Source organism: Fringilla coelebs (assembly GCF_963513975.1).
Source record: "Fringilla coelebs genome assembly, chromosome: 5".
Lineage (NCBI taxonomy): Eukaryota > Metazoa > Chordata > Aves > Passeriformes > Fringillidae > Fringilla > Fringilla coelebs.
Window position 1 is genome coordinate 58261349 of NC_140033.1, and position 143032 is coordinate 58404380.

The 143032-nt window shown below is 42.5% G+C and overlaps 6 protein-coding genes across 7 annotated transcripts; 3 read left to right on the forward strand and 3 right to left on the reverse strand.

Moving 5' to 3' along the window:
• Nucleotides 1–24862: 24862 nt before the first annotated feature.
• Nucleotides 24863–46007, forward strand: KRAS (KRAS proto-oncogene, GTPase; the record flags this gene model as incomplete). The annotated part of the gene is given in 6 exon segments (XM_084206898.1): nucleotides 24863–24996; nucleotides 25867–26105; nucleotides 31558–31736; nucleotides 33446–33605; nucleotides 45868–45937; nucleotides 45940–46007. Coding segments are annotated over 5 exon segments (588 nt in total). The 5' UTR covers nucleotides 24863–24996; nucleotides 25867–25994.
• A 98-nt stretch (nucleotides 46008–46105) lies between these two features.
• On the reverse strand, nucleotides 46106–53477 carry ETFRF1 (electron transfer flavoprotein regulatory factor 1). Of its 2 annotated transcripts, XM_084206900.1 has the most exons (4): nucleotides 53416–53477; nucleotides 52360–52465; nucleotides 52007–52253; nucleotides 46106–46188 (listed from the first exon to the last, which is right to left on the reverse strand). In XM_084206900.1, exons 2-3 carry the CDS (start codon nucleotides 52402–52404, stop codon nucleotides 52038–52040), a joined length of 261 nt encoding a protein of 86 aa, XP_084063026.1. In that variant the 5' UTR covers nucleotides 52405–52465; nucleotides 53416–53477; the 3' UTR covers nucleotides 46106–46188; nucleotides 52007–52037. The 2 variants fall into 2 exon arrangements, with proteins under 2 accessions (XP_084063026.1, XP_084063025.1); XM_084206899.1 differs by lacking the exon at nucleotides 46106–46188 and having other exon boundaries at nucleotides 51567–52253.
• Nucleotides 53478–55482: 2005 nt separating this feature from the next.
• Nucleotides 55483–71693, forward strand: DNAI7 (dynein axonemal intermediate chain 7; the record flags this gene model as incomplete). The annotated part of the gene is given in 16 exon segments (XM_084205458.1): nucleotides 55483–55498; nucleotides 56120–56235; nucleotides 56239–56272; nucleotides 57238–57329; nucleotides 58235–58336; nucleotides 60591–60728; nucleotides 61448–61594; nucleotides 62629–62732; nucleotides 63820–64093; nucleotides 65861–65951; nucleotides 68295–68452; nucleotides 69141–69285; nucleotides 69542–69756; nucleotides 70348–70515; nucleotides 70690–70803; nucleotides 71375–71693. Coding segments are annotated over 16 exon segments (2190 nt in total). The 3' UTR covers nucleotides 71651–71693.
• Nucleotides 71694–72855: 1162 nt separating this feature from the next.
• Nucleotides 72856–99066, reverse strand: ARFGAP3 (ARF GTPase activating protein 3). Its single transcript, XM_084206138.1, has 16 exons — nucleotides 98917–99066; nucleotides 93207–93325; nucleotides 92680–92752; nucleotides 90048–90179; nucleotides 88542–88628; nucleotides 87638–87719; nucleotides 87298–87354; nucleotides 86168–86214; nucleotides 84926–85068; nucleotides 82771–82896; nucleotides 82213–82335; nucleotides 79558–79695; nucleotides 78758–78881; nucleotides 77755–77845; nucleotides 74398–74519; nucleotides 72856–73743 (listed from the first exon to the last, which is right to left on the reverse strand). Exons 1-16 carry the CDS (start codon nucleotides 98983–98985, stop codon nucleotides 73726–73728), a joined length of 1551 nt encoding a protein of 516 aa, XP_084062264.1. The 5' UTR covers nucleotides 98986–99066; the 3' UTR covers nucleotides 72856–73725.
• Nucleotides 99067–123334: 24268 nt separating this feature from the next.
• On the forward strand, nucleotides 123335–131448 carry LOC311154019 (natural killer cells antigen CD94-like; the record flags this gene model as incomplete). Its single annotated transcript, XM_084206168.1, has 7 exons — nucleotides 123335–123416; nucleotides 127548–127625; nucleotides 128796–128894; nucleotides 129516–129656; nucleotides 130005–130156; nucleotides 130587–130699; nucleotides 131313–131448. The coding sequence occupies 7 exons, from the start codon at nucleotides 123335–123337 to the stop codon at nucleotides 131446–131448; spliced, it is 801 nt and encodes a 266-aa protein (XP_084062294.1).
• Nucleotides 131449–133570: 2122 nt separating this feature from the next.
• On the reverse strand, nucleotides 133571–139313 carry LOC311154070 (C-type lectin domain family 2 member L-like). The gene is made up of 5 exons (XM_084206255.1): nucleotides 139119–139313; nucleotides 138383–138466; nucleotides 137368–137552; nucleotides 136522–136622; nucleotides 133571–135060 (listed from the first exon to the last, which is right to left on the reverse strand). The coding sequence occupies exons 1-5, from the start codon at nucleotides 139165–139167 to the stop codon at nucleotides 134943–134945; spliced, it is 537 nt and encodes a 178-aa protein (XP_084062381.1). The 5' UTR covers nucleotides 139168–139313; the 3' UTR covers nucleotides 133571–134942.
• Between the last annotated feature and the right edge of the window lie 3719 nt (nucleotides 139314–143032).

The following is a 143032-nucleotide window of genomic DNA, read 5'->3' on the forward strand; positions in this document are numbered from 1 at the left end:
TGTGCTGGAAATAAGTGGTTTGTTCCCACATACCCACACAGAAAGTCCTGCTCTCCTGTAACTATACTGGCTTCATTTTTAATTGCAGTCCAGGACAAACACTTGGCACTTTCACAATTGGCAGCTATGAACAGACATGATGCAAGGACTTCTACTCCTTTAAAGTTCTGTTTTATGCCTAATTTACATATACTAGCTGAGAAATTAAAAGAACACATCCTTCCTAAAACCCATAAGGTAAATTTTCTTTGGAATGAGAGTCTGAACCTCTTCAGTGAGACTCCAGCAGGACATGCCTGAGCCCTCAGAGTTTAGAACCAAAGCTGTTTCCCAGACAGCTTGATGCAGTTGGAGGGGAAAGTTTTAGAGCTCAGGGATGCTCTGTGCTGACTCTCCTGTTCTATAGAGGAGTTCCCAAAACTGTGGAGGTTCTGGTGTTCCACTAATGGTGAACTAGGCAAGCTCTGTGACCTTGGCTTTGAGGCAAACTCATGTCAGTTCTTTGGATATCCACAAGGTTGGATAAGTCTAATTTTATTTTAGTTCTTGCTGCTGTTGTTACTGTTGCTTTGCAGAGGTGATCTCAGCTGCAGGTCTAGATTTCAACTTCCCCAGCTTGTTTTTCCTTTTTAGTTGAGAGCCAGGTGCATTGTTCAGCCTATCACCACAATGGTGGAAGAGTAGAGAACAAAATGGGACAATGTTTAAGCACTGGAGGTGAAATACTTGATTCCTTGCCTGTGGGATGTTCCATCACAGGAGAAATCCTGCTGTTTGGCATGAAAGATGGTAGTAATGAAGGTGAGGGTGATAATTCATATAATCTCCAAGTATTTAGCAGGACTGTGGAAACAGCAGTAGATGCAGGAGGGGACTGGATGAAAACCAGCAAGGAGGGGGTTCTGTGAGACAATTGGATGAATGCACAAAGCTTTGGAAAGCAAGGCAAAGGAAAACAGGGAGCAGTCATTCTTGAGGAAGAACTCATTAGGAAATACTAGGAAGGTACCTCCTGTTCTGCCAAGGGCACACACAGTTCAGGAGGGGCTGGAATACAGGTGCTTGGTGTGAATCCTGCCCCTGGAGCATTCCTATTTCCTTGGGAATCTGTCCCTGGCTGGGAGTGCAGCCTTTGGCTCAGCTTAACAACGAGGAGTGCATGGGCATGAACTGTCCTGAGTGCAGTTTCACTTCAGTCACCAATGCCTTGTAGGTGTAGGAGGTTGCTAGCCTGCTTCTGATTGCAGGATCTGGGCCTTTGCTGGCAGAAATTCTTCTGAATTGTTGCTCCTGGAATCTGTTATTTCTCAATCTTTCAAACATGCCAGAACTTGGCTGGCAATAAACTGTTCTCACCAGGCAGGAGCATATAAAACCTTGATAGAAACCTCTGATCAAACTGATCACTTGATTAGATGGTCTCCCAGGGAACTGATCCAGAATAATCATTACATCGAGAGGAATCACCATTGAGAGGAAGTGGAAGTGCATTGTTCTGCAGATCTGCTCCCTGGCAGGACTCTTGGATCCCTTTTGAGAAGTTACCTGGTGTGTAACCAGGTGCGGAGTAGATATTGTCCTCTCAAGTGCATTTCTGATGAGGTAATGAAGAGGGACTGTGAGTCTGTGGTTTTGCTCTTGTCTTCTGAGTAATCATGCTGCTCTTCTGCAACATTTAGAAAATCTAACCTGTGAAATTATTTGTCTGTGAAATATCTGAAGTAACACATCCAGCAGAGAGAAATGAGGGGTTAGAGCAGTGACCTGGGTTCTGACTGCAGCTCTAACAGAGATGTTTATGTTCATTTAAGAAGTTTACACACAACTTCCTGTGCCTGATATTTCTATACAATGGGGATATTGTATTTCCTTTATTTAAAAATAGTGATTGATAATCCTTGGACAATGTGCTATGTGAGAGCACTCTGCATGCACATTAACCTATAAAGCTCCCTTGGGACTGGACATAAACTCTTCCCTGCATTTTGGATGGACCAAAGGCATAAAATCATAGAAAGACTGTTGAAATAATAGAAAAATCTGTTGAAAGGGACCTTAAAGCACATCCAGTTTCAACCTCTGGGATAGTGGAAGGCAGGGACACCTTCCACTATCCCAGGTTGCTCAGAGCCCCATCCAATCTGGCCTTGGACACTTTCAGGGATGGGGTGGCCACAGCTTCTCTGGGCATCCTGTGCCAGGGCCTCAGCACCCTCACAGGGAACAATTTATTCCCCATATCCAATCTAAATCCACTCTCTGTCAGTTTAAATCCATTCCCTCTTGTCCTATCACTGCAGGCCCTTGTCAAGAGTCTCTCTCCATCTTTCCTGTGGGCTCCCTTCAGGCACTGCAAGGCCACAATGAGGTCACCCCAAAGCCTTCTCCTCTCCAGGCTGAACAATCCCAATTCCCTCAGCCTTTCCTCCCAGCAGAGCTGCTCCATCCCTCTGATCCCCTTGGTGTCCCTGCTCTGGCCTGGCTCCAGCAGCTCCCTGTCCTTCCTGTGCTGGGCCCAGGGCTGGATGCAGCCCTGCAGGTGGTCATTTAGTACTCCTCCACCAAACTAGAGTCAGAAATTCCCAGTCCTTCACCAAAGTACAGTCAGATACTCCCAGTCCAGGGTCCCCTTGGTGTGAAGGGCAGGAAATCAGCCCAGCAGGGGTTAATGCAGCCATGACCTTTTTCCAGCTGGACTCCAGCTGCCGGTCCCAGCTGCCAGCTGCAGAGAAGGGAAAGGGGTGGAGAGAAGTGCTGCTAGTCCAAAGGTAGGAAAGGCCTCCTGTTGTAGAAATTAAAGGTCTCTCATTTTGCCATGTTGATTTGCCTCCTGAGAAGTCCATTCTGCTTCATTTCCCTCCTCTCTCACTAGTGAAGGAAGAATCTTTTCTAAATTTGGGAGACCGTCCTCAGTAATGAAAGCAAACAGAGCACACACTGTGCACAAGTGCCTGAACATGAACTAACTTTCACATACTGAAGACTCACCTGTGCCTGACATAGCTTGGGATCAGCTCTGACTTCAATCTAAGCTAAAATGGGTGGTCTTTGTGCTTGTTCTCTTCCATTCACTTAAATGCAAATTTTTTTTTCCCTGAGGACAACAGAGAGACTTCCTCCATAAATGTGTATTTTTTTAGATGTGTTTCTGTAGCGGCTGCATAGAGAAGCTTAATTGATTTGTGTTAAGTCTAGGAGTCATAAACTCTAAAAAATGTTTCAGAAATGATACCATTATCCATTTTCACTGTCAAACCCTGTTTCCTTAGAGACCAAGAGGGCTGACAGCCTCTCTTTAATGTGACAATCAGTTTCCACATCTCTCCCCAAAGCTCTGAAAGCAGACTCTACCTTCCCTGCAATTATGAGTCAGCTTTTATACCGAGGTGACTCAAACAGGCAGCCCTGGCACCTGTTCCCTGCCTGCCTGGGTCTGGGGAGAGCTGATGGTGGCACACAGAGCAAAGGTAAACAGGAGCTTCCCAGAAGCTGTTTGCCTTGGGTGATAAAGAACAAAAGCTGCTACTTAAAGGTGCTTAGGACACTGAGCTGGAGGAGTGGGGCATTGTAAGGAGGTCTTGTGTCACTTGCCTGGCAGAGGGAGCGGCCTCAGGGAGGGATGCCAGGGCCTCTCATACTTCCTTTGGCACCTCATTTTGCCTGCCCTGTGCATGTTCAGGGGGAAGGAGGAGGACAAATTAAGTTAGCTAATTGTATTAACACTACTGAGGCACCTCATGGATGAAAAGCGCTATTCAAGTGTTTATTATTATTATTATTACTATTATTACTACTATTACTATTATTGCAATTATAATTATCAAGGGGAAAAAAATCCTTAAGAGAGGAATCTGCTCTGCATATTGCCCAGTCATGCCACTGCAGACATTTGAAGGGGGGGAAAACCAGGGATCCACTTTAATAAGGAGGTACCAGTGTTAAATTTAGGGGTGTGACACTGGTTTTGATTTGTCCTTGCAAATTTACAACGTGCAGCTGCAAACAACATCCCCAAACCAAGAACTGGTTGCTCAGCTTTCCCATGTATGTCATTGTCTGAAGTAATTAACGACTGTCACGTGAAATCTCAGCCAGGATGAATTTCAGACAGGTATCTGCCTTCAGTGTGGTTGCCATGTGCATATTCCCGTGGAAAATAAGTTCAAGCGTAGGGAAATGCTGCTCACTGAGTATTTGCACTTGGTCCTGTCAGGTAGAAAAGGTGTTTTACACCTCCTCAGAGACAGCTCTGACACATCAGGCCTGGCACAGGGATAGGTATTTCCAGAAAAAAGGTACAGTTTCGGGAGGTGAGGTTTGAAGCCGGGAGGGAGGGCCAAGCTGGGAGAAGCGTGAGATGTGAATGTGAACAATTCCCACACAAATTCCACACAAAGGTGAAACTACAGAGCTGGTGTGGTTCTACCAGCTGTACATGTTGCCTGAAGGCAGGAGTGTGCACAAGGATCCAGTCTGACCATGTGGGCTAAGAGTGGATCTACATCTTATCAGCTTAAGGGGGAAGGAGGAGAGGAGAAGGATTTAAGGATTTCATCACATGATAAATGGGTTTTTTCTGTCCTCTTTGTCACCTCTGCCTTCATAAATCTTTACAAGATGTTATGGATTTTGGATTGCTTATATTTTGAGCTTATTTTGCTCACCCTGGCTTATGCTAAAGCAATTGAAAGGTAAGGGTCTCCCCTCAAGATACAGGCTACCTGCAGGAGTGGAAGTGTCAAAGTGAGGGTATGGAATGCTGTCACTGTGCCCAGCAGCTTTCTGCAGGATAGCAGGAAGCTAGGCAGGATAACTCCAGTGATCCACACAGAGCTGTTTACATCTCATCATCCAGGAGCCCTGGTACAAGTGTTTTCTGGTGGCTGCTGTTAATCCTGACAGTCAGAGCAGCGCCAGCAGCCCAGAGCCATGGCAGGGATTTTCTGACTGCGGCAGAGCTGCGCAGGATCCGTGCGTGTTTGCCAGCGAGTGTGAATCACAGTCTATTCCTGATAAGTCCAGTGACAACCGTGGTGCTTCAGTGACAGGAAGGGAAAATTGCAGTAGTTTCATTTTTCCTGTGTATTTTGGGTGTACACCTTTGCTAGCAGAAAATAGTCTAAGAAAGAAGCATTCTTCCAGGGCAGGGAAGGCAAGAGCCTCCCTGCATGCATTAGGAGAGCTTTACCAGCAGGTTCAAAAGGGTGATCTCTCCTCTCTGTTCAGCACTGCTGGAGTGCTGGATCCAGTCCTGGGGTCTCCCAGCATTAGGGAGCCATGGAAATACAGAGGGAATCCAGCAAAGGGCCAGAAAGGTGATTAAGGGATTGGTGTATCTGTCCTACAAGGAGGGGCTAGTGGATTTTATCCGTGTGTATAGAGAAGTGGCAAAAGGATATAAAGAAGATGGAGCCAGGCTTTTCCCAGGGACGTGACAAGGGCAAATACGGGAGAATCGACCATTTACTGTAAGGGTGATCAAACACTGAAACAGGTTGCCCAAAGACCTTGGGGATATTCAAAATCTAACTGGGCATGGTCCTGAGCAGCCTGATCCTGCCTTGAGTAGAGGGTAGGATTAGTTGGTCTCTGGAGGTGCCTGGAGAAATGATTACCTGTAAGACCAGATAGCCAAACCATGGTGTACCATGTTGGAATATGTGTGGGGTCAATAAACCATACTCTGAAAAGTGCAGAAAGCTCTTCAGAGAGCCACTGATGGTGTGAGGAAAAGCCCAAATGAGCTCAGGGTGCTGCTGGTTGCACGTGACCATACAGAGGCTGCTGGGTCAGGCTCATCTCTGGTCAGTCAGCCAGGATCTGGGACAGACAAAAGCACCCTCAGCTCACCTGGCTGGCTGTGTGGCAAAAAGGGACTGGTGGCAAAGCAGGCAACATGGGAGGCTTAAGCTATTTTAGGTCAGGTGTGGGAAAAGCAGACATCCACCAGGAAGCCTCAGGTTCAAGTTTTGGGGAGGTGAGGGGAGCTGCAGCAGCAGAGACAAGGAGCTAGACGGGCCGAGTGGGACAGGTTGCAACAGAGGCAAATTTACATCTAACACCCCAGGAGCAGCTCAGCTGTTGCATCACCTGTCTGTAGGGCACTGTGCTCCAAGGAACACACCTGTGGGGTAATACCTCCCACTTTTCTAAAGGCTGGGAGATGGCTCCACAGCACCCAAGTTAACTCACAGTGAAAAGGAGCAGGTTTGGCTTTTTCCAAGTCTCTAAGTTCAGAATGGGCATTACTTACAGACCTCCTTTTGCCTAAGTTTTGCATTATTCCAGAGACAGTTCACCAGAAAATCTGAAGCTTCAAGAAGTAAAACCATGCCAGTATCATGGGAGTATATGTTAAATTTCATATCTTTGTTGAGAAATTAGCTAATAACAAGAGAACAATAAGAAACAATGCTTTTCATTTTTGCCTAGACAAGGGACAGAAAGGAAAGAAATCTAAGATTATCTACTCTCTTCAAGGACACATCCAGACAGAAAAAGCCCCTTGCTCTTCATCCTTTTCCAGATGAGAAATTTCCTGATAAATACATCCAGACATTCAGTGCTAGAGTAGGTCCTAAATCTTCAGATTGTGCTCAGAGAGTAAAAAATCTTAGTCTGGGAAGATATTCCAGCTTTCCTATTTCTCCTCACATTTATTTATGCCCACCATATTTACCTCCAGTTTATATTTAAGGCAGGCAACGGGATTGAATTCTTCCATTTCCAGTCTTTGCCTCCCCTCCCAATATTGATCTGTGAGCAATTTCATAATTTCCCATTGGTTCTCCAGGCTCAGTCACCTTCTGGGCTTGATCCCTGCTAGGTTGGTAACCCATGAAGGTTTAGGCTGTATTTCTCAGCAGCGTGCTGACCTCATTCTGAGGTGTGTCCTCCCTCAGAGTACAGATGTGTGAGCTGATGAGTACACATCGTGTACACTCATATCTGGGATCCAGGCAGCGAGTCCTGATAGGAGCTGCATCCCAGGGCAGTCAGCCCTGTCTGGGTGACAGAGGGCATGGGGTGAAGAATGTTCTATTAGAGAGAGACTTCTCCAAACAAACAATTGGTGTTTGTGCCACGTGGGTGGGCTGCTCGGCCCTTTCAAAAGGCTTTCCAGAGCACAGAAGTGTTTCCAAAGCAGTGCTGTGGCTTTGCCTGGAAGCAGAAAGGAAGGGACAGAAAGTTCTTCATGTTGGGGAGACCCCATTAGCTAATTAACAGGAACGATGAGCTCCAGATCTCTGCCTTGACCACACCTTTGCCCTCTGGGCAAAACCTAGGGAACACAAGGGGACACAAGGCAGCTCACTGAGCTGTACTGTGTGGACGTGGAAAGCTGCCTCTGAAGTCATCTTTCCTTATGCTAAAATATTTTCAACTTACTGAGAGAAATTTAATTCTTCCCATGTACACATCAACAAATAACTTGATCCCACCCACGAATATGCAAACAAATGCATAAGTTGCGCCAAGTATTTCTCCCTCTCGCTGCCAAGTAAGAAAGGGAGATTGTTACTGCGACTTCTGTTTCCAAATACTTGGGAGGTGCTCCAATTCTGCAGCGAGGGGGACTATATAATACCTAGGCTGGAGCTGAAAGAGCTCCAGCAGCAGCTCAAAACCTGGCTGCAATAGCTGAGTGGTAAGGTTCTCCCCCTAAATGATGTTAGCAGAGCCCTACCTTTAAGTGAAAGCACACATCCACTCCTCCAGCACAGCTACCTTGCTAATTGCAAACAGGCTGCAAACATCCCAGCTGCTGCCCCACGGCTTTGTGGGGTGTGCAACTGAGCCCAGGACGGGCCGAGCCTTGCCCAGCCACCCCCTCCTGGCTCTATTCTATTTTGGGCTGTGGCGAGACGCTGGGAGCGAGGCGGTGGAAGAAAAGGCCGGTTGTTCGGCAGGGGAGGTGCGCCGGTGACACAGGGCTGCAGGAAGGATGTGTGCTTGGAAGAGGTGCAGAAACCATCAGGAGGGTGTGTGCAGACCAGAGGGGGGGACCCAGCCACTGGAGGAAGGAGGCAGGGAAGGGAGAGCAAGGGAGGATGAGGGCGGAAGGAGCAGGGCTGTAGGGACAGAGACTAAGGTAGTAATTGGGACTACAAAAGTCATTGCTGGATGTAAAACATCTGAAGATAAACTCGAAGACCTCCTTTGGGCTGAGAATTGCTTTTAAATGTTGCTTTGGTCGCCTTAGAAGAGCTAGATCTTCAGGCCCAAATGGGCTGAACTGAATACAGAACCTTTGGTGAGAGTAAAATCTGTCAAAGTGATCTTTCTGATCCCTCTAAACTTTGCAGGTCTGGGATCAATTTGGTTCCAGAGTATTTAAAGCTGTAACTTCTCTCAAATGGTCTCACAGGGGTTGTTCCATTGCAGGGGGTGCCTTAGGTTTGGCCCAGACAGTGTCCTAAAGAGTTTCCTGGTCTGAGCTGGGAGCAGGTGGATGAATCATCTTTATACCAAGTCTGGATTTCTCTTAGTGTCAACAACAAGCAGCTGCTCTTTTGGGACACCCCTTTGCCATACAGGGCCAGCACAAAGAGGTGAACCCTGGCAGCCAGAGCCCACAATGTTAAAGGGAGCCTAAATCACAGAAGGGAGGCTGTGCAGCAAAAAACACGCCAGAGGGTGTGAGTGAAGGGCCAGAAATGAACCTTCCTGTTTGCTCTGTGTGCTCCACACCTTCTCTGCCCCCCAGCTTAGCTGTGCCAGTGGCTCAGCCTGGAACCACTAACTCAAATCCTGGCAGGTTTGACTCAGCCCCTCTGTAATTTTGAGGCTGAAGGAAACTGTGAAACTAAAGATTCTGTGGTGAGGTGTTTGCCCCAGAACACGTGGCCAAAATTGTCCTGATGCTTTTTGTACGTGGCATGCTGAGCTGACTGGTCTGTTCTTATTGGGCCTTCATTCCTTCCAGTGCATTAATTACCTTAATTACTGCCTCAGTATTGCTGAATTAGTCACGTGTTTTGAGGGAGGGAGTGCAGTGCATATTTACCATCCACATCTTCAGCGGGTGCTGGTTGATGTAGTGCTGTTGCCATTCCTGGAGTTACAATGATCTGCACAAGCTGAAGATCTGCTCGTTAAACCCAGCCATTAAAATTCACAGTAGTCCCTTGATTTCAGCTTTTTTATGGGTTATTAGTTGAGATGAACTGTTTACTCTTGGATATGAAAAAAGCCTGTGGGCAGCTTTTAAAAGGATCAATCTGAAATGTCTTTTTATTATCTGTCAGGCTGGAAGCATGTTGGATGGGGTTTTTGTTTCTTTTCTTTAAGGGAAAATAAAACAAACATAGGTGTCAAAAGGTGACCCAACCCATGCTTTTAAAAACTCTCCCTTTAACTTTCTAGACTTAAAAACATTTTTTTATGGTTGTCTTTTTTAAAAATAAAATATTGCTAAAAATATTCTTCTGACCTGAAAGTTTTGACTGCCAATATTCAAGGATTCAAATATGCTTTTATAGCCAAGTTATGAAAAATAGATTTATCATCTAAGTAGAAATTAACTTGCACTAAGCCAAGATCCACATGATTCCTTTATGTTTCAGGATGAAATGTCTGTTGTTCTTCCTTTTCCCTCCTAACTCTTATAATGGCTTGATATATGGACAAATGCTTTTTAAAATATGTCATAACTTAGGTTCTTAAAAGATAAAGCTCTCAACATAAAACCAACTCGAAGGACCTTATCACTCAGTTCTTTCTCTAAAGGTTTTCCATGCTCTAAATGAAATTATGAGAAGTAATTTAAGATGTTGCCAAATACAGTGATGAGTAAGTGGACTCCTGAGCAGTCACAGCAGCAGCATTTAACTTGTTGCTCAGGAGCCCCTATAGTTTCTAAAAATACAATTCCAGTCCTGTTGGACAGAGATTTCGCTCTTTTGGTCTGTGGATGGAAACATCTGCATCTTTTGACATTCTCCTTGGAGGGGGTGTGCTGGGGGTCTCACAGCCTGAATCCCCTTGGATTGCAGTGGTTTCCCAGCACAAAAAGCTCTCCTCAGGGTGTCCCAGCCTAACTCATGTTCAGTTCTGAATTCAAAAGTTGCTCACAAGCAGTTTTGTGGCTCACACAGCTCTGGGGGAGGCCCTGAACCCCTCAAGGCTCCCCAGGGGCTGCAGTAGCCGGGGCTGTCAGCTCTGCTGCCAAAACCCTCTGAGTGCAAAGAGGCTCCATCAGCAGCAAGCGCAGAGCTTTGGGCTGAGCCCCTGCCTTCCTCACAGCAAGTGTGAGGATGAGGAAGGTGAAGGTAATTGATAGGGTCACCCCTGTTGGACCCCAAGTGTAACTGGGAATGCCTGGGAAGGAGTACATCCATGGTGAATCCAACTCTCTCAGAGCCCCAGACATCCCAGCTCCCACCCACCTCATCTCAGAGCCCTCCTGCACCTCCCAGCCACCAGTACTTCTGTTTTGGTTTCCTGACTCAAGGTTTGTCCCTGCTCTGCCCCTCCAGAGCCTTTCAGCCCTCCAGCTCCCCACTTCCCTTCTGCTCCCTTGTGCAGGGATTGTCTTTCCTCCAAAGCCCTTTTCCCTGCAGCACACTCCCCTCCTTCCTGAGCCCAAACCCCTTCCTCTGGTGGTGCCCCAGCAGCTCCAGGCTCTCACTGACCATGTACTGCCCCAGTCCTGGCTCCTTCAGCTCTGCCTGATGAAATGCTCACACCTTGGGTCTCCTTGCCTGCTACCTGCTCCTGTAACCCCACTGCTTCCAGGCTTAGCCTGAAGTGCCAAAAATCCTGTAAGTTTTTGTCTTTTCATTTTCTCCATCACAATGGCTGAAGTTTAAAGCTGTTCATATTTTAAGTATCTCTATAGCAACATCTCATCAGCATGATCTTTTCTTAAAAAGTGCTGTGTTTTATCTGTGGTATTCCAGTAAAATCTATAAAATATCACTCACTGAAGACATTTCAGAATGCTTGTGAAAAAGGGAAATCAGGGAAGTTCTCATTTTACATAACTGGGTAGAGTTGCTTGCAGTTGGTAGTATAAAAGAGGTAATAAAAACAATTTTTTATGTAAAACTACCCAAGGTTTCAGTAGGCAATTCCAGAGGGTAATTAGGGTGGGGATAACCATCCTTACATTGGAAGAATCTAAGTTCTTACAAGTTATTGCAAGCTACTTTTCCATGTAGATATGTGCATGTGGCTTTAGCATAGGCATATTTGGAACTGGATCAATTCAAACCAATTAAAAAAAAAAAAAAAGCAGAATAAGAGTGTCCAGATGGGCAGCTCAAGCACAATAACTCCACTGACACCCTGGCAAGTGTCACAACAGCTTCCCCAAAGAGCAATGCGGAATTCCTGCGAGCTGCAGCCAGGCAGGGGCACTTGGAGGCTCCCCTGATGGAGAGATGGCTGCTGTCAGTTGGAGCTGAAAGAGCTCCAGGCTACGGAAGAGGAAATGACTCAGGCTAAGAGAGGAAAATCATCCCATGGCCCTGTTTGTTAAAGGAGGTGGAGGAAAACACTCTGTAACATCATCAGCCCCGTGCAAAATATTTTCAAGGTATCAAATTGCTGGTATGAATGACATATCAGTAGATCAGAGGATTCTGTGCTTAGAATATAGATAGATAACAGCTGATTTTTTTTTCCCTCAGCCTCCCCTCCCTTTTCCTCTTTCCCCACCCACTCTTTTCCTTCTCTGCAAACTTTGGTGGTTCAGATAAACTGAAACGTGGATCTTCCCTTGCTTCCCATTAGATGCAAAAGGAAATATCTGCAAGCAAGATGTTACAAAGCCAAGGCTTAGCCATGTGCATCCTTCCTTTACAGTATTCCTGTACAGTTCAACCTTCAGGTTATACATTCTTGGTGCCAGTAGGATGTGAAACTTGAAAATGAAAGTATAAACAGTTTAATTGTTATTTATTCATAGCCTGGTTTGTAAATGCATGATGGTGGCATAACTGCTTACATTAGCTTGAGACAATAAGCCACCAGAAGAAATGCCTTTAAATGAACAAAAATAGGTTTATACATAATTTATAGAAATTCCTTCACACAAAGACATTTCAGAGGCATCAGTGTGTGTGCTATACACTGAGCAATTTTCCCCCCTCACTTTTGTGGCTGTGTCAGAAGTAGGGCACATTTTGGCAAACGCTTGGTACATTTACATTGTAAAAACTTCATAAAACACAGCAATATGGAACTTGCAGCATGATTTTTTTCCTACTGAAACTAAGTAGGAGAGCTAGGTAGGCAGAGTGCATTTCTTTGATGAAGTTTGGGTAGGGTTTTGAGGCTGAGATGACTCCTGCTAGGCTAGGGAAAGCTAGGAACAGGCTGGGAAGCAGGATTTGGGTAAAAGGTACAGTCATCTTTCTGTAGGAGCCAGCCTCCTCCATAAGGGACCAAAGGGCAATTAGGGAGTAAGCATTCACAAATGAAAACTAAATCCAAGCTAAAAACCCTGTGTCTGGAAGTTCTCATGGACAGGAGCACTTCACATGGGTTCAGTCAATCTTTTTGAGGGAAAGCACCCACCTTCCTCAAACACCATTTAAAACTTGTCCCCTGTTCATGAGACTTTGTGACTCTACCTTCTTTCCTCGAGTTCCTGAGCTACTTGTTTGCCACACAAATGGAATGTTTCATGTATTGAAAAGTCTCTGTGCCTTTCACACTGGTTTTTATCATGAGTTTAGCAGTGAAGGAGTATGCTTTGAAAAAGAGTGTTTGAAAAAGACAATAGCATCTCTTAAGGGCTGAGGAGGGAGTCTTGATGTGGCTTCACTAAATGCCACACAAAATATTTCAAAAATTTGTGAAAACTTGAAATACTGCAAGAGAAAAGATGCATTCTTACCCAGCCCCCACACTGCTAAAACTGTGCTTTGCTAGATTTAACCTTTGTAGCTCATGCCTTCAGTGTAGGATTTGAGTACCTCAGCTTACACTAAACCCCAGAAAATTCAAATAGTGAAAGTCCTTCCCCTCCTCATAGAACAGCTTGTTTGGATGAAAATACACATTGTTCTTGTCCATAAAAATACCTTTTTTCTAAAATGTAATCCTCTTTTTCTGCTCAAGATAGATCCTCCCTTACTCCCTGTTTCTGTCACAGTACAACTGTTAGGACACCAACCCATTCCAGGAAAGTGGCAGCAATTAAACACAGCTGGCATTGATTTCATTGCCAGGAGAAATGTGGGTTCCTTTTTCAGTACAGTCAGGGATGAAGTGCACCCTCAGCAAATTGCAGATGACACCAAGATGAGTGGTTTGCTACTACACCTGAAGGATGGGATGGTATCCAGAGGGACCTGGACAATCTCAAGCAGTGGCCCATGGACATTTCCTGAGGTTTGACAAGACCAAGTGATGCCTGGGATCAGTCCAGGCTGGGGATGAACAGATTCAGAGCAGCCCTGGCAGAAGGACTTGGGGGTGCTGTGGGTGAGAGCTGGCCCTGCCCCATCCCAGAGCCCCCCTGAGCTGGGCAGCACCCAGAGCCCCAGGGCAGCAGGGCAGGGGGGATTCTGCCCCTCTGCCCCACCCTGCTGAGCCCCCCCTGCAGGGCTGCATCCAGCCCTGGGCCCAGCACAGGAAGGACAGGGAGCTGCTGGAGCCAGGCCAGAGCAGGGACACCAAGGGGATCAGAGGGATGGAGCAGCTCTGCTGGGAGGAAAGGCTGAAGGAATTGGGATTGTTCAGCCTGGAGAGGAGAAGGCTTTGGGGTGACCTCATTGTGCCCTTGCAGTGCCTGAAGGGAGCCCACAGGAAAGATGGAGAGAGACTCTTGACAAGGGCCTGGAGTGACAGGACAAGGGGGAATTGCTTCACACTGACAGAGAGTGGATTTAGATTGGATATGGGGAATAAATTGTTCCCTGTGAGGGTGCTGAGGCCCTGGCACAGGGTGCTCAGAGAAGCTGTGACTGTCCCTGGATCCCAGGCGGTGTCCAAGGCCAGGCTGGATGGGGCTTGGGGCACCTGGGTTAGTGGAAGGTGTCCCTGCCCATGTCAGGGGGTTGGGACTGGATGATCTCTAAGGCCCCTCCCAACACAAACCATTCTCTATGACCTTGGGCACTGCTGCACCTATGAAATGCCACTGCAAGACTTGCATCCCAGTTAAATGTGTGCATCTAGAAACACAGGCAGGACAGACATGTACACACGTGTGCATATGGCATCTGCAATCAAGGGAAGTCCATGGAAAGACCAGCACTGACTTTACTGTGCTTCATGTTAATCCTTCTGTTAAATTGATTCATTCTCCCTTTTGCCTTTATGGAGCAGCCAGGCAGGAACTCTGTCTTTGCACAGTGTCTTGCACAATAGGCCTTTTGAACAAGATTTACTATCTGGTTACTGTATATTAATGCCTGTGATATAGGTTTATTACTCACCTAGTCAGCCTTTATCTTGTTTCGCCTTGAAACAAAGGAACTGCAGAGCAGGCTTAAAGAGAGTCACTTGAGTAGATTTCTGTAATGCTCTCTAATTGTACTGTTTGGCCACACACAACCCCCACTTCTGCCTGTGATGTCAGACAAGACTAATTTAATTTCTCTGCCTTCACTAAGTATTTTATTAATGAACACTTAAAGGAATGGTTGAGCACAAGCTGCAAAGTTCAGCTGCTAATATGAGTTTGTGTTTTCAAAAAGTAGTGTTAATTTTAGCCCCAACCAAGTTTTCTTTTAAATTAAAAAAAATAAATAAATAAAATCTCAGAACACTGACTTGAACATCATGAAAAAAAAAAGAAATTTCAGGGTGATTCCTCTCATAAAGCTCAAGGGAACTTTGATTTGAACTTTTTCTACAGAGCATCTCTTTGTTAAAAGGAAAGCTTTGATAAAAATGGAAGAGTGAGTAAGATGAAACTGGCCTGTAAGGAGCAAAGGCTGTAGAAATATCTGTGAGACACGTGCAGACTAAAGAAGAAAATCAAAAGGCAAGCAAGTCAGAAATTGCTCTTTCATTTAGGACTGTATGTGCCAAGGAGGAATTTTCATCTCAAAGTGAACTATTGAGGAAAATAGCAAGGTAAGCTCATTCCCTGCTGCCTTCTGTCAGTCTGACAACAGGCTCTCAAAACCAGTTTGCAATGGTAAGATCTTCCAGCGTTATGATACAGCAAGAATCAAATGGAAGGATGGTAGGCAGAAGGGAATGTAGGGAAAAAGTCTTGCACAGCATGTGCTGTCAAAAAAGAGTGAGTTAAGTGAGCTAACTGGATAAGGTGAGGTTTGATTTGATTTTGTGATAGAAAATCTGAGAGAAAAAAGCAGAGAAATTACTTTAGTGCCTTGATTATTGCCCATCCCCACCCTCCAGCCCCCAAATGGCTTTGTTCTATTTTTCGCAACCACAAGCCCTAAATAAACACCAGCATCCTCACTAATTACGTATGACAAGGTGCTCTAAGAACTGCTCAGAGGTCAAATATATTCCATGGTGTCCTAAAAGCTGTGTTCCATGGTCACTCCCTCCCCATAATTGTAGGGTGAGGACAGGGGTAAGTCTTCAGGGTCTTATTTTTGGTGAACTACACCATTTGTACAATGACATCTTGCAGTCCTCTGTCATCTTCCCAAAGAGATTTCTGAGCTTTACCAGCAGTGCTGCTTGATGGGAATTTCAGTGACATTCCTCAAAAGTGTGTAGGTGACATTCCTTGTCACAGAATCACAGAATAGCTGGGGTTGGAAAGGACCTCTGGAGATCACCCAGTCCAACCTCCTGCCCAGGCACCTGGAGCAGGTGACACAGGAGCATGTCCAGGTGGGTTTGGAATGTCTCTGGAGAGGGAGACTCCAGGCCTTCCCTGGGCAGCTGTTCCAGGGCTCTGCCATCCTCAGTGTACAGAAGTTCATACTCATTTTGAGGTGGAACTTGTTGTGTTTAGTTTACGTCCATTGCTCCTCATCCGGTCCCTGGGCACCACTGAAAAGAGCCCAGCACCGTCCCCTTGGCACCCTTTGAGATATTTAAATGCGTTGATGAGATCCCCTCTCAGCCTTCTCTCTTTGAAGCACATCAGTTTAGCAAACTGTGGTGCAGAACTTTCCTCTGCAGGCACTGAGGAAGAAGGAAGACCATCTTCTCTGTTCTTCTGATCAGCTGCAACTCTATCCTCACTTTGCTTAACATACTCTCTGGTGGCTTGTCTTGTCTGGTTTTGAATTATTCATATAGTCAGACTTCAGCATCAGATAAAAGAGCAGCAATTTCCTGGGACAAAATTTTGGAAATATTTCCATATTAAACAGCAATTAGTGAGAATAAATGAGGAATCTATAAACTGATCAATTACTCGATCATATCCTTGCTTTACTTAGGAAGCAGTTCCTTGAGGCTTGGTTCTTTTCTCATTGCCAATTGTGTAATTATTGAGCAATTCTAACTGCAGTCACCCCAGAGTAAAACTGACTTCCGTGAGAGCTGAAGGAAGCAAACTCTCCAAGAAAAGCAAGCAGCAGTCAGGCCTTAGCTAGAATATTTCTGCCCCTTAGCCAAGAGACAGCAAATTTTGGTGCCTTGTAGGTCAGGTTTCCTCTCTCACAGCAGGATACAGAGGTGCTGACTTGGGTGTTTCCTTAGGGTAATGTGTCTATTTAAAGAACATACAGACACTTGCTGATCACCACAAGGGTGGTTAGAAACAGCACGCAGCCAATTCCCCTTTGCAGAAACACCACGGCCTTGTCCCAAGGAACAGATGCTTTGGTGTCCTTTTTCTTTGGGCCACTCACAAACCAAAAGGCAGCTGTTTGGACACATCCAGCAACCCTTTCCCTCCCCCAGCCCTGACTGTGAATGGGGGGAACCTTTGCCCAAGGCTCTGACCCCATGGTGTGGAAAAGCATCTGGATCATTAAGCCTGGCTTTTGTAAATCTGGGCTCAATTTCACAACGGCTGCTCAGAAAGCTCATACAGAGGCAAGAGCTTCAAGCCACAGAGTATCCTTAATGATTTTGTGTGTGTGGTTACTGCTTGGGATTTTTAACTTTCCGATGAAGAATTTTATCATGGGTGTGATGCATCATGTGCAAACCATTAACTCCTCTCACCATAGCTGTACATTTCCAAATACAAAGGAGCTCTTTATTAAAGCACTTAAAAATAGCATTCTGGTGCCAAAGGTTATCCAGTTTTCTGCTACAGAGCATGTCAGCAACTCTTTGACAGTTTGCAGTGCATGGCAGTGATTTATTTGTGGAATTCCTAGAGAGCAGGGGCAAGCTGTGTAGAAGCCCTGATGCATCAAATTCAATGATGTGTGATAAAAGATGTAATAGCTGATAACGCAAACGTATTGAGGAGGTCACAAAGAACATGCTCGCAGTCTGTAGAGCTGGTGAGAGCTGGGACCTAAAGACAAGAGAATAAGAATCATTGCTGCAAAGCTCATGTGATGGTTTAATGTGGTCAGGGAGGGCCTTGACAGATTGGTGGGAGGAGGAAGATGCTGGCACGTAACATGGGACATGTTTATTGGCACGTAACAAGGGACAGGGACCCCTGCCTGTCTGCACAGCTCCACTCCGGATGGGAGCTGGAGCTGATCCTAGCACAGAACCCTGGACAGACCCTGATGCAGGATTCTGGTTGTGCCACCTCCTCAGGGCCTCAAGTCACCACTGCCCTATTGCTTTCTATTGGTATGGGATGTGAGCTGCTTCCAATAATTTTAACCTAGCCTCAGCTTTACACCAGCTGAAAGCCTGGCTCCAAGCAGGCTGTCAGGGAATTTCCTTGACTTTTCTCCCCCTTCCCTTTAGAAATAAATTACTGCTGCATGTTTTCCATTTTCCTATAGGTTTTCTATCCAATGATCCAAACACTCCAAAATAAACACGTACATTTCCTTCCCTGGTACTCTATGTCAGGATCTATTTAGCTGCCTCTGCAGGAGCAAGCAATCCTAAAAATCTTACTACTGGTATTAAACAGAAGTTTCTTTTATTTTTAGAACCATCTAAAGGTGTTACACCTCAGCAATACTTCTGGCTGTGTTCACATGCCCCATCCCTGGCAGTGTTCCAGGCCAGGTTGGATGGGGCCCTGAGCAACCTAGTCTGGTGGAAGGTGTCTCTGCCCATGGCAGGGGGTGGAACTGGATGAGCCTTAAAGTCCCTTCCAACCCAAATCATTCTGTGATTCTAAGATTCTAGGATGATTCTTGCAGTGCTTCCAGACTTCTTGCCTAGGGCTGCACGCTGTTTTGGACTTATTAACGCCCATTAGACACATTTTGCTGTCATTTATTCTAATTCAAGTCTGGAGTAAAGGCAGCCACTCCCAGAAAATTCTGCATGTGTAAGCTGCTGAATGGACAGTGGAGTCTCCTGAAATGAAGCCGAATGAAAACTGAATTACTGCACAGGAAAGCAGGACCTGCAACCTCGAGTACAGTGAGCTTTTCCTGACATGAAATTCTAGAGTGTGTGTGTTTGTGTGTGTGTGAGGAAGCAGGTAACCAAACTGCTGCTGCTGCAGACATTGTTTCTTAATGTGTTTGCTTAGTTATTATGGTAGTAATAACCAAAGGCATTAACTAAGGAACAAAAAAAAATTTTAGTTTGGTATAAAATACATATTAACACACATAATTTATTTAGGCTGGCCCCAGGTGTAGAGTGAGGATAGCAGACCAGGATGGGAAGAGGCAGGAGTAGTGTGGGCCCTCTTTTTTTTTTTGCCCACAGCTCTGGCAGCATGCAGAAGCTGCTGTGCCAAGAAGAGCTTGGTTATTTGGGATACAGATGATTAATCTGGTTGGCACTGGCCATACCCAGAAGCAACCGCTGCCCAATGCCTCCTTGTGCCTGGACAGCAACAGGAATGAACAGGTCAGCTCACCAGAGGTTCTGTCTTCATTACACATCTCTGCTCCCATTGCAGGGATGGAAGGGTCCTCTCTGTCTCTGGCCACACATTTGAGTTCCAAAACTGAGTTCCAAATGTAACATTGTGAAGCCCAAAGCTGGCTGCAAGAGAGTTCTTTCGTATCATTCTGCTCACACTTTACTCCTTTATGCTGGTGGAGGGTCTGGTTACAGGGGTTGTCCCTGACCATTCACCACCTACCAGAAAGTGTTACATGACCAAGAGTAATGAGTACAAAATTTGTATATACAAGCTTAGTTTCAGTTCACAGAATGATCTGCTCAGAGACCACGTGTGTTTTAAGCTCCTCGTGACTGGCAACAGGGTTGTGTGCTTGCCCCTCTCCCTGTGTAAAATCCCACCACTTCCATTTGGTGGCCTTGCATAAGTGTCCTGCCCACAGATTCTGCCACTGGTGTGCATGGACACAGAAGTCACAGGGCACAGGGAATCTAGTCTTGCATTATTGTGACAGGCCAAAAATGCCACTCCATATTTTAGCTTTCGGGGCAGCAGTGAATGAGAATCATTGAAGTTACCACAATAAGAGATGTGTACATCTTCATGGAAGAGGCAGCACCTCATTTTCCATGGGAAAGGCCATGTAGGATGAGCCCAGCGTGCTCCTTGCCCTCTGCATTCAGGGCTCCCAGCAGGAATTAACACATCCCTGTGCTAACTAGCAGGAATTAACACATCCCTGTGCTAACCAGCCTTCTAATGGCAAATAAGGGCATCCAGATGATGGCCCTGATGGAGAAACATGCATTTAGCACCTGGAATTTTCTGTGTGGAACTGGTGATTTCACTACTTGCTTGCTCCAAAGCCACCAGGCAGTTCCCTGAACTGCAAGCCTGCATGCTTTGGCTTTTCAGGCTCCAAGCTTTGAGAGGTCTGTGCATCACTGAGGTCAGAAGCTTCCACCCTTCCCTAAGTCTTCAAATTGTTCAGCATCTCCAGAGAATGATTTTCCCAGTCTGGCTCATACTCCCCAAACAGCTGACACCCAAGCACAGCAGTCAATGAGAAGGGCTACCCTGGGATTCTGCTTCGAGTTTCCCAGGGGAGCTGGGGAAATACATCCTGTCCAAGAAAAACGTGAGCTGCTACTGCTGCTGGAACATTTTTTATTTCTTTGAAAAATATTAGCTCTCCATGCCTTGTCCTGAGCTGTAGCAACATACTCAGCTTAACAGGTCTAGGCAAAATAGGCAAAGGGCTGTTGAGGTGGAAAAAGGAACGTCGTTTCTAAAGTGCTGACAAGCATCTTCTTTTTTTCCTCCTGAAGTAAAAATTCAGCAGTAAAAGTCTTGGAAAGAAAATATTTCTTTTTTTTTTCCTCTTTATGAACCATTTTAATATTTTTCCATGTGTTTCTGATCATCTCAGGGTAATGTATAGTTTTTCCAAACTCCAGAGAGGTGAAGCTCTTGGTGAGGTAGAAATCAGCTCGATCCCAAAGATTTTAATAACACCAAGAGAGAGGCCAGTGATGCTGAAGGGCAGACAGTGCCAATGTGGAAGGCCAGGCACAAACAAGTGGCAGCAATGCCATTCACTGGAAGCAGGCTGAGCTCTAGGGCACGCCAAAAGGCAAAACCAAACCAGTGTTTTACTTTGGGCTTGCCCTCAGCCTGGATCAGCCCCACACATGGATTCCTCTCACCCATGGACAGGGTGCTCTGAGGCAGGACAGACTTAGCTGGAACCCAAAGGTTTGTTCAAGGCCTCTGAGCCCTCCCTGCCTGAGAGCACACACTCTGCCAAGGCACCAGCTCTCCTCCACAGCCCTCCCCACTGGAAGAAAGAGCCACAAATCTCACGAGGAGAGCATCAGGGGGCAGCTGATCCTGCGTGACACAGCAGCCTGGGATGGAGGCAGGTTATGCTGCAGCCCCCCTGCTCTTCCACGCTGTGTCAGGCAGCACAGATCTACTTATGTCCTTTTTCCTTGTGTTCCTTTTAGAGAGCAGAGGGATGGTGGACTTCTACTGTGCCTAATGCCCTCTTTTCCTCCCCACAGGATGGTCCTCACTCCCTTGAGGGACCCACCAGCCCTGCATGCTCAGTTTTGAGTGCTGAGCTGCTGGTGCCAACAACAGAAAAGAGGCATCATATCACTTGGTTTAAAGAGGCAATTTGGACACCCCACTGATTATTTCCAAATATTCCTGGGCCCCATTGGGATGAAACCCATTAATTTCAGTGGGCTTTGGATGATTTCCTACATACACAAAAGTTGAAAAATCGTGCTTTAAAAGAAACGTTGAAGTAAAATTGGGAAATTTTAATGATTCTCTTTGTATTTTAATTTGGTGGCTGTATGCTGACAATATAATTAGAGAGATGCTATGTTAATTAATGCCAGATGACATTAGTGGGATGGCAAAAGCATCCAGTTTTGGAAAGAATAGTTCACAGTTGAACTGTTCGTTTCTCCCCACCCCATTTTTAGTAGAGAACTATATTCAAAAAGTCAGAGACAGATGAATTAAACCAAAAGTCAGACCATTCAAAAATAGCATGTATCTTAGCATGTTATTTTCAAGCCAAATTTAATGTTATTGCAGAAAAATACATTAGCCATGTTTCCTCTGGTGCCTACATGTTTTAAAAAAGAAGGAAGGTCTGCCGGACCTCGTGCTGGTCGTGTGCTTGAAGTGGGTAGTGGCCAACCGAGTTGCCACTGAAGCCAAGGGAGCAGGACCTAGACTTGTGCTTTACATAGCTGAGGGTTTGGAATGTAATTTTTGGTTTAGTGTTCATGGATTTCTTGAGGTCCATCCAATAATTTGAAAGACATTTGCAATGATGGAGCAACACACGTTCATGTTCAGTGTGAGCCCATACATGCTGTATTCATATTCTGGGTGAGTTCAGCTTCTTTAGACTTCAATCTATACATGTAAAATTACTGGAGCTCCCCAGACTACTCCAGGAAATTTGACAGGGCATTAAACTCAGCATCTTGTGAGAACTATAGCCTTTATTTTAATATAAACTCATATATTCCAAAATGCACATGTAGAGACATTTATCTATAGATGCAAATATTTATATATTTAAGATCACTGTATAAATGTCTTGTAGATCCTGTCTTGAGCTAATGAGTTAAAAATCTTGGGGAATATAATTGTATCCTGCTGTGTCAGCAGACAAAAAACTGCAAGAACATTTGTACTATTCTAAATAGAACTTAAAATGAAAAATCTTCTGTAGGTGATCTCAACAAGAGAGCAGCAGAAGGAAGTTGGCAGGACTTCCTTAAAAGTCTTTATTTTCCTGGAGGGAGAAGAGGCAAAGGTAAAACCTGAAGGGTAGCAGATCCCAAATGGAGGTATCACTACCACCCTTGGCCTATCTAAAAATAAATTCCCTTTACTAATATTTCTAATTCACAGCAGGCAAACCTGAATTTGCACAAAACCCACTTACCTTTCTGTGCTAACACTACACTGGCTTTGCATCTGCTTTGCATAGAGTTCAATGCCAGGAAAAGCCTCAGGAAAATTAACTCTTGTCCCAGCTTGTCTGATGCTCTCTGTTAACAGGGAAAGCTGACTATTCATCCCCAGGCTGGAGTTGAATTTTACATGTCCTGCCCCCCAGCCCACGACTGCTGACAGGTGAGGAATGCTCCTGTATTCTCAAAGTGAAAATGTCACTGAATTCATTGTATCATGTTTAGGACCAGGCAAATCTGAGTACTGTAAATGTGGGATTGTACTTGGCCTAGTGCTGGATATCTTAAGGGAGGCATCTTCTTGGAGTAAGGAGCTGTGACTGGTGTTGCCCTCAATGTTCCATATCCATGGAGGATCCAGAAGACAGGGACTGGAATATTTTATTGCCATTGTGAAGAAATCTTTGAATTGAAAATATGCTTTAACTTAGCAGGAGTAGGTAGCTGCAGCACACTGAAGGGTTCTGGGATCTGAGGGTGTGCATCGTCTTTGCACATGTTCAGAATTCTCTGTGCAAATTACACCAAAGAAACAATCACTAAAATGAAGATGGTAAGTCAGAGAAAAAAACTTCCACAGAATCCAAGAGGTTTTCCATCACTTGTGCTGACTATCACCAGCTTTCATATCAAAGCAGTGAATGGGCTGGCACTTAATGTTCTTGATCAGCTCATTTATTTGATCTTGTTTTCAAACCACTCCACACATGAGCACGAGAAGATATTTCTAAATTAAATGCAAATACAGCAAAAAGCAATTTCATAACAGACATTTATAAACAAAATCTGTGCACAAGAAAAGCAGCTTTGCATTCTGCTTTTTCCAGAATTCTAACAATTCATTTTCCCTCCACATGACATGCAAAAGGATTGTTTGCACATTTTGCTGAGATGCTATGGAGATAGGACAGCACAAGCTGTCATCAGGACCTGAAGTTTTCATGGAGGACGTTCTGCCAACAGCAGCTGCTCTCCGGATACTCTTCTGATCCCAGCTGTGGCTGTGTGGGTTCAGAGTTTCCCACATCCCAAGCTTGTGGTTTTACCACCAGGCTACTTGTTCTTTGAAAGCAAGTCTGACTTTTGGGTTTTACATCTGCTCATGTGAAGCAGCCTAATTAATAACCCTGATTTGCGAGATGATCTCATGTTACTCTGTCACATGGATTTTTGTGAGGTTTTTTTTTATTGTGGCTGCTGGGAAACATCCTAATAACCTTTAACGCAAAAATTACTAGGTTACTGACACCTAAATTTGTGGGAGAGGTGGAATGGGGATCATAAAATGTTTCTTATCCCTTGAAGTGTCCAAGGCCAGGTTGGACGGGGCTTGGAGCAACCTGGGATAGTGGCAGGTGTCCCTGCCCATGGCAGGGGGTGGGACTGAATGATCTTTAAGGTCCCTTCCAACTCAGGAAGGGACCATTCTGTGATTCTGTATTTCAGTTACAGGGAGTTATGGTTTTAGCCATTTTAGCCTTTTAATAAGAAATTATGGTTTACTATGCATGTTAACTTGTTTAAAAACCGCAAACACTGTGTTTACTAACTTTTATTCAGAGCTAAAAGTCAAACCTTGCATTTTATTTTGAAAGCTGACCAACTTTATTTGGTTGGTAAGTATCACAGCAGTTCCACAAAGCCTCTGCTGACATTTTCATGATGGATAAAATCACTCTTTATGTGTAACCAGGCACTGCCTGTCCGGGCAGTTCACATGTCCCCTCAGGATGAGCCTGTCCTGAGCCTTATGGTGGCTCTTGTGCCTCTTCCCCTCCAGCTCCCCATGGGCAGTGCTGGAAGGGGGAAACGGTGAGGAAATGCTGGAATTGTGCATATTTCCCTTCACTGCCCTCGAGCGCGCCCTTCCCAGACAGACTCTTCCCAAATGTCTCCTCCAAGCCTCTCCCCAGCCCCAAACCCTCATCCTCTGGCCCCATGGAATCCCACCATGGACGGGACCTCAGTGGGGCACCTGGTGCCACTTCCCTGCTCCAGCAGGGCCATCCCAGAGCACAGGGCACAGGATTGTGTCCAGATGGCTCTGGAATACCCCCAGTGAAGGAAATTCCCAGCCTCTCTGGGCAATTTGTGGAAGTCGTTTTTCCTCCTGCCCAGGTGGAACCTCCTGGGCTCAGTCCCTGCCCGTTCCTCTGCTGCCATTGCCGGGCCCCTGGAGCAGAGCCTGGGCCCTGCTCAGAGCCCTCCCTGCAGACACGGACACCAGGGCTGAGGGCCCCTCTCGAAGCTGGACAGCCCCAGCTCCCTCAGCCGTTCCAGTCCCTAAATCACCTCCGCAGCCTCCGCTCCAGGAGCTCCCTGTCTCCCTCACGCTGAGGATCCCAGGACTGGACACGGGAGTGGCCGGATGCGGTCTCGAACCCGCGGCCTGCCTCTCGGCAGCGGGAGGGCGGTGCCGGCGCTGCCGCAAGGGGCGCTGGAGCGCCGAGCGCATCGATCCGGCCGTCCATCCGTGCATCGGTGCTCGGCTCCCTGGGCAGCGCCCGCCCAGCCCTGCCCGTCCCCCGCCATTTCGCACCGGGACGGGAAGGGAAGGGAAGGGACCCGGAGCGGGAAGGGAAAGGAGAGCAGAGGAAGGGACGCGACGCGGGCACGGCGGGTGCCGGGAGCTCCCGCGGCACGGCCAGCCAGGTACCGCCTATCCCCACCCCGCCGAGCCGGGGCGACCCTCTTCCTTGCTTCCTTCCTTCCCCGCTTTCCCTCCGAGGTGGAAAGCGCAGCCGGCGCCCCCTTCCTCCGCCGTCGCCGTTGCCCCTCCCGTCCCCTTTTCCCTCTCCTATCCCGCTCCCCCGCTGCTCCCGCCGGCATCCCCCAGAGCCGCATTCCCGGTCCTTCCCGGCGGGAGGGGACAGGTGGCCAACGCCCTGCGGGACCCGGCGCTCGCCCGAGACATCCCCCACCCCTCCCTGAGCCCTCATGGAATTTTTTTTTTCCCCCTCACCCCTTCTCGTAAATCCTTAAACCCGGAAAGTTGGGGCGGCGCGGGCGCGGCGCTGGCGGGGGCAGAGGGAGCCGGGGCGGGGCGGGCGATGCCCCGGAGCCGCGGGGGTCCCGCAGGCACGGCTCGCCCGGCAATTAAAAATTAATAAAACCCACCCTAAACTGTGTCGGGGAAGCCGCCGGGAGAAGCCGTGCTCGCCGCGTCCCCTGTCCGCGCACGGGAGGCGCGTTCCCGGCTGTGAGCTTCATCCCGAGGGGAGCTGGGACGCTCCGGGAAACCCGGGCGGGCTCCGCCAGGCACCGGGAGGAAGCAGCGGGGAACTAAATCCCTGCACGGATTAATTCCCTGCACGAAATACTCATTTCGCTTTTCCCGGAATTCAGTGCCTTTTAAATTAATTTAGTGTGGTTTTTTGTTTGTTTTTTTTTTTTTATTTACTTAATTCGTGTTCTTTAAATCTCGGTGTGACCGCTGCCTGCCCGCTTTACGTTCCCTGTGTGTGTAATATTTGAGGAACAGCATAACAGCGTTCCCTCATCCCTTTTTGTCTTGTCTTGCAGGGAGGGAGCTGCTTCCCGGTAATAGTAGAGGATCCTGACGCTGAATGAGAAGGCACCGGCAGCATCCTCGTTAGTGGGAGCCCAGCTCTGCTTAATGTTGGTTTCTTTGTCATCAGGTCTGCTAAAAAATGACAGAGTATAAACTTGTGGTGGTTGGAGCTGGTGGTGTAGGCAAGAGCGCCTTGACAATACAGCTAATCCAGAATCACTTTGTGGATGAATATGACCCCACAATAGAGGTAAACACTTCCATCTCATACTTTTTGTGAGGGGAGATTATCAGTGAATAATGGTGCTTGTTTCCTTTTGGATACTTACCACAAGGACAGGGCTTTATAGTAAAAAGAGCTCAGAGATAATGTTCTGCATTGGAGACAGAACTGCTGTGCTTCTTGATCTGGCTGTGGAACAACAGCTGCAGTAACAAATTACCAGTTTTGATCAATTAAAAGCGCGGTGTTAATTGCCATGCATCCTTGGGCAGTGTGGATGTGTGTGTTTAGGATCTCATGACAAAGTATTTGCAGACTCACTTGACAAAGCTTGGTGAAACCCTTCATAGCTTTGTGCAACCTCTTAAATGGGACGTTTTTCCTTAGATAAGAAGGAAAATTAGTGGTTGTGAAATGTGTGTGCCAGTCTTTCTCATCTCCTATCGCTGGGATCTGTTTTACACAGGGAGAAATGTGTCCTAGGATGTTGCAGTGAATGAAGCAAAAATTGGAGCCTGTTTTGTTTTTTCTGTCTTTAAACACACTAGTGCATGTTTCCCTGTCTAGAGAGGATGTTACAAGATAGCTTCTGGAATGGGTTCTTTGAAATACATTACTAAGGCTCAGTACCTCAAAGTTTGAAATTGCATATAAGCTTTAAAAGTTGTGCTGTTTTAAAGGTTTATAATGAGCAGGCAAGCTCTGCCTTTTAAACACAAGAAAAATACTGGTGTTGTCTGAAATCTCCTGTGGGTCGTTGCATTTAACAACCTCAGACTCTATAAAAGGAGAAATGACACCATAACTTACCCCAGGTTTTTATGTTCCCAGCACTGAAGCTCTGCATCTCGTGACTTCATTTATATGTTTATCCAGCAAGGCACTTCCAGGCTCACTTGAAGGAATCACAAGGGTTTAAATCTGGGCTTAAAATGGAGACTTGGGAAGTGTGTAGGTAGTGATTTTCAGGGAGACACAAGCAGGAGGAGCCAGTGCCCTGAGGTGGCACAAATTTAGTGGCAGCACAAGCAGAGATGTGTTGACTTGAGGTTCTTTCCATGTGTCTTCTTGTCTGTCTCTTGCATGGCCAAATAATAACATCTTGCTTGCAGAAGGTTTTGTGACTAGACCTGTGCAGAGAACTCTGACTTACACCAGCAGAGCAGCTCTTTCAATTACTAAGATCTGAAGTCTTTAAACAGCAATTCCAAACATTCTCTTAAAATCACACCAAACTTTCTGAGAGGAACAAGCCGAATGGGATTGTACTTTTTCCTGCAAAAGGACCTTTGGAGGCTGTTGGTCTTTGATGCTTTTTCATAATTACCTGGGTTTCTCTTAGGTTAGAGGTGTGTTTAGGCACTGCAGAAAGTGCTGTGCAGGTTCCATCTTAGAAGTTGTCACTGTGTAAACAGTTTAGGAACACAGAAACTTAAATGCCAGTATTCCTGGAGCACTTGAGGGATTTTGCCATTCTGCCAGCTGAGTGATTTGAAGGACATTAAATACATTTTTAATGAAAAGTAATAAAGTGGAAACACAGTTCCTTATAGAATGAACCTGCAAATCTCAGAACTGTGTCTTTTATTCATGGAATCATAGGCTGGTTTGGAAAGTTGGAGGGGACCTTAAAGATCATCTTGTTCCCATGGGCAGGGACACCTTCCACAAGACCAGGGTGCTCCAAGCCATGTCCAGCCTGGCCTTGGCCATTTCCAGGGATGGGGCAGCCACAAATTCAGAGCTGTGTCCAGAATCCATGTGTTCTTTAAGAATGACACCAAATTAACTGGTAATTAAGCAACCTAATAGGTTTTACCAGCGTTCCCAGCTTGTCACATGCATCAGCATTCATTTCTGCTCCTTTTACAAGTTCTTGTCTACTAGATCCTGTTCTTATCTTGTAAATTCTGAGGCCTTGGGGATAAAAACTGTATCTTCCTCCTCCTGGTAACTGGCTTTGTGTGTGCTCACACGTGGGTAAGCAATAGTGCCAGCAAGGGCAGGCTGTGATTTGGAGTGGCAAACAAAACTAAAATTTTGGTTTAAATGTTCCAGTTCATGCTTGGGCAGAATCCACTTGATTGAGAAGGGTTGGTGATGGTGCTTCCTGTGTAGGTGCAGTTGTGATGCTGATCAAAGAACAGTGGCTGTGGAGTGGGTTTTAGGCAGTATGAGGACATAAAGCTAAAATTGCCTTGACTGGTAAATAATTGGGATAGTTCAGTGGTGTCACTACTGTTGTTTGCCCCTTAGTACTATTTCTTTCATTGCCATACAGCCAAATATTTCTTCTCCCTGCAGATAATCATGCTGAATAATTTGGGGTAAGATAGAGAAGATAGTTTAGTGTTTGTTGTCCATGGTATATTTCATACTACACAGTTACTGAATAATTCTGAGTATTTCCTGTGATTAACAGAATGAAACTCCTCACTTCTGAAATTCTCCTGTTGTGAAGACATAATTTGGTGCAGCAGAGGAAAAAACACACTAATTACTTAATCACAGGTGCCTTTACAGTGTTAATTTTGCTGTTGCTTTTTGGTGGAATAAACCTAATGATTCAACAAATAACCTGATTGGAAAACGTCAAATTTCAGGGCCTGCTTGAGTGCTTTATTACTTAAATCTGAGCAGAGCAGATGGCAGGGCAGGGGGAGGACTAAAAATGAGTGTTTGGGTGGCTGCAGTTGTTCAGATATCGATGCTTTATGTGTGTTTCACAGTCCAATGCTTTATTTGAAGGAGATGTCCGAGCAAGGATTTATAGCCAAGTAATTTTAAGTGTTTTATTTTAAATTAAATGGGCAGCAACCGTTGTAAATCTGGCCTGAGCAGTTGGGGCAGTGCCCTCTACCGGCCGAGGCTGAGTAAATCTTACTTGTGCTCCCTTCAATTTCTTTCATTTTTTAGCTTTTTTACATTTTCAGGACGTTTCAGCCCTAAATATGTGTCGTCTTTTAAGCATCCCAGAGTGAGATCAGCTTTCCTAGCTGCTTGTCAGAGGTTTTGAAATTGGATTAGCCAAATCCCTCGGCTGATTTAGGAATACTGATATTTAAGTCCGTGTTCTTAAATGACCTGTGCCCTTGTGAAACAAGCACCAATATTTAGTAATAGCTTAGTCTCAGGAGCTGTGATATTTTAGCATTAAATCTCTGGTATAATGGAGTTTTGTGGAGTAATAATTACTTGCCTAGATGGGATTTATTAAGCACTGGGGTTTTTTTAGCTAAATTCCATATGTAGTGTAAAGCTGACATTTCATATCATATTTTCTTATCTGTGCTTGTGAGCAGATGGAATTATTACTCCTTTAACATAATTCTTGCTGGTTTTTATGGCTTGTGAAAGACCAATAAAAGCAGGTTATGTGATCAATGAAATTTTTAAAAGTTACATACTGTATACTGGGGAAAAACTGGAATTTCACATTTGAAGCTGGGTAGGAATCAGGAATTAATCTTCTAGTTTGCATTTTGTTTTTACTTAGCAGTGTCAAATATGAATTTCAGGTTTGACGTTTTGTAAGGGGGAGGGGAAAAAGGCCAAAAAATTTTGTTATTTCACTTGTCTGTAAATCATAAGCTTCAGTTTTCTCTCCCACATCTTTCTTTTCCTTGTGCTTCAAATCCCCTCACTAGGTAGTCACTAAGATTTTCTCCCCAGAGGTAACAAAGCAACTTAGTACCTCAAAATAGTAATTTTTTTATCTGTGCTGTGCTTTATGCTGGTGCATCTTTGCTGGTGCATCTTTGCTGCTACTGCTAACATGGTAGGCAGTTCTTAAAAGCAATTTTCTTTTCTCTTAAAATTTATTTTCTTTGATGAAAATTACTTTAAGCTTTTGTTTTGCCCTCAGTTAAAGGGAATTTCTTTCCCTTTGAAGTCCTTAAGATGGAAAGGAATAGTACAGGCTTTTCAAGAACTGCTTTTCATATTTTTGAACTAGCAGTCAAATTGCAAGAAAAGAAAGTGCAAGCTTTGTAAATATGTCTGGTATAATGATAGAAGTTCTGCTAGAACTGTGGTATAGGTATCCTAGGACATGGGGGACCTGCTCTTGAATGGAAGTGTTGGAATGAAGATGCATCCTTAGGTTTGGGAGATTTTTGTATTTTTTTTCCATTTAAGCAGCAGGCTAGAATATTAATTATATTTTAAAAGGCGTTGGAGCTTGCGTGTTTCTCAGCTGTATCAATATTTAAACATGGCTTAAAAGTTCCTGAAGTAACTTCCCCACTTATTACCTGAACAATGAATTTGCACTTCTGTGAAATAAAGTCTCAAAATCATGTTGGAGGCAAACTTCTGTCTTTAAGGTAAACAGTAAGAATTGTTTTACCTGGTATCGTGAGCCTGGATGGCATTTAACAGTAAATGTGAGGTTACAGAGTTGGTTTGGTTTAAAATACTGGTTTTTTACAGTTATCTCCTGCTTGTTTCTTAGCATGAGCAGCAGGAAAGAAAAGAGTCTCTCGTAAAATTAGAAATGGCTAGAAATTGCCTAAGAGTAGGTGTACTGTGCCCTAAAATGGGTACAAAGGAAGGAAGGTTGTTCTGAATTCACCTTGCAGCTGGCTAGAACTGCGATTTAAATTCTTTAATTCCCTTCCCTTAGCTTAGGTTCACTCCTGTATAGTGTCAGAACAGCAGCAATGTTGTGTTAATCTCGAGCTAAGGCAGCTGAAAGGTGACAGCAGGAGCTTGTGTTCATACCTGTTATTTGTTACAAGAGCTGCTTACTGGGAATAATTCCTGCTGCTGGTTGATGACACCTTTTCCAAGCTCATTCTGTGGCTTTATTTCAAACACAGGGGTGTTTATAGAAATTATTGGGCATGTAATGCTCACCTTCTTGCTGCTAAAGCTGTGTACTCACAGAGGCCTAGCACCTAAACAGGGATGTAATAAAATCTAGCTGGTGGGACTTTGTACAGATTTTAGCCACTTGAGTCAGTGACCTGAAAGCTTTGATTTGATAGCATTGAAATAATTTGTTCTGACATCTCTGTGAACCAGCCCATCAGGGTTTTAATATGGCTCTGTTGGTCCTGGCTGAAAAGCTTCAATTTCAAATATATCAGCTCAACTTTGATAACTTAACAACAGATATCATTATGCACACCTGCCCAGGCATACAAAACAGATTTCCTGTCCCAAACACTGAAGGCTTTTTATTCTTCACTTCCTTTTCAGTGGCAAATAATTTTGGAGTTGTCTTACTTGTGTATTCTTTCTGGTTTATTATTTTGTGCATTCTTGTAGCATAGAATGGGAGACAAATTGTGGTTGAAATAAGAAAATTAATAGATTTTCTTTTATTTAAATTAAAATAAAATTTTATGTAAATTAGCGAGCTTGGTCAAACCTTTTCAGTCGTTCTTATTGCTGGTAAATAATTTTATTATCTCCAATTTACTGATGTTCAAAACCTTACCTGTTTGTGATTAACCAAGGTGTATTTTTTCCCTAGGATTCCTACAGGAAGCAAGTAGTAATTGATGGAGAAACCTGTCTCTTGGATATTCTTGACACAGCAGGTCAAGAAGAATACAGTGCAATGAGGGACCAATATATGAGAACGGGGGAAGGCTTCCTCTGTGTGTTTGCCATAAACAATACAAAGTCTTTTGAAGATATTCACCATTATAGGTGTGTATATGAAGAGATAATCCACCAGCTCTTGTTATTAGGTGGGAAGGGGGCTTGTTCTTCCTCTGCATAATGCAGTGATCTCTCATGAAATAGGGGAAATCTGAAAATTCACAGTATTGCAGCTTATTTGTGCATCTGTTATCTGGAATTTTGGGTAGTCTGAAAATCTGCCTCACTCATAAATGAGGTGTAAATTATTGTGACTTAGTATTCTGAGTCAATATTTACTCAAAGATAAATTCTGTCCATTCCACTGATAAAATTGTTTGCTAAGATGGAAAAACTGAAGCTGTTGTAATTTTACAGACAGTAATGTCAATTGCTGGTTTTGTTTGGGGCTGGAGGGGGAAATACCCGGGGAATATTGTGAGAAGAATAACCTGTGTGAGCCCTGATGCCTGAGAAGGACAGACACAAAACCAGAGCTCCAAAATGACAGTGAAAACCAACTTGTTACTAATTTCTTCATATTATCTTCTTTGAAATAATTAGTTAAGAATTCCAACTCAGGCTTTCTTGTCAACTACACTAATTTAGAAATAGAAGCAGTGATTACCATAGCAGATCATTTATAACTTAGTACCTTACTCTTATCCTGAATTCTCCCTGGGTGTTCTGTTAGAAGCCAATGCAATTCCCACCAAAGATCACTGAGTTCATTAGCATCTGCCTAAGGTTAGTCCCAAACATGTGTTAGTCTATCCACAGTTAGGTAGTAGTAGTAGTAATAATAATAGTCTTAGTAGTAGTAATATCACAAATGGGTTTCCTGTGGCTTTAGAGGAGGAAGGGAAGAAGGCAAGAAAGATGTTGGTGTAAGGGGAAGAAGGAGCATACAGGTTTTCATGAGGAATTTTTGGTTTTTGAAGAGAGTTGCAGATTTGCATAAGAAGACCTTCACAGTTGATTTCAAAGAGTGTTGGGAGTTGAGTCTGGAATTTTATCTGTGCATTGACAGACCTGTGGGTGACCTTTCAGGCTTGAAGCTGAACAATCATAAAGAGCTGGAAACAGTGTCTATTTCAATTAGGGAACACACTGCTAGATTATTTGGGAAGGCAGAAGTAATGAAATGAATGATTTTTATTCAAGATTCCTCACAAGTACATCTAACATCTTTCAAGATCCTTTCTAACTAGTGCTTGAAAAAACTTTCCAAATACCTCTCCGTAGAGAGCCAGATCAGTGGTCTTCAGAGTTTTAAAACCCCTAAGTGCAGAATTTTTAATGCTGTCTTTATTTAAAGAACAAAATAAAATCGCAGCCTCCACCCAAATCCAAACCAAAATCAAGACAGCAGACATAGAGCTTTTGGCAGTATTTTGGCAAATGAATAGAGTATTGAGAGTTGAATATGAGAGGTAAGTAGTAAGATTAATACCAGAGTTTGTTAAGCTTATTCTGATATTAGCTGCTAAAAAGCTAAAAAAAAGTTTTAAAAAACCAGTGTAATGACATAAACCTCTATAGTAGTTTGTAAAATGTCAGGCTTTTGCTTGGTTGGTTGGTTTGTTTTTGTTTAGTAAGATGCTAAACTTGATGGTGAAGCATTGGTCAATTTATTGTTTAGTGGCTTTCAACAGTGCGTGTATAGTAGATTAACATACAGAATGATGTTCAACTCTGTTAATTTAATGTTTTAACTGTTTTAAAAACTACTATATAATACTTGTTAAATGCAGTCTTCTCTTTTTCTTTGTTTTTAGGGAACAAATAAAGAGAGTTAAAGACTCAGAAGATGTCCCAATGGTGCTAGTAGGAAACAAATGTGATTTGCCTTCCAGAACGGTAGACACAAAACAAGCTCAGGATTTAGCAAGAAGTTATGGAATTCCTTTCATTGAAACATCAGCAAAGACAAGACAGGTAAAGCTCAAAACTTCCCAGATGCAAAGGCAGAGCTCTCACCTGAATTACCATAATGTTAATTATTCCAGGAATTGACATTTGCTTAGTCATAGCAATGGATGCGTTTCTGCAGATAGGAAATCCTTGGGGTGTTTCTTCTTTCTGTCAAATTGCTTATAATTGGTAATTGTTTATTGATGAGTGATTGATTGGCTTCAAGTGGGCAGACTCAGAGTGACACCTGGCCTGCTGTTGCTCTCTTCTGTCAGTTGGTTGCAGCATTCTTGACCTTGTGAGAGGTTTTAATAGAATAAAAGCACTCCTGCTTAGAGGTGAAATGCTTTTTTCCTTTAGCAAGAGGATTAAACAGACAAGCAGCTAATTATTTTATTCTGATTTAAGTGTTTTCATTAATAACAAAGGAATATTTCCTTGAGGCATTGATTCTCTTAATTAGGGGGACATGCTTGATACACCTAAGCAATTGACCTTAAGGCTATTTTTGAAGTTCCTGAATTAGTTGTTTGTGTAAAATGATACTTTTCCTAAGACTTTACAGCTCACTCTTGGTCTGTTGTAGCTCACTGGCCCTTTCAGTGCCTCTCTTGGGCTGTGTGAGGACACAGGTGACAGACATCTGAGCTTTCAGGAGAAGAGAAACTTTATGGATAGAAGTGGAATTGGTTCAGTCCTTCTGGAAGAAAGCAATCTTGAAAAGAAAGAAGGACTGAATCTTGAAAAATGCTGGTTGGTGGTTTCTCTCTAAAGAGCAAAGATTTTACTGTCAGTACAAATTAGAACAGGCCTGAGTGACTCCTACTCTGCATAATCAGGAGTGCAGGTTGTGAATCAGAAATTCAGGAGGTAAATAAGGGCAGAATGCTGCTCAGAATTTCTGTAGAGATCCAGCTACATCACTTGGCAGAATTTCCTCATAGCTTGTAAGGTATTTTTGGAGCTGAGAAATGAATTTTTTACTAGTGCAAGTTTGCTCCATCCACCCAAGTTTTTGACAAGTTGAAACCTGGGCTAATTAGTAAAACATCACAAAGCAATGCTAACTTCTGACAACAAAGAAAGTCTGTTAGGTAGGATTAAAAAAAACGAAAGCAGAATTACCAAACTTGAATGATGAGAATAAATTAGGCCACACAATTGTCCTGAAGAAGGGGGGCACACAAGTGGACTGAATAATGGCAGTGGCTTTGTTTGGAAGGTGCTGTCATGTAGATAGGAGGGTGAAAAAATAACTCTGAAATTACATTTTAGGTTTGAAACAATAGAAGTGCTGCACCAACATCTAGGTTTTACTTTGTTCAGTCTGTCTTACACAGCATCAAGCTTTGTTGGGGAAATACTCCTTTTGCATAGCCACTTCTGTTAAAAAGGATATTTGAGAACAGAGATGCCCAGTAGACTGTTTAGAACCTGTTGGATTCAAAAAGTAGGCACCACTAGGGATGGCTGCTGATTCTTTCCCAGTGCTGTTCAGAGCTTGTTGTGCTATGAAATTCCTTCATAGGATGCCATGTAAATAAAATATTTTTGAGAAGAGAAAGAACTGCAATTTAGTTATAGCAAGAGGATCTAAATATTAGTGTATGTGATTGTCTATACATGTGTGTGTGTATGTCCATAGAATGATTTTTCAGTCACACTGTTATATATATAAATATGTGTATGTATGTATATATATACACACACACATGCATACACACCTTCTACAAAAGTAATTTTAAATTAGGGGAGCCAAACCATTTTGGGAGCTGCATGTGGCCCATGGGCTATAGTTTTATTCACTCTGTGTCTAAAAGTCAATATATTAAATAAAACTCTGGTCCTCTGTGTCCTCATGGAGACCTTCCAAGTATGAACAGATGCAGCTGGTGGTCTTCTGGAGTCTGGAAACTCTGCCCTGAATCTTTCAAAGTAGAAACCTTCTTTTCCATTCCTGTCCTTGCCAGCCACCACATGGAAACATCATCACTAATGCCCTGCTGAAAGGCACCATTTTCCTGCCTCTACCCTTTCCTGTGCCCAGTTCTGCTGTAGCTCAGAGGGAATCAGAAATGTTTCTGCAGAAGGAAACTGGGAAGGTGGAAATAGGAGGGAGCTGTCAGAATAGACTTTTTTGATTGCCAAGACACTTTTTTAAGAGAATGGCCTTACATGCTCATGCAGGATATGTCTCACTTCAGCTAAGTTTTTAAGATTTTCACAAATTCACAGGCAAGGACAGAAAAGAATATTGAAATGAAGTACAGAAATAAGTTGTTCTAGAAATTAGTGTGTTTGGGTTCTGACTGAGAATAAAGATGTGAACTTCAACTCACAGCAAGAAGATTGTGTTTTACGCCAAATCCCTTTGTAATTTCAAACAAATCATTGAATTCATCAGTGAAACCTTGCCTTAGTGGGCCCTACAGCTTGGGTATAAGGCTACAGATTATTAATATTTTCAATTGGACCACTGACTGAAATCACTATAATGTAATTTATGAAAATTAGTGGTAGTCCTGTTTCTGAATGTAAACTAGGGGCAGTACTGGTGGTTTTATAAGGCCACAAGCATTTACTCATCCTTTCACAATCCTTATGGAGAGGGGGATGAATGGCTTAGGTTTATTTTGATTTCTGATTTTGCTTATCTCTGTTTGACATAAGCTTTGTATTCAGGTTCTTCCCTGTCTACATGAGCATGTAGCTCCCAATATTGTCAGTAAAATCAATAAGAGATGGGGGACAAACTTGATTTATCCCCACCAAAGCTGCACCTGCCATTCTTTATTTGGCTTCTTTGCCTGGGAGTTACACAGGGCAAAGCTGTAAGGCCAAACCATCTCAATGTCGTTTGACTGTAGGGCTTTGTTTCCCTTGGAACAGTTCAGCTTTCCTGCTGGTATTGGATTCACAGGGAAAGCAGATGAATGAGCATTATTGCAGGCATAGTAAAGGGTTTCCCAGAGTTTGAGGTCTCATTTAGAATACATGCTTAAACTCACTTTTGAAATGTGTAATGAAGAAGTTGACCTAAATCACCAGATTGCTGTTTAAAAACCATTTTGGTTATTTAATCTGTCTGATGTCCAGTGGGTTAGACCCCAGCCTTGTGATCAAACTAAGTTGAGAACCTGTGCCTGGTCTGGTGAAGTAACTGGGGCAGTATTTACAGAAATTCATTCCTACATATCAGTTAAAATTCATGCTTAACTGGTAACTTAGTTTGCTTGAACCATTTTTTTAGGGGTTTGCCATATATGTTTAATGATACTGTATCACTCCAAGCTGTTTTTAATCCAGTTCTTGTGTACAGGTTTCATCTTAAAGCTTTGTTTTCAATGAGCTTTAACTTGGTCAGACTTTTTACATTGGGGTTGAGTTTTTCCTTGTCACTTGCCTGTTGTAAGGTAGAAATTTTCTGGAAGAGCTTAGTCCTCCCCCAGGGACAAAGCTCCAAGGGTAGAAAGTTTTGGTTGCTTTTCGGAGATCAGCTTTGATCAAGTGTTTAAGGATGGGCACAGAACAGTTTTGAGTTGTCAGGGCTAACTTTCATTAGGTTCCTTTAAGCACTATGAAAGTGGAACTTGGGAAAATTCCTATTTGGGATACTTTGGTCTGGATTTGAAACAGTCTTTCTTTGCACATAGCCATGTTTTAAATGGAGTGTTTGGCTGTCATTCAGGAGGCAGAAGCACCTCAAAAACATTGCCTCAAGGTCCTGGGTTCCTTGGGCTATTTAGATTTTGAAGTTTCTAATAACAGCCAAAGGGTATTTTTGCTTCTTCCTCTGACAGCTAAAAGAACTGGTTAGTCCCATTTTATTTGTATGGTCATTGCTTCCTGAAGGAAAAAAAAAATACTAGAGAATCTTAAATTGGTATTAAGTTTGTAGGATTGGCATCTGGCTCTTTAAAATGTCACCTTGTGCTAATGCTATAAGCAAATATGTGTCTGTACAGATTTTCTTTCAGAATAATCTTTTTCAGCAGGGTTCATAAGTCTATTCTTGGTGGTGGCAGTAATAGCAATTTCTTTTCTCACTCTGTATCTCTCCATCTCTCTGCATTGCTAAAGCAAATTACAGCTCCTACTGGTGATGGGAAAGTTGGCAATAAATGTTGACTCAACAATTGTTACCTAATTTTTCATGTGAAAGCTCCAAAATCAAATTACATCTTTCTACTGCAAAACAGATTTGCAAAAATGTTGATTTTTGTACAGCCTGTGCTTTGGCACATAGCAGCTGATCAATGTTTGCTCTTTCCACTTCAGAAAGAAACTTCCATTCCTTCCAGCTAAACATGGAAGTATGAGCTTTACTTGGATTTTGCCTGTTTTAGTGGTTTTCTTTACATTTTGCAACCTGACAGACCTGGAATGTAAGACTTATCCATACTTGACTACATCCCGAGAGGGCACATTATGCATATACAGGGAAATACAATCCCGGAAATTAATCTAATTCATTTAATCTTCAAATTGAAGAGGCTGTAGTTCAGAAGAACACTCAAGGAACCCTTAAAGTACAAGGATTAAGCAGCAGTGTGTTATAAATAAGTGTTCAGTGTGATAACCTGTGGCACAGGTCATGCAGAATGACCCAGTAAATGCTGGCTGGCTTTTGTTGTTCAGGGCACAATATGAAGATGAAATGGAGAGAGAATTTATGGAAAATCTGCCAAATAGAAGCCCAAACTGTCCATTAGTAGTAATAAAGCTTTGGGGCTTAAGTGGTTGTGCTGCTTACCATGATCATCAGTGTGTTGAGGTTTTATTTTCAAATGATGAGTTTGTATTAAATTAATAACCCTGTTAATCTGATTGAGGAGACAAGTACTGAGATTGATAGTAAGGCAGAGGAGAGATTTGCTCTCCCCTTAAAAAGCTGCAGTGGAACATTTTTCATCTTGTTCTTATGAGAACATCCTCACAGATTGATCTAAATTTTTAAATTTATGCATAGATACAGCACCAGCTCTAAGTTAAAATATTTCAAAATTAGTGTACCTCTTTATATTCTGTTTGGTTAAAGATGTCTTCATTGTCTGTACATTTTTTTTTTTAATGCTTGTAGTATAATGTCCAAGTGGCCTAAATGCAGAGCTGCAGAAAAATAAGGTGTGAGACCGGAGAACTAAAACATGTAGCTGTCATCCCTGGAACACCTGAGGAGCATTTCTGCAGCAGATTAAAATCTGAGCAGCAGAACTTCACAGATTGTTTGCATTTAGTTGTTGTTAAGGCACCCTCGTGGTTGCTGAGTCCTGGCTCAGAGGAACAATCAGGTGTGCCTTGCTGATGTAACAAAGCTCTTAAAGATTACAATAATGAACATTTGCTGCCATGGCTCAGATACCACTTTTCCTAAATTTAATAGCACAGTGCTTGCTTTATGAAGTTAGAAGGTTTAAAAGCAACACTGCCCCAAATTTAGTATTCTCAGAAAATTTTATTTCCTTATAACCACTTAGGAAATCACCTGGAGGGACTTTTTTATAACTTTGTTAGCTTGATCCATGGATTTTTGCAAAGTTCTCCTGACCTAAAGAACAGAACATGAAGGAGCTTGCTTTTCTTTGCCCAAAACAGTAACATGTTCTCACTTTGGCTCAAAACTGCAAGTGGGTGGTTTAACTATGTGTGTTCATAAGTACCCCCTAGTTGACAATCTAATAAGGTTTTGTGCCTCCTGCATACATCCATGCCCACAGAAATGTGGGAATATTCAGTATCACAAGCAGTATCATTTTCAGCAATGGAAAAAAAGAAGTCTTGCTCTTTTTTAGGCCCAGTGTTACCATGCACAGAAGAAAAGCAGGGCTTGAAGCACAGATATTCACGATAATTGGTAATCAAGAAATTAAATTTTTATCAAGCAGCAGATGAGCAAGCCCAGCATTTTTAATTCATAAATGGAGCTCCATATGCTTCTTTCAAGTAAAGCTCATAACTTCAGTGGTTTTGTTCTGGTTTTTTCCCCTTCCATGGGTGTCCCAGTTTGTCTCAATCATTAACAAAGCCATTTTTAAGGAGTTGTGTTTTACAATGCAGAGAGTGGAGGATGCTTTTTATACATTGGTGCGAGAGATCCGACAGTACAGAGTGAAAAAAATCAGCAAAGAAGAAAAGACTCCAGGGTGTGTGAAAATTAAAAAATGCCTTGTAATGTAACAGGGTAAGTTTGTAATGTACCAGGGTAAGTGTTGCAAATCACTTGCCAAATAAAACTGATTGAAGGTGTCTTGCCAATCAGACTTTTTGTGGCTAATCAGTGACATAATTTCAGATATAAAACCAATCACATTTCAGTATCCTCAATATGGATTTGCTTTGTTTCGTGGGGTTTTGATAAATGGATTAACAAGAAGTCTTTACTGCATATTGAATTTTCCAGCTGGGAAATGGAGGCACAGTTCTGAGTGGGAAGAAGTTAGGAGGAAGGAGTTTTAGTAGGAATATATTGCAGATGCTGTTGAGGTGAATATTGGTTGAAGCTTCAGGCTGATGAACTGAGGGAACAAGATTATAACACAAGTCCTCCTCAGATACAGAAATAGGAGGTTCCTAATCCAGCAAAACAGTATTTAACTGGTGTACAGGATTTTTAAATTCTCAGGCCCTTCTTTATGCCACTCTATTTTTATCTTGTTCTTCCCCAGCTTAAAAAAATTACCTTTACCATTTCTATTTTTTTTTTGTCAACTATAATGCCATGAATGATCCAGATTTGGACAAAATAAGGTTTCACCTTTTTTGAGAGCCTTTACAAGAGGTGGGGGTGAAGGAACACCGGAGGAGGAGGAGAGGGTGGACTAAACCAAAATCAACAAGAAAGCACCAAAAAACCCCAATACCCAAATTATCACAAAATCTTTTTTTTTAATCTATGTATTCTGCTGTAGAAAAAAAAAGGGAGGAGGTGAGGACAGAAGAAACTGGTACAGAAGAAGTGCTTGTCTGCATTATTTCCAGTGCTTTTGGAGCAAACCATTGGAGCAGTTCCTTGTAGATATTCCTGTCCCATTAATTCTTTACCTCCTTCTGCACCAGTGCAGAGAGTGAGTTGTTACTCCTTATATACTTGCCAAATGGGGGATAACCTGGAATTTCCCATTCTGTAAAAGAAAAGCTGTTCATTTTCCAAGATGTGTGTTTGTACTTCAGAATATGTGGCAGAGAAGCAGTAGCATTTGGGTTGTATCCTCCAGAGACTGTCACAGTGTGGGAATATTCTCCTCAGTGAGGGAGTTTTGTTTCTCTTTCTGGTGAAGAAGTTTTGATTCATATCAGTTTTTACTAGATCTGCTCAGGCTTGTTAGTCTCAGCTTTTAAGTGATGAATGATTGCTCAGAGTTAAATATTTACTTTTTTTTTTTTTTTTTTTTTTTTTTTTTTTTGAAAGAAAATGGTGGAGTCCATTTTCCTGGAGATGTTCAGGAAATGACTGGATGTGGCACTTAATGTCATGACATAGTTGACAAGGTGCTGATCAGTCAGAGGTTGGACTTGATGCACTTGGAGATAATTTTCAACCTTAATTATATGATTCAACCAATTTGTGACACTCTTTGCATCACAGGTTTCCATTGCAAGAAACTGGAAACTTCAGTCATGAAGCTCCCTAGTATTGCATCCAAATATTACTAAAATTGATGCCATCAAAACACCTTGTTTGATCCTTCCCTGCTATCAAAAAACAACAAAGGGAAGCTGGGCAAGATGACTTTTGATAAGAACAATAGAAATTAAGTTGCTCAAGCCTTGTAGCCTTCTGGAAACCAACTTTGCAGTCACTTGGTGTGTTACTGATGGAACCATACCACAGAGTAGAATTTATTTTTTTTAATACTTGAAAGATGCTGAGTCCTGTCTGCTTTCCCTTCCTGTTGGGAGAATGTGAATAAGATGGTGGGAATTGTGGTTTTCAGTGGAAGGATTTTTGCAGATTGTAGAGTTTTTATTTATGTCTCAGAACATAAATGGCTTTCCTTCTGCCAGCTTCCTACTTTCTAGTGATGTCCAAGAGAAGCATTTTTGGGGGGGGGTTTCATACCTTTTTCCCCCCCGCCCCCCATGTGGGAAATCTTCTGTCAACAGTGGACCTGCACCCTGTTTAGAAAATAGTCTTGGATCTAAGGCTCTAGAACTTCAGGAGTCTGATTAGGGAAAGAATTGTTTGGGTTAATTCCTTAGTGAATTCTGCATGGTACTGATGGCTGTTTGCAGCAACTTTGTATTTAGGGAGTTGAGCTGGAGGAAGCATATTCCAAAATTATTATGGCACAGCTGTAGTTCAGTAGTGATTTGAGTGGAATGAAAAGTCTGATATTTAAACCAGCCTGGCTTGTATTACTTTTCAGACAGTAAATAAATGTATTATTGCAGTCTGATGTGTAGCAGGTGGCTAAGGAGAGCAGCACCTGATGGTGTGAGCCTTACAGCTGGAATTTTAGACTTCAGAAATATTCATTGTAACACAGACTGCAATGACAGCATTCTGTGAATAATCAAGCTGGATGGTTCAGGGTGCTTTTCTCCTTCTTGGAATATTGTTTATCTTCTTACTGCCTGTGGGATGCCTTCCTAAATTCTATTAGTCTTGCACGAGGAAACTGAAAACTTTGACTGCCCAGACTGCCATGAACTGCTGATACTTTCCAAGAGTTTAATTCCTTTGGCTGTTACACAGTAAAGCAGAAAGGAAAAAACATTTTTTGCTCTATTTGTAATTTCCAGCTAGCAGGGAGAAATTTCCAAAACTCCATGTGAAATCCTCAAAAGAACTAATTCCGTGAAAGTGTCAGATTTTTTAAATAAAAAGCACACTACAAGCATCTAAATAATGTAATTAAGGTTGAGCTGGGTTAACAGTGAAAAGTTTGAATTACAAAAGTTCTAAATTTGAATTTAAAAATGCCTAAATTCGTGATTCAAACTGCAATTTAATGGTTTCTCTCCATAGTACTACAGAGGTGTACAAATAACTTCTATTCCTCGTGACTGATTCATGTGTGTGTATGTATATATGCATTATATACTAAAAAAATATAGGAAAGAACTCCTACAGTTTAGAACTTAAGAGTTATTTTTGGCACTGGGATTTTAAGGAATTCCAAATTCCTTATGATTTTGGTGTTTTTGCCAGCCAGGTTTGTTGCCCAGTCTCATGCGTGCTTGTGGTGGTGCTGCCACATCTCCAGCCTTCTCTGCAGCCATGGGACCATGTGGGGCTCCAAAAGCAAACTTGGAGCCAGGAGCAGTACCCTGTGGGGTCAGTCCTGCTGTTTCTGTTCCCTCTGCCCTTTGGAAGAACAAGGGCCAGGAGCAAAGCCTGTCAGTGCACCTTTAGTGAGGTTCTGGGGTTTAGTTCTGAGCCTGCACAGGGAATTGTGAGTTGCTAATCTGAGCCTGGATTTAGTGCTCTCATTCAGTACATCTTAGCTTCCCCAAAGGCTTGCACACAATAAGGGCATTGTCAGAGGGAGGAAGGTCAGCTGCCTGCAGTCCCTTCCTGCTGAAAGAGCTGACTGGAAAGGTTGGCAGCCTTTGATCTCACAGCATTGATGCCTTAGGGACCTTCTGGAGACAGAGTATCCACTGCTTACATTTAAAATTTAATGGGCAGGCTGAAAAGTGAAAGACCTCCCTTTACCTTGTGTTCTCCACTTCTAACTCACAAGTGATCTAAGCATAGTTTTGTTTGTCATGTTCTATTAATGACCTGAATTGAAGATGAATTGTCGCAGGACCAAACATAATCAATAATTAGTGAGGCTTGGTCTACAGAGGTGTAAATGCAAGGATGAAAGCCAAGTCAGTTCTGTAACCTGCTCTGGTGAAAAGTGTCCCTGCCTACACCAGGGGATTGGAATGAGAGGCTCTTGAGGACCCCTTCTAACACGAACCATTCTATGATTCTGTGTTACAACGTATGCTGTATTTAACAGATCATCATCTTACTAGGTAGAAAAAAAATGTCAGCCTTGATTGGGAAGTCATGTGCTTAAAGGTTCATGATAGCATCTGGGTATTACTTTGTACAAGTTATTTTGTCTGCTTTTATTTTAAAACAAGTTTAATGAGGGAAGATTTCTTGTTTGAATACTTAAATTGCAATTTTAAGTGTGCCTCATTTGAAGGCACCAACTGAAAGCCAATTCTGAAAGGTGGTTCTGTAAGGCCATGTGAACAGTCTTGAGCCATGTGAACCATGTAAGTTGTTCTTATATGGTTCTTATGTTTTAAGAATGAAACTCTTGTTTTATCTGTTGTGACTCATTCTTAATGCTGTGCTCCTCCTTAGTGCTGAGACCTGCAGTGGAATCATGAACTGTTGCTACTTCTATAGCATTTTCATACTTGAACATTGCTAAATATTCTCTTTATGCATTAATGCTGAAGCTGTAAGCAAAATACACTACTTCTCTCTAAAGTAATACCAAGTATCTTTAATTTTCCAAAAACTAATGAGTGACATGACCTTCTGCAGAAATAAGGCTGTTCTCCCACTAGGCATGCTGCATCAGTTTTATATTGGTCAATAATGCCTAAAAATGTAGAACAAGTTGTTTGCAAGGTCCTGTAATGTGCAAAAGTGTGCTCTTAATATTGGGAGATACACTGCCAAGGACTTTGTGTGTAAATGTTTTATGAACATGAAGATTTTAAATAAATTTAGATTGTACTGAGTGCTGCTTTTTAAGTGAAGCTATTTCACACCTCCTTGTTGTTTGGGCTTTTCATGGTAGGTTTTATCACCACTTGGAGTTTGGCTGAAACAGTAATGAATTAAGTGATTTTTGGATTTTTTTTTTTTCCCAGAGTTCACTTTAAGTTCTTTACTGTAGTAGGCATAGAGGAGGAAATAACAGAGTGTTGGGGTTTTTTCTGGCAGCTTGAAGGCAAACTTGTGAGGCTGACTTTCTAAACCTGGTTCTATAGTGGTTCATTTGGCTGCTGTGACACAGTAACATGTCTCAAAGATACAAGGAGTAAGGCAGCAAAGAATCAAGGAAATATTTCTCTTAAGGATTTTATAACCACCTGTACTCAAATTATTAAATGTAAAGGCAAGACTGACAACATAAGTACTTTAGTGGGACTTGTAGCAACCTCAGAGCAAGGCCGTAAATTGTTTCCCATAATTAAGTTGTAACAAAGTACATCATCCAACATTGTACTTGACAGTGGTCCAAATCAGCCTTTTGGATATGCTGGTATCTCTAGATCAGAGTTAATTTTGGTCAGCTGTAATTACCTCTGAAAATAATGAGAAACTACTCAGTGTGAACAAATTTCAGCTTTTGTGTCTATAGCTCAAATCTTGGAGCTGTGGAGATTTTAAGTGACTATCCAGCACCAGAGAGAATGTGTTTCAAGGGTCCTTAAATTTCAAAGTGAATAGAATGATTTATCAGATAACTGATCATTGGGACATGGGATTGATTTGATTGATTGATTTGCATGTGTAAAGATTTATAAAACTGTGGTGTGATTACTATACCAATGTGCCTGAGAAATGATCGGAATGTGTGGATTAACCATAACTATGTCTTTGGTATTGAATTATTGGTACAAATACTAGAATTCATATTCCAGAGCTATTTATAGATTATTGAAGCATAAATAAAGATAGTTAATGCTCACAACTTCCCTGTGAGGCCCTGGCACAGGTTGCCCAGAGAAGCTGTGTCTGCTCCATCTCTGGAAGTGTCCTAGGCCAGATTGGATGGGGTTTGGAGCAACCTGGGACAGTAGGAGATGGAACTGGAGGATCTTTGAGGGCCCTTCCAACCCAGTTCATTCTATGATTCTGTGATAATAAATACTCATAACCTAATTGTGAGGTGTTACTATATCTATGCACACTCTGTATATGATACTTTTCCAGCCTGAGGTGGGGCAAGGTGTGCTCTTGGAGATGGAGATGAGGGCAGCACACACTTCATTACCTTCCTTCCCACACCAACAATGGAATTTCGCCTGTGGGCACCTGTGAGTAACCTGCAGGATACCCAAATCCCAGTTTAGGAGCAGCTGAGCAACAGGGCAGCAGGTGTCAGCTCCTGCTGGCACCAAAGCAGGTCCCTCAGGTGGTTGTGTCAGTGCTGCTCAGAATTCAGAGAGGAGCAGGATTAGTCCTGCAGCCAGGATTCATGGTTCAAAGGATGGCAGGTGGGCAGCAAAATGTGCTGATGGAACCCCCCCTCACAGGGCCAGGGAGGGACACACGCTGTGAGTCTGAACCTCATCCTGATTTGTATCTTCTGTGTCTTTTTAGGGTGTTGATGATGCCTTCTACACATTAGTTAGAGAAATCAGAAAACACAAAGAGAAGATGAGCAAAGATGGTAAAAAGAAGAAAAAGAAGACAAAGACAAAGTGTATAATTATGTAAATACAATTTATCCTTATTCTTAAGAAGTACTGAAGTAATTTTGTACATTACACTAAATTATTAGCATTTGTTTTAGCATTACTTTACTTTCTGCTTCATGATCCTGTTAGCTTTACCTGAATGCTTGTTTTAAATGACAGTGGAAACTTCATTCCTCTTAAAGTGCCAGTATTCTTTGACTGTTGGTTCTTGAACTAGCAATGCCTGTGAAAATGAAAAAAAAAAAAAACCAACAAAAACCCAAAACAAACAAAAAATTACCCACAAAAAAACCTGAGACCTGTCTTAGGACTCTTTGGTGCATGCACAGTTGCTAACTTCCTATTTTTCTTACTGATTGTGAACTTCTGTTCTGTGTGCAAAGCAAACAAATGATGCTCTACACATTTTAACATCCCCTCTGAATTTTTGGGTTTATGAATTTGATTGGGAAAAAGGACTAGTTAGCAAAAGAAACCTTCATTTCATCCTTTCCTTTATTTTAGACTGATTGCAATAGAGAGAGACCAGAAGCCTTTATAGTCTTCCTGTAGATTTTGCTTCTAGGCATCTAGTCTTGTAGCATTTCAGATCAACTTTATTGAATGTAAAGAGAAAACTTTGAAAAAAAATTTCACTGCAATTTGTCACAGTCACTCCTTAAATACTCTATTTTTTCTATAAAAAATTTTAAAAAAGAAGAAAAAAATCTAAAAATACAACAATGCACACCTGGCAATGGAAAAAGTAAAAGTTCTAATTAGGTTAATTTGCTATTGTTAATGCATTGCTTTAAGAGCTTCACTGACTCTTTGTGTCTGAAGAGCAAGGTGAAATCCCCCTGTGTCAAAGCTTTGAGTAGCTTCGTTCAGTAGGGTCAGGATTTCACCCTGAGTGTCCCTAGGAAATACTAGAATGCCTTAACAAAGAAGTTGATTCAAATTCTTAGGTTATTTCATACATGGACCCAGAATTTGCGTAATAATTAAATCAAAATCAGTCCTAAATTATGTAGTGGAGTAAAACCATTCTTCCCCCCACCCCTGCCAAGAATGGCATTAAATATTTCCAGATGCCCATTTTGTGCAAAATAGGGGAGAAATTCGAAATTCCAGCAACATCAGATGAGTGAATGAAAGAGATGAATTTAGCTGCTTCATGCAAATAATTTGGAAATCCACTATGCCATGGAAATGGTGTGGAATTTGCACAATCTGTCAGCATAGAACATGATTTCCAGAGTCAGTGTTGTTTGTGTGATGTCTGTAAAGTACTGATTCAATGGTTGGTGAGTGGCATTCCAGTGTCTAGAGTGTCATGAAGCTACACCAAGAGTTTAATGTTGTCTTTCTCTGTGATTAAGTTCTCTTGTGATTTTTGTTCTTCTCTCCCCCCACTTTTTTTTTTTTTTCTGATTGGAATTAATGCAGGATTTTTGCAGGAGCTTTCACCTTTTGGTAGTGCAGTAGCCTAGTTATCCACTGAAGTACAAGCCAGTAGTTGCAATGTTTCCAGTTCCTGGTGTCTCCCTGTAAATGTGGAGTTGTTTCAGGAGAGCTTTTGTCCCTGAAGGTGCACTTCTCCACAGGAGCTAACTCAGCTGCAGAGTGACACTGGAAGGTGTGACTCTGGTGTATCCAAAAAAATAAACGCAAGACATTGAAGTAGGATAGTTCAGGACACTGGAAAATTTGGAACTGGGAATAGCAGCATTGCCATAACCTAAGGTATTCCATGGAAATTTTACACATGTAGGTAAAAATTGGACTGTGTACCTTGGACCATTTCTGTATAAAGTATTATTTTGCTTCTACAAAAAAATCCCGGAGTGACTGTTGTAGGTGGGGACCTGCAAAGCTGGTAGGGAACACAGAGTGTCTGGATTGTTCCATATTCTTTAATTCCATTATGTCTGAGAGAAATCAGGCCTTTTCCTGCCTGTGCCCCCTGTTCCCACCCTTCACCAAAATCCAGACCCTTCCACTCCTGTCAGCTTCAATGTGAAATCTAAGTTATGAAATACTCTGAAAAACAGTAACAGGAGAACTTAAATCTATACTGTAAGGACCAATAAGGAGTAAGAACAGATTCTTAATGTCACAAAATATTTCAGAGCTTCCAAGGTTAAAATGTGTTGGAGACAGTTACTTGCACATTTTATACACTCTTGATAATAGATGAAGAACGTAGCAAAAGTGGGTTGTAAGCCTTGAGCAAATGGAAGTAATCTTAAGGTTATTTTAATTTTGGTAACTGAGTCACACTGCATGTCAAATTAGGGCTGGTCTAAAATTCTGATGTTAATTTAACTTAAAGCTGTTAGGAGAATTTGTAGCTGAAATGTCTTATTCATCAAAAGTGGGTTTCTATAGCTCTACTATAAAGCTATATATGAACCAGTGCTGGGGTTTTTCAGCAAAAGTGAGCTGTAGCTGCCAGTCTAATTAAATTAGTACAAAATCCATTTAGATTCGCCCTTATTTACTTGAAAAAAACCCAACCCAACCCCATCCTTGCCACTGTTGTGCAGTTTTGTCTTCCTGTTTGTTGAGATTTGGTGGAGTACGTTGGATTGCAGCTTGCACAAGCTGCTCCATCATCACTGCCCTGTCCTGCCCTGTTTGAGATGCTTCCACAGAACATCCCTGGGTGCTGTGTCCTGAGAGCAGCTCTTGAGCAAGCCTGGGAGTCACTGCCCATGTCACCATGTCAAACTGCCTTGTGTCAAGGAGTAACACCTTCTTACAGTAGCTTTATGTAACTGCTAAATACCTGGGTCCTTGGTTTGCTCCAAAAGGAATTATTTTGACTGGTTTCAGTGCCCTGAAATTTTTTGCTACTCTTTTGCTGTGTGGGCTTTGTTGCAGTAACAGGATAATGGGTAAATACTGACACACACAATCTTCTGCTCTTGTCTAGACTATAAAGCAATACAATTATTACCTTCAAAGACCATCAAACTGTAAAACAAATCATTGTGTCTCAAGTTTACATAAAGCTACATAGATGGTAAATCTTTCCTAACATTTCTTTATTCCACTGTCTCGTGTTTTCATGTTGAAAATACTTCTGCTTTTTCCTCTTGAGTGCCAACTTCTTACTAGAATGACTTCTTAATGTAATATGTTTACCTGGAATGTATTTTAACTATTTTTGTATAGTGTAAACTGAAACATGCACATTTTGTACATTGTGCTTTATTTGATGTGGAACATATGCAGTGTGATCCAGTTTTTCCATAATTTGGTTGTGTGACCTAGGAATGTTGGTCATGCCAGATATTAAGTTAAAAAAAGGAAAAAAAAAAAGACCACTGTTTGTTTTAAAATTTTTAATGTTTTTAGGAGTACGTGCTGTGAGGTGATCTGGAATTTGTCATTTTTTTGTCAAACTGTACTGCTCCTATTTATTGTAATGTAATAAAAAATAGTTATTGTGAGTGTCTGTCCCAGTTTCCTTTTCCTTTGCAAGAATTTCAGGTTGCAGAGCATCCATCCCACAAGTTCCGTGTGTTTGGCAGTTGTTCTCTAGTCTTCCTTGCACTTCTGCCGGTGCTGCCTGTCCCAGAGCTGCTGTCCTTGCCCCCCTTGGTGTCCCTGTCTCAGAGGGGTGGCTGCTCTGAGCAGGTGGAAGTGCAGAGGAGCTCAGTTGATGTGGAAGGTTTTTCACATCAGTGTGGTGGCAGAAACTGGTACATGTGCATTTCATCACAAGGTACTGTACTCTGCCATCACTTTGTAAATTCTGTCTGAGAATTCTGTGAGGATGGTGCTGCATCCCCACCTCCCTCCTCAGGCCAGCTGTAATGTCAGAAATGCTCACTCATCACCTGGGCTGAGCTCCTCTGGAGCTCTTCAGGAACAGTTCCCAGGAATTGGTGCTATCTGAAAAGCTCTGCTTTGTAACTAACAGCCCTGGAAACTTTGCCTGCCTGAAGAACACCCCCAGTGGGAACAGCATTTTTGCTTTTGAAATTTCAAAGGAAGTTACTGACCTGGACTGTGCTGTGACTAAACCCACCTCACTCGTGACCCTATAAACAGTGGGCCTGAGTGAGACCCTTGGAGCTCTGCTGGACTGCAGTGGGCAATGACCAGAAGTGTCCCTCTGTGTGCAGCCCCTCAGAGCCAGTGAACTCCTGTTTGCTGTATTTGGAGGACCAGCAGTGACAACAGAGCATGGAATGATCCCCCCCTTCCTTGAGGCTTAACCCCTCAGCCACTGACAAGAGGCAAAGGTATCCAAGGTGAGTGCTTCAGTGAATTCCAGGGGAATTTTATACCTTGTACATACTCCTTCAGGACTGTTTGTGAGTGTGGATATGCTATAGAAATGGACTAAGTGCTGTTAAGTGCTATTAAACCTTCAGGCATAAACCACTGGTCAGATCTGGGGCTCAGTTCAGCAAGGGGGGGGTCCACTCTGAACTTAGTGACTCAATGGGAGCATCTTATTCATTTTATCCTTACCCTTTTCCATCCTTACCCTTTTTGTGTCCCCAGCATCCTCAGAGATAAGTTTTTGTCGATTTAGGTATTAACTGATTGATTGTAGATTTTAGCTTGCTTTTTCTCTGTTTGCTTTAACCACCTAGTAAATACTGGAGTGAATCCTGTTGAGTGGACTTTGTCACACTTTCATTTTTATATTAAACCCAGTTTTGCTGATGCCTTTGCTGGCAATTCTTTGAGTGACCTTAAAACACTCCTTAGTGCCAGTGTGAAGATCTGCTACTTCCAACAGCTCTACTGCAATGATTCTTACCTATGTTTCAAAGATTATTTCTCCCTCCAGTGTCATTTAGTTGGTGGAAACACCAACCAACCCAACAGAGTATCAGCTCTGACACAAGTGTGAGTTGAGCCAAGGCCTACAGAGACAGCCTGGAGCAAACAGCTATGGCCAAACTTCTCTTCCGGGGCAAAGACCAAGTTTGCTATTCCTGCTGCAGCAGTTCACAACAGCAGAAATTAGCAGTAGCAGGATTGTCTTCAGGGCCCGAGTGCTTAAAGCACTATTGTTAAAACTCACCCCTTTGCTGACCCCATAGTTGTCTCCCTGACACAGCAGGGTGGTGCCTCTTTAGGTTGAGCAGGTGAGGTTAAAAACTAAGAATTTACTTTCACAGAATCACAGAACAGTCTGGGTTGGGAAGGGACTTCTGCAGACCATTTAATCCAACCCCCCAGCCCAGGCAGGGTCACCTGGAGCAGGTGACACAGGAACAAGTCCAGGTGAGTTTGGGATGTCCACAGAGGAGGAGACTCCACACCCTCCCTTGGCAACTGTTCCAGGGCTCTGCCCTCCTCAGCCTACAGAAGTTTTTCCTCATGCTTCCTCATGAGGTGGAACTTCTTGCTTTATGTTTATGGCCATTGCTCCTTGTCCTGTTGCTGGGCACCACTGAAAAGAGCCTGGCACTGTCCTCTTGGCACCCACCCTTGAGATACTTATATGCATTGATGAGATCCCCTCTCAGTCTTCTCTTCTCTGGACTAAACAGGCCCAGCTCCTGCAGTCCCTCCTCATAAGAGATGCTCCAGACCCCTCATGTTTATGGCCTCTGCTTGATCCTCTCCAGTAGCTCCTTGTTTTTCCTGCACTGTGGAGACCAGAACTGAACACAGCACTCCCTCTCCAGGGCTGGGAACTTCACTTCTGAGAGGGTGCTCATTTCCAGCAGAAACAGATCATTCCATGTGGAGGATTTTAAATCAGGTTCATCTTTCAGGTAACAAGCACAGCACCTTGAATTGACATCCAAACACACAGCTATGGGGTAAGAAGAGTTTCTGTTCAACACATGCATTGAAGTGAAACAAAACAGGGCAGTGCAACCACTCCTTCCTGCAAAATCCTTTCATACCTGAAGTTTTAGTTTGAGGAGGTCAAAAGCAGCACAGGAAAACCTATTACCCATAACCTGCATACCCCAAACCCTTCAAGTGACCTCTGGCGGGAAGCAGCTCCCTCATTTGTGCTGTAGAGGGGTTGGAAGGATTTACATGTCACTTCTTTGCAGTTAGAGCTCTTTTATTGTTACCTTTCCTGGGTGTGTGTGGTTACAGGCACAGTCAGGGCTTGTCTTCGCTGTAGTAGCGCTGCTTCATGGCTCGGTATTTCCTCAGGAAGTACAAAGCCTCCAGCTCCTTCACAACAAATTCTCCCCGGGCAATCAGCTGCTTAATTTTTTCAGGGTCTGTCTCATCTTTGTTTTTTAGAAAAGCTGCTTTCAAACGGGTTCTGAAGTAGTCTGCTCCTTTGGGATACTCCCTTCCAAGGTACAGCAGCTTGGAGAGAAAAGAATAATAATGTGGTTTTAATTAACTGAGTGCACAGTGAAAGAGGGTTTGTTTTCTGGTTAAGGGAAGTGCTGGTGGCATTTAAGACACTTACATTTTTGTACAGTTTTATCACTTCGCTTCTTAAAGAATTGGCCATTCTCACATTTCAGTGAACTGTGTCCTTGTGTGATTTTTTTGGTTTGTTTGGGTTTTGTTGCCTGAAGGACAATCAATTTGAAATTAGCCTTCTCTGGGAGTCAGTAAACCACCTCAGCCTTCCTAAAACTTCTGTATCATACCGAGCCCCGTTTGCTCTAATTCTGGATCTACTCTGTTTCTTCTTTCTTTTCCTTTTCTACTTGATATTCTATTTAGCTTCTCATTGTCTTTTCCCCTCCCCCCTCAAACAGAAAACAAGACACTTCTAATAACTTTCATCAACTGGGACACTTTGTGCTGTTCATTGGCTGCTTTCTCACACCCTTACAGTTCTGCACCTGCTGGCCTGGCTGCTTCTATGGTCTGCAAAAAAGCTGTCTCTACATATAAAGTGGTAAAGATACCGAAATAGAATACATATTCATGTATTTTATATATTCATATAGCAATGTTTATAATAACATATTTTGATATGTTTATTTTTATCTCCACATATATTTATGTATTACATATTCCTATATTGTATATATAGATATATCCATTTTATATATATACATATCTATTCCTGCAGCTGTCACGTTCATAAATTTTGGTTTTTTAAGGACTCTTCAAGTGCATTACAAACTGAGTCCAGTGGGCGGTGGAAAAACGTAAGGATAAGTGACAAAGTAACTGATTCTTATTTCTGTATTCTGTGATTTTCAAAATCACAGAACAGCCTAACTTGGAAAGGACCTTAAAGATCATCTCGTGCCAACCCGCGGCCCTGGGCAGGGACACCTTCCACTGTCCCGGCTCGCTCAGAGCCCCGTCCAGCCTGGCCTCGGACGCTGCCAGGGTCGGGGCAGCCAAAACCAAATCACAAGCGACTGGAATCAAATCCAGCTCCCGCTGCGGGGCCTCCTCGGGCCGCCGCCTCGCCCTGGCTCTGCCCTGCCTGCCGCCCCGCTCCACCCGGAGCCGTGCCCGGTTCCCCGCGGATCCCGCCGAGGCCGGACCGGGATCTCACCCGCTCCTCCCGGAACCGCCGCGGTGCCGCTTTACGGCAGCGCCGGGAGCGCCCGGCCCGAGCTGCGCCTGCGCCGGGGCTGCGGGCGGGGTCTGGGGGGCCGCGCCAGCCTGAGGGGGGCGGGCGCCGCCACGGGCGCCGGTGTCCTGAGGGAGACGGGCACCGCCACCCGCGGCGGGATCGCATCCTGAGGGAGACGGGCACCGCCAGCCGCGGCGGGATCGCATCCTGAGGGACACGGGCACCGGTGTCCTGAGGGACACGGGCACCGCCAGCCGCGGCGGGATCACACCCTGAGGGACACGGGCACCGCCACCCGCGGCAGGACATGGTGGGGCGGGGAGGGGGCCTGGGGTGCGGGTTACATGGTGGGATGGGGAAGGATGAGGTGGTGGAGTAAAGCGGGGTGTTCTTTGTTAGCTGCCGAAGTGCCAGGAGGTGGGAGAAAGGCTTTGAGGCTGAAAGAAGCGCCCGAAGGACGTGTTATATGTTGTGTGAGCCCCGGTGTTCGTCCTTGTGCCCTGGGTTGCTGCTGTGGGTGCTCCGTGTGGAACCAGCCGGGAGGTGGCTCACACTTTGTTGCCAGAATGGCTCCGTAGTAAAAAACTTCATTCCAGGAGTCATGTGTTAATGGCTAATTTTCTGCAGTATTGAAAGTCTTGTCATTATAGTTTTCAATAGATGATCACATCCAATTTTAACAGAATAATACTGTTTTTCTAATTATTCCTTTCTAGCTGATACATTGTTTTCTGATGTTCCCTTTCCTTTTTTTTCCCCCTTCTGATCTTTTAGGCTCCGAAAAAAAAGGTAGGTAGGCAGAAACACACTGTAGTTCACTGTTGGGTTTATTTTTTTATCCGATTTTTTTTAGTTTTTTCCTGAGGCAGGTGGCCAGGGTTAATGAATCTGGAGGAGGAAGAGGCGTCTCCAGGACACCGAGCTTTTGTGCCTTTAGCAGGGAAGCCAAATGTTCCTGCAGCGCTGCTGGAGGGAGCATGGCCAGCGCAGCCACCGCTTGTTTGGCTTGACAACGGGTGTCCAGGCAGAGAGGCGGTGTCCTGGCTCTGTCCCAGCCATGAGGTGGCAGCAGGACCAGGGCAGTGACTGTCCCCTGGGCTCTGGTGGGGCCGCACTTCGAGTGTTGTGTCCAGTTCTGGGCCCCTCACTGCAAGATGGACATTGAGGGGCTGGAGCGTGTCTAGAGAAGGGAAAGGAGCTGGGCAAGGGGTTGGAGCTCCTGGTACGGCTGGGGGGAGGAGTGAGCCTGCAGAAAAGGAGGCTCTGGAGGGACCTTCTGGCTCTGCACAGCTCCCTGACAGGAGGGGTCAGCCAAGGGAAATCGCGCTCTGCTCTCAGGGAACAAGGGGCAGGATGTGAGGACCAGCCTCAGGCTGTGCCAGGGGAGGGTCAGGTTGGACGTCAGCAGGAATTTAATCGTGAAGGGTTTGTCAAGCATTGGAAGGGGCTGCCCAGGAAAGTTTGGAGTCACCATCCTTGGAGGTGTCCAAGGAAGGCCTGGACATGGCACTCAGTGCTCTGGGCTGGGGGACAAGGTGGGGATTGGGCACAGGTTGGACTTGATGATCTTGGAGGTCTTTTCCAACCTGAATCCTTCTGGGATTCTGTTATTTGGGCCATAGGCTAGACACAGAATAAGGGGGGTGAAGGGACAACAGGCAGAAGTCCATGGGAAATTGAGTTGCATAAATTGGTCCTGTGGGTTATTCTTAATTCAGTGATAATGAATTTATCTACCCCTCCCCAGCTGTGCATCTCACTCAGTGCTCTGTTAAGTCATAGGAATGTGAAAAGAAGTTGACTAAAACTTGATTTCAAGTAATTGAAACAAGCAGGTTTTCCATTTTCAGTTTGTTTGTTTGTTTGTTTGTTTGTTTGTTTATTTATTTATTTATTTATTTATTTATTTATTTATTTATTTATTTATTTATCGAAGTGAAAAGAACAAATTCTTTCCTGAAATCCCAGTGGGTAGAAGTGTGAGTTTTACTGACTCTATTCTGGGATAATTTTACAAATGAATGCTTTGGTACCAAATGCGATAAGATGCACTCAGACTCTGGTGACACTTAATTGTCACCATTGTGTTTGTCCCAGCTTCATGACAATCTCTGTACTCAAAGTTGCATTTATGTATTTATTTATGCCAATGTATTTATTGCCATGCCAAGTAATGTGAACAGGTAGTTATTTATAGCTGAATGTGTGATATTCAAAGTCAAAGTGTGCAGTAAGTGTGTGTGAAGAAGGAACAGTGGCCAGATAATTTCTGAGAACCTCAGATTTAAAATATCATTGCTCTAGGATTATGCTGGAGGTGAACAGTGATCTATCTGGAGTGAGATTTTATAACAGAAAAGAGAACTCTGCTATTTTGTCTTGTGAATTAGATGTTTCTAAATGCCAGGCTTGTCCCAAAACACATTTTCCAGTATTTCCTAAAATGTTTGAAGTTGTAGCATCTACTTTCTTAGCAGATCTGCCTGCTATTTAATTTCTACATTAAACCAAAATATTTTAATACTCTCGTGTTGTGGCCGTGTTTGGGAATGTCTAGCATAGAAAAATGCATTAATTTTGAGATCTTATCATAAAAAAGAGAAGAAAAAAATGTAGTCCAGAATGTGCATTACTATTCTAGGGCCTTCATTGGCTGTCTAGGGAGTCTAAATCCTTAATTGAGGGATCACACTGGAAGGGCAAAGTTATAGAATTACAGAACTGCCAAACTGTATTAAAATAATACTGACATTTGTTTTCCTCTCCCTTATTGCAAACATGAAATTCAATGGCAAAAATTGAAAGTCAAAGAAAGGAAAGGAAGCGAGGCTGAAAGGTACTGTGCACTTCATTTTGAGAGAATGTGATGGACAAATTGTTAATTTTAAATAAATGGGCAGAAAGAAGGTAATGCCCTGAACCAGATGTGAATTGCTGTCTGTTTCACAAATGGAAATGTTCTTCCCTCTTTCCTGGTGTGGGCCAAACTCCCTGTTCCTTGATGCTGCATCTCACTTCCCTATCCGAGCAATACTCTCTTCTCTAGTTATTCCTACTGCAATTAGGAAGTTGGGAAGAATTAACTTGCCATTAATCTATCCTGGTGGGGGCTTGGGCATGCTGTGACTGCCAGTAAGTGACTGCGGATCACTGGTAAGCTTTTGTGGTGGGAGTGGAAGCTCAGGTGGGCACAGGCAGATTTGGGAGCTGCTGCTGTTCTTGCCTCAGTGCAGCACACGCTTGACACAATTTACTTGGAAGTGATGACATCAAGTCACTGTTTGGGAACATCTGGATGGCACACAGCCTGCGCTATCTTAGGCTGAAGGCTTAGAGGTTGAATCAGTTTTAGTTTTCATATCCTCTCTAATTTTCTAGTCCCTATGGCAGCAAAGAGAAGCAAGAACTGTGGAGTAGCAGATCCTGAAGTAGATTTCAATGAACAAACAGCTGTAAAATTGAAATGTAGGAAACCAGTGGTTGTAGGAAAGAAGAAAAGGAACTTGGGATTAAAGCACTGAGTTTCACTCAAGATTTTGGATTGAGAACCTGTGTCCATTGAAGCTGTAGATGGAGAGAGCACTCACAGACTGATGGGACAGTGCCAGAGACAGTGTGTTTTAGTAGTATTCAAATTAATTTGGATCAATCTTCATATGGGAGATTTCTGTGCAGTGAAAGATAAACATTTATGTTGCTCATTTTATAGTCGTTTTATCATCACAGCTGGTTACCAAATAATTTTTCAGATTTTATTTAGGAAAGCATAGTTATGCCCTTGATCTCTTTCCCAATCCTCAGCTGCAGCCCTATTACGGGCTCTACAAGAAGAAGAAGAAAGACTTGAAAGGGAGAGACTGTATCAAGAGCGCTTGGAAAGGCTTGAGGCAAAGGTGAGTCTTTTACTCAATGAAAAAATCCAGTCCTATTTCTAAACTTGAGACAAGGCCTATAAAACATCAGTGATTTATAGGAATTCATTTCCTTGTGCACTTATTGTTGGGAACAATATTGAGGAAATTTTCCAGTTTTGATAAATTTAAATACATTGCCTTTTGTCATATGTGTTTCTTAAGTTTGGTTAAATGCCTTTTTTTATTTCCCATTTCCACTGTGCTTTCATTTGAATGTGTTTTTCATATTCCCCATGAGGATATTTAGTACAAATTCCTTAATTGGTTCCCTGTTCAGGCAGATACAGTGATTTGTATTTGTGTATATATTTGTGTGTGTATTAGACTATGTATATTTATTTTTCTGACCAGTCTGGAATTCAGAACAAAAACTGATTGGTAATAGATAAATATTTTTGTGTTTAAAAAGGAAAAATAAGAGATTTACAACAAGCTAATTTTATTTTTTCAAGAGTCACTCTTATCTACTCCTCTTGTACTTCACAGAATACTTTTTTTTCTTCCTAGGGAGAAAATGACCTTAAAATAATAGAAACTAAAAGGGAAAAAAAAAACAAACAATCTTGCTTACATTTTTTAGCAGCTCCTGTTAGAGCTGGCTCCAGGGTGCTGATATGGAAACTGTTGAAGTGAGAGGTTGCAATCATATGTCACATTATGTTTATCATGTGGCTCAGCAGCTACTGTGATGACAATAACATATTGCAAACTACTGCAGTCTTCTCAATCGGATGTTTCATTAAAAAAGCAATTTTTCACTGTTTGGATTTGTTTAAATAATAACTCATTCAAATATCCCAAATTTATTTCTTCTATGTAAAATAATTGTAAGGAATAAGTCAAATATTCAACTGCTCTGTTTGATACATGTATTTTTTTAACAGTATCAAGTAGAAAGGGAGTCTGAACTAGCAAAACTTAAGTCACTGGAAGAGAAGTTTCTTTCTGCACAGCAGTGGAAAATGGATTACAGAGAACAAGCCAGGGTAAGCTTTCTTGCCAAAATCTGTCCAGAGGTTTGGCAAGGGAGAGACTTCAGGAGCTTCCATTTCTTGAATGTAGGTGTGTGCTGTGACAGCATTTTGAATTCCATCTTAAAGCAGTGACAGGCCATGCTCACTCTCTTATCTTCTTTACTTTGGAGCACACAGAAAAGAAATGTGGGCAAAGAGGAGCCTGTTTGGTGATCAAAGTATCAGTGCCCCACACCTACCCCAACAGTCACAAGGAATTGTAATTTCAGATGTTCTGCTACCTGTTCTTCCTGTTTTAGTTCTTTAATTCATTCTGCTTATAACCATTTCACCAAAAAAGTTCTGCCAGGGCTTAAAAAAAGATTCTGTAGAGCATTTGTTTCAGTGGCTCCTGGATATCACAGGTCATCATTCAGAGAGAGAGGTTTGCCAGATTTTTGAAGGATGTGGCACAAACCCAGGTCAGAGCTGGAAACATCTGAAAGTGCCGCTAAAAGTTGATGTCTGCAGTTAAGGGTGACATCCATGGTGGTTGTATCATCACCCAATGGCATTACATACCTGTCAAGTTCAATTTGAAGTGGTAAGGTGTGGAAATGCAGTAGATTTCACTCTTGAGAATCCTGCAGACACATCACCAGTAACAGTCTGATCAGGACATTTGGTCAGGTAAGGAACCAAAGGTTTAATATCCTACAGTCTTTTGGACACAAGGATTTTGTCTTTGTCTTGTGTGTTGCTTAATCCTGTTAAAGTCTCTGCGGAACAACTCCACAATCATGTTGGATAAATCGTGTTAGAGAGGACTTCTGAAATTCCTGCAGTTCAACCTCCTGCACCAAGCAGGGCAAAGTCTGAAATTAAAACAAGGTGCTCAGTTGGGTTTTGAAATATTTAAAAGTTGGAGGTACCGCAGCATCTTTGACAGCTTTACCACTCTCACTGTTACCATTTTTCTCTGAAGGGAATTGGCATTTCCCTGTTACAGCTTGTGATCATTGCCGGCTGTTGTTTGTGGATGTTTTTGACAGACTAGAACGATTGATTTTAAAATAAGTCTGATAAAACACTAATAGATTATGAGAGAATACCAGAGTTTCTTTTAGTCTGTTGTTAAGATTATTTGGCATATAATAAATATATAATACCAAATCCTGAGTTTCTACATCTAGTTCTGAACAATTTCAGTTCAGATGAAGACATGCATGTACAATTTACCATGAAATTTACCCTTTTTCTCAAAAAAAGTGCTGTTACTTCTAAGAATGTGATGATAAAGGTGAAGCTCTCTTTTAAGTGCAAAGATGTAAAAAAAAAGAAATCAGATGTCTTACTATTGAAAATTGATCAGTCTTCTATATAGGAATTTCCAGTGCACTCAGCACTCCCCTATTGTTTCTTTGTTTGAAGTCAGTGGGAATGCTGGTGGAACTGGTTGGGAATGCAATCCTATAAGTGCTTTTGCTTTAAAAGATATATTTTCCTTTGCAATGCAATTTCAGTACCATGGGGTTATTAATCTTCACAGCAAACAGGGGGGCAATGTTTTCTTAATGTCCTATTCTATGGATGAAAAAAATTCCATTATGGGTGATAAATTGATCCCATAAGCCAGTGTTAGGCTTATGTTTGGCATTAAGTGGGTTTAGTCTGCCACTGATTTTTTCTTTCCACCTCTTATAGGAATGACCAAGAATTGATTTGAAAATAAAATTATTTTTAAAAAGCCCTAATCTAGGATTTCATACTCCTACCAGAGGTTTCTGCAACAGGAGAAATGATGCTGGTAAGGGAGAGGAAATCTCCCTCAGAGGCAGAGAAAGGAGGAGTAAATGTGTTGCAGTAGAGGCTCTTAATCAACTTTATTGCCAATGCAGGGATTTTCAGTTTTCTTGGCAGAATCTGATCTGCAACCCACATGCCTCTTCCACCTGCACCTTCCTCATTTCTGTTCTCAGTCATTTTATTCTTCCAGCCCTTCCCTTGTGGCAGGTACTCAATTCATTGCTTTTGTGGAACATAGCAGAACCCTCTGATAAATTGGTATAAACAAGTGTGAGGTGGGCAGAAGCATCTTAACACATTAATATCAAAGTAAACCTTTTTTTCCTGGCATAGGGATAATAAACCAGGGGGTGTTAGAATCCTGTTTAGATGCAGGTGTGAATTTGTCACTATAATATATTTGTCTTTCAGAATTCTCCTTTTTCTTGTAATAGCAGTGTGCAGCACACCTGTATCCACTTTTCTCTGAACTCTCCTGCAGTGGGAGCACTACCTCAGCTGTGATGGGACTCCTGATCCCACTGTACCTCAGGAAATCAACACTTTCATGAGCTTGTGGCGTGATGACCAAGATGTGGATGTTCAGCTTGTGATGGAGAAGGAGAAAGTGGTGCTAATAGTAAGTGTTAAAATGGTGTATTTCAATTTAAGCTTAACATATCCTTAACAGCCTTCTCTAACTCTATTTTCCCATTTTTCATGGCCAAATGAGTGAAAGACCTTCAACACCTAGAAGTTTTTCTTCAAGTTTTCTATTTTTCTTAGAGATCTATTGTTAACCCTGAAGAAGATGTGTATTAACTTTCAATATGCATTTAAGGGATTTGTGTGCTGTGTTTCTTACACTGAGGTCTAGCATTCTAACACCCATATTCCTTTCCATTTTAAGCCAGAGCATACAAGCTCATGTCAGATATAAATGCTTTGGTGGACAACAGCCTCATTTTGTAACATTGAGCCAGTAAAATGTCGTGTAAGAGCAAAAGTTCCCAGAATTGATTTTTACCAAGAGACGTCACCAGCCATTGATAGGTTGTGAAGCAATTTTAAGCAATCTGTGCCTGCTCTGTAAATTTAGGATTTTATTTTCATTTATGCTGACTTTATGGGGTCTTCTGGAAACTGGGGGGAAAGTTGCATGTGTAATACAGGTTTCATTGGGTTGGTTTGATTCTGAGTTAGATTTCTTATCTGGCTATAAAAAAAAAAAAGGTTATTTTTATGACCAAAATCTGTTTAGGTGCAAAGGAAGTAGGTTTGCCTCATTTTTTATGACAGAACACACAATGTTAAGAATGGTGTCAAAACAGATACTTCTCCCATGTAAATGTTTTCTAGTTGATTGAGAAGTTGGAGTTTCTTCTATTGGAGGCAGCACCAGAAGAGATCACAGAAAAACAACGAGACCAGTACCAGGAAGTTATTCTGCAATTGCAGGATCTGCTTCGCCAGAAGTACGATGATGCTACCCAGAACATGCTCAAAGTGAGTGAGATTTACTGCTTCAAAGCTGTGATTTGTGCACATAAGTTAACACCAAGTGTCCTTTAATGATGCTTGGCTCTGTTTGGTCCTAAACTGTCCCAGAGATGAGTCTGTGAGTTTCCAAATCATGTTTATAGCACTCACCAGACTTTGTAATTATTTAAAACTCATGAAAATATGAACTTTACAGTGGAAAGTCTCATCAATAAGTCAGACAAGAATAAACTACTGGGAAATTTTGTGAGACTTGGGGATGATGAAAACAAGAAGTGCTGTATAAAATTTTTTGACTGTACCAAAAAATTGTAGATGTAAAAAGCAACTCATAAGGTTGCCTTGTACACATTTTTTTACTACAAGTTCATGTAATTAAAATATTTTTGAAACAAAGATCTTGGGAAAGGTGAAGAGTACTCAAACAAGAAAATGAGATTGTGCTGGAGAGTGAGTTTTCTGAGCTGCATGTGTAGGTAGTGACCTTGCCATTTCAAGAATATTAATTATATACATAAAGTATGTTTAGCAGAGGAGTATTAGTGAAATGGTGAACCAGTTGTATGTGCACAGTCAAAACCCCCTGCAAATTAGGAAGTGTTGATTTCTTGTTTACTGAATTTAGGATTAAGCTCCCAATAGAATTAGTATTTCACAAGTTTGATGCTGCCTAAATGATAAAATAGTCTGTACAGTGTATCTGGGGTAGGAGTCCATTATTGCTCAGTAAATACTTTGCTTTTTTTTTTGTTTTTTATAATTTATCCTGAGAATTAGGGAAATAATGGAAGAACCCATATTTGGCAGTACTTGGCTCACAGAATTTATGAAGTCAGAGAAAAAAAAGCAATGTAGTTCAAATTTTAAGCAACAGATTTGAGTTTATAACTGTTGTGCTTTAATATATAAATACAACACAGCTGGGCTTGGTTTGGTGTCTTTTCATTCTTACATTTTTCTTAATTTATTTATTCAAGTAAATGTAGGTAAATCAAAGTGAAATAAATAACATATGATTTAATTGACTTTTTTCTTTGTAGATAGCTAGTCTGTGTGAAGATTCTGAAACTGGGAATATGCACACAGTCCTACAGGATGAAAGTGTTACTTTCTGTATTTGGGCAAATCTGAAGAAGAAAGCAAGGTATAGCACATTGAAATTATTAATTTGAAATGAGGCCTGGCTTTGTTGAGTAAACACTAAGAATCAATTTCTCATAATCTTTTTTTTTGTCGTTGAATAGCATCCATTCTGCAGACTCTCAGTGCTGGCTGCTGCTAAGGAGTGGTTTAGAGATACATAAATTTCTTTCTTAAAATGCAGCAGCAGAACCCTGTCACTGCCAGAACAAATTTGGAAGAAAAACAGTAAAGCTCATGCAGAGAATTGAAATTCCTCTAAAAGCAGTGTTTCTTGCTGATGCATTTATTGTTTTCTAAATTGTTCCAGTTGCTTGTAAAGCAGTGAATGATACTTTGTTCTCAGTTAGAGAGAATACTTAAAGCCTGGGATGCACTCTCATTTCTGAATCTAAGTTTTGTGTTTTTAATGGATTACCATATAAATGGTGCATTTTCAAAATGAGATTTTTGAGCAGACTTCCTACTCCCACTCCATAAATGTAAGGAATAAGTTATTAAAAGGACTTTAGCTTGACGAAGGACCCGTTGCTGTGAGTTTTGTTAAGGTAAGTAGAAGGTTGGGTGCTGAGCAGTGTCAGACTAACCTGCAGGAAAAACCCATATGGGTTAAGTGTTAAAGCCTTTTGGCCAGCAGAGAGATTCACTTAAAATATTCAACCAATAATTAAAAGCTAGGTGTTGCTTTACTGGAAGATTTTTAGGCTTTGTGACTAGCTTATCTTATTCAAAAGTAATTATTTTATTATTTTGAAAGGCACTGAGAGTGATGTAGCACAGACAGCTGTGCAGGAATTTTCCCAATAAATTAGTCAGTTTTACCAGGAATGTAGTTTCTAGAAGAGCTGCCATCTGATCCTGCCTCATTGTCATCCTGTCAAGACTTACTTTTGAAACTTCTGATCCCCTTGATGCAGCTGTGGCTTTGCTGGAGGGTCTCACAGACATCCAGCACAAGCACTGTGCCATCCCACAACATTTCTCAGACACTGCAACAAATCCCAGAAGAGATGTGCCCATTTGTGAGGAAGCAGCAAATGAAGTGCTGCCAGTCTCACCAGGCCCTGTTGCTGTGTCCCTGCCCTTGCCAGGTACAAGGACCACGTGTTCCAGGAGGCGGGGCACGGCTTTCAGCTGCCCTTATCCCTGGCTCTGAGCAGCGTGGCCGTTCGTGTGCTGCACACCCAGTACGACCACCTGTCTCCCCTGTGGGTGCAGTGCCAAGGGCTGCCAAGGCAGGAGGCCCCAGGCAGCCTGGAGATAGCTGAGCAGCCAGAAGACACTGAGCAAGAACCAGGAGAAGAGGAAGGCAGGGAAGAACCCAGCGGGCCTGCTGCAGAAGAAACGGGTTCTAAGGGGAGAAAGGTGGGTAAAAACCTCCTCAAAGGATACCCTACACTGCTCTTGTAAACTTCGGGCTTAGTCACAGTGTCCTGTGCAGGACAGCCAAATGTCCTGTGCAGGACAGCCAAATCCCGTTAATGTTTCGTAGGAAAAGGCAGCTTGTGTCAACAGTGTCAGATCTTCTCAAGGGAATGGAAAGATGGGAAGTTTGGATAGGGTATGCATTTGGCATTTAGTTTAAGGGAAGGATCAAGCATGAAGTGCCATGGCAAGATATTTCTATAAATCTCTGGCATATATACAGATGAATGGATTCTGCTTCTGCCAACCTGACAGCCCCACAAAATCCCTGCAGGAATCCAATTTTAGGGAAATTTGCAGCATGCAGACTGAGATTCAGAGTTCAGCAGGTGTGGCTGTGCAGGTGCCTGGCTGCTCCATATCTGTGTGCTGACCCTTTGCTGTTAGAGCCTTTTCAAATACAATTTCTGGATGCCTGTCCTCTTCCTCAGTTCTCTTCCATGGAATATGTTGGCTTTAGATGTGATGGAGGTTACTTGGTTTTGTGTTGTCCATACTGCATTTGGAGTTTTCACTCTGTGTATCACCTGTGACTTTCAGAAAAATGCCATGTGCTCTCTACCTAAAGTTATGCAGAAATAACTGGCAAAACATCAAGTTTTAGTCCTTCTTACTATGTTTGAAGCAATTTCCTGGGATAATATGAGTGGAAAGGGAGCCACAAGGATTCTTGAGTCCAAGTCTTAAGTGAATAAATTCTGGGATCCATACAGGGACTAAGCAGGGATTGAACCTCTGTTCATGATCATGGCTTTTCTCCTTTTCTGTCCCCAACACCTTTGTAATGAATCAGTGCTTGAAATCCTGCTTCTCTTTTTTCCTTTTTTCTTTTTTTATATGACAAATCTTATCTTTTGGCATTTTTCACCTACATTTCTCAGACTTTCTTTAAGCTGCATCATTTTATTCTCTCTCTTTTTCTTTCCCAGGTCTTGGGAGGTCTTTCTCTCAATCCATTTTGTGAATTTTCCTCTTCCCTCTGAAGTCTCCACTTCTCTCAGCTTCTGTGCTCTCACCTCGTGTCCTGTTTGAGGAGATGTGTGTTCTTCCCACGTGCTGGCAGGCACAGCCAGGGCACAGAAGGTGCTGTGCCTCTAGAGGAGTTTGCTGTGGCATGGATGAATCCCTGTCTGCGTTGGATATTTGTCTGGAAATCCAGGGGATGTGTCTCAGCATCCTCCTGTCTGGTTGTACCTTGAGCTCCCCCGCATTGCTGTGTGTAAATACAGTGAAATACAGTGTGAAAGGGAATAAATATCCTGGGCCAGGCACAGGCCAAACCTGCCAATGGGGTTCTGGCACAGTTTCAGTGTTGGTTTGGATTCAGCCTCGACTTGCATTTTACTTTGTGCCACTCTGCTGACTGTAAAATCAGCCAAAATCACAAGTTTTGAGTGAACACTCTGTTGAAAAAGTATTGGGTGTTTGTTTGGTACTCAGGAAGCTCAAGATGGAATTTGCTGTGGAAATAAAGTAATTACTTTGTTTCTATCTCTAAATCCAGTTCCAAATCAGAGAGTACCTTTAATCAAAATATTTCTGATAGCTGGATAGAAGTTATTTATCTTAAAACCTTGACCCTGTAGCAAGATTGGTACAAATGTTTCTGTATCTCTTCTCCTTGGGCCTCCTTGAAGGAGGTGATACCTTCTTCTTCATTGTGTTTGTTTCTGACTAATGGAAAAATTTCTCTTGCTTTTTGTCTAGGAGAGTTCTGCCTCACTGAAAGAGACCAGCAAGAACACAGATGTTGCAAAAGAGACAGAGGAGGAAGCTGAGAAGAATTCAGAATCACAAGGTATTTGGTTATTTTTTATGTGCAGCACTACAAAAGTACTTAGGCTAAGTATTTTATGTGTTAAAAATTGTTCCCTGTGAGTGTGGGAAGGCCCTGGCACAGGTTGCCCGAAGAAGCTGTGGCTGCCCCATCCCTGGAAGTGTCCAAGGCCAGGATGGATGGGGCTTGGAGCAACTTGGGAGAGTGGAAGGTGCCTGGGGGGGGTGGAACTGGACTTGAAGGTCCTTCCCAACTAAGGCCATTCCATGATCTATGGAAACACTGCAATATCTCCATGTGAATGGAGCAGAGTTGATAAATATAGGGATGTTTTGATATCACTTGGGTTTCATTAACATTTCTATTAGTGATTGTTAAATCATGTGGGGAGATAAGAGGACAGATAGGAAAATGGAGTTTGTCCCCACACTTATTTTACTTCCTCAGAAAACGATGATTCCAATGCATATCATGGTAGGCATTGGTGCAGTGTGGGGTGGTACTGAGTATTACCTAAATGGGTGCTTAAAGTGAGAGGGCCTAATTCTAGGAAATAAAACTGTTTGTCTGTCCCACCTAAGTTACAAATTTCTCTGTGTATTGTCCTCTGGTTTAATAAGAGTGTGTTTTCTTGTGGTACTGACTTAAATAAAACAACTGCAAACAACTATTAGCGTAGTTTAGCTCCACTTTACAGCCTTTTTCTTCTGGTAAAAAAACAAACCCCACCCCGCAACACTTTGGACTGAGCACAGTCCAGAGAACCAGTTGTCAGACTAGACCCTAAAAGCAAGGTTTTCAAAAGACTATAAAGGACTTGGGCCTCATGTGGAGGAATTTGTATTTTATTTCTGGCAGGCTCTGAAAACCACTACCACAGTATTAGGTGAAGTGGATGTGCACAGATGTGCACAATTATACCTGAGCGTTTTCCAGCTTTTTCATATGTTTTAATAAGGAAAGAAGGAAAAAACTGCTTCTTCTGGCATGCTCAGGGTTTGCAAACTCTTTCAGTCACTTTTGAGAAGAGCAATGAGAGGATGCTCAGTTACCTTAAGTTCAAAACAAGGAGCCAGGTAGATGAGGGTTAAAAACCAGAAATGCAACAACAGAGAACAGTGACAGTTTCTCTGGATTTACCCTATTGTGCCTCTGTTAAGGAGATAAATTACCTTGGGATGATAAATAGTTTCTTTAGAAGATACTTAAATATCTTTGTATTATTATTTAAAAAAAAAGTTAAAGTGTAAACTACCACTGTAAAATGCACTAAAATGTTTTTTGCCACTTGGTAAATTTGTTGTTTAGAATAACTGTAAAAGCACATTATGGTGGTGTGTGATACAGTAGAGTAAAACCTCTGCAGAATGTAACTAAATCTGACAATAAATTAACTCCATTTTAACTTTTTTTTTTTTTTTTTTTTTTTTTTAAGCTTGAAGACAATTTATAGAGAATGTTCTTATTTTTTGATATGGTCTAATTCTCTTAGAGCAAATTTCCTAACAATTACACAGGCTGTCTTTACAGTATTGAATACTTTTTTCTTGATTCCTGTCAACAATAACTCCTCTCCTCCTGTACTATCCCTTGTGATGGTTTATGGAATGGTTTGGCTTTTTTAAAGAAAATATTTATGGCCATTTTTTCCACAGTGTTTTTGCCTTTTACTAACATTTTCCACCTAATTAAACCTTAAGTTCATACATTTGCAATATATATGTAATTATGTATAGGAAAGAAAAGGAATTATCTTTGTTATCTGAAAATTTGTTTCATGTTAAATTCTCTTGCTCTTCCTAATTACTATGTCTTTCACCTTCAGTACATGACTTCTTAGTGCCTTATTTTTATATATCTCTTTATTTGCTTAATTTCTTTTCATATCAATACAATCTTACTAAACCTGTCCAGAATCTACTGTGTTATTGTGCTTGTGAAATCCTTCTGTGGGTACCGATGGACTCATTTTGTCAGTAAAACCTTATTGGCACAGAAAGCATTTGGAGCTGGCTGCAGACCCAGGGCTCAGCCCGGTGCAGAAGCGCTTTTCCTTGCGCAGCCCCGCCCGTCCCGGTTGGAGCTGGCTGCAGACCCAGGGCTCAGCCCGGTGCAGGAGCGCTTTTCCTTGCGCAGCCCCGCCTGTCCCGGTTGGAGCTGGCTGCAGACCCAGGGCTCAGCCCGGTGCAGGAGCGCTTTTCCTTGCGCAGCCCCGCCTGTCCCGGTTTCAGCGGGTGCCGGGAGCACCGGCAGGTGGGGCTGAGGCGCTGCGGAGCGAAGCGCTTCCAGCGCAGCGAGAAAGCTCAGGGCAGTGCCGGTGAGTCTGAGCACCGCTGAACTCCTGCCGTCTGCTGAACTTTCCAGAAGAGGAGGCCCTGCTGCAGGAGGAGCCCGGGGACGGAGAAGAGGCAGCACAAGTTGTGGATTTGGAGGAGCTGGTGCCCGTGGGGGGTGTGTACCACATCTCTGCCCTGCAGCTGCCGCCCCAGGCCGAGGACGTCGGGGACTGGATCATGGTGGAGGTGAGGGAGGACAGGGATCAGCCCCCGGTGGCCCTGAGGAGCTGCTCCTGAGCTTTGTCACTGCTGTCACACGCACTGCACATGACTTCCCGACAGCAGACTAACCAGGCAAGCTTTGTAAATAATCAGTTTTTCTCATGTGAAAGGTGGAAGCACAGTGGCACCAGAAACCGCTGCTGGTTCAGCTCCAGGCTCCTCAGGCTGCTTGAGCACTGTGGGCACTGGGGTCTGGTTTGCTCTGGCACTGACCTACCCCACAGATGGCACTGTGAGGCTGGAAACCTTTAACAAGCAAAACTCCCAGACAGCCAAACTCAGAGGGCAGGACTGGACAGGGGAAGAGGCCCAGGATGTTCATTCCCAGCCCCTGTGACCTCTCCTTCCCTCTGACACTGTGGGGCAGTGGAATTACAGCTGCTTTTGCCTCCCCTGCTCCTGCTGTCTGAGCCTGGGGATCTGTGAGCAATGGCTGTGCCCTGCCCTGAGGGTCCTTCCAGAGCACAGCAAAGGCCAAGGCCTCGTGGTAGCTGCTCTTTACTGCCTCCAAAGCTGGCCTTGGAAATGTGCACTATTAGCACACCATTTTAAATGGGTGTTAAAAAGCTTTGCAGTGGTTAGATGAACTCAAAGAAAAAAACCTGCATTTTGTGATAAACCCCTTATCTGTCCTTTTCCTCTCTTGCCAAAGCTGCTGGATGTTGGATTGGAGGTGTATCCATATTCCGCAGGAAAGGCTGAGGATGGCACACAGGAAGCAGTACAGATAACCCTGAGGCTCCCTGATAATGTGATTTATTTTAAAGCACCTGTGGTAGCCCGATGGGATCCTGCAGGTATGAACTTAAGACATAAATTTATTTCAAATTTGAATAGTGGAATTTATACCTGAGTTGGACTGTTGATACAATCCAGCTGTAAAGATAAGGGCCAGTTTGGAGCCCAGAAAGAGTTTGGGGATGGCAATAAAAAACGAACTTAAAAAAACCAACCAATTTAAAAATCCCCAAATCAATTACTACTTTGGTTTGTTTTACTTCAGCATTACTGCCAGAAGCCTTCCATGTACATCTTTCCATCCTCTTTGTCCAGGCCAGTGGTGGAGAACTGATGGCATCAGCAACGTAACCTATGAAGCAGAAGAAAAGAGCATCACCTTTAGTATGGGTGGCTTTTATACAGTAGCCCTTCTCCAGGATGCTCACCTGAACCTGCCCTACCAGGCCTGGGAATTGCACCCTACTGGTGTGGATGAAGGACTCTTCACAGTTACTGCAGTCTTTGCAACCATTCAGATACAAATTAAGGTACTGTCAATAATTTTTTAATCAAACATTTGCAGATAAAAAGCCCCATAATTATTGTCCCTGATTAAGAATTTGGGATGCTTTTACGAGAGCAATTTGAATCTCTCTTCCTTTCCAAGCACTGCACTGGTTATTTAATTTCAGTTATTTACTATGAGAAGTAGTACATTTCACATAGCAGAAATGTGCATTTGCTCTGGAAAGTTTCAGTTAGTGTTTTGCTGCTGTTTTTGCCTTGCTGCATTCAAGCCTGTTCCACCTCTTAGAGAGCTGAAAAGTCTTTCTCTCTCCTCCCAGCTCTACCAAGAGAAATACAGGGAGTTCTAGCAGCCTACTACTAATGCTCCTTGTTTCTTCTCAAAGTTCAAGCTGCTCATGATTACCCACCTGTTCATTAAATCAGTACACCAGTGTCATTTCTGATTCCTACACAAGGCTGGCTTTCTTCAGCATCTGTAAATGAGAGGTCACAGCCCAGAGTAGCAGATGATGTGGGTAATGCCCAGCATAGCAAAAATATCAGTATTTGAAGCCTAAACCAGAAAGGAGCTTCCATGACCAGTAAGTTGCTTTCACTGGTTTGTACAACAGGATAATCAGTGTATGTTGTCTTCAGTAGTGGTGGAAGAGGAGGAGGTGCTTTCCCACATCACAGGAAAATGGATGAGTCCTTTTGCCCTCAGAGCAGCTTTGAAAAGAGCTGGAGTGAACATTTTCCCAGCAGAGTACTCTCCCAAGTATGTCCCTGTGCTCAGGAAGGTGAGTGCCAGAGAGGTTCCTGGTGGTTTTTCCCTGTTTTTCACTCAGGTCACCCTTTCCTGCCCTGGGAGCTGCTGTGCTGCCAGCTGAGGCAGGGACTGAGCGAAGCAGGCTCTGGCATGCTGTGACACAGGGAATAGAGAGATTTGCCTGGTTTGTACTTGTGCTCTGCAGGCTGCCCTGGCAGAAGTGAAGGCCTATGAACAGATGGCTCTGCTTGCAGCTGCTTTTGCTTTTACTCACAGCAAGTGGAACGAAGAAGCAGGCCCAGAGCAAGTCCTGTTCAAGGTTTGTGGAGTCCCAGACTTCCAGGGCAGACCAGCACTGACCCCTTTCCCAGTTAGAAACAATTAACTCACCCGTGGTGGCTTCAGCCCCTGCCTCAGTTCAGTGTCCCAGACTGCCCCTGAGGGCTCTCAGGGGACACAGGTCTCAGCAACAAAGACACTTGCTAAGGAAAATGGAACTGAAAAGTCACCAAGGGAGGCTTTAGCCAGAGCTGGGGTGACAGAGCTCCATGCTCTTGAGAGGCCCCTTGAAAATCAGCCATCTGCTCTGCCAGCTTTTTAAAAACAGCTGGCACTTTCTTCCTGCCCCTAGGGTTGCTGTTGCTCCCTGCTGCAAAGGAGGGAATGAGCAACCTCTCTGCTGGTTTGTCTCCACCTGTGAACTGAGACACATGGTTAAAACTCCTCCCAGCCAGACAAACACTCCCACGTGTGGCTGGAGAAAGGCAGCACACGCCACTGTGAAAGCTGCAGTGGCTGCCTCACTCTCAGGTTTAGTGCATGTGGCACACAAATATCTGTACTCTGACAAGGGCACAGGCTTCAGCTCAGCACATTTCTCCCTGCAATAGGTAAGGGAACATCTCCCAGCAGCTTCTGCCAAAGGCAACCACTGGTCTCTTTTGATGTTCAATGGTGAGAAAGCACAACACCTCAAGCTCACTGAAACCAGTGAAGCTTTTTCAGAAAAGCTGGAAGAAGAAACTGAACTTCACTCCACACTCTTCCATATGGTCAAGGAGTCTGCCAGCAGTGAAGCCATGGATAAGGTGGAAGGAGCTGGGTTCCTGTTCATTGATTCTGTGTATCAGCTGCTCCTTGCTACCAGAGTCTTAGCATACTCTTAGATACTGCATGCTTTCCTTCAAAACTTTATTATCAAAAGCTTTCAATAAAGTTACATTTCAAGTCTTAAATCCTTTTCTATTCAAAACATTGAAACAGGTTCTAAAATGCAAACATTTTATCTTTGTTCAAGCAAAATAAATTCTTTATTCACTTGTGGGTAGACCACTTAGACATGTTTTGTAAAACAAAATAGAATGGTGGAAAGAGGGAATTAAGGGAAGAAGAACTGCAACAAAACACAACTGATGACCAATGCCAAGTCTCCCTTACAAGCTTGTCACGAAAGCATTTTTATATATACAGTATTTTTCCATCCAGGACCGGTTTGCAACAATGCATAAAACCAGGACACACTTACTGCAGTGTAGCTGATGTCCCAAATTGTTACAAATGAGGAACCAGGAAAGGGGACAGAACTACAGCTCTTAACCCTTCCCTGCCCTAATTGAAGTATCTGCATCCATCCTCAGATGCCTGACTATGCAGCTCAGACACTGGAGGAGCATCTCTTCTGCAAGTCTGGATGCTGTTTGTGTATCACAACCCCCAAAAGTTGATCTTAATCACTGATTATTTGTCATAAATTTATGTATACGGTCAAATGAAGAATGCTTTGAAAGCCAAAAACTGCTAGCTGTTATTAGGAAACTGCTACCTGTAATGAGGGAAAGTCAAAGCATGCTCTGAGCACTACTCTTTTTTATTACATTACCAAAATCATCTCTATAGGGTGGGAAAGGATGTAGGAAAGCAAATCTTCTATTGCAAAGCTGTACCAATAGGCAGAACAAATGCTCATCTTTGAACTCTCTTAAAAAATAAAGGCAATTTTTTGATGAATAAATTTAATCAATAAATCTAAACCCAACAAACACAAGAACAGGTTATCAGAAGTGGGAATTAGATAAGAGGCAGGTAGAATTACATCCTAAATACAGCTACACTGTTAACTGTATTTAACACAGTATCTCAGGTCAGTAGTTTATTTTCTACCCCAACCTAAGTGTTTAGATTTCTAAATCACTACAGCAATTTAATAAGAAAGCAAGTTTAACTACCTGAAACTAAAGGCTGACTTTACCAGACCACTGTATAGACAAAATACAGATGACAAGGTTTAGAAAGCTGGATACTGATAGCCACACATAGAAACTGAATTCAAAACTGAGTTTATATCAATTGGTTTTATTAGATATCAGCAGTTTACAAATTTGAATTAAGAAAATTACAGAACAGAATTAACTGGAACTCATTCTTGGTTGAAAAGTTTATTCTTTAAGGTCATAATCATTTTTATGCAGGATGTCATCAGCAATAAATTCTAGACTGTCTAAAACACAGCCCCCTATTTCCTTATTCAATAATTGATAATTTATCAAAAATCTAAGATTGTGCTAAACATTTTTAACAAGTATTTAATTAACTACTCTATTAGGCCCTTAGTATATTTCAAGTTTTTTTTCAATTTTTACACAATACAGAATTTTTAAAAGCACTTAAGGATTCTATATTGCAATTTTTTTTGTAACTTTCAAAACTAGGAATAAATAGACTGTTCCCACAACAAGGTGAAATCCACTATTCAGCATTACCACATTTTGACTTCTCCACATGTCACATCTAAGCACAGAACCTTCTAGCTGGAATACTGTATTAAACCACTAATTCCCCACCATTTTAATGCACATCAATTTATGACTTCAAGAACTTTTACTTCCTGGCAACACAGGTTTAAATTAAATGTATATTTTGCTACAGTCTACTGAACACCACCACCTCCTTTCTCCTTCCTGCCTCACAGACAGAGCCAGTAATAAAATAAAGCTCCCAGCTTATCTAACAATAAGGCTGTTAAGAAATAAAGTTTGGAAAGGAAGAAAAAAGAAAAAGTATATGCAATGTAACAAGTTGCTGCAAGATTTCCGCTCTGTTAAGATGAGACAGCACTAAGAAGAGGCTGAGTCAGAAATCTGCACTAAGAAACGGGTAAAAACATCATCAGTCTTAAGGCAACCTTCATTTGAATCAGCAGAGTGATTACTTGTGTGCCTGAAGAGGAATCCTTTAGCTTCAGTTAGGAACCATATCGGTCCTAGAAAAGTAAAAACAAGTAACAAACCAGGTATGAGTGGGTTTTCCATGCAAAGAAATCAGTTTTATTTCAATTTGTGCAGTAAAGAGCAGCTGAATTCTTTAAGATTTCAGAAAACTGACCAGTGCTTCTAAGAACTGGAGTTTAAGTTGAATTCCAGGATAATCAGCCTGATTTTCAAACATCTGAGAGCTCCCAATGACCTCATAGAGGAGTTGCCAAGTGACTGGAGCATAAAACATGCTGGACACTGAGGCCAGGATGGCTTATTTCATACAAAAACATGGATCAAAGGTCAACTAGAGAGCCAAAACAAGAGTTAGGCTGGATGATCACTGCAGATCCCTTCAACCCAAACTATTCCGTTCTGAGTTAGGAACTGTGATGAGTTTAAAATAAGAGTGACAACAAATAACTTTCATGATGGGATTTTTTAATTGTAAGAAAAAATATATCCTAATGAAGGTGAGCTAGCAGAGACAGATTTATTTTCTAAATTATAAAGATTTACTGTCTACTTTGAGAGGTCTACAGAGCTCAAAACCAAATGCATTCTGTTCTCCCTAAAGATAATTCAGTGGCAGGATCCATGGTACTAAATCCCTATAGAAAGGCTTCAACTGATGGTTAATAGATCGTGATATTTTTACTCACCTGTATAGATGTCATGACTCCATTAGCAAGGACAGAAAGTTTTCCAGCCACAGATTTTACTCCTTGTTTAAACTGAGTTATATCAGGAGCTGAAGACAAGACATTGGTAATATTGTAGCTTCCTAAAAGGAGAACACACACACATGGAGGAAACAGAATTATAAAATATTAATATCAACCCTTTTTTTTTTTCTCCCTGAAATCCAATGTATGACTAGGAGTACTAGACAGAGATCTCAATGTCTTAAATGCATTTCCTTTGGATTGTTTTCAGGTTTTCATAATTCCACCCAAGAGTGTCATCCTCTACACTCTGCATTCCCAGCAAAGCAATTAATGTTTGGATAGTGGATGACTTATTGTCATCTTATTGTGTACTTCCAGTCTGTGACAATGTTGTTCTGTATCCTCAACAGCTGTTATCCCCTTGCAATTTAAAGATGAATGCACTTCAGAGGTGGCTGAAATGATGAACCCTATTTGTATACAACACAAACATTTTGCCTTACTACATTTGAGGCTTGGAAAAATCCAAAGAAATTACAGTAAATGTAAATAAATTAGGTTTTATAACTCTGGAACAATGCTGGCAAACCAGCCTTCCTTAAAATTTGGACAGAATTAGCTCGGCTGTTATAATGGAAAGTGAAGGTCTAAAAGTAACAGAAATTGAAGATAATTAATTAACTACTCTAACTGCACTCTAAACTAACTGCATGCTAAGTATTAACATGCTAACCATTACTGTCACCCACTGATTGGTGAAAATAATTACTGGCATGCCTTAGTGTCAAATATGGGATACTGTCAAAGGCACAAATCCAAGTAAACCAGAATCACAGAACATGATCACAGAGTCAGCCCCAGAATGGCCTGGGCTGGAAAGAACCTCAAAGATCATCTCGTTCCAACCCCCTGCCACAGGCAGGGACACTTGCTACTATCCCAGGTTGTTCCAAGCCCCATCCAACCTGGCCTTGGACACCTCCAGGGATCCAGGGGCAGCCAGAGCTTCTCTGTGCCAGGGCCTTCCCACCCTCACAGGGGACAATTTTTCCCCAATATCCAATCTAAACCTCTTCTCCGTCAGTGAAGCCATTGCCCCTTGTCCTGTCACTCCAGGCCCTTGTCAAGAGTCTCTCTCCATCTTTCCTGTGGGCTCCCTTCAGGCACTGCAAGGCCACAATGAGGTCACCCCAAAGATCAGGGGAATAAATGGGACTCCAGGGAGTAACCATCCCAAAGCAGAGCATTTTCCAAATGCAGACTCCTTTTAATCTTCTGAACAGGGGTGGAGGAGGAGAGAGAAGGAAGAGGGAACCTGTAGCTCCTCTGTCCTCGGAAGTTAAAGGCACCTGCCTCCTTAGCAGGCTGAGACAGACAATCCTGGAGATAATTTGTTTTACCTAAGATAAAAGGATGGTTTGTATGGTTTGTAGCACAGACACATCGTCACATTAAGAGAACTTTCCACTCCAATCCTTCAACCCAGCACAGGTTTATAGATATTATAGATGCTCTTTACAGATTATCTTCAAGAGTTCCCTCACACAGCCCTATTTCTGAGCTGTAACTTGGACTTCCTTACGATCTATTCCACTCATCAAATGCTTAAGGCATTTTTGTTACTAAAATCAGTCATAGAAGCAAAATCTGCAGATACAAAGAACCTGAGAAGCTCTAACCACTTCTCAGCCACAAGAATTCCATCATCATTTGCTGGCTAAGTTTGGTTGGTCTGAAAAAGTTCATGCACACAAGGCAGGAAAGCACCTCCTTTTCTTGCGGTTTCCTTCCAAATCAGCACCTCCAAGTCAGCCACTTAATTTTAATAAGCATCAGCTTTGAAACAATGCAAAAAGGCTTTTTCTTGCAGCCCCCTCCCTCTTTGGTTAAAAACTTCCCTACAGCATTCTGTACAAAAGCAAGGAGCCCCACACTGACACCTCATCAGTGCTCATAGAAACAACCCTAGAGCAAAGGACATTTTATCCTGGCAAGGACTCCAGAACTACAGTGGTGTTTTTATTGACAGTGTCCTGATTACATTTATTTTATGGAACTAATGATAGTCTGGGCATTAATTCCACACCAGACAAACTGTCACTGCAGTAGCATTTCTCCAAGAAGGGCCACCCCTCAGTTTTTGGGGTGATGGGTGTAGCAGAGACATGCAGAAAAGAAGTTTCAGTACTTGATATGGTGTGAATTTATGACACCATGTATCAAATGCTCTTTCAAGAGGGTAAAGCAACTTACTGTGATTTCTGCTTGATATCTTCTTCCCTCCTTAACTTTTTTTTTCCTAAACTCTGGTTTTAGTTAAGCAACCAATAACAGGAGTTATAAATAACTATATGGTAATATAATACCTAAAATAAATATATTACCTATAATATAAATTATAGCTTTAATTATGTATTACATTAACTGTATAGTTAATATAAAATTCTGTTTCCTCTGTGTGTGTGTTCTCTGCTAGTCAGTGTATTCAAATTTGCTTTCAGGGGATCAAAAGTAAACAGCCACATGTTTTGGGGTTTTTCCCTCTTACTTTTCCAAAATAAAATCAGATGCTGCACTGTTTGTTTTTCCAGGCTGTTTGAATAATTACTCACAGATTTCAAGTTCTTCAGTAACTCTTCTCTTTCCAATTTCTTCTAAAGTTAAGGAATGAAACTCAACTGATTAAGCCTATAAAATGTTCCAGCATTTGCCACCTTTTCCATTGCACATTATTGCACAATTCAAGACGTGTTGGAAAGAAAGCATGAGACATTTTCAATACCCTAAGGGGCTTCTTTTCACTCAATCTAATCTTTCTCCCTTTCTGATTTGATGAACTACACTCTCCCATGTGAGGTGCTCCAACAAATCTTTGAAACAGACAATGAAGATCTTCCTTAGTAATTCTGCAAGGCCAGAGGTAGAAACAAATATCCCACTGAATGGATATGCCATGCAACAGATTACATGGGAATTTCAAGTCCACTAACATTGATTTAATGATTTTTCCTAGATCCAGTATTATGACAGCTAATGAGCTACTTATGGTAACCTGAGATTCCATTTAGGTGCTTGCTCATTGGAAAATATTACAGTTTTTCTTTGATAAAATTTATCTACCAAACAGTCTGTTATTTGCAACACAGCTCCCAGTATAAAATACTGAACTTACAGAATCAAAAATGGAGAACTTGAAATTTAAGGGGTTAATTTTTAAACAATGACTAGACCTGCCATGCCTGTTTGAGCTATTAGCATTCTGCTGGCAGAACACAGTGATGACTGTGATTAGAAGCAGAGTCAGGGCCTGCACTCCCCACGTGCTCCAGTTTCTCACTGTTAGATATGTACCTGTTGATTGTTTCCTCTGGTCTTCAAACAAGTCAGCAGAACTTATGGATGTGCTTCCAGAAAGCCTTTCTAGCCGAGCCCTTGCTTCATACTGGAAAAGAATTGAGAATAAAGAGGATTTTATCACCTTGATGTCCCCTTTTGAGGTCATGTCAGATAATGTGAGAGACTACAGACATTTAGAACTAAAGTGGACCATACTGAAAGTTGTGCCCATTTCAGTTTTCCCATCACTTACACTGAGTTTGCCACCATCTCATTTCTGAGTTACCCAAGAGTGACATTTATCATTGCAACCCCAAAGGTCCCACCAGCTGTTAGTTACCCTACAACTGCTGGAAAACTGTGCAGCCATTAAAAACAACAATTAAAAAATGTGAAACCAAGGAGAAAGCACTGCAGTTAACATCCTGCTGACCCTTCCAACCACAGGACACTTAACTCAACTTTTTCCAAGTTCCCTGCAAACAGTAATTATATTTTTAATTAGTACTTACACTGTTAGTTTTTCACTCAAAATCTGTATCTCACCTCCAAAATGCAGCACAATACTAATCTCTTTTTTCTAGGCTGATTCAACTCCATGCAATTCACAGAACAATTTCTTTACTTGGTTAGCTTTACAACATTAATGATGTTTTCATGTAACAAATACACAGCAGGAAGATGTTTCAGCAGTGGTTTGTTGGCATCTAGAACAAATTAAGCCTGGTTCTATAAAAAATCAGGAGCGTTAAATCATAGTCTACCACTTCTATCATGAAAGAAGAATGATGGAGGTAAAGCCCTACATGCAACTCCAATTCCCTAAAATTAAATTATAAACAATCTGAAATTTGTACATTTCTATCAAATAAATAATCAAGGGGACATAATTCCATAGGCTCACTAATTCTCCCAATTTTAACTATTTACTCCTTTCTCTCTTACTCACAAGAATACCATTTTTATAGTCAAAGAATATTTTTACATTTAAAAATACTTATCACTGTTTCCTACTTACATCAGCCTGATCTTGCCTTCCAAAGTACATGTCTGATGAAATGGCTTTGACATTGCCAAATTTCTTCTGTGCCTCATCTGTGTTTGCAGAAGGTTCATATTCAGGCTTACGTCGGGATGCAGGCCTGAAAGGAAATAAAATGCATCAGGGACAGAAACCTCACCCACATGAGAATGAAAGGAATCAAACAAGAAGCACTGAAGTGCTCAAACTGTACAAGTAAATGAAAAATATGATTTAAAGTAAGAGGAAGAGAGGCAGAAAACACCAACCAAGCACATACCCCCCCCCCCATTCTTAAATCCTCTACTTGGTTACAAAGATAGAAATACAGCTGTCATAAAGAAAATATATTTTTTATCATCACAATCAGACCTGTTGTTTATGTCTCTAGTACCTTCAGCCTCAGAACTGAGCACTCCAAATTTTCATTCATTTGTTAACAAGGTTTCCTTTGATTCATCACACAATAAACAAAGCAGGTATGTGCTCAGAACAGTGCAAATATTTGAGTTTCTCCCCACATCTTTTGTTCTACTTCCTCTTTTCCTGAAAGTGTTTGGGAATTACCTCCACTACATACACTGAACATCTCTGACCACAACAGACAGTGCTTAAAATGTATGGAAGACATTCAGCTTACAAAAGAAATTCAGTCAGGAGATCCCTTGACTGCTGATGGAAGTTCTGGCCAAATTCTCCTTCTATAGACTGAAGAAAATCCCACTACTATGACCAGGACTCAAATCACATTAAAACTTGGGCTTTCTGGACAAAAATCAGTGGTTTTCTTACTGTACCTGTCTGAAAATCCTGTGCTTTTTGAGGTTAACAATATATCAATGTCTTTACTATTATTTTCTTTCTTCCAAAAAGCATCTGAATTGTCATCCCATTTAGAGAAAGTGCTGCTCCTCAGATCCGAAGAATCAGAGTACCTAGAATGAAAGAAAGAAAAGCCTATTGAAAAGTCAGAACTTTGTTATTTATTGAAAAGTGGGAATATATTTATTTGTTGTTAGATAATGACTGCTGTAAGTATTCACTAGCAAGTATGTTTTCACCAAAATTACAGTTGTCAGTGAGTAATTTGGATTTCACAATACTGCTTTAGAAGCTTTGTACAGTTGAATCCAAGGGCTCAGAACTGGCAGGAAAGCCTTTATTTCTGGTTCTGGATTTTTTTTTTAGTTCTAATATTAAGAAATTTTGAGTTTTACCACACATTTTATTGAAATTAAATGCTAAAAACATATTTCTTGAAAGTGAGTCTGAATTTTATAAGGCAATCTTCTCTTGCACATCAAAACCGTGGGGAAAACACAAAATATGGAAAAGGGAAGAAAATGAAGCATGTTTGTAAATTCTGGTACATGATTTGATCTTTTCCCCTTTTGATCACCAACACATACCTCAGCATATGTAAAAAGTATTTGGGAAAAAAAAAACAAAAACATCAAAACCTATTAAAATGCCAAAGATTAAGATTTTGTGCTTGAAGAAATTTACCTGAAGTTTGGCTATGACCAGGATGGGGAGAAAGATGATCAAAACCACAGGGGGACAGGAGAATGGAACAATTCAGTAGAACAAGATAGGATATTAAAGTCTGCACCTGCATCTTGTGAAAAATACTCTTAAAAAAAAATTCTCCATGTTTGCTCTATGAAAGGTCAGGCCACTTGTTTTTGCAGCTTATGAGAAATGTGACACCTGCAGCAGCAAAGTCTCAGCACTGAGCATGGAAAATACGAGGGACAGATTTGGAATGAACTTCTACAAAAAGCAGAAGCCTTTCTCCTGAGAGACAAAAAGAAACCACACAATTTTATAAATTCCATAGTAACAAACAATCAAAGCGTTCTTATGGATTTGAAGCTTTCCAGTCTCACAATGGCCACCAAAACCATGCCATTGGGCAGGGGCTGCATGAGCTGATTTGGGTAGAAGTGTTTATTTTCTCTAACCTTTCCTCTCAGATTTTTGCAGCTTTGCAAAATACTTCTTCAGTATTTGGAGTGGGGGAGAGAAAGAAAAACTGCATTTAACACAAAAATGTTAAAAACTTACATTGTGATGTTAGTAAAGATTTTATTGCAGCAATAAAATTATTTTATTTACTGTAGCAAAAGAAAATATCAAAATTCAGGATTTTCAGAGGCTTCAATTATATGTCTAAACCTTGAGACCTTTAGCTTGCTTAATTCACTTATCAACACTTAATATCCAGTATGATTATTTTGTTTTTGGGCATATACTGAGATGACGCTAAAGCTACTTTGCCTCTATTTCAGAGTCACAGCTTGAAATAAAGGATAATAATACCCTTAAGAAGTCCAAATCTGACTGTTCTTTCTTTAAAGAGAATGAACTTGTGTACCAACTCCAACTAGATCCTCCCAGCTCCAAGCAGAACAACAAGAGCAGGGAACAGCCAGGTTACAATCTATCCTCTAATCACTGAACCACAACACATTAAATGGCTCCTCCATAATTCATCCTTTGCCTGCTGGTAGCTGATGAATAATTTGGAGCAGTAACAGTTCTTTTCAGGCAAGCACTGAAATGCTGTGCTTTATTTTACAAGACTGCTGCCACTTTCCTTGGACCCACATTTGTATTTCTGTTGCAGTGATTGCACTACACAATAGTGACACAAAAGCCTTTGTGCTTTTATTGCCTGTCTACAAGCAATTAGGTACAATTTCTCATGTTGCTGTGGCATGAATCCAATAAAGGCAGTTTATGAAAGCAACACCTGTTTACATCTCAGTCCAGAAACAGCTGCTTCATTGCAATTGGTGCCTGTAACATTTAATTATTTTTCTTCTCCCAAGAGCAATATTTTACAGTGAGTATTGCATTCATCCTCTGATAACAAATGTTTCAATTATTTTTCACTCACATTTTATGTTCAGATACATAAAAGTCTCTGAAATAGGACTGCAGACATCCACACAACACACCCAGCACAATCCCTCAAAAAGGTTGAGGTCTGTGCATTTGGCATGCAGAGAATGATGCAACTGTAGTACATCTAATATCAGACTTCAATGCTTATTTAATTTGAAGACAACAGAAGAAAGAAAGAAAAAAGGAATGAACACAAATCATTCTGACAAAAAATTCACTGGATTTGGAATACAGCAAATAGAAGTTTATACGGCAACTGTCTGTGCAAGCAGAGACTAGACTCTGGACAAGATAATATCTACAAACAAATAGTTCAGACCACTTTTCCAACAAACTACCTCCCCTCCTTCACAAATCCATCTGTCACCAAGGCAAAGCCAACTTTCCCACCACTCTTCTGATTCAGATGTCCCCTGAAAGTATGCTGGGTGTGTACACAGCTTCAAACTTCCTCCATCTCAGCTTTCAAAAACACTGTGCATATTTTTATGGAACTCGCATAAACTTCTGGGCCCATCCAGAATCAAAAGCTTACAGAATACCTTGAGCTAGAAGAGAAGTAAGAGTCTTCCACATCATCCATGTACTTCTTCTTTGGCTTTGCAATTGTAGGTGTTTCCTGCTCAATTGTTTGCATCTCTGAGGCGACTGAGTGAGAAATGCCACTGGGGACAGAAGAAAATAAGCATGTCAAGAGATGACAAAACTCACACTCTAAAAGAAAAAAAAGAAATCAAAGCCCAAATCTAGTTTCTGAAGCTTGCTGAGAAAGCCCAAGCTATGCAGCCATTTAAAGAAAGAAGAATTAAAATAAAGGAAACCCTTGGAAAACTGTTGCTCTCTCAAGCAGGGACAGGACTTGTGAACACAAAGCCCATTCTAACAGCTGGAAAACACGATCTAGGTTGACCTCTGTCTGGCAGGTTAGAACTCAAATCTATCAGAAGTTTCCCCTTGACAAAGAGATGATTCTTTTTTGCTGATATTGCTCAAGTTTCCATAACATGCTCTAGTGCATTTCTTAATTTCCTGAGTAAAATGAGGGATAAGTGCATAAAACCACAGAGTATTTCAAATACAGTTTCCAGAACTCCACATACCTCCTACTGCTGCCCAATCCCATGCCAAGCCTCTCCAGTTCTGTTTTCTTCTTACCAGAGAGGTTTAAGGTTTCTTCTTTGGCTTTAATATCAAGATCTCTGTAGGCCAACCTTAAAGATGATACACTGGAAAAAAACACAGTTATCAGATAAATGTCCAATGCTACACTGAATCAGCCCAGGAATATTAGTAGAACATTAATGAGATTTATTTCAGCACTGTATTTTCTAATGTCTTCCCTTAAGGCACATCTGGGCCCAGCTAAGTCTCCATCCCTTACCTCTAAACCATCTTAATATTTTCCAGTCACACCATTGCAGCAGAGACTGAGGTTTTCATCCTGATTACAGAATTGCAGAAATACTGCTTAAATTTAATTTGTCAGGTCAAAAGGGATACAATTTATATTGATTTTAATAAGCAATATTTTAGTTCATAAGTCTCAACTGGCATGAAGTACAAATGAACTTTCAGAAGAAAGGCATATGAGATTTTGGATGCTGCTGGTAGATGTGCTGCAAACAGAAAGGAATAACTGATAACATCTACCCAGCACTTTATGCAGGAAGATTAGGAGCCCTTCTCAGGAAATCTATTTCATGAACATCAAAATGTTATTTGCTGTTGATTAAAACAAATGGGAATACTGATGAGGTTTTTAGATGTAATTTCAGCTATCTATTCTTGTCAGAGCACAGCAGAAGATAAGGAAATTGTAAGAATTCAAAATCACAATTAAGTCTCAGAACTCTTCCTCCTTCCAAATACTAAACTACAAAAGAATCACTTCCACTCCTTGCCAGATAAAAAAGTCATATTGAATTAATTTCATAAAGCTTATTACTCAAGCTTTTAAAATTAAAAACACCACACAAAGTAGTTGGAAGCAAATGCAATTTTAGCAGAGTTCACCCCTCCTTTCATTTTGGTATCTTCTGCCACCTAATTGATAATCTCAGGGAAATACAGTTCTCTTGCCTCCACTGGGACTGGATCCATAAACTCAGTGTATGTGCATGTTTACAAGCGTTTTTAGAGGGTTTCAGCTACAGCAGAAAGGTTGCAGGTCTTTTAATAAAAGTTGGCTTGGATCTTTAGATTTATACATTTGTGACACAAAACCCAAGACACTGCTTCAGACTTTCTTCCAAACTAAATTATAGTCAAAGACAATATTGATAAAGAATAATAATACATGAACAATCCTTTTTCTGATTATTCAGTTGTTACTTCAGAGTCTCTCCACTGGTAGTTTTTGGCAAACACCAAGAACCATGATGTTGTGGTTAAAACACTTCAAATGATCCCCTTGGGACAGGCATTTTTAATGCAACCAAAACATTCATTTCTGCAAGGACAACAGAAAAGTGAGCAGAAGGAATGGGGAGGAGGTGATAAACAAAAGACCTTGGGATCATGAGCAAAAAGTAATGCTGTAATTATGTAACAATTCAGAAAACTTCTTAAAAGGTTATAGGATGGATTCCTAGCACCTGACAGATGTTGAGCTCTGTAACAGTGCAAGCGTACACTGACCAACTATTTAGTAGTATCATTTTGATGACAATCAATGAAATATTAAAAACCAAAAGCACATAGCAGAGGAATCAGGAACAGCACCCTCTGAGCTTTAGGGCTGAGTATTTATTAAGGTGCACCAACAGATTCAAGACTTCAGACAGAATTATTCAAAGCGTTTTGGTGAAAGTGAAGGCAGTTCCAGTATAAATCAGCTGAAAACTTCATCAGGCAGTTTGAGACATACTGGGTAAGAGCAGAGGAAGTTTAAATAAGTACAAGCTGAATATTCCCTATGCTCTTGGAAAGACTGCTTTCAATAGCATTAAGCTCACTGCACCAAACCAAAATAAACTAGGTAACTAGCATGAGAAGAGAAAAACCCAAGAGCCAAGAGTCTTCTTAATACTTAATTTTCTATAGTAATCAACTGTGTAAACATATATTTAATAGCAAAAAAAAAGGCACTGGGGGAATTACTGCATGGCTCATCTTAACTATGTCTGTCTGGGAATTTTTTTTAAGAACTGAAGTTTTACTTGCATATGCTAATCTATGGTAGTATTTAAAATGCTGTCAATTAGCTCATTAAATTAGGCTTCATGGTTTACCATTGTGTAATTAATTCATACTTACAGTGGCTCTTCCTTCTCAGTCTTCTTACTACTGTGAAGATCTTGTTCCTTCATTTTATCTACAGCTTGTGCTTGTTTTTCAATCTCATTAAAGCTTTGGCTGCTCACTTTCTGGGCTCCCAAACCACCTTTTTTGGCACCAAGCTGGAATTATTGAAAAAGAAAAAACTAGAAGCCCCAAAACTGTAACTGAGACAACCACCTCAGCTGACTCAACAGCCAGATGTGAAAGCAACAGCAAACACTACATCCTGTCTGGGAGCAGTCCTTGCAGACAGCAAGGACAATCTGGAGCAGAGAAAATACGTCTTTCCATATTTTGGACTTCAAAATTCTGCTTCTGCTAATTGTTCTTACAAATTAAGTTAGCTTTGCAGTGAAGTCCCACAGAAAAATTGAAGTATTCAAGTTTTAATTGTTCAGAGATTAACAAGTTCAAACAAATATAACACGTAGAACAACTTTGTTTTTTTCTGTTGTATAGGAATAATATAATAAATTTTGTTGCAATGGAACCATTGTCAGATTTATAAAACACTTAATACTGCAGACATGGATACAATGGTGCTGACTCAAATGGTGGCACAGCCCTCAAACTGCTGCTCTTAGTCTCCTCTGTGTTTAATTCCTCACCTGCAACACTGCAGCAACAGTAAAATTCATAATGCATTTATCTTCACCTTTTATTGCTTTAAAGCCTTCATGTAAAAGCTCCAGGCCATGCACACACAGATCACAAACTGTACCACTCTGTTCAACCCAGTTCTGTTGTTCTCAGTGGAAGGGAACAGATCTGCACAAACCACTCTGAATAAAAAATTCCTCTTGGCTATTAGGGTCTTCTAGTGGGAGTACAAAATCATGGCATTTAATCTAAATTATCTGCTGCAATAAACCTTCAAAATCTTCTGTCCTACAGTGTCCCAGACTTAAAAGGAGTGAGTCCCTGCAAGAAGCTGTCACCCTGACAGCCCATGATCAGGGTGGCATTAGGGTGACTATTAGGCTGTTTCTTCAGTTGCAACAGCCACACATTCAGAACTTGAGCTGCCTTCCTCAGTTTTCCTGTGCCTTGAACCATCATTCAGAGACACTAAACTCTCTTCCTGCCTTTCTACAGAGACCAGATGCTAAGAAAGTGCTAAGGTCCCATGCAAAGCAAGTCTGTAAACTATCTTTACACTATCTTGAAATAAATGACCTATAATACAGTTAAAAATACTCTTTGTTTACATACACTTACCCCCTTCTTAGCTTGATTTGGCTTCTTTTTTATGAAGGTGGTGTTCTCTGCAAGGATTAAATATACATTAGTTAACATACAAATTTTATTAACTCCAGAACTGCAGAAGAAAATTTCTGTAACATCAACCTCAAAATAGTTTTTGGCATTTATTTTCATGTCTTTCTACACTGAGGGGCTGAGTACTAAACCAAGCTATGTAACAGAGCTGTGGTTATCTCCAAGAAAATGTGGGGAGCTACCTTGGATTGGAATCTATGGGAAATACGCAATAGAAATAAAATTACAGCTCAGTTGTCTGTTGCAGGTTCCTGCTAGTTAACAGAACAGGAAAGCAGAACTTGCTCTTCTCAATCACTTCCAAGATGAGTTTTTTCCTGTCTAGAAAGGCATTGGCTGTGTTCAAACCCCCCAGTGACACACAGAGAACATATCTGCACCATTAAAACATCACAAGCATTATCAACAGCTCCTATATTATCAACTGCTCCTATAGCATCCAAGTGGATGCCTGTGCAAACAGAAAAAATACTCTGAGCTGAAATTTGTGTGGAAAGGGGCATACACAGAACAGAGATTGTTCCCTTTAGACAGAACTTGTGATATCCAAACCAACCAAGAAAAGCACTTGTTTTAGGAGAACATGCAAATGAGAAAAGCAGGAGGTGCATCCAGTGAAGTTTTTTGTAGTCTCCAGCTCTAAAATAACCAAACCCAACAAAAACAGTGATGAAGACCATACCTCCCTAAAGAACTGAAAAAGGCCCAGACAGCACTTCTTTACTACCTCTGTGCTGCTGAGAATGAACACTTTGTTCTCAGAAGCCTGGTCCTGCAGGACAAGCCTCACAGTGACAAATCACTGAGGTATTTTACTCTATTCTATCTGCATCAGCTTTTCTTCCTTCCTCACAGTATGACAAACTGCTCAGTGTCATGTATAAGAGCCTGGTCACTGAAGGTATTGCATTATCTACACAGGATTTTTCCAGTCCAAGTTCCTATGTTCAGATTTCTGAAAAGGGAGCAGAATCTATTTCCAGAGCTCTTCCTAGGCAGGCATTCTCTGTCCAAAGGGATATTTGGGTTGCCTGTACTTGCTGCTCTCTTCTGCTGCTTGCACTCATTACCTAATGCAGGCTGTGGGGATGTGCTAAGGCCATCAACACTTGGTCCATGTTCTGATCCTAAAAGATAAGGAATAACAAGGGTAATAATATCAGAAGGCTCTTTAAAATGCATGAAGTACCAAAACACATCTCACTGTACTCAGGGTAGTGCCTGGTAGAGACACCATAATGTGGAATTTCCATCACAGCTTTCCTGTCACTAAAAGGGCAGCAGGCATCCCAAATTCTTGTGTTATTAAGCATGGTTAGGTTATTTAACTATTAAAGCAAGGTAAAAAGAGACTAAACTAAGAGAATATCAGAAAAATGCAAGTTATTGTTAGCAAAGAATCAGTCATACCTTCACAGGATTCTGGAATGTTTTCTGAAGTTTTCTGCTGGAGAGAAACTGGTTCTGGTAACATCCACTCTGTATCTTTTGCCTTGGAAAAAAAAAGACAGAATCAAAAGTGCACAGAAAATAGAATACACCAAATAAATATGAGCACTTAGCTAAAGACTGCCTAAGCATCACTGGTTTATTAATATTGAATTCTTATGATTACAGCTCTTAGGATGAAAACCTGTACTCTAAGAGCAGTATTAAAATTACAAGAAATGCCTACCTTTACTAAAAGCAAGAGGGTTTCAACCCACTCCTGAGCACTTTTATTTCTGCTCTCAGGAATTCAGTTTACTGTATGTTCACTATCAAAACCAGTAATATGTATTTTGATGATTTACTTACACATAATCACCACACCTTCTCCCCACTAGAAGCTCTCGCACTTCCTGTTTTTCACACATTTTGATTGTGAGCAGTCCTCCCAACATTCCTGGTGCATCCTCCCACTCCCTTCAAACACATCCCCCTCAAAAGGCAGGTTTGTGACCAGGTCCCAACAAATGCTGTAAGAACTGTTACACTTTGCTGATTGAAAACTCAAGGTACCACACAGTACATTTATATCAGAGCACTTCCAAGCAAGAAATCCTGGCTCCAAGTGGAATTGTTGTGTGTACAAAAAAATAGATTTTCATTCCATATTTAGCTGCTATTTGGGTCATTTAAAATGATCATCTTAGGAAGTGGTTCACATCCAGAAAGAATTCTTAGACTCTCAGAAGGAAAAGCAGGTAAATATTAACACCCTGACCTATCTTTTCCCTCTAAAGTTTTCTTTCAGGGTTTGATCTTCACCATAGAGCTCACAGTCAAGCAAAGTGTTCAGACAGCAAACAAGAATTAGACAGGTAATTTGTACCTTGGTAGAAACATGGGATGCAAAAAAATCTTCCTCCTCTTTGTTCTGAGGTGATGCTGGTGGCACTCCACATGCATCTGTCCATAGCTATAGTTAAGAGCCAGATTTTTACAGGTTAATTGCATGAATGTTTTTTTTTTTCCAATGCATTAATCTTAAAAAAACTCTGTTTTGTTTTCAGATTAAAAGGTATTGATTTTTTTTCTTGTCCATATTTTTTCCTTACAAATTTAACTAGTGTTCAATAGATGAAATTCCTTTTTTTATTGAATTCATACATGTTTCATGTGCTCCTGGTGGATAAGCCAAAGCCAGATCTCGGGGCTGGGGTCCCCAAGTGCCACAGGACTGCAGGACGGGACTCCAACCCGTGACCTGCACTTCAAGACAAATCTTTTCTCACAGCTCTTCCTACTCCATGCAGGAATAATGACCTCAGTCAGAAAGGACAGTGAAGGTACAACAAGCTCACCTCACCATTCAGCAATCAGCTCTATCACTAAGTCAGAAAAGGGATTTTTTAACATGTGACAGGGGAGGCAATGGTTGATACTAAATGCAATTATCTGAATAATTTACTTCAGCAATTTTAATAGCATATAATCACTTTAGTTTGCAGTGCACAGCTAAAAATATTTACTAAATATTTAGTGATTTTTTTCAAATATTTAGTATCAAACTATTGGATAGAACCTGTGATTGAAGCAAGATAATCACAGTTCTTCAAAGAGTCATTTGGGGAATTTGCCATAAACTTAGAAACACACAGTATATTGCGCTTACTTGAACACATTTTACATCTTCAGCTGTTTACAAAGTCAAAAGAAATATCCTCTGAACTTTGCGATGTGGATTCTATTGCCCATGGTATGAATAATTACGATTATAATTACCTATTAAATTTCATGCTGTTTGATGCATAGATAAGAGAAAAAAATCACGCCTTCTTGATTTTAATTTCCACTCATCTGATCATTTTCAAATGAACCAGTCACAAACTTCAACAATCTGAATTAAACAATCAAAACATGCTTTCTGTGTATGAAGAAGAGAAGTGCTGTCAAACTTATCTAACACTTCAGAAATCAATTCTGGACACTGTGCCTAACTCCTGTCAGCAACCTAACAATGTTTTGACAGCTTGCATGAACTGCCTCAGTATTTCTGATGGAGGACAGCAAGTTCTACACAACTTGCTGATTTCCCAAATAATATTTTTATAGGGAAAAACCAAAAAATACATTATTTACCTGATCAAAACAAGCCCCACTTATGTCACACACAATCTGTAGTTAATTCCATTACAATTTTTCATGCTGTACTCCTCTAAACATTCAATTTCAGATAAGCAAAAATAAAACCACTACATGGTTCATGGAGAAATGGCCACGTTATCTGAAGACTGATAATCTTTTATATTACTGATTGGAAATTTAAAGTGATTTTAGAGGGAAAGAAGGTGAAGTTTTTCAGGAATCTCCAGGCCTCAGGACACACACTACTCACATCAGTCCCATGCTTTCTCGTGGCCTGTGTTGCAAGAGATTTGATCTTCTCCTTGTAGAGCTGAGCAGCACGACTGTTGTACTTGGCATTGGTGTCATTGGTGGTGCACCCATGTTGGTGGAAAAAAGCAGACTGGGAAGCAGAGCACAGAAAATGCTGTGAGGAACAGGCTTAAAAACTAATGATATTTGACACAAAAATATATTGCAATGCAGCAAACTACTCTGCTCCTCTGCCTAAATCTAATCTTTTAAATTATGAAGTCTAAGTAATCTGCAAAGTACAAAGAAAACTCCACTCTGGTGACATTTTACATATAAATAAAGCAGAAAAAAATCCAATACATCAGTGTGATGCTTTAAGAGCACATACAGATACAAGCTTCCATTACATACAAAAAATCCTTGTTCTGAAATTAAGTGATTAAGAGGAAGGAAGAGGTAAAATTAATTGCCAGTAGCTGTGCTCCAGAGGGCATTCCTAATGTTCTGAAAGGCACTGCTTGGATTCATCTCTGTCAGGCTGGAGAGATCAGTGTATGCTCAATAGTATCAAAATGAGTGTACAAAAATGGTCTTCATTCAAATGAAAGAGGTGTCTGGGCACACTGATATATGCATAGACATATGGGCAGATATGTTTATAGACATAAACACATATCTATGTGCCCAGATATGTTTACAGGCTTGTGTATTTCTATAAAATTAATAAATGAATATTGTGCATTTCTGCATGTAAATACCTATTTCTGCATGTATACACTTATTAACTTGGTACTCAGAGGGGCTTCGTAGAAACCCTAATTCCAACTACCATAGAGATTTGATCTGAAAGCACAAGGAACTAAGGACACTGGATTTTCCAGATATCTGAAACACAACAGGAAGCTCAGGACTGCTGTCATCCAGGATTCAGCATCATCAGGCAATTACAGAATACAAAAGATTGATATTAATCTAGCACGGCTTCTAGCCAATAGTTTGTAAAACTAGAATTTGGTATTAAAGTGGAACCAAAAGGGAACAGTTTTTCAGTGCCATTAAAAGAAAAGTGTTAATTTTACTTCAAATGTCCAGACAATTTACCAATCTGTTTTTTCAAATTTCAAGTATTAATCTGCTGAAATAATCCAAAGCAGACCATTGAGAATTTAAGGTATTGGGGGAGTTGCTGAGGGCATACTGCACCTCTTGGTACAATGTATGACAGGAAACAGTGACAGCCAAGAAGGAAGACAAAACCCCACAAAAGTAAACAATTATGGTTTATTGCTATTCTTCTGCTAATAGGCTTTCTAAGACTAACAGAAGACTTTTTCAGACTTTGCCATCTCTTCTTTCCAGCTGCCTCAAACCCTTTACATAGCAGAATTGATATCATTTAATCAAGGCTTTTAAGCATTTGGCTAAAAAAGAAACTATTCTTGACATGATTAAGAATATGATGATTATTCTTAACATGAAATCCCCCTCTTCTCATTAGTCAAAGCTGTGATTTTTTTTGTACTAAGTGACATAACTGGATGAGGACATTTATATAACAACAGTACTAACATGGAAAGGAATAATTTAGCAAGGACAGGCAGAAGAAAAAGAGGGAAAAGACACCATGTAACTGCTCAGATCTGTAAGCCTGAGATAGTGACTTGCTGCATGCCAAATTCAAAGAAAGATATCTGACTGGAAAATACAGAAATGGAAGAGAAGTAACAATGACCCTGAAGTCAGTGTTTTTTATATGCAAATAGGAAAAAAAATTAGAAAAACCCTAAAGAATTAAGATAGTTAAAACTGTCAAGGAAAACACTATGGAAAGCAAGCTTGGGTGAAGCTTCTTAAAGAAACAACATTAAGGACCAAGCATAAATGAAAAAAATAGAAGGGATAAGCATTCAGCAGAAATTGCTTTTGGAAGTTGCATGTTCCCACACTTTGTGGGCCAACTTAAGGAATCATTCTCAGTTATTTGTGGAAAAAGCTGGGAAAAGATTGCCAAAGAGCTTACAAAAAACAAAAAGGGAGACTGAGAACAAGACAGCTGTCAACAGAACTTCAATTTACAAACATGCTGTGTAAGTACACAAAAAATCAAGTTGAAAGTAACAGCCAATGTGAATTGGCCCAAACCATGACGCTGCTAGTCCCCCTCCAAAAATGCAGCATGTCTTATCTGCAGTGCTAATTCAGATGAAGTCAGATCCTTACTCCAGGGTGACTTTGGCAGTTCCATGCATTTTGGCATAGTTTTTTAATGAGCCATGGAAGGAATGATGGTCACAGGAAGGAGCCATAAGCTTGCTTTACAAGCCATCTTTGAGCAGCTGTCTAAATTAGATGTGTATTGACAAGGAACCTGATCTGGCCTCTCCAGTGATTTTCATCACTGACTTCTAAGAGAAAAACAAAACATTTTCAGACTATACCAAAATGGAGAAGGTGCAAGAATGGAGGATGAAATCAGCATCAAGAGGAATTCTTTAAAGATGGGGAGGTGGGGCAGGGGAGGATGCTGTAACAAAGAAAAAGGACTGGAAAAATAAAAATAATCCCAGGAAGAGAGACAGTAAGGACAAACAACATTTTCCAAGCCTACCAAGCTTCAATGTGCAAAGCAAAGACTTGGGAGTACGTACAGCATTTGCATTTCCTCCGACCTGCATGCATCTCAGCTGGAACCAGGACCAATTGGAATCCAGTTCTGTTGACCTAAACACAAAGAAATGTTTTTAGTGTCACCACCAAAGCCATTTAAAATCACTTTGTTTCTGCTTTTTTGCCAACTGTTTCTCTCCCCACCTTTTTTTTTTTGTAATCTGTAGTTATTTATCAGACCCCAAAAGGCCCTGAGTCAGCAGCTGGGACACTCACCTGGAATAGAACCAGCTCAGGGTGCAGATTTACTGCACCAGCTGACTGCCTGAGCACTACCCAAGTACCAGAACCACAGAATAGTTTGGCTTGGAAGGGTAGAATTCGGGTGCCACCACAATGAGCTGCTTCAGGAAGCAAAGCTGGCAAATTGAACACAATTACCAAGAAGTTATCAGATACAGCAAAACCAACACAATCAGAAGCTGAAGGAAGAATGGGTTTTCCTCTCTGAGCAGGTCTGTGAACTATTCAAAGATGAATTTTGCTGTCAAAACTCAGCAATACTTACCGAATGAAACTCAAGTGAACGCCAAGGGACCGGTGGGTCCCTGAGCAGTCGATACAGAGAAACACTCCATAGGTGATGCTTGCCCAGCTGGGGTTCTTTGCTCCACAGTCAAAACACACCTTAAAGCAAGCAAGCAAACATCAGTAACAGGACTTGAGCAGGCCTAGAGTAGTATTATAGGTCAATGTAACACCCCTGTAGTGATCCAACTTTGTTAACTCATTCTTACGGCGTTTGTTGACATGACAACTCCATGTATCCTAATTTTAGGCATCTAAAGAGGAGTTACACAATCTGCCCACACAACTACAGCCTCCCCATTTCCAAAAATAACCACTGTACACAGGTTGAGAAACCAGGTCAGAGAACCTACATCAGCCTAGTTCAAACACACGTTTAACACAGCACTTCCAGCACTGCTGGAATAGAAAAGTGGTTAAGAAATATTTCCCCGAAGGCAGCCTCTCCTCATGTTGCACCTTTGGGTCCCCAGAAGGTTATCAGAGGACTAATGCCCTCATCATCTACTTTCCTATACTGAAACCTTGACCTTCAGGGCAAGCCATGGCAATCCAGCTGTGTGAAGAAGGCCTCTGAGCACTGCTTATCCAGACAGCCTCTGCAGATATTCGCATGATTCATCACACACCAATTGCCACATCAGCCTTTCCACTGTCTGTGCCACGCTGGTTAAAAAGCAACCAGGTCCACAATTACTGCATGGACAAACCCGGGAATTTCCTACCCTCTGCCACCATGATGGACCTCTAACATTCAGCCAAAACAGCAACAGCTGTGTCTGTGTGTGTCTCATACACTTTGCAGGTCAGTAAACCACGACTTTCAAGTCCTTTTTCAGCTATTTTGAATTTTGTGCTTCTTTGACCAAGGAAAGCAAGAACCAGAAAAAATTATCTGATACAAATAAATTATCAAATGCAAGGAATACAATAACTAAACAGAAACAGCTATTCTGAGTTAATTCCAAGTGTACACATCTATTCCTGTATGACAGGATTTTATCTGATCAATGCTTTTTCAGAGTATCTGCAATGATTGCAGAGAAGTATTTTTACAATAAAAGCATCCACCCAGGGGCACCTAATAAGAAATAACTCCACAGAGAGACAAGCTTTTACACACAAATTGACAGCTTTCCAATTTGCAACTTTATCCTTTAACGTCTTCCTATAAACTTCATGCATCCTCATATAGCAATGATAGTTTTAGCTATATGAAGATATAAAAAATAAAGTTTATTCCAAGCCAGGTGGGGACATATGGAACATCATAAACAGGCCACAGAGCTTCTAGCACCTCCTTGCCAAGCTGAACAACAAAATAAAAATAAAATTAAGAAGTCTTCTTGCCAGAAACTCCCTCTGTAAACCTGGACAAAGATTTTTGTCTCTATTTTTTCGTACATACATAGTCAAACAAGCCCTGAGTCTGGGCTCAAGTCATGTCACCCATCATCCAACCAAATGAATTTCAACTACATGCCCAGGAGCAGTTTGAGGCTAAACTCCTCAGTTTAAAGAGGGTCTATTTAGCTTGGGCAGTCCAAATTTCTCCAGCACAAGCACAGTTCACTGGCAGATCCAGCATTAACTCTTCCTACAACTGAACACTTTAAGGGTGAGCTTCAGTTAGGTAATGACTGGTAACACACACAGAGATCATGGAGATCACAGCTCCTCCAGCTGCAAGTCCTGCCTTTCCCTCTCAACAGGGACCTGACACTTATTAATGCTACTTACATATCCCACTCCTGTATGTGGAAATGGGGCATTCACTGGCATACAGCAGAAATGAGAGCAACACAGAATGGGTGACAACAGGAGGGGTTAGAGGGAGCTCCTGAAACAAGCTCAGGTGGAAGAATGGCACAGAATTGGCGGGGGAAAAGAAGAATGAGTAAGACTTCATGTATGCCATATTCTAAGAAAACACGCAGCCTAAGTAGCCAGAACTTGTTCTTTTTTTCTCAAATTCTGTGACGCAGCTCCTTAAAAAACATGAGATTCATTTTCATTTTAAATTGACTATTTTCAGGCCTTTTCTTGCATGGCCAAAGGAGGATAGGTCAACAAAAAATGAGAAGATACTGCTTGAAACCAAAGCCAAGAGAGCAACCTTGGTCTCACTTCTGATACAGGAGAGCAAAGCTGACTTAGAGCTGGAAGTCTTGTGGAAATTCCCTGGAGTACAAATGGGAAACGAGAATCTGGAGTGGGTGGTTAAAAAAACACCCATGTTTTTAAAACTTCAGTTATAAACATACCTGAAGATTCTTCTCCTTTCCCTTTCCTTTCTTCCAATTATGAGCACTTTGTAATTTCAACATCTTAAAGTCAATTACATCACCTTGGAGTTGGCTGCCACAGCTCAGTATTTTCAGTCACACAGGAGTCCCTACCAGACACCTGTGGAGATTATTCCCAGGCATAAAAATGTACCTTTCAGGACTAAGATGCAAGCAGAAACACCCAATTTTCTTCTGAAAGCAAAGGAGGAACTGCTATTTCCATCAATGTTATGCAACAGAAATAGATGCATGTTTCACTAACATTTAGACTCATTTTCTTAGTTTTCTCAATTTTTAAAGTGCTTCTCACCAGATAAATTTTAAGAAGAATCAGGGGGAAGAAATTAAAATCTATTTCAGAACCACCCTAAGAAATTGTTTCCATTTTAAAAACAAATTGTATTTTCTGTACAGATTTAGGTGCAATTAAAATATTAAAATATTGATTAAAAATAAATTTGAAGGATACGCTTAAATAATCTAGTGCTTTCAAAATACACTTGGCATGCTTTTTGTTTACTTTGTGTTGAAACACTTCACAGTGCAGATTCAGTAAGAGTCACTTTGGAGAAAAACCAGCCGAAGACCTAACTGAGATGTTTGTACAAGAGCAAGCCCAGAGATTTCAGTATAATCCACAGCAAGCAGCCAATAAATCATAAAACATCCACCTTGCGCAAAGCACCTACATTAACAAAGAAATAAATAAAATATTGACCTTGGCTATGGAAATGCAGTAATAAATAGCTGACAGAAATGCTATTTTTGGCACAAGCAGAAGAGGTGAGTAGGAAGAGCACTTATCCCTGAGCTCAGGGTTACACAGAGACTTTCAGCCTCTACATTTTGAACCTCCCCAGAACGGGGCTCCAGCCCCAGGGCAGATCACACCTTGCCATTCCCGGGCTGTGGATCCAGCTGCCTGAGCACTAACCCAGCTGGAACTCAGGAGGCAGTGCCACACTCAGCCAAGGGGATCTAAACCCAAGCAGCTCCTCTTAGTCACCAGTCACTGTCCCCAGATATGCTTTCCTTCTTCTCTTGCATCAGCACTACTAATCCAGCAGCTGATCCCGTTGGGAAGCAGCTCTGCACGGGCACTTGGACTCAGAGCAAAGGTAGGGCCAACTCACAGCACAGCCACCTGGCCAGCAATGCCACCGTAAGGGAGGGAGCTGCAGGGCTGGCCACGGGAAGGCAAGAGGACTGCCCGTCTTGGAAGCGTCATGATCTCAAAATGACTTAAGGGACACAAGATAGTAGAGTCCATGCTGGGGCAAAACCTCACACAAACACAAACCACACCCAAACACACACTGTAATAACAAAACTCAACTACTGATAAACCTCCAGCACAACACACACACTGGGAGTCCAAGCAGAGACAGGATGAAAGAAAGAAATGAAGCAACATTTTCAGAGGAACAGACCTAAAAGGTCTGACAGAATCAAAGAGACTTTTAGCACAGCCTGAGTGTACAAGTCTTCAAAGGGGCTGAGCTGTAGAACTCAAACACTCAAGTTAACAGTATCAAGTAGCTTAAGGACTATGAACATATTTATGGGTACAAAATACATCCTACAACTGTAACATGTTTGTTAAGTCATCAGGCAGCTGATCAACAGTCTGCTGTCATCAGGCAGCTAGCTCTACATTATGTAACACCCAAAGTCACCAAAAACTCAAAAGCTCATCATAAAGGGAACTAACATCAAATTACAGATGTTAATTTCAGGGCAATTATTAAAACATCACTTTCAACACACTCTAACCCACATATTATATATATAAATATATATTAAAATATATATTAACCACATATAAATTTAAATAAATTCTCATTTATTTAAATGAGAATTATTTTCTGAAGCTCACATGCACTAAGAACTACTGCAGAGCACCCAGAAGACTGTAAATGCACATGCCTGCCTAGACCAGGCAGTTCTTCCCAAACTCTACCCAAGAACTGCACTGCTAAAGCAAATTACTCAGCTTTTAACCCAGAATGCTTTTCAATATTTGCACTTTCCCATGTCTTTCCTCCCCCCCCCCCCCAAAAAAGACTTGCAAATAAAAGGGGCAGGTAGACTGCTTAAGAAGAGCACAGCAGAAAGGAAACAAACACGAGAGGAGAAACTGATGGAAGAAACAACTTTTTCTTCAGGAGAACAGGCAGGAGTGGGAGAGTTGTGAGATGTAAGCTGCTGCTTTCCACTCTCCCTCTCTGCCTTCTTAGGTCACCCAGACCGGGCACCACGGCATTGTTATCGAGTTCTCGGTGCTACTATTGCTATGTCAACACTGAATTTCTGTGTGGCATCTGACATGGGGAGGCAGATACACCTGAGCAACCACAAGTACCACATCCACCTGCTTACACCGTAACAAGGAGTCCAGCACAGGGCACTCCACACTTGCCAGACAGGGGCAGTACTCTCTAGTTCTCCTGTGATCCCAATACAAAAAAAGGAACACAATAGCCTTAAACTACTCAATTTTCAGGCAGAGGGCCAGCAAATTTCAGGAGCTCGTAAGAGATCTCTCACCGTCGTTGATGGGACTAGGACCTTTCCCTGATAAACTTTTTACCCCATTGCAAAGGCAAGTTTTAAGAATACTTTTATTAGAAACTGAGTGCTCATCTCTGAGCTCTGCTTTGAGAAACCAGACCTGTACAGTCTTAATGAACTGTGATCAAAGACTAGAAGTCAGTTTTGGACCAGAGACAGACATCCGGATTCCTATTCCCAGAAAACAAACTCAACGTGTTCCTTCATAACGCTAATCAGAAGTTTCCTGGTGGGTGTATATTTCACATATGTTCTCAGCGTACATGGCAAAGCCAACACAAACAAGCAGCACAGAGCAGCTGAAGGCACTTGTGCCGCGTCACCTGGCCAGCCACCTTTCCCAGCCCCACGGGCACTGCAGAAACACCGTCACACCACGAAAACCCACTTGAGCACGGGACAAGCCCAAGGGGATCCAAAAACAACAAACTTTTATCACTGCAGGAGTGGCTGTGCCACTTCGCTGGATAATGAAAACAGGGGGAAAAAAATAAAATAAACACACACTCAACACTGCAGCTGGTTGGGAACTTGCTTTTATGCTCAGCAGAGCTGACCCTCGCAGTAGACCTGAGGCACCCGGTGGGCGCCGCGCCTCCCTCCCCAAGGGCTCATCCCTTCGGATGCGAGATGCCGGCCGGAGGGACGAGAGGCAGGCAGGGAAGAGCTCCCCCGCTCCCGGGACAGCCACACCGAGGACCCACCGGGCCTTTTCGCTGTTGTCCCGGGCCGGACGTGCCCGGCTGCGGGCCCCGCGCCTCCCCCGCCCCGCCGGCTGTGCGACGTGTCACCGCGGCTGAGCGCTGCCCGCCGGCCCGGCCCGGCCCTTACCTTGTTGGTGGGCACGGAGCGGAGCCGCTTGAAGATGGCGGCGATGTCCTGCTTGCTGGGCTCGCACATGGCGCCGGGAGAGACGGCAGGGCCGCCGGGGGAGCCGCGAGGGAGAAGGGCCGGGGCTGCCGGGGCTGCCCGCGCCGCCGCTCCCGGGACGCTCCGCCCGCCTAGGCCGGCCGCCCCGCGCCTGGCGCCGAGGGCGGTGCGGCCCCGCCCGGCCCGCCCGGTTGCCGCGGAAACGGGAGCGGAGCGAGGCGGCCCCGGGGTGCGCGGTGCGAGGGGGTGCTGGCGGTGGTGGGAAACGCGCACCCACCGGCTGCGCCCTGCTCAGGGTCACGGGAGCACCCGGTCTGGAAGAGACCGCGGAGATGAGCGAGCCCAACCTTTGAACGCTCGCCGCCGCGTCAGCCGCACCGCGGCACCGAGCGCCACGTGCGGCATTCCCACAGCTCCCGGGACGGGGACTCCGCCGCCTCCCTGGGCAGCCCGTTCCCATATCTAATCACCCTTTCCATGAAATAAATCCACCTTATGTCCAAACTAACCTCCCCTGGAAAGCTTAAGACTGTGTTCTCTCCTCTTGTCCCTTGTTCCCTGGGAGCAGAGCCTGCCCCCCAGCTGGCTTCACCCTCCTGTCCAGGGAGCAATGGAGAGCAATAGGGCTCCCCCGAGCCTGCTTTTCCTGCAGGTCAGACACCCCCAGCTCCCTCAGCCGCTCCCCATCGGGCTTGTGCTCCAGCGCCTTGCCCAGCTCCGTTCCCCCTCTGGACACGCTCCAGCCCCTCAGTGTCCATCCTGCAGTGCCAGGCCCCCAACTGGACACAGCCCTTGGGCTGAGGCCTCCCCAGTGCCCGCAGCAGGGGGACAGGCACTGCCCTGGTCCTGCTGGCCACACCATTGCTGACCCAGCCCGGCAGCCATCGGCCTTCTTGCCCACCTGGGCATGCACCATGGACCGGCCGGCCCAGGCCCTTTCCTGCTGGGCTCTTCCCAGCCACTCTTTCCCAGCCTGGAGCTGCTGGGGCTTGCTGTGACCCAGGGGCAGGACCCAGCACTTGGCCTTGTTGAATCTCATTCCTTTGGTCTCAGCCCATTTACCCAGCCTGTCCAGATCCCACATCACGGGATATGGGAATGGGAATCAGCCCCTCTCAGACCTCCAAGAATTTTTTTTTAATTAAACTAGGAGGCCTAACATGAAACTTTTAATATTTTTAGGATGGTGAAAAGGCCAGAAACAATAAAAATCTTTTTTCCTATCTCTTCTTATACTTCACAAAGGAATAGGCTACAAAGCCGATATCCAGGAAATTATCATAAAATCATTTAAATTATCCTCCTTCTCTCTACAGGTCATCGAAATCTGAGGGGTGTATGACCCAGGGTACTTGTAAGGCTGTTGACTGACAACATTTGCGAGCAGAAGAGTAAAAGAAATAGACTTCCCTGGAAATACCAGTCATGTAGCCTTCCTCTGAGATGGAGTTGTATTCAACTATTAAAAAATATAGGATTATTTAAAGTGATATTGGTATATTTGGCTTTGACACCTCATTTCTGGCTTTTTGGGTTTTATGTGCTACATTTTTATCTTGAAGATTGGAGGGCAAGGGTAAGTCTGAAAAAAAAAGAGGGTAAGTAGCAAGGTGTGCTATAAATAGGCTACCCCACAACAACTGACACTCATACAAATACCAAATGTTATTTTTCCTCCAGTCTGACTAACGGAAGACTGGAGGAAATCAAACCAAACAAACAAACACCACCAAAAGTGCTTTACTGAATTCCTTTATTGACTTCTGTGCATATATGTTTTATAAAGATAGGGTACATTACCAGCAGCAGCAACAGCTAAAGTACAGGTAAGTTTAGATCCAAGAAATATTCTAGATATATTTGTTATACAGGCTCCTCCTACTCGGGGTCTGCAAATCCTCTGCAGCCTGCCACAAGGAAGTTAAAATGGATAAGATCCAGACATAATCTAAAAACAGACACTAAGGCCATAATTACAAACAAAAGTATTTGAACTTCAGTGCCTCAGTTCCAGGGGAGGGCTCAGTTGCTCAGTTTTAACTGAGGCTATGGCACGTGGGAGAAAAAAAACAAACAAATGAATACAAAAATCAATTACTGCCCTAAGACAGAAACAGTACATTGTGAGATGCTCTTCTAGACGAGTGGAACAGAACAATTTAATCAAGCCAATGAGGAGATGAAACTGAGACTTCTCTACCAACAACATTCAGTTTCTTGCATGTTCAACATCCCTTTCATACAAATCCAACTAAAGGCTGTCAGAAGAAGAAAAATCAAGTCCAAGTCCAAGCCCAGGCTTTATAAAAAACCTCATTGCAACCTTTCACGTTCCCTGTTTTGTCTGTGAGTTTTTGTATTTGCATATAATCCAAAAGCTTTTCTGTGTTGCACATCAGTGCAGAATCAAGTCAGATGTGAATCAAAAGTATGTCTCCACCTGGTCATTTCTGTTGTCTAAACAAGGCCCAAATCCACCTTTTGATGCAGGAGCTTGAGCCCATGCCTTGATACATGCACTGATATAGTTGGATGGTTGCTGATATAGTTGAATGGTTGCTATTATTACAGGATTAAGAAAATTCCAAATAAAATTAATATATGTCTTGTCCATATATGGAGAGGTTAGAGGTTTTACAGAGATCTGGGATGACATAACTGGAGACTGATCAGACTGATGGCATGTCTTCATTTTGTCTCTTCAGCCAAAATAATGTCAAATAAACCAGCCACTACGTCCCATTCCATTGAAGAAGCAGAACTTCCTGTCCTGACTTATCTGGAAATGAAACAGACAAAAGCTGCTAGAATTAGAGAACCTCCCTGAAGCTCAACCTGCTGGGAGTGTTACCGTGGCTGCCTAAAAACACCACCAGCCTTTGGGACACTTTGGGAGCTTCCTTGCTCCTCCTGTGCCCAATGCCGAGGTACTGTACGGACATCCAGCAGGGCTGGGGAGGGCTTACCCGCTGTGGCAGGTCAGCAGGGTCAGCGGCTGTAGCATTTCACCGGCTGTAGCATTTCACCGCCAGCAGGATGACCGTGAGGAGCAGAACCGCCGAGCAGAAGAGCAGGGCAAAGACAAGGTAGCACCAGAGGGAGTGCTCCGAGCAGGTCACTGCCAAAGGGACAAGGGACAGGGGTGTCACCGCGGGCAGAAGCAAGGCAACTTTTGTTCTGAGTTATGGAGCATGGAAAAAACATTGTCCCTCCTGCTATAGATCCAGCACTTGTGTGTGTGTATATATGTGTATATATACACACACACATACATATACACTATATGTGAAAAACGCCAATCACTTGGTTTTAAAATTTTAAAGGTTTAATAGTAATAGAATGGTTATAAAGAAAGCAATACAATTAGAGTAATAATAATTTGGACAATTTGAATTAGGACAATATGAGACAACAAAAAACAAAGGGTTACAGACGTCCGGGTGCCTTTCTTGGGGCAGCACAGGCCTGGGAGAAAAGGACACGCGTTAACAAAGGATTAACCCTTAAAATCAATAACCTGTTGCATATTCATACACTTCATACATGATGCATAAATTCCATTCAAATAAAGGATTCCGTCTGGTCAGTCTGGTCATCGTCACCTTCTTCCTCCTAATCCTAACAGCACCTTTGAGGCGGGAAGAAGTTAGTTTCTTCTGATAAGATTCTTTTTCTCTGAAAGATTTAGATGTCCTGTGGCTGCTAGCTCGCTGAGAGTCCTTTCTTTAAAAAAGTATCCTACATAGCATAGTTCCTATTTTAACATTTTGTTATAACCCAAAACTATATTTAACACACTACTTAAGAGAATTAATACTGCATTACTTTCTAACACAACACATATAATATTCATTTTAATATTTGTGAAAAGCCAATCATAAAATATGCATTTTTCACACTATATATAGTATATATATGCACTATATATACACACTGTATATACTATGTGTGCACGTGTGTGTATATATATGTGTGTATATATATATATATGTTTATATGTATACAAACCTGTGTGTAACTATTAAAATCACACTCTCAGGGTAAAAAGAAACCTTTTCTTGACCAGTCATCACAGCTGTTGAGAAGAAACCTAAAAATACAACCTCTTGCCTTTATGGCAGGGCACAGCTTTGCCAGCACTGCTGGGCCAGAGTTTTGCCACGTGCACACACAGCACTGCCAGTGCTTCCCACACTGGAATATGCCCTGTCTTTTCCTTGGAAAATGGCTTGCAGTGGTTGTGCTATCCTATGTTAATTGTCTGAGGTTGCACAACTGAAGACTCACAAGGAAAGCTTGAAGGTCCCATTCAGGCTTTAAAAAAAAATTATAGGTAATTTGAAATTCTAGAGACTCTTCCCAGATTACCATAATTTTTAAGCACAACAAAGACACACTTGTTTAATTGGTCTTTAAATCCCTGCCTCCATCATCTTCTCCTTCATCTTTAATCCTGGCTAGGATCACAGTGTTCATTTGATCCCCATTCCTTAATACCTTCCATTTAAACTGCTCCCCAATCCAAAAAGAATCAGAACATTCAGCTTCTGTGGTTTTAAAGAGGTTCCAGTCAAGAATATGAAGGGACAGAGCTCTCCTAGTAGCATTTATCCATTTTTGTTACTCCTTGAAGAAAATTCTAGAAACCTGGACAGTGTAGCCAGAATCAGAGAAAGGAAGGGAGGGATTGAGGACTGGGATAGAAAAAGGAGACAAAAAGCAGACAGGCCAATAGCTCTATATCAAAATTGCATTTCTGACAACACTTTCCATGCTGCATTCCAAGCCTGGATCCACGGGGATAAAATCATAGGGCATTTCAGTGAAGCCAGTAAATTAGTTTTGTCTTTGTAACAGGGTCTCCACCTGGCCCACTCCCTCGTCTGCCTGACTGCCACTTTTAGTCAGAAAACACATCTAAAGCTTTCAGTTTCTTTTTCCTTGTTGTGAGACCAAATTAAACCCCAGTGGAAATGTTTGTTTGCATTAGGATTTCCCACAGCTAACATTTTTTCAATGCATATATTAATTGCTCTTATGCATCACATGAATGCAATATTCTCTTCTTCATTTTCACCTCATACACAAGAGTCAAAACTCATATCCAATGTATTATTTCACTTTGCAGAACAAAATTTTCTTTCAGGGCTGGTTTGAAATAGTTTAATCTTGAAATTTTAACTTAAGAAAAGACAGACACATTTTTTCTGGACTTGTCAAAAAGCTGTTCAGAATTTTTGCTTTTTGGCTATTACTTTTCAAAAGTTGCTCAGCTCTGCTTTAAATACTATTGTTGGCCTGTTCATTCACCCAGAATTCATTCAGAAGTGAAAAGCAGAACATGGAAATTGTTGCTAAAATGAACAGAAGAGTTTTCAAGTGCCTCTACTGCAAAATGAATTTTAAGCATGTTCTGAGCATCCTTCAGGAGTGGTGAGGAGAGAAAAATGGATTGAAATCACCTGCAGCAAAGAGAAAAAGTGACTCTCTCCCATACTCTGGAAAAATATGATGCTTGGCTGCTGAAATATAATGAGAAAACATGAAGTGTCCTGCGGTGTTGCCATACCTGAATGTGTAATTTTGGGTGTGCTGTCAGGGCTGTCAGATCTCCATTTCATATTCACCTCAGCATATGTGACTGAATCACCTGGAGGGACAAAGAGAGCTGAAGGTACAAGAAGATTTCCTGCAACAATGGTTCTTCAGTGCAGTATTCCAAGTAAATAAATAAATACATAAGTAATATTAATTTATTAAATTTTAGACAATTTTACAAATCTTTCTAGGTGACTCTCAGTTACCATACACTGAACTACTCTATTATGAATTCTATTTTTTCCTTGTCATTCCATATCTTACACACACATCTATATTCTGCCTTTAAGCAGAAGTTAATCACTGGCACCTTTCCTTGGCTAAATTAATTTTTTTTTCCCACTTACTTCTTAATAAACCTGGGCAAGCTGGGTTGTGGCACTCCTGGTCACAAGCATTATAAGAAGCACTTTATCCTGTGTTACAAGAATTTTGCAACCAACAGAGAGCATTAGAAATGTTGTCAGGGTGGGCTTCCCCAAAGGTGTGGGAGGTGTCACTGACCCCAGCAGTTTTTGGTAGGTGTGGCAGCAGAAGGAAGGAAGGAAGAAGCTGTATTTTTATATCAACTGCAATGCACCACAACCTCCAGGGTTGCCTGATTTGCATGTTTTGCCTCATTCCCCAGGAGCTACTTTCAAAAAATTTGCTCACTGACAGTGTATGAAATAAGATTTTGGGGTTTTTTTGCCTGAAGGAAAGCAATCTCCTAAAGGTGCCAGAGCTGCTGAGATCAACCTTAGATTTACAAAAAATATTGAATCCAAGCCATTTCTGAACTAAGCATCTTTCACAGGCAACAGCAGAGTGGTCAGAACAATTTACCCACATCTGGCAGAAGATGAGGGCTCAGTTTTCTTGTGCTCTCAAATTCAAAGCAATGGAACACACAGAGAAATTGAAGATGAGGATTGTAAGAAGGTATAGCTATTATTTTATATCTCTAGAACATGAAAAAAGATTAATTATATAGCCAGGTGGGTTTTTTTCTGCTATATCTCACTAGGACACACTGGTGCTGTTAATAGGTGCCAAGTTTAAAATTGATTTAAAATATTTCTTTGTGCAAGATATTGCAATCAGCCTGTGGAAGTCCTTGCTTTAGGATGCTATTTAAGTAAAGCATTTAATGGGACACCAACAGGGATGCAAACTGCACAGAAGTGACAAGAATATAGATATTGCAATTAAAAATATTTTAAAAAATTATGACAGGCTAAACACCATGCTGGCATACTCTAAAACATAAGAAAAGCATTTTATGTGAAATTCTGGCAACTTAATTAGCCTCATAATTGGCCATTAGAATGTCTTAGATTCTGAATTTCTAAGCACCTTATATTTGCAAATTTCAGAAGTATGATCTTGGCTTAGGGGGCTCTCAGAATTTATGCAGCTATTTTAAAGCATGACTCACTAAAGTTAATTAAAAGCTGTGTGAAAGCACTTTAAAACTATAACATATAACTGGAAATTTAAGGGACAGATGAGGAAAAAAATGCCAATAGATGGAACAGACTTTTACACTCTCTGAGTTTGAGACGCTTTCACAGGGAGTCGTGCTGGGCATGAGGGTGCATCTCCAATAAATCCTGAGGGAGTTTTACAGTGGAGTCCCAAGGATTGTCCTGGCAGTGTAGCTCCTCTGCAGAGAACTGGTCATGTAATTTAAGGGGCAAGGTGAGTTAACAATGAAAGACAAGGATTTCATACCTGTACAGGTGCTTTTTGTACGCTGTTCCAATGACTGAATATACATTTTTAATTTTTAAGAATAAATATTGCTTTACTGGTATACTCAGGACATATTTTTCTTTCCTATTGGAACCTCTGAATGTTATAATTTAAAATAAATTTTCCATGCTTGATTTTCTTACAACAAGAAAAGAGCTATTTTTTGATCAGAATTGAAAAAGTAAAACTTGATACTTTTGTTTTAAAACTATGAGTTATTTCCTACCTAAGTCCCTTAATGGCAATATTTTGCACATTATTTTTTGAAAATAATTTTTAAGCAAAGCAGTTTTATAGCTGAAGGCATCAATAGGTTATGCAAAAATTGCAGTACTAACAGTTTTCAAAATTGTAGAAGGCTCTATTAAATCTTGACTTGTATTTTTCTCAACACAGAACTTTTAGAAGAGAAAGAAAGAGGGACAAAGAGAAAGAGAGAAATAAAGAAAAAAGAAAGAGAAGTAAAGAAGAAAATAGAAACAGACCTATCACTTTAGAATTTAAAAATATTTCTGGTGTCTAAGAAACTGAATCAAATTAAAATACAAAATGTAAGTGGACTGCAGGAAAGAGAAGTCCATCCAGTGAACTTCAACTGTCAATGAGTTTCCAATAATGTGTCTAAAGATCTTCAATGTCTGAACATTAATGTGTTTAAGATCCTATTTCAGCCATCTTACTGAAAGCCAAAATGGGATTTTAAAGGTCAGTCTTCACTTTTGCTAGAATTCAGCATTCATTCTATAAATAAACATGAATTTACCATGAAAATATATATGTGTGTATATATATATATATATAATAAACAGAATTGGGTATTAATAGTTGTAAAAGGCTTTCCACATGACTTCAGCTGCTTGTGAACAATTTAAGAAAGAGTGAAAGTTTTAAGAATGCGTCAGTGAGCAAAGAAAAATAAGTAATATTAGTAATATTAGGATGAAAACATTTTTTTTACCTGTATCTGAAGCTTCTGAAATAAAATTCACTCTTTCCTTGGGTGTCACCACGGCATAGAGCACCTCACTTGCCATTTTGAAAAGTTCCTTTCAGCTCTCAGGTCTGCCATCAAAATGGACTCACTGAAGAAAACACAGCCCCATTTCTGATCTCCTCCCATCACACCACATTAGGTCAAAATAACTGTCTAGAGGTCTGCAAAGCGGAAGGAAATCAGAACCCTTTTTTTCCAAATATAAATTCTCACCTTGTAGCTTTTGATAAACAGTTATTAATTCTTGCTCCCTTCTCTTGGTGCATTTTCTATTAAAAACTGAGATTTTGTCAATTTTTCTCATAAAGTGTGACTTTCAGCCCACACATATTTTTCATTTAGAACCTAAGCTGGCAACATGCTGAGTGTGCTCTTATTCTCCTCAAACCAACTGGACATTAGAATTTATTTCAACAAAAAACTCAGTTCATGGTTATTAGATTGCTCATTTTGTGATTATTAGATTGCTTTGGTTTGTGATTGTCAGATCACTTTCTCCTAAACTTCCATAGTTCAGGGTTGAAACCAGAAAGCAAGGATATGGGGAGGAACAGAAAGAATATTGCTGGGGGAAAAAAAAACTAAATATTTTTGAAATAATGTTTTTCTATTTTTTTAAAAGATATTTCATACAGAATAAAATTATTTCTAAAAGTTGGGTTTAAAAATGTTTCTATAAGGCCCACTTCCTTTTTTTAGTTGGCTTTTCCTCCCCCTAGAAATTTCTAAATTTTGGGGTTTTTTCTAAATTTTTGGGGGTTTTGGTAACTTAGACTGATACCAAAACTTTGAATTCTTCTCACAGAGGAGCTTCTGCTCTTCAACCAGCTCTATACCATATGCTAATCCTCATATCCTGGGGCACTACTGAGCTCAGGATTAAACCAGGGCAGAGTCTTGGCCTACACTTCCTTTGCATGTTGACTTTCAAATTTTCTCAATAAAGGCAGAAAATGGGGTTCTTTGGAGTTATCATGGTGGTAAATCAAAGAGTGCAATATTTTGCCCTCTTGGGACCAGCCATAGCAGCAGGATGAACACTTTGGCATTTTCAGTTTATATCACAGATGTTTTGAGAATGGGCCTTCACAATCCTGGGAAGTAAAAAGTTCTGCGCTAATCATGGGATGCTTTGGATTAGATTAGACTTTAAAGATGATGTGGTCCCAATCCCTCTGCCATGGGCAGGGACACCTTCCACATCCCATCCAGCCTGGCCTTGAGGGATGGGGCATCCACAGCTTCTCTGGACACCCTGTGCCAGGACCTCTGCAACCTCACAGGGAGAATTTCTTCCTCATACCCAATTTAAAGCTTCTCTTGTCACTTTGGAGCCATTCCCCCTTGTCCTGTCACTCCAGGCCCTTGTCAAGAGTCTCTCTCCATCTTTCCTCTGGGCTCCCTTCAGGCACTGCAAGGGCACAATGAGGTCACCCCAAAGCCTTCTCTTCTCCAGACAGAACAATCCCAATTCACTCAGCCTTTCCTCCCAGCAGAGCTGCTCCATCCCCCTGATCCCCTTGGTGTCCCTGCTCTGGCCTGGCTCCAGCAGCTCCCTGTCCTTCCTGTGCTGGCCCCAGGGCTGGATGCAGCCCTGCAGGGGGGGCTCAGCAGGGTGGAGAAGAACCACACTGTCCTCTTGTGTCATGGAAAGGAGGACAGCAAAGAGAGAAAGTGAAACTCTGCCATACTCTGCAAAAATGTGCTCTTTGGCTGCTGAAATAAAATGAGAAAATGTGAGGTGTCCCAGAGTGCTGCAGTACCTGACTGACCTTTCAGGAGGAAGTGGGAGGACTGTGGAGGTACCAGCTGGAAAGCAGAAGTTTGTAAACAGCTGAGATTTAGGCATCTAGGTGGGTGAGCAGAAGATTACAAGGTTAAAGCTTTTCTGTCCAGGGCAGCATGGAATCAATCCCAGGATGATTTGGGTTGGAAGAGCCCTTAAACACCATCTAATTCCAGCCCGCTTCCAACATCCTTCCCCTTCTAATTCCAACATCTTCCCCTTCCCTTGGCAGGCAGGTGATGGTTCAGTAGAAAAAGACAATTTTTTTTTGCTTGAGATTGCAGCCAAGTTGTTCTGAGGAAGATTCTTTAACAAAGTAACATGAGTTAGTAACTGTGTTAGTACTTAGGCACTAAACTGTCCCCAGTGCCAGTAATGCAAAGCCAGACTAAATTTATTTTATATATAAAGATGTACCTATCTGTTAGAAGGATACTCAAGAATTTGGAAGTTTTTTTCCCTCCTTTGCATTTGAATCACACAAAATAGTCACTAGATGTCTCTACTTCACCATAAAATGTGTCAGAATTTCTATTCCATTTAAACGGATGGAAATTTGAAGTGCTTATGTAGCCTTATTTTTTTCAGAAGTATGAGTTACACAACACTGACCTGTTTGATTCCTGGAGTTCTCAGATAAACCTCCTCTGTCCCAGCACCTAAAGCTCTGCTGTAGCTCCCAGTTAAAGGAAATCCTCTGGCTTAGGCTGAAAACCCCAGCATTTTTCCCTCCCTGAAATAGATAATAGCAGGTTGTTATTCCTGCACTGGGCAGAGTAGGAAGGGGAAAACCTTTCTTTACTTCATGGTTTTGAACTCTTCACTATGGAGAATGAATTCATATCATTCAAATCCAAAATAAGTACGTTTATGGATATAAATCTCCATGGATATAGGCCACTGTTAAAGTTTACAGCTTTTGAGTATAAACTGAGAGGCTGACTAAAGCTGAACAAGCAGAATAAAAGCCACTGAGAATAGTATTAAAAAGGTATTGCCTTCCCCCCCCCTTTTTTCTTTTTCCATTTTAAGCAATCTTTGTGATTGCTTAAAAGTTTGCAGATGCAAACTTAGTATCCCTGGGTAATAATCCTGTATTTTCAGGAGGGGGGGGCTTTCCCGTCTGATAATCAACCACCTTTTCCCTTACATGTTTTTCTAGAAGGGTATAGGAAAAAATACTTCAAATTCAAGATTACTGGATGCTGTACCTTCAAGATTTCCTCTGATAACCTTATTTCAAATATTTGAAGATCTTCCTGAGTCTGAGCAGATCAATCTACAATCTATATCATAAAGGACACTGACAACAAGGATGTGATGCTGGGTTGAAATTAATAATCATCTGCCTTCTGCCAAAAAGTAGTGCAGTATTTTATGCACAGTGTTCAAAAAGCCTTGATCTTAAAGATTTTCTGGTGCATTAAGATAAACTATGAATGGTTGTGAAATCCCACTGGAAGCATTGATGTTTCAGGCATACTTCCTGTAAAAATAGGTCAATGAAATTTTGGATAGATTATCTAAAAGTTCTAATACTGCAGGAAACATCATATTCTTGCAGAAAACATCATAGCAGTTTGCTTTTATTATTATTCCATCTGTCCTAGTTTGAATAAGGGCTTAAAAAGCTAAACTACTGAATTCTGGTCCATTCTTTGCACAGCTGACCTAAACTGTCATTTATAAGTTTGTTTTTTGATTGCATAATTGCATTCTTTTGAGCTAGCATTATTTGCATAGTAAGGAATGAAAATATATATAAATTGTCATTCTACAATTAATGAAGTCACATTTTTTTTCCAGGGTTTTTCTGTTTCAATTGATTAAAGCCTGACTGGCTCCTATAACTCACAGGAAAGCACTCAGATGAGGGTGGTGGGTGTTCCACTAGTGACAAGAAACACTGGAGAGAAACACCTGCTGAGAAAGTCCTGAAGGTCCCACTGATGCCAACTTCACACCCAGGAATTTCCACAGTCAGCTGCCCTAAGGTTATCCCTGCTTTCCTCTGGTGCAGCTGAAATCAGAGCTCATGTTCTGCATTTCAAGAGCTGTGCAGGTGGTTTCTGACTTGTGTAAATAATTAATTTTGATGCAAACAGAACTCTAAGAGGAATGCAGTGAGTCTCAAACTTGCAGTGTGGAAAGTTCCCTCCCTGAGTTCCTGGGAAGAGGCTCTTTGAGAGAGAAGTTGTAAGGCAGTTTGGGGCTTTTAGCTCTTGCACCTTGGATGTTCCCTCTAGGAATCTGAGAGAAAAAGACAGTCAAAAACTGTCTTGAATAAACTGCACTTCAGTATAACTATGGATTTTGGTTTGTGTTTGTCTGGGCCAAACTGAGCCATTTTCTGTAACCAAAGACATTCCCCATGCTGGTATTTTTCAGGGATCATTGCTGTTGTTACAAGAAAGGTTTCACTTGAGCTCAGCAGCTTTCAGGCAGCACAAGCAGCTGTTTGGCCATCAGTGATATTTGCACACTCTGCCCTTCTGCTTGAAATTGCTGCTCAGGATCAGGTGCTGAGGACACAGAATACTGGGCACAGAAGGAATTATGCAAGAGGGACTGATAATACAGCAGTAGTGTTAAATATCAATATTAATATTTCCATGTTAAATATCAAACATTTCAATAACTGATTGAAACATTTCTAAAGGGAGATGGGAAGGTCTAAGTGCCTGGCCATGCATGATTCCTTGAAGTCCAGCAGAATTGTCATTTTTCTTATAAGTTGCATAAGAACTCATCAAACAGATCCCTTTCTTGCAAACACCCCATTTCAGCTATTTTCCAGCCATGCAAGGTAAACCTAAAGAATAGAACACACTCCTCAAAGATATCATCCTCAAAGACCACAGCCATTCAAATTAAGTCTTTAGTTGCTATTTATTTCTATTCAGAGGTCAGTGGACATAATCCTGTTCCTGCTGGCATTAAAACTCTCTAAAAGCTTGGTTATAGGAATCTACTGTGTCCAGAGGTTTTAGGGTGCAGAAACTGCAGTGACTGTAGTGTCCATCAATGCTGCCCACAGCCTCTGAGGTTTTGATGTTCTCAAACCCAAAAGGGTGACCCTCACAGCCCTCCTGAGCAGGCAGGTGACCATGACTCCCGGCCCCTCTCATTCTCAGAGGGGAGGGAAGGGGAGCTGCTGAAGCAGAAGTTGTCTCATGGGTATCACCACAGCAGCCAGGCAGCTGGGCTGCCCCACTGTAGCCATGATATTTTCTGAAAAATCCTTTCCTTAGGATTTTTCCTCCTGAGAAGCTGAGAGGCCTCAGGAACAAAATGTAAACAATTATTATCTGCTGCTGTGGAATGCAGCAGGTGGATCTGGGATTGGTCTCGTGTGGTTGTTTCTAATTAATGGCCAATCACAGTCCACCTGTCCGGACTTTTTCGGTCAGAGATAAACCTTTGTTATCATTCTTTTTCTATTCTTAGCTAGCCTTCTGATGAAATCCCTTCTTCTATTCTTTTAGTATAGTTTTAATATAATATGTATCATAAAATAATAAGTCAAGCGTTCTGAAACATGGAGTCAACTTTCTCATCTCTTCTCTTATCCTGGCATCCCTGTGAACACTGTCACACCCCATGGCAGGACACACTGATGTGGCTGCTGGGGCAGGGCTCTGACAAAAGCAGCAGCAGCTTTTTCCCCCTGTTTCAGGGTGATTTGCCCCCAGAGACACCTTCCTTCCTTCCCTTGTTAACCCCAACACCCCTGAGGACTCCTGGAGGATCCCCTGACAATCCTCCGGGGTGGGAGTCATGTACCATTTAGTGCAGGAACAAATACCTGTGAGAACTGTGCCTGAGGTCTCACATTCCACCTTCCTATCCCATTTCTAAGGATTCCTCCTGCAAAGAGCAGAGCACCAGCTGGACATAAATGGCAAGTTAAAGAACTTGTGCTGACTGGCACAGAAGGTGCTGCAAATGGAAAATCTGAGTACAGAGAAGAGGTGGGTATTTGTCAAGACTAGAGACACTTCCAGCTCCACTCTCAAGGCTTCACCTCTGACTTGGTACCCGTGGATCCATCCAGCCTTGATACAGGTGGAAGGCCACGGATGAGACAGGCAGGGCTCACCTCAGCCCTGGCAAGAAGAGAAGAGAAGCTGCCCATGTGTAGAAGTTACCTCCACTTCCTGCAGCAACCATTTTCATATTACTCAGAGGCTTAAAGGTTGCTGGAACTACATTACTATTTTCTGATGGCTCAAATCAGGTTGTCCAAGAGCTTCCTCACACTCTATTTGCCTTTTTTTCCCTAAAAATCATCCCCAAATAAGAGTTGGCTGCAGAATGGGAACCTATTTCCCAGTAAGAAAGCTTTAGAAGGAGGTGATTAGGAATGAGCCTGTGTGCAGCTCTGGGATCTGCACAGGACAGGGACCAGTTGGGATGGGTCTGGAGAAGGTCACAGAGATGCTCTGAAGGCTGGAGCATCTCTCCTACAAGGACAGGCTGAGACAACTGGGGCTACTCAGCCTGGAGAAGAGAAGGTGTGGAGACTGCAGAGCTGGATACCTTCCAGTGCCTGAAGAAGGTCTGTAAGAAAGCTGGGAAGTTAGTGACAGGACAAGGGAGAATGGCTTTAAGCTGAAAGAGAATGGATTTAGATTGGATATCAGGAAGAAATTGTTTCCTGTGAGGGTGGTGAGGCCCTGGCACAGGGTGCCCAGAGCAGCTGTGGCTGCCCCATCCCTGGGAGTGTCCAAGGCCAGGCTGGACAGGGCTCTGAGCAAGCTGGGATAGTGGGAGGTGTCCCTGCTCATGGCAAGGGGGTGGAACAAGGTGATCTTGAAGGTCCCTTCCAACACAAACTATTCCATGGTTCTACAACAGAACACATTGCTCCAGGCTGCTCTGCAGAGGGAAAAATTGAGATGGAAGTTGCAGAAGAAATCCAAAGGCAGAATACAGGATGGAAAAAGAGGGTGCCAGCTTTGTGACCACAGTGCTGCCAGTCAAGAATGGTTTTGAACTTGTGAACATCTGTAGCTTGACAAGAGCTCAATGGGCACTAGTAAAGTGAAAGCCTTGCAAAATTTAGTTCCTCTTATTTTTGTTCTGACTGTATGAGAGCATCTACATTCTATTAAAGCACCTTTAGTGTCCTTTGATCTGAATCATAAAACCTCTAGGCAGCTTCCTGCTTATTTAGATGGTGCCAAAGCCACTTACAGGAATTTTGGTCTTCATTTACATGAACCATGTTTTGAAGTGGAATTTTGAGAAGTGGGGTTTTTTTACATGTTGCACTGTAAGGACATTCACAAAAGTAAATGTTACTACATCAGACTTAAACAGGTTGATTTTCTCATCATATCAGAATGACAATGAACCACTGAGGCCTGCTAAAACCATGGTTGCTTTCAGGCATGTAAAGAGATTTCTCAGACATAAAGCCCAAACATTGCAAAAAGTCTCCACCAGTTGTGTGACCAGAAACTCTGAGTTCTTGTGGTTCAGGATTTTCATAACCTTTCTTATATTTTATGGGCAACATCAGTGACCCAGCAGAATATTGTAGCATTTAGGAATTGGAAGCTTCCTAGCTAGAAGAACGAAATAGAATGTCAAAAGGAACAATGCATTTGCACATTGTGCTAACTGTGGCCAATTTAGGATCATCTGCAAACTTAGTACCCCTTCCAGTCCTGTGTCCAGGTCATTTACAAAGATGTGGAAGAGAGCAGGGCCAAGGATGGAGCCTTGTGGGACCCCCACTAGTTGCCAGCCTGATAGAAATTAGAGTTCTCTCATTTTGCTTCCTTTCAACATCTGCCTTTTTGTAGGCTGGCTTCTTGCTGTCCTTGCCTGGTAGCTTATCTCTGCCATTATTCCTGGCTCTATCATCTCAGTAAAAGGAGTATGAATATCCTCCTGAAATAAAGGACCAATCCCAATGTTTTTGCCTTGCAAAACACCACATTGCCAAGAAAGGATTTGCATTTCTCAGAATTGCGCTTTGTTTATTCAGTTAAAGCATGTGCTGGACTTCACAAAAGAAAAGGAAGTGATAAAGCATTTTATATGTGTGTGAGTGGCTTTGAAGTTTTTTTTCTGGTGAAATAAAATCTGAAGCGTGAAATGTGTTTGAGTAACAAGAAGAGGAAGAAAAACGAAGCCAGTTCTCTGAATGTGCAGAAGAGGAACAAGGTTTGTGGTCTCTAAAAACACTGCACATCATCTGCAGGTACACACCTACTCAGAAAATTCCAGAGAAACATCATGTTTAAATGCAAACATGCCTGTGTTTTCCTGGATTGCTCCCCCTGGGGACCTTCATCCTTCTGTTGAGACAGTGCTCTGGATTTTCAGGGCTTGGCACTGTCTCTGACCTTCATCTTTGCAAGGTTGGTATCAATTCCTGCTGCCCACCTGTGAATAGCCTTGACTTTAACTTGGATGGAGAGGAGAGATGTGTTACTCTTGTCAGACTAAGAGACTGATTTTCCTTTCCCTGGGTGGGCTTTCTGCTATCTTCCTGTATCATTACATGAAAATATTTTCAATTCAACCCCAAACTTTCAAAAACTAATTTGAGAATATAAAGGGGATTTAGTGCAAGTGAAACAAAAGACTAAAATATTTGAACTGTTCATTTAGCAGGTGCCTGACTTTTAAATCTAGTTTGTTACTGTTCAGAAGGATAATTCACTTGGGAGTCGATTTCTGTCAATATTCCCATGGGTGGTCCCTTGCTAATATTTTTAAGAGCTTCTTGAGATAACCACAGGATCCACTGGCTTGGCAAAGATATATAATAAAAAAAAAAGGAAATTGTAAAGTAATATAGGATGATAAGATGCTTGTGATGGATTGACCTCAGCTGGCAGCCAGACACCCATCCAGCCTCTCTCTCATTCCTGCTCTTGAACAGGACAGGGGAGAAAATAAGAGGAAAAAGGTCATGGGTCACGATAAAAGCAGATAAATCACTTATCAATTACCATCATGCACAAAACAGACTTGACTTAGGGAAAGTAATTACTTTTACAAATTAAAATACATTTGGATAGTGAGAAATGCAGACAAAAGGATTTAAGCAACACCTTGTTCCTGCTCCTTCTTCCCTCAATTTCAGTGCTTCATTCCTGGCTTCACTCCCCTCCTCACCCAGCACCCCAGAGGCACAGGGGGATGGGGCAATGGGGTCAGTCCCTAACAGCTCCTCTCTGCTTCTCCTTCACCCCACACTGTTCCCCACTCCAGAGCTGATCCTCCCTGGACTGCCCTCCCATGATTTATCACCATTAGACACTCTGACACATTAAAGGTAAAGCCAGGATGTAATCCTGACCCCCCAAAAAATCTGGGTGAACCTTGCTGAATCTGACAGCAGACAGAAATCATTATAACCAGTTCAGAAGGGAAAAAACCCAAAACTTCCCACTGAACTCTCAGTTTCCAGAAAGAAATATTCCAGACAAAGCACTTAAAAGATCACCAAGAGCTTGCTAGAATGCCCACTTCGCTTTTGTGGAAAAGACCTTGCCGTGAATTTCAAAGTTAACAAATCTTTGCTCTTACAAAAAGCCCAGGCTTGTCCTTTTGAAGTGAAACAGAAATACTGCAAACTGCAAGGTTTCAACCAAGCTGCTTCTGTAGTTCCAGGCCTCACAAGTCTCCATTTAATAATGGCATTAAGCTGCTTAGATGTACCTAAAGCTCCTCAAGTGGGCAGGAACAAAGCAGAACTAAGGATCAATACATGTATTTAAATGGCCTTTCCAGCTCTTTAATGAGACCTATGCACACCATCTTCTTTTGGTAAAGGAAGAAGCAATTTCCAGCATTTGAAAAAAACCCAGAAGTTAAGACAGCTTTTAATGTAAGCTAAATGAAATTAAATCCAGTAAAAGGAGCCTGAGGGACTCAATTCTGTTCTCCCTGCAGGAAGGAGTGTGTGTGCATGGGAAGAGTGGTTTGGAGGAGTGAGATTGGAAGGGCAGTGTTGGAACTGCCTGCCAGAAGGGTCTGGAGTTTGTCAGAGAAGGACAGAGGAAGAGAAAAGGGGCAAAGAAAGAGTTCACTTGTCTGTGTCATTTACACTGCACAGTTTCTTTCCTAGTCCTGCTACTGCCTGGCTTCAGTTCAAAGCACAATGGCCACCTGCAGCTCCCTCCTCCTTCAGCACACTTGGAATCACACCTGGAGATCATCTTGGGTTTGGTGGTGGCTTTTGTAGGTTTTGGGGTTTTTTCTCTGTGTGTATCTGTGTGTTGTTGTTTGGTTTTGCTTTTTGTTTGGTTGGTTTGTTTCACTTTGGTTCATTTGCAGGAACAACATCTAAGGAATATTTAGGTTTTGGTGGTTTTTATAGTTTTGGGGGTTTTATAGATTTTGGTGGTTTTTATAAGTTTTGGGGGATTTTCTCCCTGTGTGTCCATGTGTTGTTGTTTGGTTTTGCTTTTTGTTTGGTTGGTTTGTTTCACCTTGGTTCATTTGCAGGAGCAGCATCTAAGGAATATTTAGGAATAACTGAAATTATCACTGTAACACAGTAACTTACTGTCCCCTAACAACTTTTGGGAATTTTGTCAAAAACATCAGGAACAGCAAGGAAAAAAGTACAAAGATTTGTGGTGGAAGGCTTTCAAGCTTCTCTACTTAATCTGTATTTCTTGGAAGTGTCCCAGGGAAGTTCCTCTCAGATGATAAAATCCCAACCCTCAGAGAACTTAGACATCCAGTTTCCAAACAGTTCATTAGCTCTGATGTTCAGTTCATGAGCAATACTGGCTGGATGTTTATATAAGAGAGAAATCAAGAGCCAGCATCAATTTCTCAGCAGAGCAGGACAAATTGTGTGCAGTGTTAGTGATGTCAGTTGTTCCAGCTTATCCTTTATTACAACTGCACTGAGAGCTCCTGGAGCGGGGCCAGCGGAGGCTGCAGAGATGATTCAGGGCCTGGAGCATCTCTGGCAGGGAAAGGCTGAGGGAGCTGGGGCTGTCCAGCCTGGAGAGGAGCCCTAGCTGAGAGGGGCCCTCAGCCCTGGGTGTCCCTGTCTGCAGGGAGGGCTCTGAGCAGGGCCCAGGCTCTGCTCCAGGGGCCCGGCAATGGCAGCAGAGGAACGGGCAGGGACTGAGCCCAGGAGGTTCCACCTGGGCAGGAGGCAGAACTTCTGTCCTGGGCAGTGACCGAGCCCTGAACAGATTGTCCAGAGAGGGTGTGGAGTCTCCTCACTGGGGATATTCCAGTCTGGACTCAATCCTGTGCCCTAGGATGACCCTGCTGGAGCAGGGAGGTGGGAGCAGCTGACCCACTGTGGTCCCTTCAGCCTGACCCATCCTGGGATTCTTTACTGAAACCTCTCAGTGATGAGAAACTTAGAACTGAAAAGGATTTCTTGTTCTCCTACTTCCTTGTTTTTCCACATTCAAGATCCACACAACACTGGGCACTCCTGTTACCACCCTTCTTCACACTCAGCCCCCTGCTCCAGTTCCACTGCTGCAGCTCACTGGTAGCAAATATTACAGGCTAGGCTACTTCCAATGTTCTAATTCCATCCAAGCAATACATGATCTTACTGCTCACTCTTTGTTGCTCAAGCTGGATTCTTATACATCAAACTTCTCTTAAGTTTAACCCCCCCCCCAATGCAAACATCATAATTTAGGGGCTGTATTGTCTGCCTTGTTATCCTAATCTGTTCTGAGGCCAGTGTGATAGTAGTTTTTGAATCTTGAAATTATCAAGAAAAATTCATTCATAGTTGTATTTCTGCCTCCTGGGGAAAAATTTAAAGGTGTCACATACTTGTTAAGAAATAAGGCTAGAGAGCACTGGAAGTTTTGTGGAAGGGAGTGCTTTGTTCTTCATTCCTCCCACTGGCTATTAATTCCAATAACTTCTAGAAGAATTGTAAACTGTGTGTGCTTATAAGCACCATTTGTCCATTCAATCTACAGAATTTATAGATGGTCTTGCTTTTACAACAGCTTTGCCTCCAATTTCACAAGCAGACCAAATTTTTTTTATCCAAAAGCACTTTGACATGAAATAAATGCATTAATGGCGAAGGGATTTCTAACTCTACACGGGCATATATTTCCAGAAAGACCTCTGGAATACACGGAAAGAAGGGACTGATAAATGTGGATTCAGGTTTTATAGTTTTTGAAGCAACAACCCATAAATGCATGAGGTATCAGCAATCAGCCTGGCCTGTTGCCATGGTTAACCCCATCAGCAGCTCAGAAACACTCTAACCCTCACACCTGGGGGATGGGGAGGAGAACCAGAGGAGTAAAAGTGAGAAAGCTTTTGGGCTGAGATAACACTCTAATAGATAAAGCAAAAGCTGCACACACAGGGAAAAGCAAAAAGAAGGATTTAACTCACAGCTCCCCAGGGGCAGCAGGTGCTCAGCCATCTCCAGGAGAGCAGGGCTCCACCACACATACCTGTGACTTGGGAAACACCCAAAACATCCCCCCTGTGCCCTCTCCCCCCAGCTTTAAATCCTGATCATGATGCCATGTGGGCTCAGCTGTCCCAGCTGTGTCCCCTCCCAGCTCCTGTGCAGCTGCTGGGGGGTGAGAAGCAGAGAAGATGCTGTGCAATCAGTGCTCAGCAATAGCTAAACCACCCCTGTGTTACTGAAAGCTGCCACCCACACTGCTCCCAGCACGAATCCATGGTGGCTCCTGTGAATGAAATGAGCTCTGTCCCAACCCAAGCCAGCACAGCTCCAGAAAAGGGTGCTGTGCTGGGGGACAGAAGTGCTGAGCACCTTCTGGTCCCTGCTCCTGGCCTGCTGATGGGCTCAGGCAAGTCCTTCTATTTTTACTCTTCTAGCTGCATCCTGGAATTGATGCCCTTCTTTGCTAAGTGCTCTCAAACCCACAGGTTAAAGTGGTACCCAAAACTTTCTCAGCCATGAGGGTAAGAGACAGGAGCTCTACTAGACCTGAGGCAAGGCAGGCCATGTCTGTATGGCAGAATAGAGCACAGCAGGGAAGGACTAACAAACCAGATAAATACATTTCAGCCTGTGAGTTTAAAAGTTTAAATGACATCTTTTTTCCTGCTGCAGTGTGGGATAACCATGCACAGACATTCCGTTATGGCAACAGGTGTCTGTGTTTCAGCCCTAGCTCTGATCATGCCTGCTGGGTGCTGCTTTTGCACCTTGCCATTCAAACAGGCTCTGCTGTGATGTTTTCAGGGTGTTTTCAAGGTCCCCAGGACGAAGGAGGAACTGAGAATCTGACTCCATGTTCTTAGAAGGCTAATTTATTATTTTATGGTATTATATTAAAAAATGCTATACTAAAGTTATACTAAAGAATGGAGAAAGGATACAGACAGAAGGTTACAAAAGACTGATAATGAAAACTCCTGAGTTTTCCAGAGTCCCAACACATCCTGACTGTGATTGGTTATTAAGTAAAAACAATTCACATGAAACCAGTCAAACAACCACCTGTTGGATAAACAATCTCCAGACCACCTTCCAAAGCAGCAAAACAGGGAGAAGCAATCAGATAATTAATGTTTTCATTCTTCTCTGAGGCTTCTCAGCTTCCCAGGAGAAGAAATCCTGGCAAAGGGATTTTTCAGAAAATATGACAGTGACACTGTGACACAGCAGAGGCTTAGAATTGAAACCTAAACTGGACATTTACTCATGGGACTCCCTGAGTTTAGCCTGGAAACCTCTGTGTTGCAGCTCTGACTTCGGGAACTGCATTTTATTGTCAGACTGGCAGTTCAAATTCTTTCAGATGTGCATTATGGGGCAGCTGGAGTCCTGGGCTGAGCTGCCTGTTCTGTGGCAGGAGGGGCTGGATTCTGCTTTGCAGCCCACGTTGCTGTTTTCAGTCTGCCTTTGCCTCCACATGCAGGGATGCTGTCACACCCACAAGAAGAGGTGACATCTGCAGTTGTCACCACGTTTGTTCTGTGCATAGCTGGAGCTGGTAACTGTGCTGCCACCAGAACATCACTCAGTGACATCACTCAGGCTTGACTCAGGGGGAGTCTGTTTGCACCCAGGAGCACGTCAGGATGGGGAATGACATGAGCTCACATCCCTTTGCCTCCCCCCACAGAGCCCCTGAAGCTCCAGGCTGTCAAGCTCTACATGATGTGCAGAGAAATCCCACACAAAAATCCCAGCATCTTTCCTTGCAGGTGCTGCAAGAGAGTCTGGACCCTCACATATCTCCATGTTCTGCCAAAAAGTCTGAAAATTCAAGGCTAAAACACCACTCCCCCCTCCTCAGACATATGGATGTTTGATACACAGCCCCTGATATTTTAGGGGCCTCACAGGGTTCCCTAAGATCTGCATATTAACCCAGATTCATTTCCTGGGAGGAAAGAAGAGGCTGAGGCAAGGCTCTACCTGGAGAACCCAAAAGACACAAGGTGAAGGTGGATCATGCAATAAATTAAACTCAACCCAGATTACAGCTTGTGAAGAGGCAGCTGAGGGAGCTCAGCCTGGAGGAAGAGAGGCTCAGGAGGGACCTTCTGGGTGTGCACAACTCCCTGACAGGAGGGTGCAGCCAGGGGATGTCAGGCTCTGCTCCCAGGGAGCAAGGGACAGGACAAGAGGGAACAGCCTCAAGACTGTCCCTGGTTACCTCTGGATGGTTATGACTGGTTTAGGAGGAAATCATGTGAGAAGAGACTGCTGAAGTGTGTGTGCAGTGATGGAAAGAGACTGAGAATTCAAACAACCCACCTTCTAACTCTTCTTTATGGACTCAAGTTTCAGAAAAACCCCAAATAAGGAAATTGTGTTTGGTTCACGGCTGGGTTTTGGTTATCTTTTTTTTCCATTTCAGAGCCTGACTATCCTGGTGTAAAGGATGCTGAAAAGTTCAGGGGAAAACTGATTCAGAGGACAAAGTTCTGTTGCATGTGAGGCTGATGGTATGGCTGCTCTGTAGGTGTCTGTGAAACAAACCTTATCAGGCTGCAGCTCACGGCATCGATTTATCGTTTATTATCAGATAATGAACCCCTCATGATTTAGATACATTGCTTATAAATCATACTCAGGCAGCACTTCTGACTAATCTGTTCCATGACTATCAAAGGTTCTTCTTTTTTTTTTCCCCCAACACCTTTTTGTTTGTGCACTTAACACCGCTACCAGTGTTGAACGTCGTAAGGGAAAAATCAGTAATAGGCGCGCACCGCCCCAAACTTTGGTTTTTTTCAGGTCCCTTTGAATGTAACAAAACCCTGCAAACAGCCTGTATAAATGTTATTTTCAACAGACCCATGTAGGTTTGCAGACCTTTTCTGTGTTGAACTTGGAGGGAATTTTCGAAGTGGGAATAAGGTACAAAACCCAGAGCAGGGAATGTCATGCACAGGACTCCACGTCTGAGTGTTTTAAATGTATTTTTAGGTTTTAGAAGGTGTTCATGTTTCAATTAAAATCTGTCAGGCTTCCCCCGACCTGAAATAGAGGACAAAAACAATGTCAACAAAATATCCTGCAACAAACACGTGGGTAATGAAAAAGGAGTTTAAGGTAATAAAGGCAATTCAGGTCTTCCATCTGTGGAGTTGTTGGCTCAAGCAGGAAATAGTTCAAGCAATGTAGGAACAGCAGCTCCTTGTAACTATAGTTAAAGTAAAGTATGGAAACATTCTTGTAAAAAGCATTGATTTTATTTTTTTATATTTTATTTTGAGCTCATGTTAATACATCATCAATATCACCAAAATTCAGCTGTTAAACCATTGAAGTACTCTGTGGTTAGAATTTGAGTTACATGTTTGAAGCTGTGTGGTTGCAGTACATTAACTCCAAGACACCTTACACTGTTACATGTACTTCTTGTTTGTCTTTCTTTTAGGTGGATAGGCTGTGTCAGATCATGCACAGAACAGCCACAGCACAGAAATCGTGCTCTCTATTCTCCTGAGAACCAGCAAACCTTTCATACCTGTGTAAGTCCATTTTTGGGCATTCCTTAGAGAATTCCCTGTGCTTTGACCAACAAGATTTTTTTCTCATATATTAGTAAAAATGATGGGCTTTAATCTTCATTTCTCTTGTATTCTGAAGGGCAAGAAGAGACAGAATGGGGGTTGAAAACAGGCTTTGAAGCTGCACTGAAAGAAGTAACTCAGTGACTTCCTTTTTTTGTGTTTCTCAGCCTTCCTCAGAGCCATAGCACAGCATGTGAGTGTTTTGGAGGCAGGCAAACCTGAGACAGGATGCAAATGACTAAGTTAAAGCTGCTCTTTCCATAGCTCTGAGGACAGGCTCACGGATGGCAGGGGATGTCACCTACGCGGCCGTGGCGATGCTGCCGAGGGAAAGGCCACACGCTCTTTCAGAGACACCAAACGCAGGTAAAACCTCTTGGGCACACACTCTCTGCTCTCTTGGGCTCTCTCTCTCTTTCTCTCTCACAATTTAAATTGAGTAAAACTAAAAGAATGCCATAAGATGCTGCATGGGAAGGGCAAGAAGGTGGAATAGTGGCTGAGATCCTTACAGTAGAAATCAGCCAAGCTGCTCCAAGGCAGAACCACCAAGGAGCAGCAGCTCAGGTCTGGTCCCAGGCTTTAAGTAACAGAATGAGAAAGAAAAAGTGTTCACTAGTTGAGTAATGAGCATAACATTTCTTTTTAAATGAGTAACATGATCAAGACAATGCTCCACTGAATTGTGGGCTAGACTCCACTTAGCCCACAAATCAGATCAATGTTTATGTTCATGGAAAAGGAGCAGGGAATTAATCAGTAAATCAGGAAACTAGTAGCAGTCCAAAGTGCAGCCACTGTCACTGAAGGAAGTACTGAATGCCCTCTAAAAACTTCTTGCTCTTTCTCTTTAATTTTCCAGAGTTGATTTTCCAGAACCAAATTAGCAATCTGTGATCATTTCATATTTTTTGTAAAAATGCCCCAAAGAATTAAACTGGTATTCTGGTTAAGGAAATGATAAATTTTCTGAAGTGACATTTCTACTACTTGGAAAAAAAATGTAATACATTCATGAAAGCATTTGGACAAAATTCTGGATCACATCTAACATGAATGACAGCTTATTATGAGCAAATAAGAAATGCTTGTGGCATCAGACTAAGGATATTTTCATGCTTTCATTCATAATTATTGTATTTAATCCCTTAAGGAAACAACATTGTGTAAAGAACATTTTTAGATGTTCTACTTACAATGGAGATTAATAGTGATGATGGTGCTCTGAATACATGCACTTAAATGACAGAAAATAATACCTTTTATATATTTTTTACAAGACTGGTATCCAAAAGATAAAAATTAGTTCACTTTATTATAGATATTTATTAAATATATATATATACTTTATTATATATATGGCCTGAAATACTACCTTAAACTCTGTGTTCATGCACCTGTGGATGTTGTTTGCACTGCTGTAACCTGTGCAATGCAAAGAGGGCTTGCCTGGAATTTTACCCAGTATCCAAAGGGATAAAACTTATTTGTGAAGGGAGACAGACATCAAATCTTGATTAGAAGACATCCAAAACTAGTCCTTGATCATGCTGCCTAAAGAAAAAGCTCAATTTTGGACAGGCCAGTTCCAATGAAATTTATCATTATATGTGGATGGCTCTTAGTAAACTTTTGTTGAACAGATTTTAACTCTTGATATTTTCTTGCATGAAGTTACTGTCCATGGTAATTAAGTGTGTTCCCTTTAAATATTTAACTTCTCAAAAATGCTAATCATTTTTGTGGATGTTCTGTTCAAACTCCAGTGCTTCCATCCCCTTTAAGAAACAGGCACCAGAGATCCACCCAGTAGTTCTACGAGTCTTTGTTATTCTATCTCAAATATAGAGAGATAAAATCTCTTAACTAATCTTTTCTTCAGTGTTATAGCTCCCAGTCTCACTTTCCCCACTCTTGTGTCTGATTATACTCAAATACATTTTGTTTGATTTGGCTTGGACTTACAGCTGGACTTCAGCTGTCACTCAGGCACTCTGGATAAGAGGGACGTGTGGCCGCATTTCTCTTCACAGAGAAAAGCAGGCACAACTTCCTTGTGCCCAAGGATGTTTTCTGGGAATCCCAGCCAGGAACCTGAGAGAAAGAAAAACCAATTCTTATCTCACTTGCTGCTCCTGTGTTGTGCCAGAGTAGAATGCAATATGGAGGTGGTTTACCCAGAGTGATGGTGCTTTGTTTCCTTGGCCTGTCAGGGCCAAGTGTGTGTGCAGACTGTCGGTCAGCAGAGAGTCACCAGATTCTGGGCAGTTGAGTTGAGTGCTTGTGCAGTTTCACATATATTGTAATATAGTATAAAATAATATAGTATAATAAAATAATTCATTAGCCTTCTGATATCAATGGAGTCAGATGCATCATTTCTCCCAGACGTTGGGGTCCCCTGCTTTACCATAGGGACGAGGGGATTCTTGGATGCTCTGCCAGAGTGCGTTGAGGAGGATTTAGCAATGGCACTATCTGTGCAGGTACTGTTACTGTTCATGTGCTTCAAAACAGGTGCTCAAAAGTAGAAAAGTGTTCCCAAATCCCAGCAAGGATAAGCACAACTGAAAATCCATTTCCAGTGAAAGACTCCAGCAGTTTTTGTCTCCCAGTTCCCTCAAAGATAATTTGAGAGCTGCCTGATTATGAATCCTGGGTGGCTACACAGAACTTTCCTTGGGAACAGGACAAACCAGGGAGAGTTGAATTCTACCACCAAACTAACCCACAAGCAGTTGTAGCCTGCTATTGGTTGTGCCCTTAACTTCTTGTTCCCCTCCTTAATTTCCTGGGCTGCTCTGGGTGTTCACCAGGGCCACCTGGAGCCTCTGGAGCTGCCCCAGACCCCTGGATGTGCTGGCCCACATCTGGACACACCATTCCCGAATGAACCTCCCCAGGAGCACTCTCTAGCTGCACATTCACCAAGCAGAAGCTTCCAGTACACAGAGATGTTTTTCTGCACCTGACAACAGGCACAGGGAAGTGCAGTGAAATTTCAGTTTCAGTGGCTGACAGAGATCTCCACCTTGTTGTTGAATTAGGTGAGGGTGTGGAAGCATCCAGCAGAATTAAGGTTATGTGGTGTTTTAAAACCCCCTGCTGACTTCTGAGGACTCTGCACTCAAATAATCATTTCAGCATTCAAATAATCATACCAGCCAGCACACGCTGTAATAGAAGGAATGATTTTGGTTAAATATTCAGCTTGCATGGATGAGTTTTTTTCTTACAGACTTAGAGATATTATTTGAAGGAATAAATGTGCATTTGAGAGGCAAATTATTTACTAATTGTAGCAGAATGTCTAAAATACTGATTTTAGAAGTACCTCCATTTACAGGGCTAGTGCATGTAAAAGTTTAAAAGCCCTGAGTGTTTTTGGGAAATTATTTGCATTCTAAGAAGAAAAACTTTTAGGGCATTTGATTTGAGAACAATTACATTCAATTTACAAATTTTTCTGTTGTTCATTGAATTAATAAATTGAAAGAAAGCAAACAACCAAGTGTATTAGGTCATATTCTCTAAAGCATAGAGTGTCTCCCCTATATGAATACCCTTATTTGCCAATCAGGTTCTCAGTGGTTTTTTAACTGTAAAACCTCTCTATACGTCAGTAATTCTCATATGAAATGCTGCCTCATTTTAACCTAATGAGACTCTCTTCCTCTGCCAAGTTTTTCCCTGATCAGTGAAATTTAATTCAACACTTCTTTTTAAAAGCCCCAGTGGTCACAAACTAGGGTGGTAGCACAGAAGCTTATTCTTGATACAGATGGATAAAAATCTCTCCATTTATGGAACCAAAAGCAGTGTCCCAAAGGTGCAAATACCTTCCATAACACTAATCAGTAGCTCTGCAAAATACCCAGGTAAATGATATTGAAAACAACTTCAGAAAGATCCACGTGCCTTGAACCCACACCGTGAGATTTCAATGCCATTTTTGGTTTTGTTTTGGCAACGTGCTTTTGGAAAAGGATGTCTTTGACCATCAGGTCCAATGCTGCTACAGGCAGCACCTGAAATATCCTGGGATAAGCACTCACAGGTCAGGAATGCCCCCAGGAATTACCATGCTGCAGCAGCATTTCTCTAAGTGCTGGTTTGCATTTGGCACCTCTCTGCCCCAGGGAGCAGTGGCGGGTCTGATGCTCCTCCAGCCCCTGTGGTACCTTCTGAGATGCCTTAGCAACAGATGGGATGCTTGCCATGGATAGGATCCAGGTCCTTCCCATCCTTCAGCCTGTTTGGCTCCTGCTCCAGCCACACAGCACCCAGCAGTTCAGAGCTTATGGAGGAGGCTTTTCCTGCCTGACAGCAGGAGGAAGTGGTAAATCATCATCTCGCCTGCCGTTGCCTAGGAAAAGGAAAATGCTGAACAAGCAGCCCTGGAAACACACCCCCCTTTTCATGCAGGCTCTGCCTTTATTGTTCTTCCACTCGGTGACTGGCACAGCCACAAATGTCAGCGCTGCCCTCTCCTTACAGGAAACACCATCACATATGCTGAGCTGCATGTGAAGCCCCAGCCCCAAGGGAGCAGCAGAGCAGAGACTTCCGCTCCTGGTACTGTGCAATTTTGTTTGGTTACTAATTATAGATGGAGTTTTTCCTATTGCCCACCAGTGAAACCTGTTATCAAGAGCCTTTATGTGCACTCTCTCAGTGAAGGGCTCTCTGTCATTTCATCTGCTGCTTTTCTTCCTGGCTTCTCGGATTTTACACTTTCCTTTTAAAAATAATACTGAGAGATGTTTTAAAAATAATTTCTAAAAATGCCTTTGTGCCCTACCTTGGAAATGTAGTAAAGCAATGAAAAATTGGTTTAAAAAAAACACATAAATGGGTTTTTTAGAACCCTTGTGGGGGAAGAGTCCCAGGGATGCATTTGGCTTTGGAAGCAGGGTAATGCCCAGGTCTCTATGTGCCATTAGTGCCCTGGTGATTGTCACCCTCCCTGTACTGGGAACATCATACCAGATAGGCCAGGCAGCCAGAGGATGGAGCAGTTGCTCATCTCATGCAGCCAAGGGCAGGGAAACAGAGGTTATGACAGAGCACATCTGCGTCTTGTGGAACAGGCACCTTAACCCTAAATCTGCTCGGGTTCTGCAGCTTCCTGAGTGTTTCCCTCTCTCACAGGACCAATGCCAAACAGCTGGAGAGATGCTTGGTTGATGCACTTCCCTGTGCTGTGCCGGGGGTGTCAGTATGGGGCTTTTTTCCCTGTGCGCTTAGGGAAGTTTCCTTTGCACTGCAGGACAGGAACAGCAATGCTTGGGAGCAGAGAGGAGGAACACCCCACAGCCCGTTCCTGTGACACCCTAGCCCATCCCTGACACCTCAGCCTGTTCTTGACAGACACCACAACCATCCCTGACAGACACCACAGCCTGTCCCTGACACCTCAGCCCATCCTTGATACTTTCCCTGAATTACTCTGCAAAGTCCTGCAGGGTGTGTGTGGGTAGGTGAGAGGAGATAATGCTTGAGAAAAATAAGTCAAAGGAGAAAAGCCAAATTCTTAATGGTTGACAATCACTTGCTCTATGAGACCAAACATTTTGATTTCACTTCCATGTGTGCAAAACAGATGCAGATTTTTAATAAGTTAAATGCCACTGCATCCTCCTGACAGCAGATTGATTTTAGGCAGATGGTTTCTCTGTTGTTTCCCCAGTGTTAAGTTTAAGAGTGCCAGGACCTTAAGCTGCTCTTCCTCCTGCCTCCCTGCAGGCTGCTGCCACAGGAGCTCAGCCTGGTTCTATGTGGCGCTGGTCCTGGCAGTCCTCGTGCTCATCCTGCTGGGAGTCGTGGCCATACAAGCCAAGCAGTGTGAGTAGATCCTGCCTCCTGCTTCACCCCTTCACTGCAGACATGGTTAAACCTCTGAAAGAGCTGAGAGAAAAATTCCCTTACTGTCACACTAAAAGGTGTCAACTTGTACACAAATACAGGAAATGAGAGACTCTCAACAAGGGCCTGGAGTGACAGGACAAGGGGGAATGGCTTCACACTGACAGAGAGCAGGTTTAGATTGGACATGAGGAAGAAATTCTTCCTTGTGAGGGTGGTGAGGCCCTGGCACAGGGTGCCCAGAGCAGCTGTGGCTGCCCCATCCCTGGCAGTGTCCAAGGCCAGGCTGGATGGGGCTCTGAGCAAGCTGGGATAGTGGGAGGTGTCCCTGCCCATGGCAGGAGGGTTTTGGAATGAAATTATCTTTAAGGTCTTTTCAAGCCAAGCCATTCCATGAACATATTCTCAGGAGGGCTTTGCTCACTGAGTTTTACTCATTGTGTTTGCTCATAACTGTCTGTACCAGGCAATGTTCACAGAGACATCCTCACATTCACAGTACAGCTCTGGGTACAAAGACTGCATTTTCTTATCCTTGTTGTTAACCATGACCTCTTTCTCTTTTTTTAATTTTTTTTTTTTGACTTTGGGCTGTTCCAGTTTTGAAGGACAGAGCAGGAAAATCAGGAGGTTTGCCCCACTATGGTCTGAACAGCACCAGCAGTGACATTTCTTCAGAGAGGACTGTCTCAGCAGCACTCCTGAAACAGCTCATGGAGGAGCTGTGTGAAGGTGGACAGGGTGAGATACATTACTCCTTTCCATCATAGAGGATGTGTGGTGTGCACAGTTCTGTTGTCTCTGTTCCCATTTCTCTGACACCCTGCAGTTTATGGGAACTCAGGAAGCATGGTGCTCCTGCAGAGCAGTGAAAAGTCTAAACTAACGTTTTAATCATGACAGTCTTGCTCCTCTGTTGATATAAAGTTTCAAGTATTTTTATTACATTTCTATCTGCCAGGAGCTGCTGTCAGAAATTCCATATATCCTCCTCTTGTCCTGGAGAACACTTTCCAGACAATGGTTCATAAACAGGGGGAGGAATTCCATCCATTGCAGGAGCTAAATATTCCCCCTGTCCACCCACAGGGAGACCGTGTGAGCTGTGTCCCCCTGGCTGGCAGCTGCACAGGGGCAGATGTTACTTCTTCTCTGAGGAGGCCAGGAGCTGGGAGGACAGCCAGAAAAACTGCCTGGCCAGGAAATCCCAGCTGCTTGTCATTGAGGATGAAATTGAGATGGTGAGTCTTGCAGCAGTGACAGGCCTCAGCCAAACATTTCTCCAAGAGAAAATGGCCTGGATGTCAAGAGTACACACAGACAAGCAGGAGCCCCACCAGGGAAGGGATCTGAGTGTCCCTGCCCAAGAGCTGGGCTTGGGAATGTCAGCAGAGCAGAACTGAAGAGGAGAAGCACAAGAGGTGCCAAATGTGGAAACCAAAGTAGTTCTGACTGGGAAGAGGAAATGCTGGGGACTTTCCACTGCTTGGCTCTGGGAAGAGAGGAGGCTCCTCGTGTGTGTGGGCTGATGTAAGGGGCTGCTCTGCCATGGCTGCATCCCTGCCCTTGCTCTGCAAGAGGAAATAAAAGCTGTGCATGAGGCAGGAGCATGACCTAGGCACAGCAGGAAAGCTCTTCTGTCAGGTTAACATCCTTCTAATCATTTCACAGGAATTTATAGACAACAAAGACAAAGATACCAAATATATCTGGATTGGCTTGGCCACTGAAGACACGGAGAAAACCTGGAGTTCAGTGGAAGATCACAGACTAAAAGAAAAGAGGTGATGATTTTTGGGGGGAGGATATCTTTGGGGAAAGCAAAGTGTGGTATCCCTGCTTGGAAATACAATTCTGAATCTGAGCTAATTACCCAAAGCACAGATCTAAGTCTGCAGCCTCAGGTACCTATTCAGAGTCTATTTCATGGCCAGTTCCAGGTCAACAGGTTCCTGCTGGGTACTTTGGGAAACTGATTTCTGCCTCCAGGACTAACCATCGCCACAGCTCATATATTTATTAATGCAGAGATATTATTACTGACTTCTGCTAAAATCCCTGCCAACAAACTCACTTTGAAGACCATGTGCTGCCTGCCTCTGTTGAAGGTGATGCCTGTCACCACAGAGCATTGGCTGGGATCTGTGCAGCTTTCTTCAGCACTAAGGCTACACAGGGAGGATCCTTATCCTTGTAACACTAATAATCCTAAGCATCCATCCCTCAGAGGCCAGCAGTCCCTGCTGGGAGTGCCAACCCACCTCTGCACAGCTGCTGTCCTTCAAGGGGGGGGTCAAGAGGGCATCATCCATCCCCCTTACCCAGAGCACCACCAGGAGTTTTAAGCAGTGCTGAGTTTAAACCCAGCAACTCATTGCATTCCTTTTGGTCTCTCAGCAGGACAGCTCTAAAAAGCATGGAGGCTGACAAGAGCTGTGCTGTTTATAGAAGGAAAAACCTGATCCAGGAAGATAACTGCCAGACTTTAAAGGAGTGGATCTGTAAGAAGAATGCAACGTTGCTGGTGCTCTGAGCCACATTTCCAGACAGCAGGAAGAGCTTCTTATCAAAAGACCCATTTTACAGACAAACCAACTTGTGATGTAAATAATTTTCATCAGACTTGCAGGGAAATTTGCACTCTGCTGTGCTCCCTAAGAAGTCAGAAGACAGGTCCTGCAACAGGGCTGCAAGTTGGCAGACGAGGATTCTGGAGTGCTGAGCCTTCACACAGACAGATTTTGGCAGCAGCTGCCTCAGGAAGGGTCAGAGGAGAAGAGATACTCGTGGGGAGGAGCACTGTGCACATAAACAGTGTGATGTGCAGGAATTGTGGCCCTTGTGGGGGATGAAAGATGTGCTGGGCCCTCTGCTGTCAGCCCTGCCTGCAGGCAGCTGCTGAGCTGAGGACTTCTTATTTGGGTTTCAGGATTTTAGTGTTTGCTGAAGTTTGCGGGCTTGGGGTTTTGTGGTTTTTTTCCTTGGGGTCTAATTGTGACTCACAGAAGTCACTTGAGGGCTGGAAAAAAATGCAATTATTGGACAGTGTCTTATTCAAAGCTGCTGCACAGCTACTGGGTGTAGACAGCAGAGCAGGCATGGAGTGACTTGTAACACTTGTGGTTAATGTGCTGATTGCTCCCATCCTCTTCTGGTGCTGAGCCTTGGAATCTGAAGGGATTAACTAGGGAAGGGGCTTGAGCTGTAAAACAACATTGCAGTGCAAGGAAATAAAGTTGATTACCTTCCTCTCCACCTATATTTTGTCCCCTTACATTGAAAATTCCAATTTACATTGTAAATTCCACAATTATGGTATGATGAGACAAAGACAAAGACTGGTGAAATTAATGCCTGGGAGTGCACTCAGTAAATGCATTACTTAGGCATTGAAGTGTCATGAATAAATGTTTTTCTGGATCTAGAATACAAAAATGCTAAGAGCAGTCTGACCTAGTGCCTTTATTAGATTCACATGTTTGACAAAAAAAAGAAGAAATGTCATGAATTGAAGGTGCTACTCTAAAAAAAATGGCACCAACTGGAATTTAAGTCCTTACAGCAATGAGAAACAAGTCTAACATGGCTTTTGAGATAGTGAGCCTTTACCTCATCTTTGCTCTGATGCACACAAATAAAGGCAGCTGCAGTTTCTCAGAGATGTTTTTTCATAGCTGTGCATGCCTGGGGAAGGTTAATGTCCAGCACTTTAGGGCTGCAGATTAAAAAGTGAAATGTACCCTCAGGGATTTTCCTTCAAACAACAACAACAAAAATCCCAGCACAGATTTGTCATGCAGAATGCAGCATCAGCAGCTCAAGACCCATGAGAAAGTGCTGTTATGTAAGAGGAAACAACAAAAATCCCCCAAACTCAGCACAGCACGTGAGGGGAAGAGGATTGGTTTGTTCATTCTAGACAGAGAAGCAAAGAAAAGGAAAAAGTCTGAAATGAGTAAGATAATCATCTATACCTCTATGATGCATGCTTTATAGAGAGACAATTTCTGACTGCTGAGAAATTTTCACTTCAGGCTACTCCCAGCACACCCTTCTCCATGCAGGGGAGTTGACAATGCTGGTTTTCTGGCAGATCATTCTTGATTCATGCTGAACTTAACAAAAAAAAAGAAACTCCTGCATGCTGGCTTCTCTCAAATTAGCTGTGGTGTTTAGGTTAATTATTCCTGTAATTAAATAAGTTTTTGCAGGGCCTTACTGAAGTTCTTACCTACAATTTAAGCTGTCACTTTTTTAAAAGAAAAAAGGAAAAAAAAATTACCATTGAAGTACTTCATCAAACTCCACTCTGAGTAAAGCAAGGTGGCAGAGCTTGCAGCTTCACTATTCTTTTCTTAACATTACCGAAGAAGTTCATTGCATCCCTGAGGAGTCAGATTCCAGAAGAGCTTTCACTTTTTAACCTTTTGTTAAAAGTCTGACTCATTATGAGGTGTTAAAAAGGGAAAAGCATTTTTTTTGGATCAAATATTCTGTTTCATGTCAGCCCCAACATTATGATTAAAGATTTTTCATGTTCAAAACATGAATATTTTACTTTGCTTCAGATTTTATTTTTCACCAAAATGGTGCCTGAGATGAAAAATACTTTTAATATCCCAATATTAAGATACAAACCACTGTAATTCAGAGGCTCTGTAAAGATATTTATTAAGTATCTTTTCAGGACTATTGCACATACCATATCCTTCAGAATCAGGTTAATGTAAAAACATTGCAGAATAACACCTTCCCCCCAACATATAAATAAATAGAAAATTAGGCTTTTCATACTGTAGAGTCCTGTTACTGTGCCTATAAAGAATACAAGCAATTAAGAAAAGTGTAATCCAGCAAAATTAGTGATTATATTTAATAAACTTCTGAAAGGCACAAGATGCTGACACTATCCATGTGTATGGTCCTGCTACAGTCAAGTCCTTCTGTCACAGAAAATAATGAAGGTGAACTTCCCATTCTTCCTTCTCTGGAAACTTCATAGTTATATTCCTTCCAGGCAAATTTGCTTCATCTGGGTCAAATGACACTTTTAATCTTTGGACAACCTGCTAGACATGTGTGGGACTCAGACAATCAGAGGGATTGTGCCCTAATCCTGTTCAGGCTCTCAGCAATCCAAGAGCACTGGAGGCTGCTGCTGAAAATGTCACCTACACCAGGAAACACTGACTGTCCATCTGGAAATGTCCCCTTGCTCAGAAGCTTCACACCATGACAGGCACAAAGCATAAGGGAAACACAGAGAAATATCCCTTGCTGCTAATTCTCTCATTCTCTTCTCCTGATTTTGCCTCCTTGCACTACATTGACAAATTAATGTCTGCAGTTTCACTATCACTCCTCTGGTTCAAACTCTTCTCCACCCCCATTAGTGCAGATGCTCAGGTTATCTATTGTAACCTCTTTTTGGCTGAAGAAAGTGTTGTGAGGATAACTTCAGGTGCAGTGCAGCTACGTAAATCAGCTTGACAGTGTTATCACCAGGATTTAACAAAATTAATGTAACACAACATTAACAAAACATGGAATACAATGCAAGGTACTTCTCATCAAATGGAAAGCGAGGAATGTGCTGTGATCCTGTCTAAAACAACAGTGTTCATTTCTGCATTGCCCTGTATCCACGAGGCACTGGCAGCCCTTCAGACACTTCACCACCCATGTACACATAGCCTGGCAAAGGAAAAGCAGAACAAAAACCTCCAACTGTACACCAAAAAGGGAAAGAAAGAGCAGCTGCTCCTACAAGAGAACAGTAAACAGAGGAAATACTGATGGTACAGCAAAAAGAAATCCAGCTGGGCAGTAGCTGGAAAAATGTGAAGAGAGCCTTTAAAATGGTATCTTTAAAGCCTTCTTCCGTGGGTGGAGAATTCTGGCTACCAGAAAAGTCATTCACCTCTGGGTAGGAGCTGGGACATATTCCCAGGTTCCAAAGTGTAGACATAGCCTGTGTAGGCATTACATCAGAGCTCTGAGAGTCAGGGCTGGTGGTTTTGTCCATCTTTATCTTGCTGAGTTGATATTCAAGCTACAGACCCATTTCCTAGTTAAATAACATCCTGAGGCTGAGACTCCTCTGGACTCCAGATAGGCACAGCTGCCAGAGCCTTTTACTTCAAACCTGTCAGGGAGAAGGGAAGACAGGATTACTTGGACACCCACAATCAAATATTGCAATAGAGCAAAGGCAGCTATGGGCATCTCAGATTCTCTTTGAATTCTCTTGGAATAAAGCCTGATTTGGCTAAGGCAAGGCACCACAGGAGGATGCTGTTTTGTGCCTTGAAGAGAACACCATGAAGATTGTCTTCTCTTAATGGTATCTTGTACCCAGAACAGAAAATCCAGCACTTGTAGTACTCCTGCATCTTGTTTAGTGGTCACAGAATGTGAAACACACCCTTGCACCATGGTTAAGGGGGTGGGGGGAAACAACAAGCAAACCTCGGTTTCCACACCGTAGGTGTCCCTACGTAAGAGGTAGAGGACTCCTTCAGCAACTCTGTTCTCAAACAAAAGTTCTATGGATATGCCAAGCAAACTGGAATGGTCTCTGGAAAAGCCAAGGGACAAATCCCCACCAGGGACAGATTCCACCAGTGTAGTGACACCTGAGCTTAGATATCAAGGTGTTTGCCCTCCCCTTCAGGAGGGGCATTTTGAGGCAAGCAGTGAGGCAGAAGTCCAAGGATGGGAAGAACCTCACTGAAAATGAAAGCATCAGTGGATGTTTCTACTGGAGAAAGGGTATAAAAGAGTGGGAAGGACTGCAGTTTTCAACTTGAGGTGCCCATGTGCTCCTCACATCTCACATTAAATGCCTTTGTCAGATCAAGCCTTCAGGGTTTGGGGATGAAGTGAATGTAGTCATACATCAGCAATAGTGTCACAGACTTAAAAGTATTTCAATTTTCCACTTTTTAAGGTAATTTCAGACTTGTGAAATCTCCTTGCTTATGCCTATCAATGGTAATTCTGCCAACTCCTGCTAGCAGCTGCTCCAGGATGAGCTGCAGCAGACTCTGAGGAGATGGGACAGCTGCCAGGGAGAGGAACAAAGTGCCCCATACCTGGCACTGCTGGCACAGAGCTCAGGGCCCTGGCCACAGAGCAGCTCACACAACATAAATTCATACCTACCTTCTCCTCCAGCAGCCTCTTTCTCAGGAACATTCTATAAAAATGAAATCTCCCAAAATCTTTGCTATTAACTTCACGCAGCTTACATGCAGTTGTATATTGTTGCAAAATATATTCTATGATGAGGAATTCGTGTTACTGTAATATTCCCTTCCTCCCCCAATTCCCTTCCTCCCGCTGCTTTTGTGTCTCTTGGTTTCACTTTCTCTAATGTCTGTTACCATCAGCCTGCCTCCTGTTGCTTCTCAACCTTACAAACTCATCCGCTAGCTTTCATCTGCCACAGTTTTAACAATGCCGTGTGAAATCTTCAGTGCATTCCATACCCTCTCCATCCCTTCAACATAATAACAGAGATTTCCTACAAGTCACTAGATCTGTATTATTTTTCTTACTCCCCTATAATCAAATATCACCAGAAAACCCCTCCAAGTCAACTTACAGTTCATTGTCTAATGCTTTTCCATTTACCCAAAAGAACTCTTCATTTCTTTTATAGAGTCCAATCCATGGGTCTTGCTTTGTTATCTTCATCATAAACCTCTGTAGGAATAAACCCACATGAGAAAAGTTCTGTATGTTCAGTTCAGCTAGCAAAATACAAAGTCTTTGATCCGGGACAAAAGCAAAACAACAATCTAGCCTTTCCTGCTGAAGAAACAATATTAAAACCTAAATACACAGAGACTGGTGACTGGGATAGGGTTGACTGACCTCGAGAGAGGCTATTCTAAAATACCAAGGTCTGCTATCAAGGTCTGAAACAAATACAGATGAATATGTTCTCCTAGGCCTTTGTTCAGGTTGGAATCTTTCCTAATACTGCAGTATAATATAGAAAAAAAATGCTCCAAGCTACACTTTGGGTAACTATCTCCTAAGGTCACAATTAATATATTTACCAACTTGTGTGTCATTAACCTATCTCAATATTTTAAACAATTGTTTAATTAAAGATAAAACAATTGTTTGTAAAGAGAAAACAATTGTTTAATTAAAGAAAAATGGGATGCAACAGTGTTTACCCTGACAGATGCCCTCAATATGACAATTTATAGCTGTGAGCAGCACCAAATTTAATTCAGACAAGTACCCAGAGGTTTTCTAAACCATCAACTGCTCAAACTGATGTTTCCTGTTTTCAGGGAGAAGAGGCACGAAATCTTCTGCAAGCTGTGACTCATTGTGGTCTTACATCAGCTTCCTAACTGTTCAGCTGAGGAGGATGCAGAAGCAGTTCCCTGGAAGAGAACTGGGGGAGAACAGGATCCCCCTGTGGTTCCCTTACCAGCTCCTGGTGATTCTCGATAACCAGCAGGGAAGCGTTGTAGGAAGAGCACTGGCTCTGGCTGGAGTTCCAGGCAGCCTCACTCTCTGAGAGAAAGTAACACTTCCTCTGGAAGTACAGCCAGCCTGATGGACACAGCTCCAGGGGAGGACACACTGGAAACACTTTGGCCAGAGAAGGCTTTACTGGGAAAAGACAAAAAATAATCTACCCATTTCTTACAGCTGGGAAAGGTTTTAGTTTCTGACTGCATCATCTAAAATAATCCCAATCTAGCCACAGCATTGTTTCTTTTGCCCTGAAGAAATTGAAATAATTATTGCAAACTGAAATAATTATTGCAAACTAATCATATATTCTGGATCCTGCACCCTTCTGCCTCTTGACATATCCTTAAAAGGATGGTCAGGGACAGGTTGGTAGAAATAGCTGAGAAGGTGATCATAAAGTGTCACCCAAGGACTCTTCTACAGCTTAAAAATTCCAACAACTCCAGTTTTTGCATGCATTGCTTCCTCACTGTTGAATTAATAATTTCGTTTATTATAGTGTCATTTTTGAAGGACTGCACATTGGTAGGACAATCTTCCTGTTGTTATTTGTTTTCTTGAACTTGGATTAAGACCAACAATGATGTGACAAACTTGATACCAAAAGTAAACTAACACTAAACTGAGCCCTCGTAGCCCCACTGAAGCATGTGGAGCTGCTCTTGCACTGGCCCACAATTTCAAACAGAAATCACAGATTCACACAAGATCACAGAGTGGCTTGGGTTGACAGTGACCTGAAAGATGATTTTGTTCCACTCCCTGCCATGGGCAGGGACAGATTCCACCAGACCAGGTTGTTCCAAGCCCCATCCAGCCTGGCCTTGGGCACTTCAGGGATCCAGGGGCAGCCACAGCTTCCCTGAGCACCCTGTGCCAGGGCCTCAGCACCCTCCAAGAATAAAACCCCAAACTCTCCTAATTTCTATTGCTAATTATATTTTCTTTTAAATTTCCTTACTTACCAAACTGAATACATGAAATCAAAATGACAGCAGCAGTAAGGACCCCAGCGACAGCTCGCCACAGCCAGATGTTCGAGAACAGACCTGAACAAATGAATGCAAGGAATTAAAAAACAAAACAAACCCAAAATAACAAATAAGAACCAGCTGACGGGGGAATAGAGCCCAGGACACACAAAGCTCTTAAAAAAACAACTCTCTGTGGAGAGCAGGCTGGGAGCAAAAATATTTAGCTTATGTTCACAAGGCTTATCAGCTAACAAGATCTCTGAGTTACTGTAAATTTTAGTTACAAAAGCGATTTACTTTTTAAAGCGATCCAAAGAGAAAGAAACGAGCATGGGAAAAATGACGATGGACACTAAGTACCTAAAAACGGCAGTGATAAGTGAAATAAGAAAAGCCAGCGGTTCTGGAGCCCAAAACTTTTCCTGAGAAATGTCCAGCTTTATCTCACAGTCACGGTTTTTTAGCCTCCTTTTGCTCCCCAGTCCCCTCCAGGGCTGTGGAAGCACACCCGCCCCCCGCGGCCCCGTGTCCGGCTGTTCGGGCAGTGCCGGGCCGAGGCGTCCCCACAGCCGGGTCCCCTCTCCGGGCAGTGGCTCCGCCGCCAGCCCGGGGCCTTTCCAGCGGTGCGGCGTCTCCCGGGGGGCATCCCCGGCTCCCCACGCTCCGCAGGGATGGCCCGGCTCCCCCCGCATCCCAGCGCGGCCCCTCGGTGTCCCCCGCCCGTCACCTTTGGTGCCGCGCCCCGCGGAGCCGCCGCGCTCGGCGCCGCCGCCCATGGGCGAGGGGCGGGCAGGGCCGGGGCCCCCGGCCGCGCTCGGGCCGCGGCGAGCCCGGCCCCTGCTGCCCTCGCTGCTCCCCTCGCTGCCGCTGCTCCCCTCGCTGCCCTCGCTGCTCCCCTCGCCGGCGCTGGCCCCGCTGCCGGGATACGCCGGCCCCCAGGGGCATGGCCACAGAGCCCGGGCTCCGTGCCGAGCGGGGCCTCGGGCCCGGAGCAGTCACTCCGCAACTCCAGAGAAATAGGAAATGGGGACGCTTTCAAGGAGAAGTCGGCTCCTACAATCTCACCGGGATCCTGTGACATCGGCAGATTCCAGGAACTAACACGAAGGGAGAAGGATCTGGTTTGGTTTAGTTTTGTCTGGTGGGATTTTCTATTTTGGCTTTGCTTTTTTCGGTGTTTTGGGGTTTTTTATGGTTTGTTTTTTCCCCCAGTTGTATTTGTTTAATATTTATTAATTTTCTTCTTTTGTATGGAGAAGGGGAGTAAAATGAAGTATTTAAACGTTGATTACTTAAACCTCTTTGGAAAACCTGGCCAGTGATTTGCTTTACCTAGAAGTACATAAAGCCTGATGATGCTGGCTTGGCCGTGGGGATGAAGGTGCAATAGAAATTTCAGCATTGGTTGGAAGACAGGGCCATACATATCGTCTATTTTATCTGGTGGTTTTGCAAATAACTGCTGTACTTACAACAGATCCGGGCTGTGCTGTGTGTTCCAACAGCCTGAGGAACACAGCTCTCTGCAAATCATCATGTGGGCTCTGTGTGAGGCTGCTGAGGAATTCAGCAGTGGTTTATCCAAAATAAGCATCCTTCTGTACCTGGGCAAGAAACTTCAAACAGAAAACCATGAGAATGTGGGGTTACTCTTTGACCTTTCACTGCAATTACTTTGATTGTCAAGGATTCTGAGCAGTGGTGAGTTGCTGAAAATCATCTCCAGGTGTTTATGTTTACAGCTTATAAAGAACCATATAAACTTTATACTCCCATAAGTATAATTTGAATTGCAGTTGATTTTAGCCTTTGCCTCCTGCACGAATTCATTTAAGCACTGAACTGGGAGAACTGGGCAGGTCAAAGGAAAGCTATAAGGATGAGGAAGAATCCAAAAGATATGTGTGACAAGGCTTAAGGCATGGTGGCTTCAGGGACACTAGGGACTGAAGATCCCCAGGAGAGAGAAGAGGTGATGGGTCCAGCGAGCACAAGCTGGAGCCTTTTCCAGTGGTTTTGCAAGACATTAATCCAGAAGCACAGAGGATGACAGGGCAGTGTGGAATTAAGGCAGCAGGGAGGTTCAGGACCTGCTTGATGTGGAGCATGCTTTACATACAAGGAGGGTGGAAAATTGGTGTGTGCATAGCTGGCATTCTAAGAACAGCTTATTCAGCATTTATTTGCTCTGAAGGAGTGGCTTGGGCTCCTGCCATTCAGTCCTGCCTGTCACTGAAGTCAAAAATAGCATTGTGGCTTTTAACCACAGAGCTTAGAAGTGAGCACTCGCTTTGTGCTCACCCACGAGTACAGAAGGTAATTCTCACAGCTGCAGAAGGTTCTCCAGGCTGGCAAATAAACCCTCTGAGAAATGCTGTCAACATAGCTGTGAATCATCTGACCTCCAAAACTACTGTTATTAAGCCCAGCTGCTTGTAACTGTGACACTCACCTTCACCTTCACTTTCCCTGATTAGTTTGGCTAAGAAGCCTCCAGACAATTCCTAAAATAAAAGTTGGTTAACAAGATATGAATTTCTTGAAGGCTAAAGGCAGAAATATTCTCCAAAGTGAATCACTGGAAAGTTACTTTGAAATATTGCCATGATGTAGGGAGAAAAATGCAAACATTCTAAGGAAAAAGCATGGCGTACAAGAGGGCTTTCATGGGACTGACTTGAGAAGTCAGAGTTGGATCCTGTGGTGCTGCCTCCTGCCTGCTGCTACCCCAAATAATCATTGATTACCTTTTGTCACTCATAGAATCATGGAATGGTTTGGATTGAAATAGACTTTATCTAATTCCAGCCCCTCTGCCATGGGCAGGGACGCCTGCCACTATCCCAGCTTGCTCAGAGCCCCATCCAGCCTGGCCTTGGACACTGCCAGGGATCCAGGGGCAGCCACAGCTGCTCTGGGCACCCTGTGCCAGGGCCTCAGCAACCCCCTGAGTATTTTGCCTAATATCTGCTTTAAATCATTTCTATTTTAGTTCAAAACTGTTCGCTCTTGTCCTGTCACTATGCGCTCATGTAAAAAGTCTCTCTCCCTCTTTTTCTACAAGCTCCCTTCAGGCACTGCAAGGGCACAATGAAGTCACCCCAAAGTCTTCTCTTCTCCAGACAGAACAATCCCAATCCCCTCAGCCTTTCCTCCCAGCAGAGCTGCTCCATCCCTCTGATCCCCTTGGTGTCCCTGCTCTGGCCTGGCTCCAGCAGCTCCCTGTCCTTCCTGTGCTGGGCCCAGGGCTGGATGCAGCGCTGCAGGGGGCTCAGCAGAGTGGGGCAGAGGGGCAGAATCCCCCTGCCCTGCTGCCCTGGGGCTCTGGGATGGGGCAGGGTCAGCTCTCACCCACAGCACCCCCAAGTCCTTCTGCCAGGGCTGCTCCCTCTGCTCATCCCCAGCCCAGATTGATCCCAGGGGCTGTTCTGACCCAGGTGCAGCACCAGCACTTGGTCCTGTTAAACCCCATGAGATTCCCATGGACCACTTCCCAAGAAAGAACAGAATTCCTTTATAGATAATTTGTCACTCTCCACAGAGCTAACATCACACTTAGCACCTTGAAAAGTCACTCCCCACTTGAAGCCTTTGCAGCCACAAACCCAAAATGGTTCTGGAAAGTTCAGTGTGTGCTAAAAAGGAACCCAGTCTGCCAGTGATTGCTGCAAGCTCTGTAACATGGTCAGTGCTACCTTTAAGGTGTTCTTTGTGTGTCCTGAGCCCTGCTTGCTGTTCTGACAGCAAATCTGCTTTGGCAGTGCATCCTCCCTGAGCAGCCCATTTGGCAATGAGGTCCATTTCTTGTGTTGGTGCATTTGGCATTTAGAGCCAGATAAAATTGTTTGCATGTGCAATACTGCGTGAACTTCTCTTGTTTACATAAAATATCACTCATCTCTGAAATGTCTGTTCATGTCTGTCTCTGCTTAGTTACTTCTATGCAACACCTTCTGGGCTTTTTAGCGGCTTGGGGTGGTTTCTTTTAAGAACCTTGCCTTCATTCATTGTCTTCTCCTACAATAAAATCAAAATCCCTTGGTTGTGATTTTTGCAAAGATACTCAGAGCATTTTTTCCACCAAGTATATCCTAAATACCACAGCTGGCTCGAGACACAGTTGGTATAGAGGTCCATAGAAGTGGGGTGAGCCCTGAGGATCAGCTCTTGGAGGTGTCCCTGTCACAGGTTCTCCTTGATAAAGGTCACTGAAGGAGCCAGTCCTGTGTCCAAGATGTGCCCCTCTGGGGCTGTGCTGCCAGCCTGGCGTGTCCCAGGGAGTGTCACCCATTGCCCAGCTGCAGCAAGAATTAAACCAGCCTGGCATTCCCTGAGGCACTGAGCATGGAAGGAGTGAGAGATCACACTGGGATTGCTGAGGGATTTCTTGACCTTGGCATCAGAATTGGACCCTGACCACACCAGAGTGAGGAGGAAATGTTTCACCCTTCCCTTGCAGTAGAGATGCCAGAGGTAATCCAAGAATCACAAGCTGTAAAGTGGAAGTTTACTGTAAAAGTTAGCTCACAAGATCAGAGAATTGTGAACAGGAACAGCACAGAGGCAAAGGAAACAAAGCACTTTCAGTCAAACTTCTGCCCTTGGTAGGGATTTCCTTGCAAGCTGTAGTTGCTCCTGAGT

Excerpts from the sequence above, each read along its gene's own strand:
- ETFRF1 (XM_084206900.1), bottom strand. The coding sequence starts at position 52,404 with ATGGCCAATTCTTTAAGAAGCGAAGTGATAAAACTGTACAAAAAT. Across the intron at positions 52,254-52,359 it reads TGATAAAACTGTACAAAAAT|CTGCTGTACCTTGGAAGGGA; the intron begins GTAAGTGTCTTA and ends TTTCTCTCCAAG.
- LOC311154070 (XM_084206255.1), bottom strand. The coding sequence starts at position 139,167 with ATGGGCGGCGGCGCCGAGCGCGGCGGCTCCGCGGGGCGCGGCACCAAA. Across the intron at positions 137,553-138,382 it reads GATTTCATGTATTCAGTTTG|TAAAGCCTTCTCTGGCCAAA; the intron begins GTAAGTAAGGAA and ends GTCTTTTCCCAG. Across the intron at positions 136,623-137,367 it reads TCGAGAATCACCAGGAGCTG|AGGTTTATGATGAAGATAAC; the intron begins GTAAGGGAACCA and ends TTATTCCTACAG.
- ARFGAP3 (XM_084206138.1), bottom strand. The coding sequence starts at position 98,985 with ATGTGCGAGCCCAGCAAGCAGGACATCGCCGCCATCTTCAAGCGGCTC. Across the intron at positions 87,355-87,637 it reads CATTCCAGAATCCTGTGAAG|GATCAGAACATGGACCAAGT; the intron begins GTATGACTGATT and ends CTTATCTTTTAG. Across the intron at positions 79,696-82,212 it reads TACTTCTCTTCTAGCTCAAG|GTACTCTGATTCTTCGGATC; the intron begins GTATTCTGTAAG and ends CTTTCATTCTAG.